The 144,179-nt window shown below is 37.0% G+C and overlaps 1 long non-coding RNA gene and 1 pseudogene across 3 annotated transcripts; both read left to right on the forward strand.

Moving 5' to 3' along the window:
* The first annotated feature begins 3,557 nt into the window (after positions 1 to 3,557).
* On the forward strand, positions 3,558 to 85,645 carry LOC134758036 (uncharacterized). 3 transcript variants are annotated; one of them, XR_010132770.1, is made up of 6 exons: positions 3,558 to 5,939; positions 6,680 to 6,732; positions 80,802 to 80,955; positions 81,538 to 81,741; positions 82,365 to 82,553; positions 84,395 to 85,645. It is a non-coding gene; the product is annotated as an uncharacterized lncRNA (long non-coding RNA). The 3 variants fall into 3 exon arrangements; XR_010132769.1 differs by having other exon boundaries at positions 81,589 to 81,741; XR_010132771.1 differs by lacking the exons at positions 3,558 to 5,939; positions 6,680 to 6,732 and adding an exon at positions 8,359 to 8,431 and having other exon boundaries at positions 81,589 to 81,741.
* A 7,423-nt stretch (positions 85,646 to 93,068) lies between these two features.
* On the forward strand, positions 93,069 to 94,409 carry LOC101143066 (UV excision repair protein RAD23 homolog B-like; annotated as a pseudogene).
* Positions 94,410 to 144,179: the final 49,770 nt, after the last annotated feature.

Raw genomic sequence — 144,179 nt, forward strand, 5'->3', positions numbered from 1 at the left:
TGAGACTTATTCACTATCACGAGAACAGCATGGGAAAGACTTGCCCCAGTGATTCAATTCCCTCCTACCAGGTTCCTCCCACAACATGTGAAAATTCAAGATGAGATTTGGGTGGAGACACAGCCAAACCCTATCATATGGTCTTCTGTATTTCTGACCTTGAAATATCTTGAGAGTTTCCTCTGCTAACAGAGTGAAAGTTGCTCCTGGCCAGAACTTTATTTCTGCATTTTAATGGACAAACATAAAAAACTTCCCATCTGATGGCTTCTTGAGCCTAGTGCATGGGTGACTTGAAATATGCTAGCACCACACAGATATTTTTTCTTTGATCTTTTCTGTTTTCTCCTTTGTTTTCTAGTTGTAAGTGCCAGAAGCTGACTGTGAGCTTATAGGAAAAGGAGAATTTCATGGAAGCACACTGAAAGCATGGGTTCTTTTCCTTTTGGGTTCTCGCTTGGTGGGGTCTCCTTGCAGCTTTTGGAGGTGGGGCAATTAACATCCCCCAGTACATGAAGTGTACCAGAAAGTGTGGTTGTTTTCAAATGAGAGTTCAATCACTTCTACTTCCTGAGGATTTTATAGATGAAGTTGGAGATAACACCATTGATACATTAGGATACATCATTTGCATTTTACCAGCTATTATTAGTTTTAACATGATGGCATATTTAGAACTAGAGTTATCCATGTAGAAATGAAGTTGTTCCATAAAAAAAATGGGAATACATTTGTTTGAATGGCTAGTTGCTCAATTACTGTTATAGTCTTTACCATGGGCAGTCACAAACTGATGTAATTTATTTTATGGTCCTGGAAACTTCTTGTCTAAGATCTGATCTTATTTTACATTGTAGGTATTCCATTACTTGATCAATAATGTTTAGAATTGTATATATTTGTTTTTGTAGACCAATTCATTAGTTGTAATTTGAGTTAGAAAACATTTAGAGATATAGAAACACATTTATTGTTGAGATTGTAGTAAAAATTATTTTATTGTTATGCATTTGAAACTCTTTGGCCCCTAGCCCCCTTTCCTCTGGAAATAATTGTTTTTATAATACCAATTTGATAATATGAATGTTCTTAGGAATGTAATTATAACAGTATAGTAGGAGAGACTATATTGTTTTTAATTAAACAAGAACAGGTGAAAATAAGAATAGATCATGACCAAATGAAAAAATGTACTAGATGTAACTTCTGTTTTGCAGAAATAGAAATCAAAGATATAGAGGAAAAACTTCATAACTTCATAAACATCCAAGGAAATTAATAAGAGTTAAATGGATAAGAGGTAATTAGATGACAAATTATGGAGCTCTAATTTAGAATGTAAGCTACTTAATGGCAATAAACATCTTGTTGTTACCCAACCCCTAAGACATAGCTTAACATATAGTATATACTATTATTGTTAAATAAACATTATTTTCTTGAATTTATAAATAAAATAATAAGTGTTTTAAAAATAGAGCAGATGGATCAGAAGTAAAAACTTGTTATAATGTTATAATAAAATAAAACTTTCCATATGTAACAACTACACTGACATTGTAGGATTTCTTTTGAGCAAAATTAAGGAATGCAAGGCATAAGTAAATAAATTTTTAAATTTCTGGGACAAAGAAAATTTCTTAAAGTACATGTGAAGGAAAAACATACATGCTTTTGTAGATTGCCTTCATCTTTCTTATACAGAACAAGAACTTTTTAAAGAACACAGGTAAATGTCCACATAATTTTAAGAGAAACAAGTTTGAAGTATACTAGAAACTCTGGTTGTTTCCGTATGAGAGTTCAATCACTTCTACTTCCTGATATTTTACAAATGGAATTGGAGATAACACCAATGATGCACTAAGCTACAACATTTGCATTGTACCAGCTAGTATTAATTTTAACACGATGGTATATTTGGAACTACAGCTATTTATGTAGAAATGGTGTTGTTCTATAAAACGTTTTATGCCTACCCAATTATCAGCTTATACATAAAAGCAACAGAATAACAAAATCTTCCAGGTATCAGAGAACATAACAACCGAATGTCTTTTCCTTAAAAATTGCAGGAAATATTGTCCAGATCACTGAGAGGTGAGATAGTATAAAAACTCAAGAATAAGAAATTCCAATAAAAAAGATTAATACTCAGCATTGAAGGCAAAGACAAAATAAGTGAAATATAGTGAAATCAAAGTGAATTGGGAATTGATGCTGATAGCTAGATATTTTTTACTAAGGGAGCAATGTTTTCAATAAAATAATCCTGGAGGGTTTTACATTTTTAAATAAAGCATCTATACCTAGTGATCACAATATGGAAAGATGACTGGAAGGAAATAAAAGCATTATAAGAAGCAGCATTGTTGCTTTATTTTCAAGTCATTAAATAAGAATGCATATAAAAGTATAGTTGTAGACAACTTAATATTGGCACTAGTAGAATTGAAAGCAGGATATCTATTTTCTAAATAATTATCAAAGATAAAAAAGCAAACATAGTCCATTCAAAAGACAAAATGAAAGGCAACAACAAGGAATTATTGAAGAGAAGAAAGTTTAAGTCCAATCAAGCTTAAAAAATATGACAAGTATAAATGGCTTAAATTTTCCTATTCAAATGGAAAGATCCTTAGATTAAATTAAAATCAAAGTCTAATGGTTTGGTGGTGCTTAAAAAAGTCACACGTAAAGGAAAAGAACACAGAATTATTTTTTAATGGCAAATTTTTTTCCAGCCTAACATGTTCACATCCAAATAAAAAATACAATATGAATATCAAACAGGGCAGAATTTTTGGCAGAAAAACTCCAAAACAGTAAACATGACAAAAGGGACTATTTTATACTTGTTAATAATGTCGTTCTACTGAAGGAATAATAGTACTGAAAGAGTATGCATTAAATAACTACAAATAAAAAATAATTTATACATTCTGTTTTAAAAATACAGTATTACTTACCACAGCAAAATAATATATATACAAGCAGTACAAAAGTTTACAAATTTAGGAGCTATACAAGTGAAATACTTTGTATCAGTAGGTTAAATAAGAAATAAATTATTAATTTAATACATTTTTTGAAAGCAGAAGAGAAAATTTACTATCTGTTCCTGAAAAAATGTTGAAAATAGAATAAAATATTTTATCTTAATTATTAATATCAAAATTAATTCATAATACTAAAAATGTACATATTTAAAACAGGATGGGATGAAAGTTGCTATAATGGTTTTGCCATAATAATATCATTTAATAGTATTTTTAAAACTCTGATCAATGTAATAAAACATACCAAGGAAAGAAAAGCTATATAGAATGAAAAAAGAGATACAACATTATGTACTGAAAAAATATTTTTATAGTTTAAAAACCCAAAGTAGTCAATGAAAACCTAAATAAAAATAATTGGTAAAATATTAAAACATATAAACATTAACATAAATCAGCAGTATAAATGTAAGCAATCATTAACTCAAACATAAACTTTTAAAAGAGAGAACTATAAAAAACAAATTCACAGACTGGTTTCAAGTGTGAAGGATAACATTTTTATATTGTTATTTCCCAAGTTTAATGGAAATATAATAACAATCTCCCTTTCATTTTTTACTTTTTGAGGTAGTGGTGAGAGGAATTTGATTTTATTGTAAATCTAGAAGAAAAAATAGTCAAGAATAGCAAAGTTCAATTTTTAGAAAGGAGTGACTAGTCTTATCAAATATTAAAATATATAATAAAGTTATAATAATTAAAACCATACTGGCACCAAAATAAATATATTAATGAGGCAAAACATGTGGGCAAATAAATTATATGTAAAAATGAAATATTTGATAATGGCTGGACCACAGATTAAAGGAGAGGGAAAATGTTTTGCAATATATGGACTAATGGAAAAAAAATCAGCTTTTACACTCATTATGTACATAAAATACATTACGCAAACTCAAACCTTAGGAAGTCTAATGAGACTTTATTTTATAGGCTTAAAACATTGTAACAAAATTGCAAAGTGAACAGTAAAATAGATTTGATTATATTAAACACTTGATTAGTTAAAACAACAATGTAACAAGCAAAGGGTGGCCTATGTGCAATTGTAATTATTTGAACATAATAACAAAGAGTTGATATGATTTCACAAGAGCTCATACAAACTCATACTTAATCAATATATGAGATAAGAATGAAATCACATTTCATAAAATATGAAATATAACACATTTGCAAGCACATAAAAATCCAGCCTTAATAACAATCAAATGAATATACACTAAAACAAAAAAAAATGAGTTATGTTTAGGTTTAATCAACTATTTAAAATTGATGTCAAGGACTTACACTTTCAGCTGTTACATTTAGATCAGCTCATCCTATAAGGACAAGTAGAACAAATAGAAAAGTTGAATAAAATCTACCAAACGTTTGTTTAAAAGCACTGGAGAGCTCCACAGTGGAGAGGGCTTGAGAGCAGAGAATTTAAGAGAGATCCTAACTGCCTGTCAGAAACTAAAGTAAAACATCACTTAAAGAAGAGATGATCTTCCAGAGGTCTAAATTATCTCTACAATTTTTCACACACAATGTCTGGCATTCAATAAAATTACCAGGCATACCAGAAGACAAGATAAAATGACTGAAAACAGAGCTAGAGGAGATCCAGATATAGGAGTAACAAATTTTAAAATATCTATGCTATCTTTTAAAAATTATATAAGGAGATAGAAAATTTCAACAGATTACTATTAACTGTGATAAAGAATCAAATGGAAATTCCAACTCAATAGTTGGATATAAGAGCAGATTAGAAATCCTTGAAGAACAAACTTATGAGCAATAGAAAGTTTGATGTTAATACCTAACAAAGTCAGAAAAGGTGTATTGGAAAATGGTTTCTCTCATGTAACTGGTGACATGTAAACCTATATACCACTTTTTGGAAATACTTTGATAATGTGAATTCACTATTTGAACAAAAAAATTTATATCTTTTAACCCAGTAATCTTATCTCTGGGAATGTGCCATAGGAAATAAGTTTTTAAATCCACAGTGCCTCATGTATGAAGATATTCACTACAGACTTATGATAGTAATAACTATCTACAGACAATGTTTAAATACTTTATTTCAATTAATGCAGGTTAATCCTCACAACAATCTATGGTGCTAGTGAACATTACTATCCTCATTGTACAGATGAGAAAACTGAAACATTGAGAAGTCAAGTAACTTGCTCCAGATTATATAGCTAGTGCATAGAGGGGCAAGGATTTGAACCAGACTGCCTGGTTCCACATGCACTTTAACCTGCTTTATTTAGGCTTTTGAAAGCAACCTAAATAGCTAACATTCGCTAAATAAGTGCAGTATACCTGGTCTGTGTGACATTTTGCAGGTATTAAAAAGTGAACATTCTGAACCCTTTTAGCAACATGGCAAATACTTCTGATGTGATGTATGCATATAAATATGATCAAAAGCAAATATCCCAAAAGGTTAATGGCAGTTATGTCAGGTTAGTAGCACAATAGTTTCTTTTCTCATTTTCTCACATTTTTAGTAATGTGTGTTGCCTATATTAAAAAACAAATATTAAAAAGTAGTAGCATGTATTGGATCAGAGCATGGGCTCAGACTGCCTGTGTCATCTCTTACTAGATGTATGACCAGGGACAAGTTATTGACCTTTTGTTTCTAAGTCTCTAAGTTTATCCTGTAAAATGAAGAAAATTGTAGTAACTACCTAGTAACATGATTGTAAGGATTAAATTATTTAGAACACTATTTGTTACTTGGAAAATATGCAATCATAAGCTATTTTGTTGTTATTGTTATTTTACTACCAAAGCTTATTGTTTCAGAGCCCCTAGGTGACCAGGCAAAATGGCAGTTCCCTCCAGCTGGTCCTCAGATGGGCACATCTATTAGTAAGTTTCATTTCTGTATGTGGATCTTTATTCATCCTTATTATGAATTCCCCAATACTGAGGTTTCTAGGAACCTACCTGCCATTGGCTGAAGGGTTGCTTCTGAATTCTTTCCCAGAGGCAGTGACAAAAATCAAACATCCGATGTGTTCTTTAACTTTCGGTAAGCTCAGCCTCCCTGCTTGTGTCACATCTCTAAACATACATACATGCGTGATTGAAACTGTCTATTGAAAGCAATATTACATTAACATTATCAATACTGGATTAGAGAAAATATCTATCAATGTCACCAATTCCACCTGTCTCTTGATGTATGACTTTTTAGCTGACAGGCTAAATAACAATAGAAAGTTTTTTTAAAAAATAGAAGAGTTGCTATGCAGGGACTTTTTTGGAATTAAGTGCCCCAGAGAACCTAGAAATGTGCTTTAAAACTTTTTGTTCCACCTGGCAGATCCAAAAAAAATTTGGAAGCTTTTGGTTGAATTCCCTCGTTACTTGAAGTTGTTTTATGAAAATTGAATATATATATCTGTTAGGTTACCAAGACTTATGGTTAGCTATCTTAATGGCTAGTGATATAAGACCTTGTAACAAACCCTACCAATGGAACTGACAGGATTTTACCAGGGAGGATATTGCAGTACCTGTAAGAGGAAGGGATACAAATTGGCATTTCATACATTTGTGAGAACAATCGCCTTTAATGTGTCTATTTGGTTTTCATAATATTGCAGGCCTCTGCTCTTGTAAGAAGTTACCTGCAGAACCCACGTGTGAATCCTTGTAGGTGAGTCCACCATTTCACTAATACTGTGTTCTAATTGCCTCAGTTAAGTCCATCTGACATTCATTGGCAAAGTCCTTTGGTTAAACTTCCTAATAATTCTCAGCTCTATCATATGGTAAATGTTTAACACATTGCTTTAATGTTTGAGTTTTTCATTTTTGCTGAAGTTATTATTCCTCTCAGGCTTATTCATGAAGGCATTTCTGGATTTATGCCTCCCCTGACCCATTCCAGGATTTACCCCAAACCTTCCACACTCTCTTCTAACAGGAAAGTTCTGTTATGACACAATAGTACTTATTAAGACAGATTTACCTTCTAAGTCTCAGGACAGCATTTCACAACCAGAAATAACTGGTCACATGAAGAACCAGAGTCTGGTAGTAGTGAAATTCATTTTCCTTCTTGAAAAAGTGGATCAAAGGATTCAACCAGCAAGTGGTGAATCAATGAGAAGTGGTAAAATGGTGAGGAAAAAATGTTACTAAAAGATGACCTCAAGGTTACTGGTGCATATGAATTGCTTTTTTATATAGGAAAATACTGGATAATTTCTTATTGTCATAGTATAATTAGAAGCAATTTCATGTGTTCATTTTGCCACATGAGTTTAAATGGAATAGATTTGGTTCCCTCTCTAACATGAGTTCAGTGTCTGAACTTGGGCAAATTTCTAAACAATTCTGAGCTTCACTACCTCTGCTTGAAAGTGAGAACAATTGTATTTATCTATTATTTGTCTATTAGGTTATGAGAGCAAAAATGTCATAACATAAAACACCTGGCACCCAGCAAGCAATTAATGCTAGTCCTTCCCACCCCTATTTATGGAGGTAGAAAGTAAAAAGATAACAGACAGCTCTACTTTTATTTTTACATATATCCTTCATTGATTACCTTATGAGTAAACCTAAAAACAGCAAAATTCTCATCTCTTCATCCTTCATTTCTCAGTGCTTTATCAAATTTCTACTATGAACTAAGAACTGAGTGCTATGGGGGACACAAAGGAGAGTCAGGTATTGTTCTGTTCTCAAGGACATTGGCATCTAGAAAGGGAGATTTTTTTTAATGCCATTAGAGAGACAAAATAAAGCACTGTCCTAGTTTTAAGCAGGAAAAATCATTTTAACTGGGGTTACCAGGGAAGGTTTCATGGAATAGGTAGTGTTTGGGCTTTAAAGAATGGGTATAGTTTGGAAAGCAAGAAGAGAGGAAATACAATGAGTCATGACTGAAGCACAGTTGACCCTTGAACAACACAAGTTTGAACTGTATGGGTCCACTTATAGTGGATTCTTGTCATCCAGAAGTGGATCAAAAATATGGTATTTGCTGGATGCAAAACCCATGTATAGGGAGGACTGACTTTTCTTCTATGCGGATTCAGCAGGGTCCACTTGAGTATACCAGGATTTTGGTATTCTGTGGGGTGTCCTGGAACCAATCCCCTGTGCATGCCGAGGGGAGGGACAACTGTAGTATAATTGAGAGAAAAACCATTGTCCCAGGATTGGAAGGACAGGTTGGCATTACCTTGGATGAACCACTTCTCCCCTGTAGCCTTCAACTTCTTCACTTGTGAGAGATGTAGAATAATCCCTGACCTGTTGGTCTTTCAGGACTCTGGAGAAGATCAAATGGGAGCTTAGATGTGGAAGCTCTTTGGAAACCAAGAAACACTATGCAAATGAAAAGGGTATCTTTTTTCCTTTTCTCCCTTTACCATAAATTTCATGATGGCACTTAACAGAGCCAGTGGTTTTGGTATTTAAAAAATGTTTGGTGAAATAATTAGTTATTGGTTGAATGAATGAATTTATAAGTGAATACATGAATTAAACAAAGGTATGGAGTAGGAAAGCACATAATATGAGCAGAGAATAAGGGATTCTATTTGGAAGCATGCACTAGAACTGGATGTTAGGGATGTGAATGCGGCTAGCTGGAATGGGTCTGTGGTTCTCACAATGTCATCTGTTGACCAGCAGTGTCAATACCACCTGTTAACTTGTTAGAAATGCAAAAAGAATTATGAATTTGAAACTCAGGGTGGGACCCAGCAATCTGTTTCTCTCGAAGTCATTCTGATGCATAGCAAAGTTTTGAGAACCATGACTTTGTATTAAGGTGGGGAGTTTGGAAATTATTTTTCTGTAAGTTCAGTGCTAATGAAGATTTTCAGCTGTGGGTGGACATAATCACAGCCGTATTTCTAGGATGATGAGGCAGAAGGTTGTACCTACAATATCTATGACTTCAGCATTAAAAGGACAATTAGAAGTACTGGAAAACACACTGTATTTGCCAAGCTCCAGAAATGAAGATTTTGTTTTTTCCTATTTCCGAATAATATCCCCATACTTACCTAAGAGGCAAAGCAGAACAAGCATTGCTCCCAGGCACTGGGGAAACCCACTTGGTCTGCAGAGCCCAGGCAGGATGAGAAGGTTTATGTGGAAAAAAAAAAAAATGAGAGCAGACTGTCAAATATGGCCCCAACCTTTCTGCAGAGAGAGGAGTAAGTAAGCCTTTAGTCCTGACCAACTGTGGGGAAACATTAAATGGAACCTTCCAAATTGGTTTAAAGTGGTCAGCTAAGCCTATGCCAAGGACTAAGCCAACTGCACTGGCTACAAACACACCTATGTCTTTAGGGCTGGTGGATACAAATTTGCCAAAGGAGAGCACACTACATGGAGGAAAAATGAAGAGCCGCAGGGAAACATTTATCCTAAAGGGGAAAGAGTCAAGACAGAGATATCATGGGTCAGTTGGGAAGGAGATGGAGGGGAGAGGCAGGAGGTGAGCTGTTCAGATTGCTAGCATGACCAATCCAGATGGCTAGGATGACCAGTCATCCTGGTTTGCCCAAGAGTGAGGGATAGCCCACATCATAGGATTTCCAGGACAATCCTTGTCAAAGCGGGACAATTAGTCACCTTAAGACTCTGCCCTTTCACCTGTGTTCAAGACCTGGGGAGAAGGCATAATAAAAATAGAAAAAATCACTGCTGTCAACCTCCGCTTCTCAAAATACTGTCCAGAAACTAGCAGCATAGGCTTCACCTGGGAGCTTGTTAGAAATGCAGATACTCAGGCATCCTAGACCTACTGAATCAGAATCTGCATATTAACAAGAGCTCTGAGTGATTTGTATGCACATTAGAGTTTGTCTCAAAAGATCTTGTGGCATCCCACAGTAAATAATGGAGCACAAGTGGCAGAAATAATTTCCTCTGGGCTGTAATATGGCTAATATCCAGGTTGATCAGATACTAAGCTAAAACCAGATCAACCTTGCCTGGGAAGGACGCAACCTAGGGATGGAGAGCAACCCAGGCAGAGAGGGAGAAAGAGGCTGACACAAATTAGCCAAGAGGGGACCTCCTGAACTATTAATAGTAGCAGTATTTGTAGGGAAAGTGAGAAAAGCCAGCAAGCCAACAATTGTATGGTAAGAATAAAGCTAGAGAAATTAATGTTGCCAGTACTGTGACCCTATTTTTACCACTTCTAGGCTGATGTGGGCTGGGAAATGGGTTATGCTTAGAAATATGGAGCCTGCCAAGTGTGGTGGCTCACACCTGTAATCCTAGTACTTTGGGAGGCTGAGGAGGGCTGATAACCTGAGGTCAGGAGTTCAAGACCAGCCTAACCAACAGGGAGAAACCCCGTCTCTACTAAAAATACAAAATTAGTCTGGTGGTGGATGCCTGTAATCCCAGCTGCTCGGGAGGCTGAGGCAGGAGAATCGCTTGAACCCAGGAGGCGGAGGTTGTGGTGAGCCGAGATCACACCATTGCACTCCAGCTTGGGCAAGAAGAGTGAAACTCCGTCTCAAAAAAAAAAAAAAAAAGGAAAGAAAGAAATGTGGAGCCACAAGTAGTAAGCTTGTAGCGGTAAGCTTGTAGAGAAAAATCCAAAATGATCATCCACTAAAAGTGTTCAACTCCAGATCTTGGCCTCATCCACTTGCATATCATTCAAATACAGTGTGCAAAGAATAGTTTTCTTTCTTTTTTCTACCTGGTCTGATCTTCATGGGCTTCAGCTCTGCAGTCTAGCAGGGATAATTGACACTTAATTAATAGTGTTTCATTCTCCTCTAGCTTGAACATATTTCTTTCTCTTTCAACATTGGAGCCAGTAGTTCTTAAAATCAAACATGCAAACATGCATCAGTCACCTGGAGGGCTTGTTAAAACACAGGTTACTGGGTCTGCCCTCAAGGTTTCTGATTCAGCACATCTGAGGTGGAGCCCTAGAATTTGCATTTCTGAGTTCCCAGGTGATGCCGACATTTTGGTCCACAGGCCACACTTTAAGAACCTCTGATTCAAACTATTCAGAGTTTATTTCATATCCAAAAGTGATTATTTAAAAAGTATCTTAGATTAATGCTCCTCAAACTGATTGATTTTTCCAATCATGTACCAAATACATAGTCCTATTTCACATGACCAGTATTCAGCTTTTGCTGCAAGCAACTCACCATGCCAGTTCCACACACCTGAACAGGTTATATCCTGTTTAACAAGATCAGCCCACTAATCACATACTAGGATGTCATGGCAATGTCAATTTATGATAGAAGTTTCTAAACATGAACTTTCATCTGTATTTATCTCACCCCCGAACAGGAACAGTTTGTGGACTTGTGCTGGCCCTTGGACCACACTTCGAGTGACATTGTTATAGATGACACGGTCTCTTATAGGAAAATGCACAGTCTTTCTTAGATTCTCTACCTCCCTCTTCCATCTCATTCCCAACATAGATCTGGGTACATGAGTGGGGTCTTATTATAATCTTGTGACACCCTTGGATCATGCACTACCCTCTAAATAATCAATAGTTTCTACTATAGAGAGGCTCAATTTATCTTCTCCCTGGAATTGGGACCACTGAAATATAACTAGAACCCAACTGATCTTTTGAGATGTTGTGTGCTTGCCCTTACTGCTACTGCCGTAGTTCTGAACATTTCCCCAAGCATCAAAAAGGCCCCATGGCCTCTTTTCCCCTAGACCTCTGCCAGTCCACCAACACTCTCAGTGGGGAAGTAAGAAGCCTGGTGGATCCTGCTTCCCACACAAAGGCCATGATGAGACAGATGCTTTCTAAGTCCGATATATCTACCCACTTTCTGCTGTCACCTCTGTACCTCCTGAGTCACATGGAATGTGGTGCTGAGCCAAATGGTCAGTCTTCTAGAAGCAGTGGAATGTTGGAGGCAGCTTATACCTTAGCTGATTCTTAAATTTTCAGGAATTTTGTGAGCCAGTTTTTAAACACAGCCATTGTTGAAAATTAAACAATATAAACTTATAATCAAATATATTAAAAATAAAGATAATGCCCTCAACTCATCACTTCCTATTTATTGTTTTACACTTTAGTACTATCTATGCTTATTGTATGTGTATGGTGGAAATACTACATAATGATATTTAATGGTGTACTGCCACACAGCTCTTCACAACTCTGCATGCAGTGACATCACTTTGGTAGCTTGAAATCAGCCATGATAGGAGTATTTATATCTTGGAAATTGGCAAATATTACAAATCAGCATTCCACCCTCCCTTACCTCCCCACCCCCCAGCCAGTTGTTAAACATTTACCGGCACGCAACCACCCAGAGCCTGCATCTGGGAAAGTGAGCCACTAACCCAATGACCTGTGATAACCCTATACGTATCTAGCTGTTACTAAGCTGCCCTTCCCATAAGGGTCCACCCCAAAAAGGTGTGTGTGCAGAGGAGAATAAAAACTAAAACCCTAAGATCATCTTATTTACTTGCCCTATTTCTGCCTCTTTTCTCTCCCTGCCATCTCTGGGGTCCAGAAGTAGAAGCTTTTTATTTCCTCTGGAGTTTATTCTTATACATCAAGGATAAACATTCATGACCTAACATCATCTCTCTTGTTTTCTCCCGCCAAAGCTATAAGGATAGTCTAATCATGAAAAAACATTAAACAAACTCAAAATGGGGACAGTCTATAAAATACCTAACCAGTTCTCTTCAGAACAGTTAAGGTCCTGAAAGGCGAGGAGAGAACAAGAAACAATCACAACTTGGAGGACATTAACGCACTAAATTTAATATGGTTTCATAAGTTGGGCTGAAAAGAAAAGGACAGTAGAAAAGCTGGGATATGAGAATACAGTCTGAGTGTAGTACTAATGTTAAGTTTTTTAATCTCTAACTTGATGGCATGGTTACAGAAAATACAAACATTAGGCAAAGCTGGGTGAAAGGTATACAGGAACTCTACTATCTGTACAACTTTTCTGTAAACATAAAATTATTTCAAAATAAAACTAATATAAGAAAAAAACATGGCCCACATAATAGATAGAATGGATATCTTCTCTAGTCTATGAAAAACCCTGTGTCCTACATTCACTTGCTTTGTGATATAATAAAAGGGGGAAAGGAAGGGATGATAGAAACATTATTTCTCTTAATCAACTTGGATTTTAAAATCTTTTATCTTTTCACAGCATAAAACATTCCACTTAGGATGCTATATGTTGAGCATTAACTTTCTCTTTTTCTTTATAGTCTTTCTGTAATAGTTCAAATCCTGCCCACCCTGAGGGTGGATGTTTCTAGATGATGAAGGAGGTCATAAACAGAGAGTAGATTAATATAATTATCTTTATTTCATGTCTATTTGCAAATGGGCCATTGTTCACATAGTTGTCTCTCTTTCTAAATGGAAGAATAGTTGGAGTTGGGGGTGGGGAAATACCAGAACTGAGAGGAGTAAAGGTGCTTCAAGACAATGCTTCTTAAACTTTGGTTTGTGTTTGCATCTCTTGGGGATCTTGTTTAAAGTAGGTTGAGATTCAGTATGTTTGGGGAGGGGCCCGTTAATCTGATTTTATAAAAAGTTCCTAGATGATGCCATGCTGCTGGTCTTTGAGAAGCAAGAGTCTGGGGTTCTTTCTAAAGTGTTTCCTCTCTCCTCTATACAGTCAGAAAAGGAAAGTGCTTACTGGTGAGAGATTTAAAAGACATAGGAGATATACCATACTTCTATAAGACCAGAAACAAAAACAAAGAAAGAAGAAACATAATAATCAAAATATGACATTATTGCACACAATGAGATGCAGTAAAAGATGGACTACTTAGGCATTCACTGGATATAAGTGAAGCTGCCTTTGGAGTTTAATTTTACGTTCTCAGTAACTCACTGTATTTAGTCATATCGTTTCACATACAGACAAAATTCGTTCTCTACTAAGAAGGAACTAAAGCTCTCAGAATTACTGAGTTGCACAGTACCAATTTACATGAATTTTTTTCTTCCTCTAAAAGTTTGTAATGACTATGGTTCCTGCAAAATAATATTTCATTTTTTCAATTCATACTCTTAATCTACCAAAAAAACACTCTTCCAAAAATATAAGCTAGAAAAACAGGTAATTTGCTCGTATCATAGAGACAACTCATACCAATAAAAAAAAAATTTTAAAATTTGGAAAATTACAATGAGAGAATAAAGCATTTTGCATGCAGATGTGTTATGTTTTTACTCCACAATATTGGGAGCTTCCAAGTGTAACATGCATTTACAGAGCCACTCTCTTAGCATTTAAACTGGGAGGCATTTTTCGAGAAGCATGAGTCTTGCTCAGCGGTCCTGTAGCCACTCTAGCAATCTCACACGGTACATGACTTATAAATATTGTGTGTGCTTGATGGAAGTAGACCTGACTTTGCTAATCACTTACCAGTTCTTTTGCCCAGTATTTCTTTGTTTTAGAAGCAACTTTGTTTAGCTTACCAAATGTATATTGTCCAATTTGTAGGAAATATAAGTAATATTACAAACAGCAAAATGGGATTGTATATGCAGATCTCTGCATCCTGGTGGGCCCTGTCATGTTAGTAATAGCTTTTCCTTGTGCTGTTGCCACTGCCAAACAGACCGCTTATGCGATCTTTGGCTTTCTTAACGCCTCTTTGGGGATCAATAAAGTGTTTCTTTTTTTTCTTAGATACCAACTTCATCTCTCTTTAAGAATACAATATTAGTTTAAAAGATTGCTCAACTTAAAGCAATCTTGTAGAGATTGTCACCCATGATTGATGCTGGGTGAGTAGAAAGGAAAATGTTGATTTTATCCTCTGCCTTTCAGATCTTTGAAGGGGAAAGTGGGCTAGTTTTTTAAACTGCAGCCTGATCAAATGTTTTAAAAGTTGTTCAAAAGTAATCTTAGTCCAACACTGCTCTTCCGACTTTTATCTAGAGAAATGGAAAAGTTTATATATTAACGATTTATTTCTTTTAAGTACTTGTGTACATTTTTCTCTTGCAATAAGTATTAATAATTGAAAATTATTAAATTGTCATTTTAATGTTTTTTATTAAGTAAGTTTGATATGTTTCTTAGCAGTGAAGACCTGTGGCTCAAATAGGAGCAGACAATTCATGGAATCAAATTTTAAATTCAAGCAGAGCTATCATACTGACATATTTGTATTTCTCTTTGTCTTGGAATTATTGGTTTGTTTAAAATAATAAGTTTAGCCAATTATTTTGTTATTCTGTTATTTAAAATATAAATTTGCAGTCTAAAATTTTTTGTGTAAAGGTGAGTGTATAAATGAATATAAGTATAAATAAATAACTAATGATCACATTTCTACTGGGAAACATCATTATTTCTTACTTTAAATGTGTCAATTATCTTTCCATGATGTGTTTGTGCACATGCAAGTGTTGGCTAAGCCTGATTCTCTTTTATAAAAAAAAGGTAAATCTCAAATAAAAGTGCAAAATATTATCTTTCATGCAAATACACTAATAATACCAAAGAAAGCAGAAAAACTTACTTAAAAATAATTTTTCTTGACAAGAGATTTATAAATAGCAGCTTGACTAATCAATTTCATTACCGTTCCTTAGCTGCAGCCATGTTCTCTTGGACTATATTGCTCAGATGATCTTGTGCTTTCTTTGCTACTCATACTAAATAATTTGTGTTGTTTTGCATTTTTTATATCAGGAAGCAAAATACTTAAAAATTTATAAAAGTTGAAGGGAAAAAGGGCACTCCCATAGTAGATAAAAGAAAATGTAGCATTACTTCATCATCTTTATGGAGACTCTTCAGAAAGATGCATGGTTTTTTTAGAAATATGAAATGATATAGTATCTGAAAGTTGCTTTAACTACTAATGATTGGGATGGTAAATTGGCACAACCTTTCTGATGGGCAGGTGGGCACTGGTCATTAAAAAACAAAACAAGAAAACCCTTAAGCTGTATAAAGCTATTCATACAGAGAGATTTACTTTTACAAATTTATGCTAATGAAATAATTATGGTTGTGTTCCCAATTTAGCATAAGAATGTTTATTACAGCATGGCATATATTGGAAGTTTAGTAAATGAAGATACATCCAATCTGACATTCCATTCACAACCACAAAGAGATAATGTAGAAACATATTTAGTAATGTGAGAAAATACTAAATATTAAGTGAAAAAGGTAAATTACAAAATAATTTGCATAAAATCATCTCATACACCACCCCCCCCCCATATATATACTTATAGTATGTTATATAATGAAATGTTAATGGTCTCTGGTTTGGGGTGTGGGATTATGAAATACATTTTTTTCTCATATGTATATTCTTGACCCTTCAACTAACAAGCATTATGTTTTTAATAAGGAAAATAATCATTCACCTTTAAAAAATGAATTCCATTAATATCCTTCCATTTGTCCTTTGAAAATTTAATAACTTTATATATTAGTTATTCCATAATAAGTAGTTGATTTTGAAAATAGAAAATTAGGTAGTTGTTCTAAAACAAAGCAAGAAAGGGTTGTGTAAAATACCATAATGACTTATTTTATTAATAGATAAGCCATAAATATCCTGATGAATTATTTTCTGATGAGAAATAAGAATTGCTGTGGCTCAGAGTTACATTTTCTTGTAATGTGACCAAGGCCAAAAGGAATTTGATAGCTATTCCAACTTTGTATCGTAAGGAGTAGTTTTTAACATTCCTGAATAGATAAGATAGCTCCTGGAATCTTCCCAATTTTCAACTATTTCTTTGATGACTATCTATAGTGATTGATTTGTTGATATAAATGTTAAGCTGACATATATTTACTAAATGTCTATTATTAGTTAGATATTACTAACTGCTATGCATACCAGAGAGCATGAAGTATAGGCTCTCACCTAAAGGAACTACAGTATTGTTGGGTAATAAATTGTATGAAACAAAACATTTTTAGAGAATATAATGCAAGTACTAAAATGACTGAAGAGATAAGAACCATGATATTTATAAAAAGCAGTGGATAAATGTAGGCTGAGAGTTTGGGAAAAACTTCAAGAAAAGTTGTGACTTGCCTGGCTTTGGAAAGATAAGTGATACTTGGTTATGAGAGAGGAGGGAAAAGCATTTCAGCTTGTGAGATGAAGGTCTAAAGTCCTTAGGGCTGAATTTGCTAGTTGTGGCTATGTTTACTGCAGTTCCAGCAGAGTTAGAGATGTGGTTAGGCCAGGACAGTAAGGATATCTGCCTGGAAAATTCCTGTTTTCCCTTTAGAGGTGGCAGGGATCAGGTAGGAAATGATGGGGGACCCTGAAGTTAGAGCTGAGAATGTCTTCTCAGCTTCTCTGATACCATGCTCTAAGTTTGCTCCCATTTCTTTCGTGGTTCCTTCTCTTTTCATTTGTTGGCTCCCAACCTCTTTTCTACTCAGTCTCTGAATGTTGGACTTATCTGAAGTTCCTTAGCTGCTCTTCTGACTCTGTTCTCATTCCCTGAATGAAAGGAGAGGGTTCAAACTATCCACCACTGTGGTTTAATACAATTACAGAGCTCCTTGGAAAAGTGATTTGTCTAGGGCTGGGGAGGGATAAAAGAAGATGAGCCTGGAGGATGTCATGGTACTAAAAAGTAAGTACTCAAGAAAAGGGCGGGGGGCACATTGAGAGAACACAGGAGCCAACCTAAAAGAGCTACCAATGGCCAAAGCTAGACCAATTTCAGACAAAATAAAATATTGAATTATGAAGCAGAATAAAATAAACACAATTTAGTCCATACTGATATAAATAAATGATTGAATAAAAGTAAATGGTAGAGAAAGGACAACTTCTTACAGAATAATTCCAAATAATAGATGCAAAAGGAAAGGAGGAAATAGAAAATCGTTGTGAGAACACTAGAACACTGGTGAAACGTTGCTGCAGGGAGGATCTGCCTATGCATGCATAAATTAATGGACAATGTTTTGAGAGAAAATGGCTATTTGGGGCCAGGTGCGGTGGCTTACACCTGTAATCCTAGCACTTTGGGAGGCTGAGGCGGGCGGATCACCAGGTCAGGAGTTCAAGACCAGCTTGGCCAACATGGTGAAACCCCATCTCTACTCCAAATACAAAAAATTAGCTGGGCGTAGTGGCAGGTGCCTGTAATCCCAGCTACTCAGGAGGCTGAGGTGGGAGAATTGCTTGAACCCAGGAGGCAGAGGCTGCAGTGAGCCAAGATTGTGCCACTGCACTCCAGCCTGGGCAACGGAGCAAGACTCTGTCTCAAACAACAACAACAACAACAACAACAAAAAACACAAAAACAAACAAAAACCTTTACAATAATTAAAAAGCATGGTAAACACCACATTAGGCAAATGATCAAGGTCAACATCACCAGTAATAAGACATACTGACAACAGGTACCGCGAATATGATGCACTGAGGAGAGCACCTCACCTCTGTGGTATCTTTCCTGTGAATACATAGCCTCAATTTGATCATGAGAAAGCATTAGGAGATATATCTAATGTTAAATTACGAGTTAATGGGTGCAGCACACCAACATGGCACATGTACACATATGTAACTAACCTGCACGTTGTGCACATGTACCCTAAAACTTAAAAGTATAGAAAAAAAAAGAATTACTCAGACTAGGAGACCCAATATTTGAAATACAAAGTAAACCTCTAAAAATAAATAAATAAATAAATAGCTATTACTGCCAAAAAAATTCAAATTGAGGAGTATTTTACAAAATACCTGACAGGTATTTCTCAAGAGTGTCATGAAAGACAATGATAAATGAGGAATTGTCCCAGATTGGAGGAGACTAAGGTGATGAAGAATTAAATACAATGTGGAATCCCTGATTGGACCCAGGAACAGAAAAAAGACATTAGTGGAAAACTGGCAAAATCTGAATAAAGTCTGTAATTCAGGTAATGATATTGTACCAATGTTAATTTCTTACTTTTGATCATTGTACCCTGGTCATGTAAGATGCTAACATTAGAAGAACCTGAGTGATGGGTATATGGGAGCTCGGTGCTATCTTTACAAATCTGTAAATGTAAAATTATTTCAAAATAAAAAGTTAAACATACAAAACATCTACCTACAGAGACCTCTCAGTCCTCTGTTTCTCTGATAGGATCTTATTTTTCTGCCTTTTTAAAATCTTTGCCTTCTTCCTGTCCACATTTAAAATCTTCACCCCCTTTGCTCTCACATGTGTTTATCTTGTCACCTTGAAAATAAAAGCCACTGGGTCTTCTGGATAATTTCTCAGATGGAAGTGAATGGCAAGTCTCCTTTTGCCCTCCAAGTACAGAAATCCTAGATAAAATATTGTTTTTAAAATGTATAGGTAAACTCAAACAGGGAAAATTCCCAGGTGCCAGCACAGAAAGCGATGGTCTGTAGACATTAGAAACCCTGGACCTGAGGGCAGGACTGAAGTTGTAATGCCATTGCTGGGACAGGAAAGAAAGCTTCAGGCATGGATAAGGTAAGGAGCTAGAACTGGACCCTGCATCCTCAAAAACACAGGGTGTAGGAAAGACCGATCATTGGCTGGGGAGGTGTCAAAGATGTGCGCCTTATGCTAGGGGCCACAATTGGGAAAATAATCACTCATAAATTATCAAACTCAAACCTGCACTCTTTGTAGTTGTGAGATGCAAATTCATACTATCTATATGGCACAGAAGCTAATAAATGAACGCAGAAATGGTTATGAAATGGGTAACACTTCTATGAGCTTGGCAGGGACAAATGCAAAACCACTTTGCAGGGATGTTTTCATAAGCCTGAGCAAGAGAGTCTCTCAGGCAAAAAGCTATTGAACGTCAGTTTACTATCAAAAATTATAAAGCAAAGAAACAAATCCTCATCAGCAATGAACCCAGAAAATTAACACTCTAAAAACTAAAGATAATTTAAAAAATCTAAAATATAGTTTGAAATAAGTATGTTTAATTTGTTTAAGAAAAAAATGACTATGAAACTAGAAAATGAAGATTTTGGAAAACATGGAATTTTAGAAATAATCCATGTAAGCCGTTGATATTAAAACCTCAATGGAAGTGTTACACACGAGATTAGACACAATGAAGAACAAGAATTAGATACTAGAAAACAGATCTGAGGAAATCATCCAGAATAAAGATCAAAGAAGTACAGAGAAGAAAATTTTGGAAGAAAATTTGATTCATGAAGGGTAGAAGATGAAGGTTCAATGTTTTTCTAAAAGCAATTCTACAAGAATAGGAGATGGAGAAGCAATATTTACATTTTATCTACTTTATGGTCACACACATATGTGTGTGTGTGTGTATATACGTACACTATATTTGTGTGTGTATATATATATACACATATATATACACCTATATATACAGGTATATATATACACATATATATACACCTATATATACAGGTATATATATACACATATATATACCTATTTATATATACCTATATATATACCTATATATACCTATATATACACCTATATATACACCTATATATACCTATATATACACCTATATATATACCTATATATACACCTATATATATACCTATATACACACCTATATATACCTATATATACACCTATATATATACACCTATATATACACCTATATATACACCTATATATACACACCTATATATATACACCTATATACACACATATACATATATATACCTATATATATACATATACCTATATATATATACACCTATATATATATATATAGGTTTCAGCACATCCCCTTTAGTAAATTTCCATATGGTCTAGCAAATCCTTTATCACATGGCATCACTCTTATGTGGTAACTCAACTGAAACTAACAACTTAATATTTCGATAGGACTATTACAAAAAAATTGTGCCGGAAATAAAATGAAATAGACGTGGCTAACACGGACCTTTTATAATTGGAGCTCAACAATGAGAAAAATAGATAATTAGTAGGAAAAGTAAAAGTTTAGTTTTAGGGTTCTGTAATATATAGGGTTGTGTGTGTGTATATATATATATATATATATATACACACACACACACACACACACACACAAATATAGTGTGCGTATATACACACACAGATACCCAATAGCTGGTGGATAATAAGGACTGTATGCTGTACTCAGCATAATCTCACTATTTATTAAATACCACACTCAACTCATCATGCTATTGATGACTGGAAACATCCCTTTTTCCTTTCATCCAAATTATTTTACTATCTTCCAGATCCAATCTAAGTTTTGACTTCTCTATGAAGGGATCCCAATGATGTATCTCTTTTCCTTACACCTTTGTTATTGTTGCATCTGAACCACTCAGTACTAAATTGTGTTCTATCTACACCAAGCTTGTCCAACCGACGGCCCTGTGGCTGCATGTTGCCCAGGACAGCTTTAAATGCAGCTGAATACAAATTTGGAAAGTTTCTTAAAACATTAAGAGGTTTTTTTAGCGATTTTTTTAAAGCTCATCAGCTGTCGGTAGTGTTAGTGTATTTTATGTGTGGCCCAAGGCAATTCTTTTTCCAGTGTGGCCCAGGGAAGCCAAAATATTGGACGCCCCTATTCTACACCAAGAGTTAGGAAACTATGAAAGCCAAGCAAATCCTGTCCACTGACTGTTTTTGTATGGTCCAGAAGCTAAGAATGATGTTTACATTTTTAAGTGGTTAAAAAAAAAAAAGAGAAGAAGAATGTTTCATGGCATATTAGAAATTATATGAAATCCAAATTTTGGTGTCCTCTCAGTGTCCAATAAAGTTTATTGAAACACAGTCATGTCCACTTACGTATGTATTGTCTATAGCTGCTTCCACGCTGTAACAGAGTTCAGTAGCTCCAACAGAAAATATGTGGTGCACAATGGCTAAAATATGCACTTTCTGGCCATTTCCAGTTGAAGTTTACCAGTCTTTGTTCTACACTGCAATTTTGTAATGTCAAGTACAGGATTTTAAGAAATGAATCTCACTTCATAGTGCAGGAGGTAGCAGTGTCCCCTCTCCCCCTTGGGAACTGGACTCAAGAGCAGTTCTTTTCAAAGTGGTCCTCCTCAGAAATTCCTCTTTCATCTCTCAAACCTGACACTTTTATACCCTTGAGGTGGGTGAGGGCTTCCAGGAAATTTGTAACTAGGTTTCAGCACATCCCCTTTAGTAAATTTCCATATGGTCTAGCACCTCCTCTATCACATGGCATCACTCTTATGTGGTAACTCAACTGAAACTAACAACTTAATATTTTGATAGGGCTATTACAAAAAAATTGTGCTGGAAATAAAATGAAATAGACGTGGCTAACATGGACCTTTTACAATTGGAGCTCAACAATGAAAAAATAGATAATTAGGAAAAGTAAAAGTTTAGTTTTAGGGTTCTGTAATAATTTTTTAAATAAGATAAGCAGGTCTTTACACATTTGAAAAGATCCTGGGTGAAACTACGGAACAAAAATAGCGTTTTACTGTGGTATCATTTTTCTTTTCTTGGCTTCAGCTGTGTGTTTTTAGTGAAATAAATAAGTATTGAATGTCTTGGGAGATATGTGATTTTCTTTGATAACTGCTAAGACACCAGAGGTTTCAATTGTTTTTGATCCTCTTTGATCTCCCTCAGCTACTCTTTTTTCAGCATTGTAGTATTTTTGAAATTTTTACATGAGAATGCACAATAAAAGTTAACACTGTCATAATTAATTTGAAGAGTATGGCTGTGTTTACACAATAAAACCATTTGCAACCATCATCTTCATCTTTTTCTCAGTAGATTATTTTTTCATTTGCATATATACAGCATAACTGCAGCAATAGCAAGCAAATATCCTTTTGTCTTTCCAAAAGAATAATTTTTTTAAAATTAGACCATTTCATAGTCTTGAAGTTTAGTGCTAAAGCATTTCAAACAGCATTCGTATTTGAAAACTTACCACTGTCTTTTACAAGAATAACAGAATGTTTAATAACCAAACTTTAGCCATACCAAACTTTGAATTTCCCCAAATGCCTAAGATGGCAGTATTTCATGGGTCCTTTCTAGTAGCTCTGTTTAGAAAACAAAACAGCTAGGCTTTGTTTAGATGGATAATTCAACAAGGATTTCCACTAATAATCATGTCCAGTTCGTTCAGGGGGAGCACATTCAAGTTTGATGCTGCATCAACCGAGTATAAACCAGGACTGTTTTCTGCAATTTTAGCTTTCAGTCTGTATTAGCTGTGTTTTAAAATGAACAAGAAGAAAAGAAAAAGGAAAAATGTAATGTTAATAGGCTTCCTTTTGTGATCTCTTAGGGAGATGTCTTTTTAAATAAGGGGCTTGAACTTGACCTTCTTCAATGGCACAAAGGTCCAATGCGCAGTTTTTAAAGCTACATTTAAATTTTAATAATTATACTCATTGGAGGCTAGAATGAGACTTTCAGAACTTAATCCTCAATCTTTTAGTGAAACTGCTTGGCAAAGAACAGAAGCTCAGGAAAACGTCTGCAATAGGTACACAAATATTTCCCTGATTTCTTCATCCCACAGAATCAAACTGACTGCTTTGAGGTCATCACTATAGTATTTGAGTTTGCAAATATAATTTAATATAGAGTTATAATTTTAAAAATGCTTATCTTCAAGATAAATCTAGTTTTAGCGACCTGATACTGAAACTAGATTTTCAACATTTTAAAGAAATCACACTCTCAGTGTTGGCAAAATTGCACGGAAAGAGCCACTGTTGTATGCTGTTGTTGAAAGCATAAATTTTTAAAATCTTTCTGGAAGGCAGTTTGGCCATATCTGTTGAATGCCTCCAAATTTTGCATAAAACCTTTAAACCAGCATTTTTACTTTAGGGGATTCATGCTAAGAAAATAGTCATAGATGTTTGCAAAATTATAGCTACAAGATTTTTATGTGTTTTTGGTAGAAACAAGAACTGGATAAAGCATAAATATTTAACAACCAGGCTCTATTCAGCCATTAAAAATGATACTAGAGAAATGTTTAATGTCATGGAAATGGTTAAAAAAGCTGATTAAAAACAATATGCACAATGTGATTCCCTTTTGTAAGAAAAAAAATTTGCATCAAAAACACTGGTTAAAAACAAATAGAATGTTAACAGTAGAATCTGTATATAAAGGAATTGTGAATACCATTTTTCCAACATGAAAATAGCTTCTTAAAATATTCTTAAAATTAAAATGCATAGTAGGTGTAAAAATCTCAAACTATAGGAAAGTAAAAATTGTAAGCCCTTTTCCTTTTAATTGCATAATTTGGTAGGGGACACACACACACACACACGCACACACACACACATGCTAACTTCTGTTTTGGTTTTTTATTCAACAGTTTATCTTGGAGAATTTTACGTGTTAGTGCATGTAGATCTACTTCATTCTTTAAATTTCTATGTGGTATTCCATAATATGATTGTGTAATACCCTTTCTTATCAACTACTCTGATTATTCTTATCAACTACTTACCATACTTATCAGCTACTCTCACCATTCTGTTCCAACAGCAGGATTTGACCTTTTTCTTCATTTCCTCTCTGCTTTTCACTTCTCTCCTTTTCCAGCTTATACAGTTATTATTTCATTTGACGCTCTCTTTTTTTGCCCCGTCTGCAAAACCACAACTCTCAATTCCCTGTGTAACCAAGCAGACAAGCACTGTTGAAGAAAATCCTGCCATAGGGCAGTTATGTCCCACCTTTTAAGACACTCAATACTACCCGGCAATCCTGCTAGTTTCTCTGGTGAGGTCACCCTCTCACTGTCTGCCACTATTATTTCAAACGGTCTCCATTCCCCTCAAAAGTCAGATTTCCCTGGATCTCCTCCAACTTTCCCTCTCAGAGACTGATGATGTCTCATAATATAGAAAAAATTGAAGCCTTGACTTCCATGTACCAATTTATAAACCTTCTCAATTGTGTATCTTTTCTCTCTCTTCCTTCTTTTTACATGGAAGAAATGTATTTGCTTTGCTGTTATTTCATTTAGGAATTTTGTATATATCTTTATGTAATATTATTTTAACAGTTTTCCTATGTAGACATGCTTTTCTTAGTTTTGATATCAGGGTTTATTCTGCTTGACTTGTAGAATGACTTGGGAAACTTTCTTTTGTTTCTTTGCTTTTTCCTTTTACTCGGTGCTCAAAGAAATTTGTTCCTTGAAAGTTTGGTAGCAGCATTTTGGTACAAGTCTTTGAGTAGTGGTAAGGGTGATATTAGTGTATGTGTGTGTGTGCCTGTGTGTATGCCAATCTTTGATTATCCTTTTCTTTAGTTTCTCCTATAATTATTGGTCTATCTCAATTTTCTTCTACTTCCTAAGTTCATTTTGGTAATTTTTATCTTCAGAAAACATCTACTTTGTCCTTCATCTAGATTAGGGATTTGTTTCTTCCCTGTGGAACTCTTTGGCAGTTGATCAAGTTGATGAAGTTGATAAAGACCTCTTCTTAGAATCATTTAAAAAAATCCTACTTGGGAGTGGAGTCACATGACTTTCTGTGCCTTCCTACAAAAATGTGTGTGTGTGTGTGTTTTCTGTTTACATACATGGTTTTCTCACAATGCTATCTTAATATGCTCAGTAATTTTATGGAATAAAATTGTATAAACCCTGCTTGAATAATATATTCTGTGTGCTTGCCTCCTTTACCTCATAACACAGTATACAAAAAGGGAATTGAAGAGGCAGTCAAATAAAGAAAAGAAAATACTACCCGTGCAACTTGCAACACGTATGGCCTGTGTCACCACACAATCTGTGAATAATAAGAAGTTACTTTAAATAATACTTCAGCAGTTATCTCAATCATGTGATTTGTTTGAACTTCCAAGGCTAATACTTTCAGCTCAACAGTTATCCATATTATAACATACCATAATGCCTTATGGAGAGTTAAAAATTCTCATTTCAACTGTCCTCTTCTGCAAAGCTTTAATAAGTAATGCAAAAAACTCACCCCCTTTCATGTATTGATGAATATGGGTAGATAAAAATTTTAGAGGGAAAAATAGGGGCTGGGTCACCAATATGAGAAATAGATAAGTAGGCACATTTGCCTGGTGGGTGGTCAGCTCATTTGCAGGGGCATCTGTAGACAGAAACTTGGAGATTATGTGCAGTCTATAGGCTGATCTAATGACTGCCATGAATGATAGTTTCACATAGATGTACCAACTGAAAAATGACATACAGATGGTCCCCGATTTATGATGGCTCAACTTAAGATATTTTGACTTTACAATGGTGTGAAAACAATATACATTCAGTAGAAACTGTGCTTTGAGTACCCATAAAATCATTCCGTTTTTCACTTTCATTACAGTATTCAATAAACTCCATGATATATTCAACATTTTGTTATAAAATAAGCCTTATATTAGAGGATTTTGATCAACTGTAGGCTAATGTAAGTGTTCTGAGCACATTTAAGACCGTTTAGACTAAGCTATGATGTTCAATCGCTTGGGTTTATTAAATGCATTTTCGACTTTAAGATATTTTTAACTTATGATGGGTTTATCAGGAGGTAACCCCAACATAAGTCGAGGAGCCTCTGTCAACATTTCTGTGACTTTTATTGATGAAGTTCACAAATATTGCTAATATCTCTGTTTGTTACCTAAATTCATAATTGAAGGCCACGCTAAACTTGAGTTAGAGATGAGTGGAAATAAAGACATAATTTATTTTAACATCTAAGATTATGGACCCATTGAAACCTAGAATCCAGGATTCTGGAGGCTTGATTTCTAGATTTACTAGTGTATTGGTATAAAGGAGTATGTAATATAATATTCTCCTTTTTTTATGGGTATATATTTGCTATGTTAAAAAATTATTTCTAGAGAATAAGAATTATACAATTGCCTTAAATAATTATCTTACTTAATAATGATAATTTAAATTGAATAAAGATTTTAATGGCTTTCTTTTTTCTACTTTTTTAATCTTATGCTTTTTTCTTTATTGCATGTGTACGTATATGTATATATATATATATATATGTATATATATTGCTTCATTTGAGTACTGAATTGAGTAATTCTGGTATAAAAAGTTTGTGGATTTTAAGCTGTCAGAGTCTTTTTATGCCCATGAGTGTTTTCCTTTACTCTTACACATGATTGATAATTTTGCTGGACATAGAATTCTTGGTTCAAAATAATGTAATCTCAGAACCCAAGAAGACATTTTTTCATTGTCTTCTAGGATCCAGATTGCAGTTGATACTTTTGTATTCTCATTCTAATTTCATGCTTTTGAAGCTGAAAATAACTCTTTTCATATTTTTGTGAAGGTTTTGTGATTTTTTCTTTATTTTTGAAGTTCTACATTTTCACCAGGTTATGAACATTTCTGCTTGGGAGTTGATGTTCCTGTCAGATTAAAGGTTTGCATCTGTTTTTTCCAGCTCAGGGAATTTTTTATTATTATTTTTTCATTATTCCAACCTTATTCCTTATTAATTCTGTCTTTATTGAGTCTCTGTTAAATAGAAATTGAAACTTTTAAATCTGTACTTTATTTTTTCTGTTTCTTCACACTTTCTACACCTTTACCCTTCTCAATGCATTCTGACAGAATGGTTTGCTTGATCTTTGAGGTTGCTAATCTGTTCGTTATTGTGTCCATGCAAAAAAAAACCAAACAGATTTTTCTTAAAAACTGAAAATCAGCAAAATTTACAAGAGCGTTCTCTTGAGCATATATTGGGTCACAGATTCCTAAGTGCTGCTGTGAACATATTTTTACCTTCATTTTTTTTTCCTGTGATTTGGAAGGGACAGTACTGGTTAAATGTTTTAACCAACCATCTTGAATCTGGAATCTGCTGATTGCTATCTAGTATGTGTCAGGTTCCATGCTAATCACTGGATAAACAATGCAGGCATACAGACCTCAATCGAATGGAACATCATGAACATTGCAAACACTAAAGCATTTTCTTCTGAGGCACACAGAAAAAGGTGAGAGAAAGTGGAGAGAGAGGTGATCCGAACAGCAAATTGGGGTCTCTCATTCTGTATACTTTCTTAAGGTGTTTGGATTTTATTATATACACAGTAGGTAGCTGAAAAGGGGTTAAATTTTGTGTTTACCTGTTTTAGATAGAGATGGCATCTTGCTATGTTAACCAGGCTGGTCTTGAATTCCAGGCCTCAAGCAATCCTTCTGACTCAGCCTCCCAAGTAGCTGAGACTACAAGTGCATCCCACCACACCCCACTGGTTTATTATTTTTCATTTTATTTTTGTAGATATGGGGTCTTGCTATGTTTCTTAGGCTGATCTCGAACTCCTGGCCTCAAGTAATCCTCCCATCTTGGCCTCCCAGAGTACTGGGATTAAGGGTGTGAGCCACCCTGTCTGGCCAGGATGAAAAGTTTTTAGGAAAATTTTTTTTTAAAAAAATACCATGAAGGATGAAAAGAAAGAAGGCAGGACTGGAAAGGGAAAATCTTTTAGGAGGTAATTCCTGTAGTCTAGAAGGATCATTGTCATCTAACCTTTTGCAATGGCACTGGAGACTGGAAAAGGAGCATAAAATACTTGACCCAATACCTTCCCTAAATGCGCTTTTATTAGAAACTGGCATTACAACTCATGTAAAGAGCTACATCATTAACCAACAACCACAATGGTCACCTTTTTGTAATTTATTTTGCTTGTTACTTTTTCCTTATCCACACTATAGTCAGGAGGAGTAGTGTCAGTAAAGTTTTATAATTTTAGTACTGTTATATGTTGTGCAAATTCTACATCATGTATTTTATGCATAAAGGGTAGATCATGGGCTGCTGCAAAATGAAATTGTATTAGAATTGTCTGGGTACTCGAGTATTGATAGTGGGGAATCACATGTAATTCTAAATTGTGAGCCCAAGTAGCCAGATGTGATATTGAGAGGATGAGGCAATTCATCCCTAAACTCTAAGGCAGATACTAAATTTTCTTTCCAAATGTCATTGCATGGTTGAAGATTACAATGTTCCCTGGAAGAGCAGAGGCATTCTTAGGTCAAGGATAACTCTCTTACTAGTAGAATTTACAATAAGGTCATATTTCTCTGACTAGAAAAGTGGGCGTTGGGAAAATTTAATAGAAGTGTAGTAATAAAAGTTTTAAAAAAAAAGTACTTGTTTTACTCATAGTCCTATGTATAACAAAGCATTGAGGTTATTCCAGCAAGACAGATGTGGAGCAGCTGTTGAAATTTAATGGATAAGTAAGTAATACAGAGGCAGTAGATCAGTAACGGAGATGGATTAGATCATCAAGGAAATGGGTATAAAACAATGTATTATGAAAATGCCTTTCGATTGTTTTCTTTCAAAAGTTTTCTTATGTCAGATTTAAGGCAGAGTTTCAGGTTCAAAATTTTGGGTATAAAGTGAAGCCATGTCTTCAAATTTTTTCAGAATTCTGTGTTTTGTGAAGCTACTCTTGAAAAAGTCATTTCCCCATAAAGGCATATCTTTAAGTCTATACATTGGCAAATAAAATAGTTTTATAGTCTAATGTACCGAAGTTTCAGGCATATTTATTATATTAACAAAAGTATATATGAAAATATTTTGATTATATAAAATTTAAAAATTGCTTGAAATTTGTACCATGAATTGATGTCAAATACTACCCAAATACAATTTCTATATATTGATAAAGTGGCTTTTACTAAAACCCATATATTTTTGATTTTATGAAACAGTATAAAAATTCACTGAAAGTCACCTAATTTACTGTGTGTCCCTCAAGCACCAGCCGCTATTCTAGATACTTGGATACACCACTGAGCAAATCGAGTGGAACATCCCTTTCTTGAGGAACTTATTTTCTTGTGTGGGGAGAAAGACTGAGCAATAAACATATTATAAAAGTTAAATACTTAGTAAAAAGTATTATGAAAAAAGTAAAGCAGAAAAAGGAAAAGAAACCAAGGTAAAGGGGATCAGAAATGTGGGTGAGATATTTTAATTTTAAATTTTAAATAGGGTCTTCAAGGTGGGACTCGTTGAGCAAGAAACATTTCTGTGAAGACACGAAGGAGGTGAAACAGTAGAAAAGCATTATGAAGTGCTGCCTTAAGCACTCTTAAAAAAAGAAATTTGTTTTCATAGGGAAATTTGCATTTATCTTTTACTTAAATTGCTGAATTATTTTGATTAGCCAAAATTCCAAATTCACATTACCCCAGCATTGTTCCCTAAAATATACTGAAGTTATTTTACATCAATGTCTACTTCTTTTGGAATAATTTATATCAATATATTTGTTCATGCCTATCTCAGAATCCAAAATGTAGGTGCCCCTCTTTTAAAAAGAAATTATATATATATATATATATGTATGTATGTATATAAACAAACCAGGTATTATATTTCTAAAAAGATAAATGCATCTTCACTCACATCTCAACCTGCACTGTATTTGAAATCATAAAGCTTTTTGATTTCTAAGATGATACAAAGTGATATAGGGATTTTTGAGTGAATGTAGGGCAAAACTATTTGAGGTATTTATTCTTTTTGAGTTCAATAAATAGTTTTCCATTTGAAATATTCACATTTTGCCCTTCCATATGTGTTCATTTTCCTACCTGAACAATAATTGTTTGCTGAGGATATAAATGCCTGTGCAATGATAGCTTTATAGGGAGACAGTAGGTTCAATCTGATTGCACTGAATAAAGTGCAGTGATTTGCACTCACTCTTTCATAAGATATTAATTTTGGAGATTATTGGAGTAAACTCTATACATTATATAGATTTGTCACTTTTATCTATTTAAAAATGTCTGTTTTTATTACCTTCTGACTATTGTCTCACTGTGCTAAATATTAAACTACCTCTTTTTTATTTAGTCATTCTTTTAAGGAGCTATGAGTTTCATGTGCCAACTTTTTAATTTAATTGATTAAAAGCAAAACTAATTTTCTTAATCACAGTTTGCTTGGCATTGCACAGCTCAACTTGCAGTTAGAGAAAAGAATACAAAACAAATAAGCAATCTGTACTTAAAAAAAGTTTTGGACAGTAAAAGCAAATGTAAAATTGTACTCAAGTAAGCAATGCTAATTAAGTGGTGGAGTTGTATTTTAAATGATTAAATCAATGAAAGAAAATATCTTATGCCTTTTCTTTGAAAATTAAGCACTTTTTTGTGTTCTTATTTTTGGTTAGGATAATTTGGTGAGGATAACTCAAAGAATAGTTCTGGATTATTCCTATTATAAGACCAAAGAAAATAGCAAGATCAATATTTGCAGAGCTTGGTGGTATATGTGGAGCAAACAAAAAGGGTCAGAAAACTTTATTGCTTTTGAGTGTGTGTGTATGTGTGTGTATTTTTCAGTGTGATGAGGAAAACACCTACTAATTATGCTAACTTTGCAGCAGTTAAACATAACATATGATGCTACTTTCTTAGTTATGCGATAAGGTATGTGTTTGCTGCTGTGGTTGTGTGATATAATGTTTGCTTTTCTTGATGTTGTTACATATCTTACAACTAATGACCTGTTTTTTAAAATGTACACATATGACACTAATGCTGAAACACTAATGTTATGCTTTATTAGGATTTAATGTATGGCAAATAATGTTCAATTTTTAGCCTCCACTTATTATGCAGATTTAAAAAAAACTCTTACTATTTGCTCAGCCCTAGAAATGCACAGAAACAAATAGGGGAAGGCTTTTGACCTCAGTGAATTCCCAGGTTATTGGCAAAGTCAAAGGGGCTACAGAAGTCAGTATCATAGTGCACTGAGGGAAGCTATAGCCACTATGAGGCCATGTAAAAAGAAATGTCTAATTCAGGGGGTGAAGCAGTTGGGAGAGGGGCATTTCAGACAAAGGCCCCTGGAGGAGATGGATTCTGAGCTGAGTGTCTAGGGAAAGCAGGATTTAGTTAGGTGAAGAAGGTATAGGGAAGGCCTTTCAGTCAGGGAAAACACAGTCTACAAAGCAGGGATGCAAGAGAGAACATTTGAAACACTTGTCGTTGTTAAATGCAATGACATTTCAGATATGCCATTTTCACTCAGAGGAAAATAAGCAAAATTGAGATGCCAAGTTTGGAAAATTGATATCCCATTTCACATCTGAATTATTGAGAAATCCTTAAACACAAAATGTTCGTTCCTCTGCTGTTTTTGATAACTGAATGTTTGAACATTACCTCTTCTGCTGAAAGTAAACACTTTATAGTGACCCAAAGTTTTCCTTGATTTTCCTAAATATACTCTATTAGAAAGAAAATATAGATTTTCGTTGCATCAGGAAATTCATATGATCAATTTGATGCATTTTTTGGAATGAGCAATACACAATGAAAGAAGATTTTGCTTTTGTCTGGAGCCACCTTCCTGGGCCTGCTAGCAAACTTGAGACCCTCATGCTTTCACACCTGAGGCGCAGCTGCAACCACATCAAGGTCATCAGTACAGGATGTTGATGCACACACTCACACACGCACAAATAATAAACTTACATGCATTTTCCTTGGGGCAAAAGCAAATGGTATGGTTGAGTTTTCTTTTCTTCGTCTTCAGCAAAGTGGCATGGTGGACATTATGTTTTATTTTAAAACTTTTAAATGACATTTATGTATTTTCATACATAAGTGGAATTCAATTCTGTTGGGCCCGGATAACTGGGTGCGACCTTGGACTGTCTAGGTCAGAATAACCTAGAACATTTTGAGAACGTACAGATTCCCTGGTTCTGCTCAAGATCTATTGAATCAGAATCTCTGGCTATAAGTACAGATGTTTTATTTTAGCAAGTCCCCAGGTGATTTCTTGTCACTCTAGTTAGAGAACCACTGGTATAGATTTTGCAACTGCTTTGCCCTGGGTTAAGTATTTAGGGCCCCAAATAAGTGAAAACCAATAGCATATGTTTGACACGATCCATCAAACTTAAAAATATTTATATATACATTTCAAAATTATAGTCTTGAAGCCTTTTTTATAATTCCAAAACTCCTTCTAGCCACCATGGAAAACACCACAAACATAACTTTTTTGTGCATCTAATACTTTCAGAAGTCCAAAGCTCAATTGTATGAAGCATGGACTGCCTAGCATTTATTTCTTCCTGACACATTTGATTTTGTCTTACAGAAAATTTTTTCTTTACTAATTTATACCTCTCAAGGTTACATTTGCCTACAGACTCTTCTTTCAGTATTTTCGTATTTATGATGGGCATTGAAACCTATTTAAATTATTTCTGACATACATTTTCCTTCAAACGCCATAAACATTTTCTTGTCTCACTAAAATGTCTAGTGTTAGTTTTCTGTATTTCTGGTTTTAAAATATGTCCACAATTACTATTCCTCAATACAATTTTTGCATAGGAGATCTTTATCTTTTCAGATAGTATCATAATCCCCTATGCTATTCTGTAAAAATACCTTCTGAGTCCTCTTGGATTTATAACTGGAGCAAGTGAAGGGCAGGAATGATTTTAATGTTTTTTCTTACCCTCTGTTTCTCCACGCCAGGTGAAGAATGAGTGAGCTGTGTGTCCCTTATAATGTAAGGACATTTTCTAGCATCACTCATGCTAGAAAAGCAAACTAATACGGGACCCTCAAAATAAAACTGTGATCACATAGAATGCCAGAGCAAAATCTCATCCTTAGCATCTCATTTCTGAACAGTTGTGTTACTCTGTCAGAGTTCAATTGGGGAACAAAATTATTATGATATACAGAATCCATAATAGAAAGACCTTATACAAATGTGAGGGTAAAGTTGAAGAAATGTCCAAAAGGAGGAGGTAAAGATTCAAATAAAAGGACCATTCAGTGGTCCTTTTGACACACTGGTATGAGAGAACCAGTAGCTTACAGGAAAATCTGGGAAGCAAAGCATGTCCAGATGCTGAAGTTGTACTGTGAAGGGGTGGAGTAGAGAAGTATATGGAAAGCTGTTGCCTCTGTGTCAGGTGGTGTGTCTGGGGTAGCATTTGATCAGCAGTGCCACAGATGAGAAGCAGAACTGGACATGGAACAGAAGTGAAGTAAGGACAAGCTGGAATCTATAGGCATCTCTGCATCTATCTTTCACTGCATCTAGCCATGACAAACTTCAGAGTATAATGACTACAGCTTTATCTCCAACTTTTTTTTATTTTTTGAGATGGAGTTTTCCTGGCTGGAGTGCAGTGGCATGATCTTGGCTCACTGCAACCTCTGCCTCGCAGGTTCAAGTGACTCTCCTGCCTCAGCTTCCTGAGTAGCTGGGATTACAGGCATGTGCCACCATACCTGGCTGATTTTTTTTTTTTTTAAGTAGAGACTGGGTTTCACCATGTTGGCCAGGCTGGTCTTGAACTCCTGACCTCAGGTGATCCACCCTTCTCGGCCTCCCAAAGGGCTGGGATTACAGGTATGAGCCACCGCACCTGGCCTACCTCCAACTCAAAAACCTCATGTGAATTTCGATTTTGATCAACTGTAATCTGGAACTGTAAGTGAAAGGAAACTTTGGGAAAATTCTTCCAGCATAGCCAATTTGATAAATTATCAATAGGAAACCTTTAGAGTCTTTACGAGTTTAATGCATATACTTCTATATTTTTCTAGAGCAGCATGTTTTATTTCTTTTTCAGTTATAGCCAAGATTTTGTTTTAAACTGCTTTAAAACAGGTAGAAAACTATAGCCTCCCCCTCCTTCTTTTATACACTTCCTACATTATTGATATCGTATTTGATAAATGTATTTTTTCCTTATTGACAAATATGCTATTGAGAAGTTGTATGAAATCTCTGAAGACACTAGGACCTGTGTCTTCATGACTTGAGCCATAAGTCATTCAGCTCTCTGGATCTGATCCACCACATTACATAGCACATGTAAGTCTTTTGATAGCAGCATACTTTGAGCCCAAGCTGAGGAATCATTTGTCCTTGCTGTATAGCAAACCACCCTAAAACTTAGAGGCTTAAAACAAAAACAACTCCTTATTTATCCTGATTCTGTGGGTTGGCTGAGTGCTTCCTCTGCTGGTTTCATCCAGGTTCACTCTTGAGGGTGAGTTGGCTGGAGGATAGGCTAATCTGCAAAGTCCAAGACGGCCTCATTCATATGTCTGGCAGTTGGTGCTTGCTGTTCATGGGGGCATCTTGTTTTGCTTTTGTGTGCTCTCTCATCTTCTAGGAGGCTAGACTGGCTTCCTTTTATAGTGGTCTCAGGACAGCACCCCAATACAACAAACTGGAAGCTTGGAGACCTTTTAAGGGCTAGCTTGAGGTGTCACACAACGTCACTTCTGCACATTCTTTTTGTCAACGTTCTTCACAACGCAAGGCCAAATTTGAGGAGAGGGGGAAATACATTTCACATCTTATGAGAGGAGATGCCAAATGCTGTGGCCATGTCTTTCAATGTACAGTTGCATCTTAAACGATAAATTATCTTTTAGTTAGGTTTCTTTAGTAAGAAATTCCACCCTCTGCCTCCCTCGTCTTCCCTCCCAAAATACACAGACACTACTAGTAATTTTGTATATGAGTGGTTCTCAGTTGAGTGCAGTTTTGTCCCTGTCTTCCTCAAGTGACATTTGGCAATGACTGGAGGCATTTTTGATTCTCAGCGAGACTTGGGAGTTACTACTGGCGTCTAGTGACTAGAGACCAGGAATGGTGCTGCACATCCTACAATTTATAGAACAGCTCCCTGTTACAATCAGTTATCTGGTCCACATTGTGCTGAGGTTGAGTAACCCTGCCTTATATGGAATATAATGCTAGCAAGTTGCCTGAGTAAAACTTTGGTCAAGAGTAATACCTAAAGGTATTCTTTTTACACAGTCTGAAATGATTTAAAATTTTGAAGGAATCATAAATTTCTTTTTGGGTGGAAAGGGGCTAGTTATGGAAGCTGCCTTTCTGTCATTCATTATTTATGAGCAAACCATTTTAGATAGAATATGACCACTCAAACCCTTCTTTAAGATTCAAACTGAACACAGTACTTAGACTTTTGAGACTCTGCGCATTAGTTTTAATTTTCACCTCTCATTCTGGCTTTTACCTTTGTGTGTGCACACATGCACATTGTTTTAGCTGCTTTTGTCAGAAATCTTTTAAGGACTTTTCCACATTGTTTTAAAGGTTGAAAAGTATGTATTAATTGGTCAAAGCCATTGTCTCTCATTAAATCAGGAATAACAATTTACATAGAACCCTGTGATTTTTCTACTTGTATCTTTAGATATGGGCTGATAAAAGTTAAACATTCTCTACCATATTGTTGTTATGAGAGGCTGAAATTTTCAAGATTTCCCCTCCAGAATAAAACATGGTGCAATTTAAAACAAAATGGGACAAATTGGTGACACCGCAAAACAAGAATTGTGTACAATAAATTAGATTTCCTTAGGGCAGAGAAAAATAAAAATGCTGAAAGGGGATACTGGGGACAGTTTTTTCATTGTTTTTAAAATAAGAATTTTAAAAATAGAAATGGGCAGAAACTAGTTATGCATTGTAGCCCTTTTCCATATTCCAATTACAATTCTTGGGTTACTCCTGGCTTGCATGGTCACCAAGTTTGGTTATTCATGTTTCTCACCCTAGCACACCCCATCTGCTCCCTCCTGAAGGTGTGTGATCACAGGTATCATACCTTATCAAGCAATATGTAGTGACATCCCCTCTCAACTGACAGAGGCTGTTTGTTGTTGTGCCCGTTCCAAAGCAGTGTTGACTGATAATGGTAGAGTAGTACATAATTTGAATTCCTCAGTAGAAGTTTATTACATTAGCTCAGGCCTGAGGATTCTTGCACAATTTTGAGAGAGAGCACAAGAAAGAAAGACAGAGAGAGAAAGATAATTCTTGAAAATTCAAGAATCCATTGAGATCAATAAAATAGTTATTCTAATCTGTGGATGAGACCAAACCCATAGCTGTAATTAAGATCACTTTGGTTGTCTCAACAACAGATTAATTCCTCTTTTCAGTTAAAAGGTTGATGTCATGAAAGCAATATTTTACTGGAGAGAAATTGCTAAAATCTGTTTGCTTAACAAAGCAATTATTGATAACCTGCAATTGCTTATTGCTTCCCCTGTCATCGACTTGTTGGCAAAAACAGTCTCACGTCTCAATAGTGTTGCCTACTTTTACTTCAGGGAAGGCTGATAAATAATATAGTTTTCACAGAAACGTGTAAGACAACAATAATCCTTAAACTATGAGACATCATATCCACAAAAATTGAGGAAGCATTGCTGAAGTACTAAACATATTGTTTGAGTTCTCTGCTTCAGGAGTATTGACCTTTGACTTTCAATTGATATCTCTCTTCAGAATAATAGTGATGAATAATGGAAACAAACGTCTTTAACTTGTGGTGTCACAGCAACAAGATCTTTTCCTTAGGGAACTTAACATATGGGTATCTTCCAGGGAGCGGATAAATGAACTGATTTTGAAGTGCTCTCCTAATGCAAACATTTTCTTTGTAACTGCCTCAGAAAAATGCAGGCATCCAAGGTAGGCCTTCATCAGCCTTGAAGTAGTTGTTTTGTTTGCTTTTTTATTTTTTATTTTTTATCAAGACTCTTCCTTCTCTCACTCAGAAATAAATAGCAACAGCTTCTTGTGACATTGGCCTATATCTTGAGTTCTTAAAAGTGTAAAACACTGGTTTTGAAGTATTACTGCACCCAATTCCCAAGGTATAACTACACTCACTTAAATGGCTCACAAGGATAGCTGTACCATGCTTACCACTTTAGGGTATCACTTCCTTTAGATGGTAGCAATAAGAATAGTGCAAGATTAAGACTCTTTTCTAGTAGCCATGGTAAGAGTACCACCTGACATTTGTAGAGATTGTTATACATTTTCAAAGTATACTTAAATGCATTAGAGAAAGAGGCAGTGTAGTGTAAAGGTCAAAAACTTAGACTTTGGAGTTAAGGCAACACTTTTTTAGCAATGTAAAGGCTTAGTTTCTTTATCTGTAAAAATATAGATAATAGTACCTAAGTTGTAGCATTATTATAAAGATTAGATGTATGCGAATAGCTTAGTCTTATAACTGTGCCCTAGTTAGCACAGCATAAACGGTAGCTATCATTGTTACTACCCTAATAATGCAGGTATCCTTTTCACTTGTTTTATATATTTAGATCTTAAGATAGTTATTATAAATTTATTGCTACAGTACAGAATTTTTTTAAAAAAAATCTACATCGGAACTGAGATCCCTGGAAAATTTGCACCACATTCCAGCAAAGAGGCACAAGAGAACAAGATAGGCAGTTGAATTCTCCGTGACCAAATAAACCACATTCTCATACAAAGCGCCTCCAAGATCACAGATTCCAGCTGACATCTTCTAAATAGTATCTTCAAATACTGTAAACATGGCTAAAAACATCTTCTAGGTTATCAATTTTAAACCAGAGTCTAAAATTTGGATAGTGCTGACGGAGCACCAAATAGTGCTGAAACAGATTGCATCAGCCTCCTATTTTTGCACTCCATGCCATTAGGAACACCTTCTTTTACGATCTTTTTCTGAGGTGCTAATTCACTAAACAAACAGTACATGTTACCCCAGGCACCAAATCCTTCAGGATGCTCCCAAGTTGCCCATTTTCCTTGGAATGGTTTGGGGGCCACAGAAAGCTCAAGAACTGTTTCAGAGCCTGCTGCCTGGGGTGCCAAAGAATTATGCACGAATAAAACCCTGGGGGGAAAATGTAAGATGCTAACTAAGCATCTTAAAGAATGGATAGAAAGAAAAAAGCTTTAAACCATCCAGCAAAATTCAAATTAGAAAGGGATAGGTAGTCACAAAAATGATCTGAATTGTGATGTAAAGCAAAATACAAAAATAACATGCTGAAGTCTGATGTTCTGGTGTAGCAAACCCATTCACTAATTCTGAAATGGAATACTATTCTTATATGATGCACATTATAGTCCCAAATGCCAAAATTAGAACTTAGACATATATAATTTTGGGGAGTCCTTTAAATAAGAGACCCTCTTTGAGCATTTAAAAAATATTAAACATCTGAAAAATGATGTACATACATCTTTTTTAGGATGTATATATATTCTATATCAGATTTTTTATTGGAAAATCTAAGCCATCATTACCCTGAGAGAGGGCAGTCAAGGAGAGCAGAAGAGCCCCAAGCATGTATTCTCAGAGTCTGTTTACTATAAATTGGAAAAGACAAAGAAAATGATAACTGTAATCAATTTGCCTTTACCTTGATGTCATTCTAGAATTTTGAACCATTTAATTTTGTTTTCTCCCAATCCTGGCCACAGCACTTTTTTCTCCTTTTAGCTATTCATTGAGAAAACATGAGAAATAAGGGAGGCTTCAAGAATGGTTTGAGGTAGTATGTCCATCCCCCAGGTTGAAGAGTACTCTGCCATTTGGTTTTGGCGGCTTCTCCTTGCCTTATGTTTATCTAGGTCTCTGGCTTCAGATCTGGCATACACACAACATCTGTGTGTATGTTGTGTGTGTGTTTTAGATGGTTGTCTTCAATTAAAGAATACTTCTGAGGTGGCATCTCAGGCGTAGTCATTTTTTAAAGGAGTTCTTACTTTCTGGGTATGCTTTGCTTAGAGATAAATATGTTTATCCTCCATTTTAACACCAAAGAGATGGCTATAAAAACAGTTGGATCCAAATGTTAAAAGTAAAATGGGAAATTCTCTTTGAGCAGAGTGTGCAAGGAAAGCAATATTTTTGTACAGTTTGCTATTGTTTTATGAATCTTTAGTATAATAACACCCTGATGTTATACTCAGCTCATTTATGTGTCTGCATATTCACTCTGAAATCCAAAATGTCATTTCAAACATTCCCAGACATGTTAATTCCTTTAAGTTGGTGTCAACTATTTCATATTTCCCAACTTTATCAAGGTATAATGGAATGAATTACAATTTCTAGTTCTTAGAAACAGCTAGAAAATTTGTTCATTTTGGTGTTTAAAAAAAGCAAATGGCCAGTCCTTATTTTCTGCTTCCTCAACAGTTTATGACTTTGCAGGAGTTATTTCAATGACTTCTCTTGGTAACTGCCAAGCCATCTCCTGCATTTGATTTAGTTTCTAGGAGATATTTTCTAGAAGAAGAAGAGAATGCTTGCAACAAAGATGGCAAATAGAATTACTGAATGTAACCCTTTCCCTATAGGAATCTTGATGGGAGTAAGCAAATGTTTGATTGGTTTCACCAACCTGGGTCAGGTTGCTATGTGGGTGACTCTCACCTGGAGATCTGGTGTGAGAGACTGAATACTGAAGTCTTGAGAGCATGGTGGGAATGAAGGGCTGAGACAAGGGCACCAAACTCAGAAGAACTTAAAGCAATGTCAGGAGCTGAGATGTGGAACCTGGAAGCTAAGGAGAGCATGACAGTTTGGGCTGAAGTCCAGGTGGTCAGACAGAAATTCAGTGTGCATGTAGTTATGGGCATTCTAAGGTTAGGTTGGATTCATTTATAGGACTTTTGGGTGAGCCTAAGACACAAGATTCACATTGGCTAAACCCACTTACTATATCTTAGAATAACAAATTTTATCCTTTACATAAAGATAGTATCTTTAATTTGTTTCAAAACTATGTCTTGAGCTTCATAATGCATTGAAGAAGGGGATGAGATTAAGTTTAGAATATGCTTTATTTCCTATTGCAGGATTTAAATTATGAATGAATGAGTGTGTGAATTAGATCTATTTATAAGTTAACTGTCTCCATCTCCTTTGTTTATAAAATAGCTTTATGTGTTGATTTTATGACAGAAAAACTCAGCCTTGAAGGTTTTCCCAACAAAACTATAACTTTCACTTAAGTTTTTCATTTTCTGACTCCCATACACCCCCAACCCACCCTCACAAACACACACACACACACACACACACACACACACACAAGCACACATATTTTACAGTTAAGTATAAGATATCCCTCTGGAATTTCATTTTTTAGGGTTCTCTAAATTTTTTCAAGCTTCTCTCTTTTTTCAAACTTCTGTTTTTGGTTCTATTCCCAGAACCCATATACACCTCACCCAGAGTTTACCTCGAATCCACTAATTTACTGCCCTAGTCATGAAATGTAACTTATTCAATAGGTGAGGTTTTTTTTCCTCCTGAGAATCCCAAGAAGAAAAAATCATGAAAATTGCATTTATTGGTCAGAATTTCCACGTTTCAAAGTTCTGATATTTTAGTATCTGATCAGGAGAGAAAAAAGTCTTTCACATGGAAATTAAATGATTTATACAAATTAGTTTGAAATTTGAGATAGAAATAAGATCATTGAAATATATTCAGAGATTTAGCCTGAAAATAACTGAGTCTTGAGGTCATCATCTGAAACAATGTGCCTTATTATTTTGAAATAATTATAAAGATGGTTTGAGTAAGCCTATAGTTCTAGAAAATTCCTTATAGAGTTACTATAAATACTGAACAGTAGTCTTTGAATCATGGGGATGAATGGGTTTCATATAAGTCATTCACAAATGGCTCAGTGGACAAATTTTATCTCAGAAAGAGGATGCCCCATAGGAGTTAAAATTATGATGGCTGAGAATTCCTAGATGATGTCACCAGAATCTGAAAACACTACTGTGGATGCAATAATGATGCTATCTGCATTTTCTGGGTCTAACTTCTGACAAGGAATCTGAGTTTTCTGGCAAGCAGAATGCACATCAGAGTACACAAGGGGCATGTCTTGGCAACTTCCACCTGAGCACACATGCACGGCTTCCTGTTTTGGTCTGATAGCTTCCCCTGGGCTTTTGTTAATGCAAAATTACCCACACAGAGATGGGTTGCCCATGCAAAAGAGTAGGTGTCTTATTTTGGGAAAGTTTGCTTCACATTATCTTTGTTGTTTTATTCTACTAACCCTATTTCCTCTTTTATTTTACACTAGCGTTTTAAATTCACTTCATTTGTCTGTGAGAAATACTTCCCCCCGCCCCCTCACTTCTTAGGCTTATTTCTCTTGTTATCTGTTTTCTTTTTCTTCTCTAGGCACTGCCTTATTACTGCTTCATTTGTTTGCAATATTAATGTCTGCTAAAATGTCTTAAGATATACAATGTTAATTCATTTGCTCAATGATTTAAAAATATTTGTGAGTCTCTCACTCCTCCACATGTACATATACCTTGGAGGTAGGACAAAGGTGCCTTAAATATTCATTGTACTTTCAGGTTTATACAGTTTGGGTTGGGAGTTATACTTTCACAAACTATGGTACAAAAATAAAAAATGATGGCTTCTATAAAAGGTAATGATGAAATGCTATGAGGCATTTTCTCATGTGCTTTTTGGCCATTTTGTGTGTGCGTATATATATATTCCTTTGTGAAGTGCCTGTTCAAATCTCTTGCCCATAATTTTCCACTGGATTAAAAAAATCGCATTATAGAAATTGTTACATAGTCTAGGTACAAGTCCTTTGCATGTATATATTATATGTACATACATGTGGCTTTTAAACCTATTTTCTTATGATTTTAATTTCTGTGAAGTCTACTATATCTTTATGCTTTTCCTTTAATAGTGAGTGCTTTCTGTGTCTTGTAAAAGGAATTTTTTGTTATTCTTAAGTCACTAAGATATATGCCTGTGTTTTCTTTGATGTCTAGGTCTACATAATAAATCATCAGAGAAATGTGAATTAAAACCAATGAGTTATTACTACAGAGTCACTAGAATGGCTACAACTAAAAGACTGACAATACTAAGTGTTGTTGAGGATGTGAAACAAGTGGAATCACCATACACTGATAATGAGAGTATAAAATGACAAAACGACCTAGGAATTAGTCTGGCAATTTCTCATATAAACATACACCTGACCTACGACTCACCACTTATGCTTTTAGGTTTTACTAAAAAGAAGTGAAGACATATGTCAACAAAAGATTTGTACAAGAATGTTTAAAGCATCCTTATTCATAATAGCCAGTCACTCCAATGTCCATCAATAAAACAGTAGATAAACAAACTTTGGTTTATTCATATAATAGAATATTACTTGGCAATAAATATATACAAATTACTGATATACATAAATAATATAAATTATTCTCAAAATGCTGAGCTAAAGAAGTTTTCCACAAAAGAGTATATGCTATATGATTTCATTTATATGAAGGGCCAGAATAGGTAAAACTCACCTGTGATGAAATAAAGCAGTGGTTCTGTGGTCTGAATGTTTGTGTCTCCCTCAAATTCATATGTTGAATCTACTTACCAGTGTGATGACATTAGGAGGTGGGGACTTTGGGTGGTGATTAGGTCAGCAGGACAGAGCCGTCATAATTGGGATTTACTGCCCTTAATCCCAATTAAAAGGTTCCAGAAATCTCTCTTGCTCCTTCCACCAGGTGAAAAAAACAGCAAGAAGGCACTATCTATAAATCAGAAAACAGGCCCTCACCAGACATTGAATGTGCTAGTGCCTTGATCTTGGACTTTCCACCCTCCAAAGCTGTGAGAAATAAATGTTGTTTATAAGTCATTCAATTTGTAATATTTTGTTAGGGCAGTGTTATGCTGACTGTAACAAGCGGGGATTGACTGGAACAAACAAGGAGGAAATGTGCTTGAGCAATGGAAATGTTATATATATAGATAGGAGTGTGAGTTATACAACAGTTTATCTTCATCAACACTGGGGGAATGTACATTTAAGATTTGAGCATTTCATTGTATGCAAATAATACCTCCTTAAAACAATGAAAAAGTTCTAAAGGGCAGATTTTGCAATTAATTGATTAGAAATATGGCATATTGGTTTACATATTGGGTTATACTCAGAGGCTCAAACCATAGTTCTGAAACTTATTAGCTGGCAAAGTCTGGTAAGTAACATAACCTCCCTGGACTTGTTTTCCCTTTGCACAGCTAGAATAATACCTTCTTTAAGAGATGTTATAGGAATGTATGTAAAAGGCTTATCACAAGGGCTGACATAAGAAATTACTTTATTGACTAATTCTCCTCCTTTTTTTACTTCTTCTTGTTTATTACTTAGTAAAGTGTCAAATATGGTTTTCAGGTTTTGGTTGCTGCTGTTTGGGAAGATGATAAATTGTTAACAGAAATACAGAGCACACTAGTAAGATCATACCTGGGAGAGAATAATGAGTCATCTAATGAATTTGAGACAAATAGGGATGTCCTGAATGTAGTGTCAATAATGGGTCTTGAATTTGGGAGAGAAATCAGAAAAGGAGCTTTGGATCTGAGGTGTGGTGAACAGATACACCAGATCTCTGGGGGTGGGAAGGGTCTGGAAAGGTGTGACTTGTAGTATTTGCTGGTTTCCATGCTGTAAATACTGTGTCATGACCAATTTAAAGTTACCAAACCAGATTGCAAAATTCCTGAATATTTATGAGTCAGCTCTTTTCAGCTGGTGACTGCCACCTCCAGCAAACTGCTAGATCTGAGTCATCTGCTGAGACAGAGAATGAGAAAGATACAATTATTTTCTCACCTTACACCAGGTCTTCTTGCTTGCAGGATACATTGAGTTTAATTAAATTATTTTGCTATGAATCCCCATTTCTGAATGTCTCTCTACAGCTCACGCTATTTTCAGTTATGTATGACAAACACTTTATCCTCTTGTGCCCACTACCTTCAAAGAGGGCCTCCTTTTTATAATACAGAGGCCACCCAGGGGCCACCAGGCCTCAGTCTGGGAGAGATTCAAGCACAGCCTCACACTGTGAAAAAGAGCAACTCTTCCCTTCTTTTCCTCAGTGCTAGGCTTCTGCCTCACTTAAGAAAAGATTTCATTCTCTCCTTGCTGGGAAAGACAGGGACACTTTCAAATCTAGTTCATCATCTCCTACCTCCCATTCCTCCCCCTGTCCAGTTCATAAGTCTGTCTGCATGAACCGCAAGTGTAGACAGAGTTGTTTTCATGAGCTGCAGGAATACTGACAAACCATGGAATGGGGTTTAAACCTTTATGTAATGTCATGGAGCTGTCTATAGCAATAAGAGTACTTTTGTTAAGAGTACAAGAAGACTCTTCTTAACTTACAGGCAAACTAAACACTCTGTTAAAATTACATTTCCAGAAGTTCTTTGTCCTAAAAATAACAGGAATGTAAAGAATTTTTTTGCCCAAGGATGTTTCTTTTCAATATTACTTTTTATAGCAAAATAAAATGAAAAACAAACAATCAACAGAACTATATGCCCATGTTTCCATGGTAAAATGTGACATACTCATTAAAAATAACATTATGTAGTCCTTAAGATGATTATGATTGTTATTATTATTTTTAAGACAGAATCTCACTCCGTTGCCCAGGCTGGAGTGCAGTGGCATGATCTTGGCTCTCTGCAGCCTCTGCCTCCCAGGTTCAAGTGATTCTCCTGCCTCAGCCTCCTGAGTGGCTGGGACTACAGGCACGTACCACCACGCCCGGCTAATTTTTTCTATTTTTAGTAGAGACGGGGTTTCACTGTGTTAGCCAGGTTGGCCTCGATCTCCTGACCTCGTGATCCGCCTGCCTCGGCCTCCGAAAGTGCTGAAATTACAGGCATGAGCCACTGCGCCTGGCCTTCCTTAAGATTATCAATGAAAAAAGTTTTATTCTCATGAAACATGTTTATACTATACTTTAGTATGGTATTTACCATTTTAACTGTTAAAAATATGAAAAGAGGAATGATTGGAAATGAGTTTTTCAGACTGTTAAGTCACTATTATTACCGTGAATTTTTCTTTTGGTAGTGGGATTTTGGGTGGTTTCTTCCTCCTTCTCTGTGCACTTATGTGCTTTTCCAAATTTTCTATACAACAAGCAAAAAATATCTTTCAATAAATTCCCGGTGCCCCCAGAGACCACATTTATATTCCACTATCTTTTGTTTATCTATTCCAGTTTTTTAAATTCAAAACCCATTTGAAGTCTATAGTCAAATTATTTTTATAACACATATAGGACAAATGTCTAGTACCATAAAAATGGGCTCCTTTAGCTATGATGTACAGTGGTGTCACCTCTCTGGTTATTTTCTCTTGTGCTTCAATAAAGAAGGCTAGTTTAAAAAATAAGAACCTAAGCTTTCCTCACTGTAAAGTACCTTTAACTTGTTGGCAATTCAATCTTCAAACCCCTTTAAATATGTATGTATATCTATATCTGAGTTGTATGTTTTCAACATTTTATTATGAAAAATTTCAAACACACAGAAAAGCTAAAAAATGGTACAGTTTATACTACTAATAGACCTATCAGCTAGATTCTATAATTAACATTTTAGTATCTTTGCTTTCTCACATATCTATTTACCCTTCCATCAATCCATCTTATTTTCTGATACATTTCAAAGTAAGTAGCAGACATGAGTATGCTTTGCTCCTAAATACTCTTCCATGCATATCTTTAACTGAAAGAGTTCAATGTTTTTTGCTTTTTTTTTCTTGCTTTGGGTGTAAAATTTATGTGCAATGGAATGTTGAAATCTTTAGTTACCAGTCAGTGAGTTTTGACAAATGTGTGTGTCTGTGTCACCTAAACTCTTGTCAAAATATAGAACATCACCATAATACGGGAAAATTTCTTCATGTTTCTTCTAAGTCCCTGAACTGCCCATCCCAGAGCCAACCATTGTCCTGATTTGATTCTACAATGTAATGTTTTTCCAAGGCTAGAACTGCATATCAATGGAATCATACAGCATGCAGTCTTTTGTGCTATTTTCATTCAGCATAATGTCTCTGCTGTTTATCCATGTTGTTTTGTTTTTTAGTCATTTTCTTTTTGTTGCCGAGTTATCTCCCACTGTATAAGAGATTGTTTAGGTATCCATTTTCCTGTTGATGGATACCTAGATTATTCCACCTTTTAGTACTATGAACAACCTTGTACGAGTCTTTTTGTAGGCATCTGTTTTCATTGCTCTTGGGAAAATACCTAGGAGTAGAATTGCTGGATCAGAAGGTAGATGTGTATCCGGGTGTTTTTTAAAAAGAAACTTCTCAAACTTTTTCCAGAGAGGCTTATCATCTTACACTCCAATCCACAATTCATAGGAGTCCTATTTTTCTCTATATTCTCGGCAACACTTGGCGTTGTCAATCCTTTTTTTTTTTAATTTAGCTTTATTATGTGTGTGTAGTACCTGAATTGTATCTTTTACTGTATATATTTAAGGTATATGAATTGTATTTTTAAAATGTTGAAATGTTTGGTCAATTTCTTTGCTGTCTAAAGGAGGAAAAGGCAAGAGAGACAAGTTTTGCTCTAACAAACCTAGACTTCCTGAGTCCACAGCACATTGAAATTGGCACAATCCTAGTATTTTGTAAGAATCCATTTTTCTCCCATGAAGAACTGTGTTTTCCCAAGATTTAAATGGTAATTACTATAGGCTCACTTCACCATTATCATAATCATGATTGCTGGTCCCTCCTCCTAAGTCCTTCTCTTTTGTTTCTTCACTTCTCAATTCATTAAGACTACTTGTAAGGATTATGGAGTTGCTTCATACATTCCTGGCATCTTTGTCAGGTAATTTCCTCTGTCTCATGTGTTCTTAGGCTGTAGGCATTTGTGTCCACGTCTGATCCTTTTCTTAATCTATAAAAATTTTGAAGAAAAGAAACATCTAATTTACCTTAGCACAGCCACTTGCACCTAGTAGGTGCTGACTAAACATTTATTGAAGAGATGATGGAGTAGTGAAGAACACAAACCCTAGGGCTAGACTCTTCCACCTACCAGCTGTGTGATATCAAGCATGTTACTTACCCTCTCTAAGCCTCAGTTTCCATCTGAATAATGAAGATAATAAAAGTACCTACCTTACTGAAGTTTTGTGGGGATTAATGAGCTAGTTTTTAAAAAGCCTTTAGAAGAATGCCTAACATACTATGAATATATACAAATAAAATGAAACCAAATCATCTTTGGATCATATATCAATTTTATGGAAAACTCTGGCTTTCTAAATCAATGTCTACCCTATTTGGAAATTTTTCTTAAAAACAACAACAAGCAAAAAGCAATAATTCAATCTAAAGCTATTTCTTTCAAGTATTCCAGTTCTGTTATTCCAGAATTTGGTGAATGAATCTATTTATCCATTATGATTTTGTAGCCTTTGATCATATGCCTCTCATTCTCCAGATTTTCAGAGGATGCATGTCTGTAATACCTTTTCTTTTTTTCTTATTTAGGGTCTTTTATTATGTCTTCCTTGAAGTGCTCTGATCAGATCTGCAATACTTGAGATGTAAATTCAACTCTACTTTTTTTTTCTTTTAAAAAGAAGAGCAACATAATCCTTAGTGGTCCTACATATTATTCAACTTATCTTAACATTCAATTTCTTTATATAGCAAAGGAATGCATTTTTAGCCATGAAATAAACAGCAAACATTGACATTGCTTATTAACAGTATTTACGGTCGAAGTGCCCCACACATTCTGAAAGGTTATGTTGTACATTCTTTTAAGAAGACTTCAGGGTTTTCTACTGAAAGAATTTGAAAATCAAGACTTGGAAGGGTCCTGAGAACAACATTCTATAGAGGAAAAGGCTAAAAAGTACCCCAGGATCTTCAGTAGCAGTGATAGTATGGCTTTGTTTTCCTTCACTGGACTAGGCTCCATAAGTAAGCGTCTTATATTTGGAAGTCAAAATGCATTTGTTTGTCTTCTTACAACATAGAGAACACATGCTTACAAAATCAAAGGAGAGCATTGACTATTGTGACCTGTTTAACATATTTCTCCGCTTTGCTTCGGATGAGAGATTTCAAATCTCATCATTAATGTGATGAAAAATATTGAATTGGAAAACACTAACATTGTCTTCCCATATTGAGTCATCATCGTCTGTTTGTAACTTCCAAACAAGAAAAAGATATTAATGGTCACCTTGGCTGTTTCCTTGTGACCTCCAACATGGCTCGCATTTAAAATTGAATCTGGACTGGGGTGTCTGGGGGTAGGGAGTGGAAATCTACAGGGTGCAGAATAAAGGCTAGATGTGTCCACTTGGTATTAAGGAAATGCTTCTGCAAGCACAAAAAGAAACAATATTTGGTAAAAATGAATGTTGTTTTCCCCTGCTCCGGCATCTGCTTGCGTTTACAATGGCCGCAGTGTTTTTCTTTACCTGGTAGGTGGCCTCTCCATGTATCGATGAGGCACTGCGTGAAAATGTGCCTCCTTATGTCGGAGGGAAATTTGCTTTCACTTCTTTTCCCTGCTCTCCTGTGCCTCCCTTTGTTCTAGTCATACATGTGAGGAGAAAAGCCAGTGATATCAGCAATCATTTTCTTCTCCAGCCACTTTTTGGAGTTAATAATTCAAACAGATCTTCTACAAACTCATTTTATTCTTAGAAATGGCCTTATTGCTAACAGTCTGCTCTCCAGTTGTACTTTATCAAGCAGCAGATCTGTTGTAAAATGTGATGACTGGATTTCATCTGTTTTGCCACCCCCTAAGAATTCATTGCCCACAGTGCTTCAACTGCTGTTATAAGAGACAGTTTAATTTTTGTGGTACATTGATTGATAACTGGGCTCCCTGGTAACATGGTCTTCCTTGAATAGGACTGCTGTTTTCTAGGTCTCAGATCCCCTGAAGATGCTACATAACTCCCTGTATGAAACAAATCTTCCACACCCTAATAGTAATATACCAAATCCCCAAATGAACAGAAAATACATACAAATGCCTATAGGTATCTTCATGCCTGTAGGTGATATAATATGGGAAGGGAAGTTCCCCTCGGCCTTAGGTGTGATGAAATCGGCGAAGCAGAAAAAACAGAGAAACAACCAAGCAACCAACCAAACAAAACTGGAAGACTTGTCACAGTTCTGAAAAGTTGTCTAAACTGGTCTCTACTGAGTAATAAAGTTGCAGGTACTTCTTTACTCCTTGACTAATTTTCTGTAGCTCTCAGGTGAACTATGTAGGATACCTGCTATGTACCTTCAAATTAAAAAATAATAGTATTAATAACAACAAAAGAGAGGGCAAAAATAGTTGGCAAAAAGGAGAATTGTAAAAAATCATAAAAACAAGGGGCAGAAGGATTGGGTAAAGAGATTTGAATCTTCAAGTTATGGGAGCAATCTTATCATCAGTATATGAAAAAACAATTTTTAAACAAAACTTTCATTATTCTTTTCACTATATTGAGGCCAAAAACTTCATGTTTACACACACTTCAAAGAAGAGGACAATGATGTACGTCCTAATAAAACCATTACTACTGGTTAGTAAATTTGCTAAGCCTACTGCATGGAAGAAAGTTGAGGGCTTGGTTAAAACCTTAGCAGATAATTTAGCACAAAATAAGTTCTTAGGAGCCTTACATGCCTGATGATTTTGGTGAAATCTATTTCTTCCCAACCATGCACATCCAATGACTGATGCATTTGGTGGCAATGTTGAGTTGGATGGTCACAAGTTCTAATCTGATATCTCATGTTGCTTCATTAATGATTGGCCCGGTCCACTGGTGACCACTCATGTATCCATTTCCAGAGCAACTCTTACTCTGCCTACTTTCTTTTTGCTTGAGTGAAATGCGATGGTTAGATAAAACTATCTCTGTATTGAATGTTATTCATTCAACAAATATTTATTGAGATACTATAATGCTTCAGGCACTAGGAGCTGGAATTCAGTAATGAACAAGACAGAAAAAAATTTCTGCCTTCCTGGACCTTGCACTCTAGTGAGTGAGAGGAATAACAAACAAAATACGCAAACAAAGTAAATGAAATTAGATGAAATGAATTAGTGGCTCACGCTTGTAACCCCAGCACTTTGGGAGGCTGAGGTGGGCGAATCGCTTGAGCACAGGAGTTCCAGACTAGCCTGGGTAACATAGCGAAACACTATCTCTATGAAAAATAAAAAAATTAGCCAGGCACGGTGGCGCATGCCTGTAGACCCAGCAACTTGGGCGACTGAGGTGGGAGAATTGCTTGCTGCTGGGAGGCAGAAGTTGCAGTGAGCTAAGATCCTGCCACTGCACTTCAGCCTGGGTGACAGAGCCAGATCCCGTCTCAAAAAAAAAAAAAAAAAAAAAAAAAAAGATAAGGGCTAATAGTCAAGAAAGGAGGGTAGGAAGGAAAGTTTTAGATAGAGTAGCCAAGGGTGGTCTCATTGATAAGGTGATTTTGATGAAAGACCTAAAGAGAGTTGGGGAAGTGGCCATGCAGATATCTGGTGGAATAGCAATCCAGACAGAATAGCAAGTGCAAAGGCTGTGGGGCTGGGACATGCCTGACATTTTTGTGGGAAAAGCTAAAGAGGCTGGGATTACTGAAGTAAAGTAAATGAGGGAGAGAGTTATAAATGATGTCACGGAGGTAATGAAGACCAGGCCACGTAGGATCTTACAAGCCATGAAAGGAACATTGGCTTTTGCTCTGAGTCCCATGGGAAGACATTGCAGCTTTTTGTGCACAAAACACTGGAGGGTTTTGTGCAGAATAATGAATGTTATGTTGACTGAGAATAGATGAAAAGAGTGCAAGGGTGAATGGTGGGAGATCAGTTAGAAGGCTACAGAAGTTATTCAGAGAGGATAGGATCAGGGTGACGGTAGTAGGGGTGGTAGGTAGTCATGTTCTGGATACATCTTTGTGGTAGAAACGATAGCATTTGATGATGCCTGTTAGAGTAAGAGTAGAGTTATGGCTACGACCAAGATATGAATCTAAGTAACTGGTAGAATTGAGATTCAATGAATTGAGGTGGGGAAGACTGGAGGAGGTTTTTTTGTGGCATGTGTATGTAAAGACACTGATTTTGGACATGCTAAGAGTAAGATGTCTATTAGATATTCAAGTGGAGGTAGCAAGTAAGCACTTGAATATATGAGTCTGCAGTTGAGGAAAGAGGCAAAGTTGGAGATAGAAATTTGAGTATCATCAGCATATAGATGGTATTTAAAGCCATGAGACTAGATGAGATCCCTTAGAACACCTCTGAGAGAAGGCATCTATGAACTGAACCTTGGAGTTCAGGGAGATGAGGAGAAACTAGCCAATGAAGCTGAGAAGGAATGGCCAAAAAGAGTACTGGCTGGGCATGGTGGCTCACATCTGTAATCCCAGCACTTTGGGAGGCCGAGGCAGGCAGATCACGAGGTCAGGAGTTTGAGACCAGCCTGGCCAATATGGTGACACCGTGTCTCTATTAAAAATACAAAAATTAGCCGGGAGTGGTGGTGTGTGCCTGTAGTGCCAGCTACTCTGGAGGCTAAGGCAGAAGAATCGCTTGAACCCAGGAGGCAGAGGTTGCAAGTGAGCCGAGATCGCGCCACTGCACTCCAGCCTGGGCGAAAAAGCGAGACTCTATCTCAAAAATAAATAAATAAATAAATAAAAAGAGTACCATGTCCTAGAAGAAAAGTGAAAAACATGTTTCAAGGCAGATACAGTGATTGATTGCTGAAAGGTCACATGTCGCTGAAAGGACAAATAAGATGGGAATCATTGAATGGAATTTAGTGACCACATTTAACAATATAGAGTTGATCAGTGACCTTCAGAATAACTTCAGAATATCTGTTGAGCACAAGGTCTGAAGTAACCCAAAACAGCTTATCAACCTCTGTGGATTAAATAAAACAATGTGCTCCTGTGTAAGTAACTTGTTTGAAAGCAAGCTGGAGTGAGGGAACTAGATATTGAGAGTTCTAAGTTCCTTACCATCACCTTCTTGCACACTAAAGTATTGAAAGAATGTAATATTCAGAACAGGCAAGCAAACAAACAAATAGAACATCATCTGAATAGATTATATGTAACAGCCTTCAATGGAAACCATGACAACAGGGAAAAGAGGCCTTGTAAAAAAATTGTGTGTGTGCTTCTGCTCTGCTTTCTCAATGTATTTATCATGTCATGGCCTTGGCAAGAGCAAGAGGTAGAGATAAATAAATAACTGATTTCTCATCTTTTGGAAAAAAACAAAACTGGCCTAATGTAAATGGATAAAAGTCCTCTCTGTAGTTGTCAATTTAAACGTAAAGCCCCAATTTAAAAGGAAAAAGTGAATGGTGTTGCAGTTGTGTGGGTGGATTTGGTAGGGAGTTTAATTTTGCTACAGAGTGGAGGGTAATCTTGGCTAAAGAAAAGTATATCACTTTGATTTTTTTAGAATGCCCCAAGGTCTGTCTGATTTAAACTAGAATTGGAAAAAGGGAAGAGAGATGGAAGGGAGTGATCAAAGTTGGAAAACGATAGAACTTCCCCCCAGGAAACACAAGAAAGGCGAATACAGGTGAAAAATAAAGATAGTGCTGCTCCACATGTTTGGAATTGCATTTTTGGTAGTCTCAACTAACCGAAATGCAGTCACTTAGAGAAGGCTGTCACGAAGCTTATGTAGTATAGGATAGGTGTGCGACTGCCCCTCAGGGCAGAGGGGAACATTAAACATACTGATTCCTGTTGGTTATTTGATTTCCTCTTTGAGGTTAGTGACAGAAAACTTACTTTTTAATTTGTGACCTATCTAGGAGTGGGGTACAGAGGAGAGAATAGAAACAAAGAGATAATCCATGAGAAGAACAATATACTTAAGTCCCTTAATGACCCCATTGGGAGTGATGTGGTTGGCTTGATACTGATGTTCAATAGACACCTTCCCCTCCCATCCTGGGTCGTCTTTAGCTCTAAAATCTCTGTGGTCGAACTTTTGAGATAGGCTGATGTGCCACCACATATGCCATGACCCAAGGCTGGCAATTACTCTGGATGCTTCTTGAAGGTTCTTCATTGTTCTTGCCCTTAACCTGCCTCTGTAGGATCTCAACTTTTCTCTTCCCGCTCCAGCTGCACTATGTATCCGTGCTTGGCTCTCAGTTGTTGGATTCTCATGTCTGCTTTTTCACAGTGGCTCAGGTAAGGGGACTTGTTGCAACATCTTGAGATGTTGTCTTTAGTCCTAGCTCTCTTGGAAGGGAGGAAAGGAGATGAGACATACTGAAACCACATTTTCTTGATGTTGAGCAGAATCCAGTTCACAGACTAGAAAATGTTTTATTCCTTGTAGGCTCAGCAGTACAGAAACAAGGTGGGGAAAGGAAAACAATTTCTAAAGAGTGAATTATTATGAATTATCTTATAAATGTCCATGCCACCTGCTTTACTTCTCATAATTCACTAAACCTCGTTTACTTCTCATAATTCACTAAATTCACTATGCTCTGCATTTCATCTGTGGTGTGATGAGTTAAAGTTGCCTTGTTGGGAATTTTTTCAGAACATTTGTCCACTTGAGCAAAAATCAATATTCTGTCTCTTAAACAGAAGCATTTGAACAAATTGCACTATGCGGAGGTGAGAACAATAATTATATTGGTACATGTCTTAAAAATTACCCAGAAGCAGATGAGAATTTGTGAATAAATGACTCATTAAGAAAGTTCCCCCAGAAGAAGTCAGTAAGTGAGTGGGGGCATGAGGAGAGGAAAAGGGAAGTCAAGCAAAGTGTGCTATTTTTGGCCAAGTCTTATAGTAGGGAGCTTTGGCCTAAATCTACAAGGGAACCTTAGAGCATAAATTGAGTTGTCTGCCATAAAGCAACTGGGAGGAACTTAGGTTTTCATACACTTGCATTATCAGTCATAGCTAAGAACACCCAAGGGCCATGTAAACTCCCAATTACTTCTCTCACAGCCATAGGGTAATCCTCTAAAAACAGACAAATGGACAGGCCACTGGAAATAAGAGTCCTGGACCTAGGAAGAAATTCAGGAAACAGTAAAGGAATTCAGGGAAACCTGGGTGGGTCACTGCAGTGACTACTACATCATTTTAAGCATTTATTGAGCATTTGGTGGTGCCTAGAAAGCTGTGTGTGTGTGAGTGTGTGTAGAAAGCTATTTAGTTCTCACAATACCCTTAGAATTATCTCTGTTTTACATACTAAGGAACTGAAGTGTTCAGTAATTTGGAAGAGTGTTTAAAAAAAGGTCTGCAATAGAGCCAAGATTCAAATCCTGGTCTGTCTGAAGGCCATGTCCACAGTCACGTTATTCTCTCCTTATTATACTACCTCCTGGTCAGCCTCCTAACCAAAGTAAGAGGTGAAGTGCAGAAAGGATAGGAGAACTTGGGATAGGGTAAACAGAAAAAAAAACAGAGATGATAAAATAGTTTGTAACTAAGAAATGTTATAGCAAATGAGTGGGGATTATTCTATGGCCAGGAGAAGGGAAGACTGAGGAAACTTAATAATGATCTTCAAGTTCATGAAAGGGTTTAACACAGAATAGATTGGCCAGCTGTGCTCAAATTTCTACATAGTGAATTTAAAAAGAAAACTATTTGCTGTTATAGCACGAGGATTTTAGGTTGGATTGAAGAAAGTGTTCCCTGGCCAAAAGGGCTATTGAGCACTAGAGTGAAATCCTATAAACTCAAATTAGAAAGAAAAGAAAACAGAAAAGAAAAGAGAAAAAGAAAAGAAAAGATGTGAGCACAGTCTGTCATGCTGTGCAAATGTATGAGATGTTACCTTGAACACAGCTGCTTCACACCTGCAACCTTCCACAGAGGGAGAGCCGTGAATTAAAAAAATAAAGCAGCGAACTTCATTGTAGCTGAGGATGCCAGGAAACCTGATGGCCTTCTAGAAACTATCATATTAATTGTTGTATTAGGGCAGAAACATGTACTGGTCTGGTTTAGTAGTTTGCTTCTTAATGAGAAACTCTTTTTCACTTTTGTCCTTTCTCCCCCAAAGACAAACATTTCCAAGACATTATGTATATGTAAAAGAGCATTTTATGTAGAAGTACAAGAAATAACATTTGGTGATGCAACAATGTGGCACAGAGTCAATACTATTTAGATAGCAAAGGGAATGGACTTTGACGGTACCTTGTGAAGTGGCACATATCATTGAATAATCTATTGTTTTGATGTCCTCTATGCACCCATAGACCCTGCCCCTGAAAATTTTCTGCATAATCCAATTTAGATTTATGTATATATATATATACACACACACATATATACACACATATCTCTCTATATATACACACATACATATAGATATGTATACATAAACACTCTCAATGATGTGTTGAGATGGTATGTACTGCAGCCAGACTTTAAACTAGCTCATTATTTTATAATGGGGTGTATACTAAAAATTTATTTTGAAGTCACTTACAAATGTGTTTTCCCCATCAACATTCTGGTGTAGATATCATTATTTGGGGGCAGAATATCACTGTAATCACACCAAATTTACCTGTGAAGTTACTATTTTCTAGCTACACTGTAGACTAAATTAATAGTTCTGAGTTACTGGAGAAACTCGATCACCAGATCACTATTTCTCTGGAAAAAAGTGAATTCCATTTTGAATTTGGAACTCCAGAAATATTTCCATCCTAATGTGCCTCTCAGTAGAGGTTTGTCAGAGGATTTTCCACACATTGGGTAAAGCCAGTTGTCAAAAGTCAAATGTTCCCTGAAATTGCTTTTCCTTTAACCAGAGTGGTGACTTGTGCTCTGTGAAAGAGAATTTTCCTTCCTTCCATTTTAATAGCAGGCTTTCATAGGATTGAAGAATTTGTACAAGAGCAACAATTATTATTAACACCTACTATGTATTGGACACTATATTATTCATTGTATATATATTATCTTATGTAGCCTCCATAACAACCTTGGGATGTTATATTATTATCACCATTCTACAGAAGAGGAAATAGATGTAAAGAAGTCAGCTTGCTGGAAGTCCTATAAATAATAAATGATAGAATTGGGTTGTGCTGTGGTTTGAATGTCTCCTCCCAAATTAATGTTAAAATTTAATTGCCATTGTAACAGTATTAAGAGGTAAGACTGGTAAGAGGTAGATTAGGCCATGAGAGCTTCACCCTCATGAATGGATTAATCCAGCTTTCACAGGAGTGAGATCATTATAAAAGGCCAAATTTGGTCCTCTTTGTTGCTTGCCCTCTCTTGCCCTTCTGCCTTCCACCATGGGATAATGCCACAAGAAGGCCCTAATCAGATGCCAGCTCCTCAATCTTGGACTTAGCCTACGGAACTGTGATAAATATTTTTTCTCTTTAGAAATTACTCAGATTCTGGTATTTTGTTATAGCAGCACAAAACAGCCTAAGACAGGTTGTGAACTCTGGACTGTCTGACCCTAAATTCAAGAGCCTTTTCATGGATGTTGTGGTGGACATTTGTTGGTTGTGTGCCTGACATCCATTCTCCCTTACCATTATTTTCCTTCGGAAAATTTTATCTTCACTACCTGTCCCCCATACCACACCACATCACAGACATTTAGTTTGTATGGAATTGATCCCACCACCTGTCTTAGGAGTGAGCCCAGATTGACTTAGGCCAACCACTATATTATATTCCTCTCCCTCATTTCCCCCTCCCATACTGCCTGGCTCAGAGATAAGTAGGTAGCTCAATCAGAGCCAATGAGATAGAAGGAGATATTTCCTTGTCACCTTGGAAGGAGAAGCTCCCTTCTTTAACTGTGTTGCAAAAGAATGTGAGTTCTGAAATGGTGGAAACATTTTTTTACCTATAGGAGACAGCCTGTTTCTGGTGTGGCAACCACTGTGTAGAGCCTTAGTTTGAAGCCACTGGGGCAGAAGACAGAGGGAATTCAGGGCCAAAACAACAACTTTTGGACTCCTGGGTCAAGCCTTATCTGAAGTAAGAGCGGCTTCTGGGCTCAATTGTAAACATATTTGCTCAAACAACAACTTGTAGTTTGAGCCACGTTATGGGGTTCGTGTCAATTTCAACATAAAGAGTTGTAAGTAATACAGGCACTCCCCAGGACTATTCCTTCATTAAAAACATTTACATCTTCCAAATCTCTGGTATGATGAGACTTGACTTCCACAATCACACTCCTGAAACAATTCAGCAACCTAATTAATCAAATAAGATTACATTCAGGCTATTCTTGCTAAGTGAAAAAACTTGCCTACTTAAAATTTACAAAGATTCTGAGCAATACAGAATAAAAACAAAGAATGTTTTGGTTAATGATTTTAAGTTAGGGAAAAAAACTAATTAAACGATGCCTTTTTCTGATAATTCTAGTTAATTGAAGTTTTAATTCCAGTAGGAATAATAAAAACTGGGGTCTAAGTTTGGTAAGTAAAGTTTTCAAATTATTTATATATGCTTAATTTAGAAAAATGTATGTACACATTCATTTCCCTGTGAGACATTAAAATATATTAACATAGATTAAGCAAAATATATTTTCCTTTATTGTGATAATTCCTTGTTATCTCCAGTCTTTCCCCCAAATGTGATAAGAATACTTACTACAGAGGGAGGAGCCAAGATGGCCGAATAGGAACAGCTCCGGTCTACAGCTCCCAGCCTGAGGGACGCAGAAGATGGGTGATTTCTGCATTTCAATCTGAGGTACCGGGTTCACCTCACTAGGGAGTGACAGACAGTGGGCGCAGGTCAGTGGGTGCGCGCACCGTTTGCCAGCCGAAGCAGGGTGAGGCATTGCCTCACTCGGGAAGCGCAAGGGGTCAGGGAGTTCCCTTTCCTAATCAAAGAAAGTGGTGACAGACGGCACCTGGAAAACCGGGTCACTCCCACCCGAATACTGTGCTTTTCCTACGGGCTTAAAAAACGACGCACCTGGCTCGGAGGGTCCTATGCCCACGGAGTCTCGCTGATTGCTAGTGCAGCAGTCTGAGATCAAACTGCAAGGCTGCAGCCAGGCTGAGGGAGGGGCGCCCGCCATTGCCCAGGCTTGATTAGGTAAACAAAGCAGCCGGGAAGCTCCAACTGGGCGGAGCCCACCACAGCTCAAGGAGGCCTGCCTGCCTCTGTAGGCTCCACCTCTGGGGGCAGGGCACAGACAAACAAAAAGACAGCAGTAACCTCTGCTGACTTAAATGTCCCTGTCTGACAGCTTTGAAAAGAGCAGGGGTTCTCCCAGTAGGCAGCTGGAGATCTGAGAACGGGCAGACTGCCTCCTCAAGTGGGTCCCTGACCCCTGACCCCCAAGCAGCCTAACTGGGAGGCACCCTCCAGCAGGGGCACACTGACACCTCACACTGCAGGGTACTCCAACAGACCTGCAGCTGAGGGTCCTGTCTGTTAGAAGGAAAACTAACAAACAGAAAGGACATCCACACCAAAAACCCATCTGTACATCACCATCATCAAAGACCAAAAGTAGATAAAACCACAAAGATGGGGAAAAAACAGAACAGAAAAACTGGAAACTCTAAAAAGCAGAGCGCCTTTCCTCCTCCAAAGGAACGCAGTTCCTCACCAGCAACAGAACAAAGCTGGATGGAGAATGACTTTGACGAGCTGAGAGAAGAAGGCTTCAGACGATCAAATTACTCTGAGCTACGGGAGGACATTCAAACCAAAGGCAAAGAAGTTGAAAACTTTGAAAAAAATTTAAAAGAATGTATAACTAGAATAACCAATACAGAGAAGTGCTTAAAGGAGCTGATGGAGCTGAAAACCAAGGCTCGAGAACTACATGAAGAATGCAGAAGCCTCAGGAGCCGATGCGATCAACTGGAAGAAAGGGTATCAGCAATGGAATATGAAATGAATGAAATGAAGCCAGAAGGAAAGTTTAGAGAAAAAAAAATAAGAAACGAGCAAAGCCTCCAAGAAATATGGGACTATGTGAAAAGACCAAATCTACGTCTGATTGGTGTAACTGAAAGTGATGGGGAGAATGGAACCAAGTTGGAAAACACTCTGCAGGATATTATCCAGGAGAATTTCCCCAATCTAGCAAGGCAGGCCAACGTTCAGATTCAGGAAATACAGAGAACACCACAAAGATACTCCTCGAGAAGAGCAACTCCAAGACACATAATTGTCAGATTCACCAAAGTTGAAATGAAGGAAAAAATGTTAAGGGCAGCCAGACAGAAAGGTCGGGTTACCCTCAAAGGGAAGCCCATCAGACTAACAGTGGATCTCTCAGCAAAAACCCTACAAGCCAGAAGAGAGTGGGGACAAATATTCAACATTCTTAAAGAAAAGAATTTTCAACCCAGAATTTCATATCCAGCCAAACTAAGCTTCATAAGTGAAGGAGAAATAAAATACTTTACAGACAAGCAAATGGTGAGAGATTTTGTCACCACCAGGCCTGCCCTAAAAGAGCTCCTGAGGGAAGCGCTAAACATAGAAAGGAACAACCGGTACCAGCCGCTGCAAAATCATGCCAAAATGTAAAGACCATCGAGACTAGGAAGAAACTGCATCAACTAAAGAGCAAAATAACCAGCTAACATCATAATGACAGGATCAAATTCACACATAACACTATTAACTTTAAATGTAAATGGACTAAATGCTCCAATTAAAAGACACAGACTGGCAAATTGGATAAAGAGTCAAGACCCATCAGTGTGCTGTATTCAGGAAACCCATCTCGCGTGCAGAGACACACATAGGCTCAAAATAAAGGGATGGAGGAAGATCTACCAAGCAAATGGAAAACAAAAAAAGGCAGGGGTTGCAATCCAAGTCTCTGATAAAAGAGACTTTAAACCAACAAAGATCAAAAGAGACAAAGGAGGCCATTACATAATGGTAAAGGGATCAATTCAACAAGAAGAGCTAACTATCCTAAATATATATGCACCCAATACAGGAGCACCCAGATTCATAAAGCAAGTCCTGAGTGACCTACAAAGAGACTTAGACTCCCACACATTAATAATGGGAGACTTTAACACCCCACTGTCAACATTAGACAGATCAACGAGACAGAAAGTCAACAAGGATACCCAGGAATTGAACTCAGCTCTGCACCAAGCTGACCTAATAGACATCTACAGAACTCTCCACCCCAAATCAACAGAATATACATTTTTTTCAGCACCACACCACACCTATTCCAAAATTGACCACATACTTGGAAGTAAAGCTCTCCTCAGCAAATGTAAAAGAACAGACATTATAACAAACTATCTCTCAGACCACAGTGCAGTCAAACTAGAACTCAGGATTAAGAATCTCACTCAAAATCACTCAACTACATGGAAACTGAAAAACCTGCTCCTGAATGACTACTGGGTACATAACGAAATGAAGGCAGAAATAAAGATGTTCTTTGAAACCAACGAGAACAAAGACACAACATACCAGAATCTCTGGGATACATTCAAAGCAGTGTGTAGAGGGAAATTTATAGCACTAAATGCCCACAAGAGAAAGCAGGAAAGATCCAAAATTGACACCCTAACATCACAGTTAAAAGAACTAGAAAAGCAAGAGCAAACACATTCAAAAGCTAGCAGAAGGCAAGAAATAACTAAAATCAGAGCAGAACTGAAGGAAATAGAGACACAAAAAACCCTTCAAAAAATTAATGAATCCAGGAGCTGGTTTTTTTGAAAGGATCAACAAAATTGATAGACCGCCAGCAAGACTAATAAAGAAAAAAAGAGAGAAGAATCAAATAGACTCAATAAAAAATGATAAAGGGGATATCACCACCGATCCCACAGAAATACAAACTACCATCAGAGAATACTACAAACACCTCTACGCAAATGAACTAGAAAATCTAGAAGAAATGGATAAATTCCTTAACACATACACTCTCCCAACACTAAACCAGGAAGAAGTTGAATCTCTGAATAGACCAATAACAGGACCTGAAATTGTGGCAATAATCAATAGCTTACCAACCAAAAAGAGTCCAGGACCAGATGGATTCACAGCCAAATTCTACCAGAGGTACAAGGAGGAACTGGTACCATTCCTTCTGAAATTACTCCAATCAAGAGAAAAAGAGGGAATCCTCCCTAACTCATTTTATGAGGCCAGCATCATTCTGATACCAAAGCCGGGCAGAGACACAACCAAAAAAGAGAATTTTAGACCAATATCCTTGATGAACATTGATGCAAAAATCCTCAATAAAATACTGGCAAACCGAATCCAGCAGCATGTCAAAAAGCTTATCCACCATGATCAAGTGGGCTTCATCCCTGGGATGCAAGGCTGGTTCAAAATATGCAAATCAATAAATGTAATCCAGCATATAAACAGAGCCAAAGACAAAAACCACATGATTATCTCAATAGATGCAGAAAAGGCCTTTGACAAAATTCAACAACCTTCATGCTAAAAACTCTCAATAAATTAGGTATTGATGGGACATATTTCAAAATAATAAGAGCTATCTATGACAAACCCACAGCCAGTATCATACTGAATGGGCAAAAACTGGAAGCATTCCCTTTGAAAACGGGCACAAGACAGGGATGCCCTCTCACCACTCCTATTCAACATAGTGTTGGAAGTTCTGGCCAGGGCAATTAGGCAGAAGGAAATAAAGGGTATTCAATTAGGAAAAGAGGAAGTCAAATTGTCCCTGTTTGCAGATGACATGATTTTATATCTAGAAAACCCCATTGTCTCAGTCCAAAATCTCCTTAAGCTGATAAGCAACTTCAGCAAAGTCTCAGGATACAAAATCAATGTGCAAAAATCACAAGCATTCCTATACACCAACAACAGACAAACAGAGAGCCAAATCATGAGTGAACTCAGAGCCAAATCATGAGTGAACTCCCATTCACAATTGCTTCAAAGAGAATAAAATACCTAAGAATCCAACTTACAAGGGATGTGAAGGACCTCTTCAAGGAGAACTACAAACCGCTGCTCAAGGAAATAAAAGAGGATACAAACAAATGGAAGAACATTCCATGCTCATGGGTAGGAAGAATCAATATCGTGAAAATGGCCATACTGCCCAAGGTAATTTACAGATTCAATGCCATCCCCATCAAGCTACCAATGCCTTTCTTCACAGAATTGGAAAAAACTACTTTAAAGTTCATATGGAACCAAAAAAGAGCCCGCATCACCAAGTCAATCCTAAACCAAAAGAACAAAGCTGGAGGCATCACGCTACCTGACTTCAAACTATACTACAAGGCTACAGTAACCAAAACAGCATGGTACTGGTACCAAAACAGAGATATAGATCAATTGAACAGAACAGAGCCCTCAGAAATAATGCCGCATATCTACAACTATCTGATCTTTGACAAACCTGAGAAAAACAAGCAATGGGGAAAGGATTCCCTGTTTAATAAATGGTGCTGGGAAAACTGGCTAGCCATATGTAGAAAGCTGAAACTGGATCCCTTCTTTACACCTTATACAAAAATCAATTCAAGATGGATTAAAGACTTAAACGTTAGACCTAAAACCATAAAAACCCTAGAAGAAAACCTAGGCATTACCATTCAGGACATAGGCATGGGCAAGGACTTCATGTCTAAAACACCAAAAGCAATGGCAACAAAAGCCAAATTTGACAAATGGGATCTAATTAAACTAAAGAGCTTCTGCACAGCAAAAGAAACTACCATCAGAGTGAACAGGCAACCTACAAAATGGGAGAATATTTTCACAACCTACTCATCTGACAAAGGGCTAATATCCAGAATCTACAATGAACTCAAACAAATTTACAAGAAAAAAACAAACAACCCCATCAAAAAGTGGGCAAAGGACATGAACAGACACTTCTCAAAAGAAGACATTTATGCAGCCAAAAAACACATGAAAAAATGCTCATCATCACTGGCCATCAGAGAAATGCAAATCAAAACCACAATGAGATACCATCTCACACCAGTTAGAATGGCAATCATTAAAACATCAGGAAACAACAGGTGCTGGAGAGGATGTGGAAAAATAGGAACACTTTTACACTGTTGGTGGGACTGTAAACTAGTTCAACCATTGTAGAAGTCAGTGTGGTGATTCCTCAGGGATCTAGAACTAAAAATACCATTTGACCCAGCCATCCCATTACTGGGTATATACCCAAAGGAGTATAAATCATGCTGCTATAAAGACACATGCACACGTATGTTTATTGTGGCGTTATTCACAATAGCAAAGACTTGGAACCAACCCAAATGTCCAACAATGATAGACTGGATTAAGAAAAGGTGGCACATATACACCATGGAATACTATGCAGCCATAAAGAATGATGAGTGCATGTCCTTTGTAGGGACATGGATGAAATTGGAAATCATCATTCTCAGTAAACTATCGCAAGAACAAAAAACCAAACACTGCATATTCTCACTCATAGGTGGGAATTGAACAATGAGATCCTATGGACACAGGAAGGGGAACATCACACTCTGGGGACTGTTGTGGGGTGGGGGGAGGGGAGAGGGATAGCATTGGGAGATATACCTAATGCTAGATGACGAGTTAGTGGGTGCAGCGAACCAGCATGGCACATGTATACATATGTAACTAACCTGCACAATGTGCACATGTGCCCTAAAACTTAAAGTATAATAAAAAAAAATTAAAAAAAAAGAATACATAGCTACAGTTTTCAAGGTGTCATATGTATCACATATAAATCCAGATCCCTATCAGTATGTCTTGAGAAAATTAAGAAACTGAGGAAAACTGAGGAATCACTGTAAAGAAAAAAGCAAACAGTACAGAGAAAATAAGGTGTAGGAAGAAGTAATAATGACTCATTTCAAAGGTCATTTTACTGTGAAAATAAGAAAGATTAAGCTTCAGGATCCCTCACTTGGAGGGGCGCTTCCAAGGCTTTGAGAGAGACCCTAGCAATGTGTTCATAAGGTTATATGATTTTTCAAAAACTTGAAAAGCTAAATATTTTAACTGCAGTTGGTCAAGACTACTGTATTTTTCCCCACTATAATCCTCCCTCATCCATTATATATTTACTGGGTTTGGATAATAGGGGAATGACCACAGAAATTTTTGGACTCTGCCTAAGGGAAAGTTCTATTGTGAATGCAATTAAAGTTAGGTATATTTATGTATGTCATAGACACTCCCATATTTATTTAAGGTATTGGTAGACATCTCAGTGTAGAATTGCCTTCTAGGAACACATATTCTTTCAACTGTGCCAACTCACCTGGCATCATGACAAGAACCTGCTTGGTCAGAGATTTTATCAGGATATGAATGGATACTAAGGTGTCTAGCACTAGAAGTATATGTGTACTGAGGAGAAACCTCTGGTGAAATGTAGAGACAGATGCTAGTCTATGGAAATTCTTCCAATTATCAGAAATATAAAGCTGCCAGCTGACGATTCAGTTCTCATCAATATGAAGCGAAAAGGAAAGTTTCCTGTCAGGAGTATAACAAATAATACTGCATATACAATTATTGATGCTCTGTGTGTGTGTGTATGTGTGTGTATAAGAAAGAGTGAATTACCTTTATATTTTCTTATAGACAATGTTATAAAAATCATCATCTTATGAAAAGGTTATCGAAGAGTTTGCATAAAAAAGTGTTAACAAGTAGATTAACAACTCCTCGTCCTCTGGAACCCTCCACTCTATTTTCTGCTTTTGAGTTCTTTAATAGGCATAAAGTTATAGTTATGTAAGATAAATACATTTTAGAGATTTGCTGTACGACATAGTGCCTATAGTTAATAATGTGGTATTGTGCACTTACAAATTTGTGAAGAGGATAGATCTTACATTAAGTGTTCTTATCACATGCAGAAAAGCAAAGGGACACAAGGAAACTATTGGAGATAGTGGATATGTTTACTATCTTGCTTGTGGTAATGGTATCATGGGTGTATGTGTATTTTCAAACTCATCAAATTGTATATATTAAATATACAACTATTTTATAAGATGCAGTTATTTTTTATTAATTATACTTCAATAAAGCTGTAAAACAGTGTGTTAAGTGGTTAGGTAATAAAATATTTTATTTTTCATGAATTTTGTGATATTTGTAGTTTTTGTCATTCTTTAAGATTGAAAGATTTTCAGGTTTCTTATTCTATATTAATAATCACTTTTGTACTCAATATCATATTTTTAAGTTTGTATATCTTTTCTTAAAGATGAACCCTGAAATAAACATTCAGGCTCCAAACACCTAGATACAACCTTATCTATTATAGCTTTTGGTACAGAGGAATTAGTTATACTTCTAGATAAATCTTGTTTCCTCTCAAGGTTTCTGCCTGAGGATTATTTGTTTTGTCATCAAAGACACCATTTCGATCTTTATTCTTTTATAAAAGGAAGAATCAATTCCACTTATTTCATATTTAAACTTGTTATCAGCATTGTTGAGGAATAACTGCAATAACGCCAATAGTACATATTTGAAGTGTACAATTTGATAAGTTTTGACCTATGTTTACACCCACAAAATGTCAACATAATAAAGATAATGGAAATTTCCATTACCCCCAGAGCTTTCCTCATGCTCCTTTGTATCCTTTTCTCCTGTCTCTCCTCATGGCCCCGTCCCAACCCCAGTCAACCACTGATCTGTTTTTTTTTTCCCCAAGATCTTGTAAAGTTTTTATTTTTATTTTTTGTTTTTAATTTTTTAATTTTGCTTTAAGTTATTGGATACATGTGCAGAACATGCAGGTTTGTTACATAGCTATACATGTGCCATGGTGGTTTGCTGCACCCATCAACCTGTCATCCAGGTTTCAAGCCCCGCATCCATTAGGTATTTGTCCTAATGCTTTCCCTCCCCTTGCCCCTTGACAGGCCCCAGTATGTGATGTTCATCTCCCTGAGTCCATGTGTTCTCATTGTTCAACTCCCACTTATGAGTGAGAACATGCAGTGTTTGGTTTTCTGTTCTTGTGTTAGTTTGCTGAGGACGATGGCTTCCAGCTTCATTCATGTCCCTGCAAAGGGTTTTTTATGGCTGCATAGTATTCCATGGTGTATATGTGCCACATTTTCTTTATCCAGTCTATCATTGATGGGCATTTGGGTTGGTTCCAAGTCTTTGCTATTGTAAACAGTGCTGCAATAAAACTACATGTGCATGTGTCTTTATAGTAGAATGATTTATAATCCTTTGGGTATATATCCAGTAATGGGATTGCTGGATCAAATGGTATTTCTGGTTCTACATCCTTCAGGAATCACCACACTGTCTTCCACAATGGCTGAACTAATAAGGCTGGGAGGTCTGGCCTGGGTGCAGCAAAGCAGCTGTGGCCAGACTGTTTCTCTAGATTCCTCCTCACTGGGCAGGGCATCTCTGAAGGAAAGGTAACAGCCCCAGTCAGGGGTTTACAGACAAAACCCCCATCTCCCTGGGACAGAGTACCTGGGGGAAGGGGTAGCTGTGGGCTTCAGCAGATTTAATCATTCCTGTCTGCCAGCTCTGAAGAGAGCAGCAGATAATGACAAGAGAGATTCTCCCAGCACAGTGCACCAGCTCTGCTAAGGGAAAGAGTGCCTCCTCAAGTGAGTTCCTGATCCCTGTGCCTCCTGACTGGGAGAAACCTCCCAACAGGGGTCGACAGACACCTCATACAGGAGAGCTCCAGCTGGCATCAGGCTGGAGCCCCTCCAAGACAAAGCTTCCAGAGGAAGGAGTAGGCAGCAATCCCTCCTGTTCTGCAGCCTCCACTAGTGATACCCAGGTGAACAGGGTCTGGAGTGGACCTCCAGCAAACTGCAGCAGACCTGCAGAAGAGGGGCCTTACTGTTAGAAGAAAAATTATCAAACAGAAAGCAACAACATCTACATCAATATAAAGGACTTCCCTACAGAAACCCCATCCAAAGGTCTTCAGGCTCCAACATCAAAGACCAAAGGTAGATAAATCCACACAGATGAGGAAAAAACAATGCAAAAATGCTGAAAATTCCAAAAACCAGAATGCCTCTTCTCCTCCACATGATCGCAACTCCTGTCCAGCAAGGGCACAAAACTGGACGGAGAATGAGTTTGATGAATTGACAGAAGTAGGCTTCAGAAGGTGGGTAATAACAAACTCCTTTGAGCTAAAGGAGCATGTTCTAACCCAATGCAAGGAAGCTAAGAACCTTGATAAAAGGTTACAGGAACTGCTAACTAGAATAACCAGTTTAGAGAAGAATACAAATGACCTGATGGAGCTGAAAAACACAGCATGAGAACTTCTTCAAGTATATACCAGTATCAATAGCTGAATTGATTAAGCAGAAAAAATGATATCAGAGACTGAAGATCAATTTACTGAAATAAGGCGTGAAGACAAGATTAGAGAAAAAAGAATGAAAAGGAACAAAGCCCCCCAAAAATATGGAAAAGACCATATGTGAAAGACCAAACCTATGATTGATTGGTATACGTGAAAGTGACAGGGAGAATGGAACCAAGTTCGTAAACACACTTCAGGATATTATCCAGGAGAACTTCCCCAACCTAGCAAGACAGGCCAACATTCAAATTCAGGAAATACAGAGAACACCACTAAGATACTCCTCGAGAATAGCAACCCCAAGACACATAGTCATCAGATTCCCCAAGGTTGAAATGAAGGTAAAAATGTTAAGTGCAGCCAGAAAGAAAGGCCAGGTTACCCAAAAAGGGAAGCTCATCAGACTAACAGCAATCTCTCTGCAGAAACCCTAGAAGCCAGAAGAGAGTGGGGGCCAATATTCAACATTATTTTTATTTTTTTAATTTTTTTTTGAGGTGGAGTCTCACTCTGTCACCCAGGCTGGAGTGCAGTGGTGCCATCTCAGCTTACTGCAAGCCCCGCCTCCTGGGTTCACACCATTCTCCTGCCTCAGCCTCCCAAGTAGCTGGGAATACAGGTGCCCCCCACCACGCCCAGCTTATATATATATATTGCATTTTTAGTAGAGACGGGGTTTCACCATATTAGTCAGGATGGTCTCACTCTCCTGACCTCGTGATCTGCCTGCCTCAGCCTCCCAAAGTGCTGGGATTACATGCATGAGCCACTGCACCCAGCCACAACATTCTTAAAGAAAAGAATTTTCAACCCGGAATTTCATATCCAGCCAAACTAAGCATCATAAGTGGGGGAGAAATAAAATCCTTTCCAGACAAGCAAATGCTGAGGGATTTTGCCACCACCAGGCCTGCCTTACAAGAGCTCCTGAAGGAAGCACTAAATATGGAAAGGAAAAACTGGTACCAACCACTGCAAAAACACACAAGAATGTAAAGACCAATGATACTATGAATAAACTGAATCAACTAATATGCAAAATAACCAGCTAGCATCATGTTGACAGGATCAAATTAACACATAACAATATTAACCTTAAATATAAATGGGCTAAATGCCCCAATTAAAAGACACAGACTGGCAAATTGGACAAAGAATCAAGACCCATCAGTGTGCTGTATTCAGGAGACTCATCTCACATGCAAAGACACATAGACTCAAAATAAAGGGATGGAGGAATATTTACCAAGAAAATAAAAAGCAAAAAATAAAAGCAGAGGTTGCAATCCTAGTCTCTGATAAAACAGACTTTGAACCAACAAAGATCAAAAAAGACAAAGAAGGGCATTATGTAATGGTAAAGGGATCAATGCAACAAGAAGAGCTAACTATCCTAAATATATATACACCCAATACAGGAGCACCCAGATTCATAAAACAAGTTCTTAGAGACCTACAAAGAGACTTAGACTCCCACACAATAATAGTGGGAGACTTTAACACCCCACTGTTGATATTAGACAGATCAATGAGACAGGAATTTTTTTTTTTAATCACAGTATGCTAGTTTGTGTTTTCTAGAAACTTATGAATAGAATCTAACAGTAGGATTGGAGGGCAGGAGAGTCTGGCATGTTTCATGCAGCATAATTATTTTGAGACTCATCTATGTTGTTGCTTGTATCATTAGTTCATTCTTCTGTCATTGCTGGGTATTATTCCACTGTGAGGCTACATGACAGTTTGTTTTTCCATTTTCCTATGCTGAACACTTGTGCTATTCACAGTTGTGGGATTTGTGATGGTTAATAGTAAGTGTTAACTTGATTGGATTGAAGGATGCAAAGTACTGATCCTGCATGTGTCAGTGAGAGTGTTGCCAAAGGAGATTAACATTTGAGTCAGTGGACTGGAAAAGGAAGACCCACTCTTAATCTGGGTGGGCACCATCTAATCAGCTGCCAGCAAATATAAAGCAGGCAAAAAAATGTGAAAAGGCTACACTGGCCTAGCCTCCCAGCCTGTATCTTTTTCCTATGCTGGATGCTTCCTGGCCTCGAACATCGGACTCCAGGTTCTTCAATTTTGGAACTCAGACTGGCTCTCCTTGCCCCTCAGCTTGCAGATGGCCTATTGTGGGACCTTGTGATCATGTGAGTTAATACTTAATAATCTCCCCTTCACATCATATATATCTATCCTATTAGCTCTGTCCCTCTAGAGAACTCTGACTAATACAGATTTTGGTACCAAGAATGGTGTTAGAGGAACATTAAGGATGCAGTTATTTTGTTAGTTTTGGGGTTTTTGGAGTTGGCTTCTTAATATGATTAGACCCCAAAATGCTAAGGACTCTACTTCTAATAGTATGGAGAACACTGATAGTCCTTAGCATGAACTGTTTAGAGAGTTATGCAAAATAAATGCATTTGACACTCCTGATTCACTGCTCGTAAGAGGGAAGGAGTTTAGTGACTCTATACATAATACCTTTGACCATATATGGAGAACCAATGAACATAATGAAGCTGGCTTGTTCCTTCTAAGTTCAGTGGACAAAGTGATGAAAGAAAATGATATACTCAGGGATTCCAACTCCCGGCCTCAGAAGCAGATACTGAGCCTCATATCTCCTAAGATTGCCCTCAGCGAAAGTCTTATCTCCTGTAGAGAAAGGGCTGAAATTGTGGAAAAACAGACACAAACTCTTATGGGAGTGGTTGATCTGCAATGAAAGGTGTATGCACAGCCTCACCAGGTGTCTACTGTTAAAGTGAGGGCATTGATTAGAAAAGAATGGGACCCTGCAACTTGGAATGGGGATGTGTGGGAGGACCCTGATGAAGCTGGGGACACTGAGTTTGTAAACTCTGATGAACGTTTTTTGCCAGAAGAAACAGCTTCCCCATTCCCAGTAGTGGCAATATCTCCTCCCTGACCCATGCAGCCGTCAGCCTTTCCACCTTTGTCTGAGGAAATAAACCCTGCGCTGCCCGAAGCAACAGTGATGGCCTCCCATGAGGCAGTTTCCCTGTAAGATAATATTGATTCTTCTCAGGAGCCACCCCCCAACACCCCTGTTTGCTTCTAGACCTATAACTAGACTAAAGTCCTGGTGGTCCCCTAGAGGTGAGGTTGAGGGTGTGACCCATGAGGAGGTGTGCTACACTCAAAAAGAACTACTCAAGTTTTCTAATTTATATAAGTGGAAATCTGGAGAACAGGCATGGGAATGGATATTAAGTGTGTGGGATAATGGTGGAAGGAACATACAGTTGGACCAGGCTGAATTTTTTGATTTGGGCCCAGTAGGTAGGGACTCTGCATTAAATGTTGCAGTTCAGGGAGTTAAAAAGGATTCTAATAGTATATTTGCTTGGTCAGCTGAAATATGGATTAAAAGATGGCCCACCATGAGCAAGCTGGAAGTGCCTGATCTCCCTTGGTTTAATGTAGAGGAAGGGATCCAAAGGCTTAGGGAGATTGGGATGGTGGAGTGGATTAGTCAGTTTAGGCCTACTCATTCCAGCTGGGAGGGTCCAGAAGATATACCCTTGACCAATGCCTTGCAAAATAGATTTGTGAAAGCAGCACCTGCATCTTTGAAGAGCCCTGTAATTGCTCTTCTCTGTGTGTCAGATCTAACAGTGGGAATTTCAGTTGCTCAACTACAAAATTTAAATATAGTGGGAATAATTGGATCACGAGGTGGCAGGAGCCAAGTGATAGCACTCAACCATCAAAGGTAAGGTGGGCATAGCTACTGTAATAGACAGTAGGGGGAACGCAGCAATCAGTATAGTCTGACTCGTGTATAATTAATCATGGTGTTCTTAGAAGTGAAATTGATAGGAAGCCTACTGCATTCCTACTTAATTTATATAAGCAGAAAACTTCTAGGTCGAATGGACAAAAGACTAATTTGAATTATAAAAACAGAGAATCACAGCCCCTCAATCAATTTCCAGACTTGAGCCAGTTTACAGACCCAGAGCCCCTTGAGTGAAGGGGAGACCAGACTCCCTTGAGGAAGAACCTCACTACACTACTGATAATTTATGCTGTTAATCTTTCTCCCTTCCTTCCCCAAGGAGACCTCCAGCCTTTTAGTAGGGTAACTGCACTGGGGAAAGGGAAATGATCAGACATTTCAGAGACTACTGGACACTGGCTCTGGGCTGACATTGATTCCAGGGGACCCAAAATGTTATTGCGGTCCTCTAGTTAAACAAGGGGCTTACAGAGGTCAGGCAATTAATGGAGTTTTAGCTCAGGTCTAAATTACAGCATGTCCCTGGACTCATTCTGTGGTCATTTCCCCAGTGATAGAATGCATAATTGGCATAGGCATACTTAGCAGCTAGAACCCCCACATTGGTTCCCTGACTGGTAGGGTGAAGGCTATTATGGTGGGAAAGACCAAATGGAAACAATTAGAGCTGCCTCTACCTAGAAAAATGTAAATCAAAAACAATATCACATCCCTGGATGGACAGTGGAGATTACTGCCACCATCAAGGACTTGAAAGACACAGGGGTGGTGATCCCCACCACATCCCCATTCAACTCTCCTCTCTGGCTATTGCAGAAGACAGATGGATCTTGGAGAATGACAGTGGATTATTGTAAGCCTAACCAAGTGGTGATTCGAATTGCAGCTAGTGTACCAGATGTGGTTTCATTGCTTGAGCAAATTAGCACATCTCTTGGTACCTGATAGGCAGCCATTGATTTGGCAAATGTCTTTTTCTCCATTCCTGTCCATAAGGTCCACCAGAAGCAATTTACCTTCACCTGGCAAGGCCAGCAATATACCTTTACTATCATACCTTAGGGGTATGTCAAGTCTCCGGCTTTGTGTCATAATCTTATTTGGAGATATCTTGATTGCTTTTTGGTTCCATAAGATACCACACTGGTCCATTACATTGATGACATTATGATTATTGTATCCAGTGAGCAAGAAGTAGCAAGCACATTGGACTTATTTGTGAGACATTTGCATGCCAGAGGATGGGAAATAAATCTGACTAAAATTCAGGGAGCTTCTACTTCAGTAAAATGTCTAGGGGTACAGGGGTGTGGGGCCTGTTAAGATATTCCTTCTAAGGTGAAGGATAAGTTGCTGCATTCGGCCCCTCCTACAACCAAGAAAGAGGAACAATGCCTAGTGGGCCTATTTAGATTTGGGAGGTAACACCTTCTTCATTTAGGTGTGTTACTCCATCCCATTTATCCAGTGACCTGAAAGGCTGCCAGTTTTGAGTGGGGTCCAGAACAGGAGAAGGTTCTGCAACAGGTTCAGGCTGCTGTGCAAGCTGCTCTGCCACTTGTGCCATATGACCCAACAGATCTAATGGTGCTTGAGATGTCAGTGGTAGATAGGGATGCTGTTTGGAGCCTTTGGCAGGCCCTCATAGGTGAATCACAGTGGAGGTCTCTAGGATTTTGGAGCAAGGACCTGCCATCTTCTGCAGATAACTACACTCCTTTTGAGAGACAGCTCTTGGACTGTTAGTGGGCTTTGGTGGAAATTGAATGTTTAACTATGGGAAATGAAGTCACCATGAGACCTGAACTGCCTGTCATGAACTGGGTGCTTTCTGATCCATCTAGCCATAAAGTGGGTCATGCACAGCAGCATTCCATCATCAAATGGAAGTGGTATATACACGATTGGGCTTGAGCAGGTCCTGAAGGCACAAGTAAGTTACATGCAGGTACTGAAGGCACAGTAAGTTACATGCCCACGTGCATTTGAGGAAATGGCTCAAATGCCCATGGTCTCCACTTCTGCCACCCTGCCTTCTCTCCCCCAGCCTGCACCGATGGTCTCATGGGGAGTTCCTTATGATCAGTTGACAGAGGAAGAGAGGACTAGGGTCTGGTTCACAGATGGTTCTGCATGATTTGCAAGCACCACCCAAAAGTGGAGAGGCGCAGCACTACAGCCCCTTTCTAGGACATCCCTGAAGGACAGCAGTAAAGGGAAATCTTCCCAGTGGGCAGAACTTTGAACAGTGCACCTGGTTGTGCACTTTGCATGGAAGGAGAAATGGCCAGATGTGTGATTATATACAGATTCATGGGCTGTAGCCAACAGTTTGGCTGGATGGTCAGGGACATGGAAGAAGCATGATTGGAAAATTGGTGACAAGGAAATTTGGGGAAGAGGTATGTGGGTAGACCTCTCTGAGTGGTCAAAAACTGTGAAGATACTTGTGAGAAGATATTCCTTGTGAGTTCTCACCAACGTGTGACCACAGCAGAGGAGGATTTTAATAATCAAGTGGCTAGAGTGACCCATTCTGTGGACACCAATCAGCCTCTTTCCCCAGCCACCCCTGTCATTGCCCAATGGGCCCATGAACAAAGTGGCCATGGTGGCAGGGATGGAGGTTGCGTATGGGCTCAGCAACATGCACTTCCACTCACCAAGGCTGACCTGGCTATGGTCACTGCTGAGTGCCCAATTTGCCAGCAGCAGAGACCAATTCTGAGCCCTTGATATGGCAACATTCCTTGGGGTGATCAGCCAGCCACCTGGTGGCAGGTTGATTATATTGGACCTCTTCCATTATGGAAAGTGCAGAAGTTTGTCCTTACTGGAATATATATTTACTCCAGATATAAGTTTGCCTATCCTGCATGCAGTGCTTCTGCCAACACTACCATCTGTGGACTCACGTAATGCCTTATCAAGTGTCATGGTATTCCACACAGCATTGCCTCTGACCAAGGCACTCACTTTACGGCTAAAGAAGTGTGTCAGTAGGCTCATGCTCATGGAATTTGCTGGTCTTCCCATGTTCCACATCATCCTGAAGAAGATGGACTGATAGAATGTTAGAATAGCTTTTTGAAGTCACAATTACAATGCCAACTAGGCGACGATACTTTGCAGGGCTGGCGCAAAGTTCTCCAGAAGGCTGTATATGCTCTGAATCAGCATCCAGTGTATGGTACTCTTTCTCCCATAGCCAGGATTCGCAAGTCCAGGAATCGAGGGGTGGAAGTGGAAGTGGCACCTCTTGATCATCACCATTCACCGTCACCCCTAGGGATCCACTAGCAACAGTTTTGCTTCCTGTCCCCACAACATTGCATTCTGCTGGCCTAGAGGTCTTAGTTCCAGAGGGAGGAACACTGCCACCAGGAGACACAACAATTCCATTAAACTGGAAGTTAGTATTGCCACCTGGAGACTTTGGATTCCTCCTACCTTTAAGTCAACAGGCTAAGAAAGGAGTTACAGTGTTGGCTGGTGTGATTTACCTGGACTATCAAGATGAAATCATTCTACTGTTCCACAACGGAGGCAAGGAAGAGTATGCATGGAACACAGGAGACCCATTAGGGCGTCTCTTAGTATTACCATGCCTGTGATTAAAGTCAATGGGAAACTACAACAGCCCAATCCAGGCAGGACTACAGATGGCCCAGACGCTTCAGGAATGAAGATTTGGGTCACACCACCAGGAAAAAAACCATGAACTATTGAGGTGCTTGCTGAAGGCAAAGAGAATACAGAATGGGTAGTAGAAGAAGGTAGTCATCAACACCAGCTACGACTACGTGACCAGTTGCAGAAATGAGGAGTGTAATTGTCATGAATATTTCCTCTTGATTTTGTTAAAATGATGTTTATGCATGTACACACTTGTACTAAGAAAAATCTTCATTTTCTTTTTCCTTTATTATGTGACATAAGATTTATTGACTTCCTATCAGCATTTAAGTATTGTTAACTTTAGGTAATAGTATCTGGGATGAGGATTGGTGCATTTCTGGTTTTATGAAGGATAGTTCTATGAAGGATAGTTGTATTATCTTAAGCATAATTATGACCTATTAATATGTTTATTTGAAGAGTATGTATGATCTCAGGAGATGTGTGTGGGTACAAGTTGACAAAGGGTGGACTTGTGATGGTTAATACTGATTGTCAACTTGATTGGATTGAAGAATGCAAAGTATTGATCCTGGGTGTCTGTGAGGGTGTTGTCAAAGGAGATTAACATTTGAGTCAGTGAACTGGGAAAGGCAGACCCACTCTTAACCTGGGTGGGCACCATCTAATCAGCTTCCAGCGAATATAAAGCAGGCAGAAAAACGTGAAAAGGCTAGATGGCCCAGCCTCCCAGCCTTTCTCCTGTGCTGGATGCTTCCTGATCTCGAACGTCAGACTCCAGGTTCTTCAGTTTTGGAACTCAGACTGGCTTTCCTTGTTCCTCAGCCTGCAGACGGCCTATTGTGGTACCCTGTGATTGTGTGAGTTAATACCTAATAAACTCCCCTTTATATGTATCCAATTAGTTCTGTCCCTCTAGAGAACCCTGGGTAACACAGGATGTTACAGATAAATTTGCTATGAATATTTGTGTACAAATATTTATATTGACAGATACTTTAATTTTCTTGGGGGAAATACTTGGAAGTAGGTTGCATGGATTATATGCATGTGTGTGTTTTGCTTTTTAAGAAACTATCAAATGGTTTTCCAAAGTAGTTGAATCATTTTACATTTCTATCATCAGTGTATGAGAGTTTCAGTTGCTCAAAATTCTTGCTAAAACCAGATGCGGTGTATTTCTTTAAAAATTAGCCATTCTAATAGGTCTATAATGCTATCTCATTGTGATTTTAACTTAATGGTGTTGAGAATCTTTTCAGGTTTATTTGCCATCTATATGTTTTCTTTGATGAAGTGTCTGTTCAAATCTTTTGTTCATTGTTTTCTTATTATTGAATTTTAAGAATTTTAAATATATATATAAATATATTTTGGATATAAGTCTTAAATCAGATATGTGGTTTGCAAATATTTTCTCCCAAGTATCTGGTTTGTCTTTTCATTTTGCTAGCAGTGTGTTTCAAAAAATAGAAGTTTTAAAATTATGATAATGTCCAATTTATCTATATTTCATTTTACAGATTGTGATTTTGGTATCATATCTAAGGAATCTTTACCTAATCAAAGTTGCAGAAGTTTTCTCCTAAAAGTTTTATAGGTTTAAGTTTTACATTTAGGTCTATGATTCATGTTGAGTTAATTTTATGGTGCAAGATATAGATCAAAGTTTATTTTTTTTTCTTGCATATATATATATATCCAATTATTCCAGCACCATTTGTTGAAAAGACTAATCTTTCTCTACTGAATTGCCTTTGAAACTTTGTCAAAATCATTTGTCTGTATATGTGTGGGTCTATTTCTGGACTCTCTTCTGTTCCATTTGTCTATTTGTCTATCTTTACACCAGTACCAAACTGTCTTGATTATTGTAGCTTCATAATAAGTGTTAGTTCTCTAAATTTGTTCATCTTTTTTTTTCAGAGTTGTTTTGGCTATTCTGGGCCCTTTGCATTTTTATATCAATTTTAGAATCAGTTAATTTCTACAAAAAACCCTGCTAGAATTTTAATTGGGATTGGTTTAAATGTATGGATTGGTTTGGGAAGAGTGGCTTTCTTAGCATTATTGAGTCTTTTGACTAATGAACACAATATAGGTAGAACATCACTAACCTGAAAATCTGAAATTTGAAATGCTCTAAAATCTGAAACTTTTTCGGTAATGATATGATGCCACAAGTGGAAAATTACACATCTGACACCTTTGCTTTCTTATAGTTCAATATATACAAACTTTGTTTTCTGAACAAAAGTATAAAAAATTTTGTGTAAAATTACCTTTAGGCTGTGTACATAAGGTGTATATAAAACAAATGCATTTTGTGTTTAGACTTGGGTCCCATTCCCAAGATATCTCATTATGCATATGCATATATTCCAAATCCAAAAAAATTTACAATCCAAAACACTTCTGGTCCCAAGCATTTTGGATGAGGAATACACAACCTGTATATCTCACCATTTATTTCAGTGATCTTTAATTACTTTCAGCAATGTTTTATAGTTATTCAGTGCACAGGTCTTTTACGTCTTTTGACATTTTTATTTTTAATTATTTCATATTTTTGAGGCCATTTTTAATGGCATTGTTTTCAAAATATTAACTTCTGATGGTTCATTGCTAATATATAAAATAAAATAGATTTTTATGTATTGATCTTTTATCCTGCAACATTGCTTCAACTCATTTAATAATTCTAGTAGCTTATTTCAAAAATATAGATTCCAGTGGATTTTCTACATGAATAATTATGTCATTTGTGAATAAAGAGTTTTGTTTATTTCTTTTCAATCTGGATACCTTTTATTTCTTTTTCTTGCTTTATTGCATTGACAAGAAATTCCAATATAATGTGAAAGAGAAGTGGTGAGAGTGGATATCTTGCTTTGTTCCTGATCTTAGCTATTCCTTATTTTTTTTAAGCTATATTTTCATAGAAGCCCTTCATCAAGTTGAGAAAGTTCCTTTTTTAAGGCAGTAAAATTCCTTTTTTAAAGCAAATAAAGAATGTATATTGATATTTGTCAAATACTTTCTTCTACATCTATTGAGATGATCATATAGTTAATACATTTCTTTTGTTTCTTTACTATTATGGAGTACATTAATTGAGTTTCTGTTGTTAAACCAACCTTGCACACTTGGTCATGATGTATTATCCTTTAACCTGGTGTTGGATTTAATTTGCTCAAATTTCAGTAACAACTTTTTCAACAATGATCGTGAGGGATGTTGGCCTGCAGTTTTCTTTTCTTGTAATATCTCTATCTGTTTTGGACATTTAATTCTGGGCTTATAGAATGAGTTGAAGAATGTCCTCTCCTTTTCAATTTTGTGCAATAATTTGTGTAGAATGGACACTATTTCTTCCTTGACTCTTTGGTAGGATTATCAAGTGAAGCCACCTGGACCTCAGCATTTCTTTGTGGGAAATTGTATAACTATTGATTTAATTTCTTTAATAGTGGAGGGCTATTTATATTACCTAATTTTTTTCTTGAGTTAGCTTTGTAGTTTGTATCTTTCAAAGAATTTGTCCATTGTATCTAAGTTGTAGAGTTTATTCAAATAAGGTTGTATATAATATTCCCTTAGTGTCATTTTGATATTTGTAAAATTTGTGCTGGTTTCACTTCTTTCATGCCTACTACTGACAATTTGTATCTTCCTTCTTTTTCTCTGACCAGTCTGGCTAGGGATTTATTAATTTCATCAATTTTCTCAATTTTCTCAAGACTGACAAATTATTTTGCTTTTGTATGTCTCAAAAGTCTTTATTTTGCTATCATTTTTGAAATACTTTTTTCAGTGGGTATAGAATTCTAGAATAGTTTTTCCCTCCCAATACTTTAAAGATATTGCCCTACTGTTTTTTACTTTTGCATTGTTTGTAACAGAAATTTACTGTTACCCTTATTTCTGTTTCTGTATACATATCTTTTCCTTCTACTGCTTATAAGATTTCCTATTTATCACCCATTTTGATACATTTTATTATTCTGTGCCTTAGTATTCTTTGTTTTATGTTTCTTTTGCTTAGGGTTTGCTAAGCTTCTTATATATGTGGGTTTGTCATTTTTATCAAGTTTGGAAAATTTTCATCCATAATATCTTCAAATATTTCCCCTCCATTATGACTTCAGTTACTCATGTATTAGGCTATTTGAGTTGTCCCACACCTAACACTCTGTCCAGTTTTTAACAGTTATGTTTTCTCTCTATGTTTCATTTTGGGTTGCTTCTATTTCCATGCCTTCAAGTTCACTAATCTTTTCTTCCTCAATGTCTAATCTGCTGTTAATTCTAGAAAGTATATTTTTCATCTTATACATTTTAGTTTTAATCATTAAAAGTTTGGTTTGGATCTTTTTATGCTTTTCATGTTTTTACTTAACTTTTTGAACATATGGAATACAATTATAATAACCATTTTAATATCCTTCTCTGCTAACTCTAACATCTGTGGTTAGTTCTTAATCAGATTCAATTGATTGATTTATCTCCTCATTATGTATCATATTTTCCTGTTTCTTTTGTGTGTCTGGAAATTTTTGCTTGAATGCCAGACATTGTAAATTATGCCTTGTGGGATGCTGTATATTTTTGTGTTCCTATAAATATTCTTGAGCTTTATTATAGGACACAGTTAAGTTACTTGGAAACAGTTTGATCTTTTCTACCCTTGTTTTTAGGCATTGCTAGGTAGACCAGAGTAGTGTTAGTCATGGGCTAATTATTCATTACTACTGAAGCAAGACCCTTCAGAATACCATACTCAATGCCACGTAAATCTTGAGGTTTTCCAGTCTTCCTGGTGGATGGCAGGCACTATTCTCCCCAGTGAGTGTTCACTAGGTACATTTTGGGTGGTCCTTTCTCTGGTCGTAGGTAGTATCTTTACATGAATGCATTTACCCATACTCAGAATGAGGGACATTTTGTAGAAATCTGAAGTTCTCTCTCTGCACAGCTCTTTCCTTTCTGGTAATCTGTTCTGTGAACTCAAGCTGTTTTGGTCTCCTCAGACCCTCCATTTCATTTCCTCAGCTCATAGAGTCTTCTACACTCCACCTGGGTTCCCCTCCCTGTTCTGTGGCCTGGAAACTCCCTTAAGGTAGTAAGGTAGAGGAATCATAGAGTCCACATCACTTGTTTCACATATCTGAGGGCTCAGTATCCTGCATTGCCTGGTGACTCAGTGTCTTAAAAACTATTGTTCATATATTTTGTTAATTTTTTTGTTGTTTCAGGTGGAAGAGTAAACTGTTCCTGTTTCTCCATCTTGGCAGGAAGCAGAAGTTCTCCTTAGCTGATTTTTCTTCTTGCCTTATACTGGGTTCTTTAACACCAGAACAAAAATAAATAAATAAAAGAATCTTCCAGAAATTCATGAAGAGACTTCAGGTATGCAGCATAGGTGTTTGACAACTACGTAGAGCAGTGGGCCAGTCTTAATTTGTTTCATTAATCTGGTAAAAAAAGAAGGATTTGCATGAAATTCGCAATTCAGATTGCCATATTAGCCACTAAGTCAGAAGACTTGAGAGCTGAGCCTTGGAGAAACAAAATCCTTGACAGTTGTTGATGTTTTTGTAATAGGAGACTTCTATTATTTTAGCAAACAGAAAGACTGCATAAAAATGTCAGAAAGAAACTACTTTTGGAGAAAAAAATAGGAACTGACTCACTAAAGGGACCTATTGGGGATAATTACCCAGAGCCTGTGGTAGATCAGGATGGCTGATTTAAAGTTATTGTTTTTGCAAATTCTGCAAAAAACAAAAAAACAAACAAAGATTTTTTTTTCTTGGCTTTAGCAATAGTGGAAAAATTTCTTCCACAGCTGTAATCTCATGTAAACTGCCAAAGTGGATTTTATTCTCTGAGTTTCTCAAGCCTCCTTTTCTCTAATACAGAGTAATATTGGCTAATGATAAAACAGTACAAACTATAATTTGAAATAGTGTTTCAATTTTCAATTTGCAGTCTGGGAATAGATCACAGGAATTTTAGTTTGCTGGTTTCCTGCTGCCTTAGGTCAGGAAAGCCTGAACTTTCTCATCCAACACCTGTTCAAGTCGGAGGATGCTGATTAATTCATGATGGAAAGGTATCAATTTCACAGTCCAGACCTCTACATTCTTGAAATGCTCTTCTCATGGGAGATATTAAATAAGCTTTGAATTAACTGTAAGTAAATAAATATTCAATTATTTGAATAGCACTATATTCTGTTTCATTAAAAATATTTCTTACTTGATTTTTCTCACCAATAGAAGTATTCAAAAATGTTTAATTCAATCATCATCACATCAAGAATTACTATATTATCTCCGAATTATGTAAGTGATTTTCTGGTCATGCACATACTAGTTGTTCTTACTCTATATAAACGTACTTTTTTGTTAAAATATAACATTTAGTTTAAAATTGAGATATCCTTGTTACAGGAGAATTTCAAATATATTTAGCAACAACAATAAAAAGCTTAAATATAAATAGCAAATGTGAGTAAGCATGGGATAATTGAATGGCTTTTTATATTTTTGGAAGTCAATTCCATCGTCATAGATTAATTCTTCCAGGTTGTAATTCACATTAAGTTCTAATGGCTGACACCATTTTTCCTCCTCTGTATCTTCTTCAGAATATGGACATCTTGGGTTGTTGTGAGAATGGAGTTACCAAAGTTATAATCAGTTAAACACTAAGCAAAGTGTTATGGCAAAGTGTAGTCAAGTGCGTTTCCTGTCAGATGGTCAACACCTTAAGTGCTCGAGGTTGATGAGAATTGTTTTCATCTCTGTTGATAGGAAGAACCAATGATGTGATCCCTGGATACTGGCAATTGTTGCCCAAGAAACCCTCTCCCCTTGCTATGGGACTGCTGGGCACCCAAATAATGCACCCAAATAATTTGATAGCTCTTGTTACACAGCTCTTCTTGGACTAAAAGGCCCTCAGCATTCCTGTCAATTTCTACACTCCTGAAGCTTCATCTGGTAATTACCTGACTTATGCAGTACCACCCCACTCCTAGAGTGTCTTTCGAGGTGTTTGCTTTCTTCTTAAAGCTATTATCCTCTTGTTCTTCGAGGGCTTATTCTTGGGGGACTTGGAGGGCTTATTAAGCCCTGAGACTCAATCATTAGCAACCAAAAAATTAACTTCTACTCTCCCAAGGTCAGGGACAGCATAATCTTAAAATACAGTGGTTAGGGAAAATATTTGCATAACGTATTTTTAGGAATGCACAGGAAGGGAAGGCAAATATAGAGGAGGAAGATGATTTAAGAGAGTAGAGCAGAAAATATACAGCTGCCACAAAAATTTAGAATTGCAGAACCAGCTAAAGGTAGGTGTTTGTTCTGCTTACTAATAAAGCATACACCAAATACAATTATTTGGAAGCCTATAATTTTTTAGGGTAAAATTTTTTAGGTGTTCTTCTAGTCTTACCCCATTATTTTAAAGATGTAAAAACTGGATCCCAAAGAGGAGAAATGACTTGGTTAAGCTCACACAGAAACTAGAATCCTGCATCCTTTGTATTGTATCAAATGCTTTTATGATTACCATATGCTGCCTTTTTAAGGCCTGTGATCTCCAGAGAGAGATTTCAGCTTTTTGATATGCCAAACTAAGGAATTCTTAGTTGGCCTTTTTTTTCTTCTTGAGTTTGTGCTTGCTTAACCTAATGAGTAGGTAATAACCCTGTGTTTCCGAATTTCTTAAATCAGACTTTTTGGGGAATGAAATTTTGTTAATGATTCTGTTAAGAAATAATGTCTTTTACACTTTTTCAGCTGAAAGGCAAGGGGATGCAGGATGGAGGTTAGAAATACACAGCTGCCATAGTCTAATTCTTGTATAGATATTATTGACTGATTAAATGATCGAGAAAACTGCCTACTGCTTCTCTTTACTTTTCTGTATTTAGCAGGAACATGACCTTTTCTTTTTGATCCATAATGAGAGAGATGAAGAGAATATGAGAGAATATATGAGAAATGAAAGTGTGCTAAGAATCCACATAATTAAATGCCCAAACACTTACTTTATCATTCAAGATCCTTCATGATCTTGCCAATCTATTTTCCCAACTATATCCCATATTATCTCCCTTTGCATACAGTTTAATCCATACACTAAATAACTTGCTATTCTTTAAATGCTTTGTTTTTCTACCTCTGCATCTATTTTCATACTGCTTTCTCTACCTGACATTCTCTGTCCCCAAACTGTTGCTATTCAAATTTGACTTAGCTTGGGTTACCTGAGATGTAGACACTGAGACAAGCTTTTAAGGTTGAGTAATTTATTAGAGAGTAAAGGTAGGAGAATGATTAAGTGAAAGAATGAAATAAAGTTTATTTTGGAAGAGCATGTTATCAAGACAGCTTTCAGTTCCAGGAAGCAACTGAAGCATAATCCCACAGGGAAAGCTCTTGAAGCCCAGACAAGCTATTCTGCCTTAAAGTTATCCTACCCAAGGTGTAAGGGAGCTAAGTATTTATACACCAACACTCTTCAGATATTGCTTGAGAGCTGCTCCTAGAGACATTAATTCCAGAAGCTTCCAACCTGTTGAACAGGTGGCAGAGTGAGTTTCAGCAGTGAGAGGACACCCTTAACAAAGAACTACTGGTGCTAGGAGTTGGAAGTTGGGCCAAAGGGAAACAGATGCTAACAGGGAGGTAATATGAGAGGCACTGACAGCATCTGCTACAAAACTGTCCCCAAAAGAAAAGATGGGATACAGCTGGTTATGCTGCAGTTAAAAAGCAACCAAGTATTAATGGCTTAATACCACAAAAGTTTATTTTTCACTTCTTGTTATCAGGAGACCTCTGTGGATTCTATAACTGAAAGACCCAGGCTGACGGCTGGTGGAATAGCTACCATCTCAAACATGGCGTGATGCTGCATCAGAGAGAAAAATAAGCTCTTGCATTGGCAATGAAATGTCTACCCTGTAGTGACTTGTGCTTACTTCCACTCACAAGTGATTGCCCAGAGCTACTTACCTGGCTCCAATCTACCACTGGGTGTGTACTTGCAATCTACCATGTACCTAGAAGATGAGAGAAACAAATTATTAATGATGACCACACCCCAAGACTAACAACAATTGCAGAAGAATCAATGACTTAAACAAAAATGTGGCCATTGAAGGAATAGAAAATATAGTGAGTTTAGTGTAAATTTAAAAGTGACTTATAAGTAGCATACAAAATCCAGAAACTATAAGAAAACAGATTCACAAATATAAATATATAAAGCTTTAAAAAAGTTTAATGTAACAAAAATGGCATAAAAGGAGTCAAAAGTTTTTAAAAAATATGTTAATGCAGTAGATTAGGTGCTAATTTTCTTAATATACTAATAACTCAATAAGAGAAATTTTGTATCTAGAAGAAAATGAACATGGAAATAGGCAATTCACAGGTAATGGCATTCATCTGGCGAATAAAAAATGTGTGACATTCAGAATAAAATAAAAATGAAATACTGGTTTTCAGCCATCACTTGAGCAAAACTGCAAAGATACAATGAGACTCAGGCATTCCCATATACTGTGGATGGGAGGGCAAAGACCTTTAACCTCTAATTTTATTTCTATTTTTAAACATGTATGTTAAAATTTTAAATGCTAATGTCCTCTTGACCCAATAATTTTATGTCTAAGATTTGAATCTGGAGATAATCTTGAACAAATGCATCCAGATTTATGTATAAGTGTTAATGTAGTTTAGATGTGTGTTCCCACCCAAATCTCATATTGAAATGTAATCCCCAGTGTTGGAGGTGGGTCCTGGTGTGAGGTGATTGGATTATGGGGGTGAATTTCTCAGAAATGGTTTAACATCATCCCCTATGGCCCTGTCCTTGCATAGTGAGGTGAGTTCTTCTGAGATCTGGTCATTTAAAGTGTGCAGCACCTCCCCGCCTCACTCTCTCTTGCTCCTGCTTTTGCTATGTGATGTGTGAGCTAGTGCTGTGCCTTACACTATGATTTGAAGCTCCCTGAGGCCTCCCCAGAAGGAGATGCTGCCATGCTTCCTGTACAGCCTGCAGAATTGTGAGCCAATTAAACCTCATTTCTTTATAAATTACCCAGTCTCACGTATTTCTTTATGGCAACGCAAGAATAGACTAATACTAATATGTTCAGTGAAACATTATTTGTCATTATAACACCCCCATCCACCAATATCCATAAATAGGAGATTAGCTGAATGATTTATAGTACATACTTATAATGAAGTATTATACAGCCATTGAAAAGCCTGAAATAGACTTTTGTGGGCTGAAACAAAAAGCCTAGGATAGAATATTGATGAAAAATGAAATACAAAAAGCAATCTATAGGGTGATTCCACTTGTGTGTGTGTCTTGCAGATGCATAGACAATTTGTGAGCGAATACGAGAATGTTAAGAGTGGCAGCCTGTGGGGAGGGCTAATAGTTCAGGGAGATAGAGCAGGGCTGTAGAGGATATCAATTATTTTTTGGCGATGCTCACTCACCATTCCTTGTCTTTATAAAAAAAAACCCTTCTCACTCACATACATGCTTTGAAGAAGGTGCTTCATTACTTCAACTCCAGAGATGGAAGATGAGACCCAAGCCTGGTAAAAGAGCCTACCCAATTTCACTACCCACATTGACTCATCAAGGGTGTTATGAGTTGAAAGTTGGTCAAACCTGAGAGAGTTTTGGGACTTGTATGTGAGCCCCTGGGACTATAGAAAACTCTTTTCTTCTGAGTGTGAGTCTGGAGGATGTATGCTTGAACTACTCCAGCCTATGAATGTTATGAAAGAGGAAACAAAACAATGAGGAAGAAGCATAGCGGATATGTCCAGAACAGATCATTGGACATTTCGGTTAAATAAACAGCAATAAACAAACAAACAAACAAACAAGCAATTTTTCCCCTTAGGCAACTTTGAATTAGGACCTACCTAGATGAGTTCTTTTCCTTTATTTTAATATTATGTTCAGTTTGAATAAATATATGTAGTTTTGTAGTAAGAAGCATTTTGTAAATAAGAAGATTCTATCCACTTTGTAATCACACTTTTGAAAAGATGCGCAATAGAAAGCTTGGACATATAAACTGAGACATTTCTAAATGTAATACAAGACAGCCATTAAAAAATAATGAGGTTTATTTATGTGTATTCGTGTGGAAAGATACTCTAAAAGAGTGAGAAAATATCAGGTTCCAGAAAAATCACTTAGAATACATTTTCATTTATATAAGAGAAAAAGATGTTTATATGTGTATTACAATCCAAAAAGCTAAACAGCAGATTAATCAGTTCCTAAGTATGGGGTTATGGGTGGGGGACTTCACTTTCTATTTTATACACTAATGTCTGTAAATATTTTATCCCCATTCTTAGGTGATAAAGACCTCAAGGATGAGTTTCATCTCATCTTTGAATTCTTCAGATCACCTGCTCATATTAGGTAACAAATATATGTTTGTGGAGTAAATGAGTTTGGAAAAAAGAAAACATAAAATTAATTAAGAGGAGGATTTTACTTCATAGAATAAGGAAAATCCAGCAGTTTTGTGTGTGTTAAAGGCAAATTTCCAATATTAGCAGATCCATAGGCTTTGAAAAAATAATCAGTTCACAAGACCCCCCCCCCCCAATTCTAGTTGGTCCTTTGCAGCTAGAGTTACTCAGAGAATAAGTAACATTTTACGTGTTTTTTTTTTAAACTGGAGATTTTTTTCATAGAGGTAGTAATAGTTAGGATATTTTAGGGTTATGCTATAGTAACAAGCCCAAAATCTCAGTGGTTTCAAAAGTAAAAGTGTATTTCTTATGTTTGAAACCACTGAGATTTCATGCCACATTTCCAAAGCAAAGTAGCAGTAGCACTGTTCATTCTAGTCACTCCAGAACTCAGCAGATGAAGTCTCTGTCTCAAAATGTGCATCCACAATCACATTGGAAAGGAAAAGTCATGGCAAATTCTGCAATGGTTCTTCAAATTGTCATCTGGAGGTGACGTACACTCTTAGGTTTCATTGGACCATGCAAATCACATGAACATGTCTCACTTCAGGGAGGCAGGGAAGTGCCATCTTACCACATGCATTTTCTGAAGAATGATAGATGAGATTTACTTCCATGCAACATTACCCACATTTACATACTTTCCAACATTCCAGTTTGGTGTCCCTTCCTTGAAGTCTATTTAAAAATGCTTGTATCATAACCACTTGCCCACAAACTACTTCCCAGAACACATGATTTTACCTATTAGCAGTGTGTTAACAATTTTGTTTAAAATAAAAATTCTCTTGACTTGTTAATTGCCATTTTCAGCAAATGCAAAGCAAACTGCAGCACTGCCATGTTCCCTAGGGTGAGTGGGAGGCTCAATAAATACTAAGGGGTGAGAATATTTGCCTTGATTAAAATGATAAAGTAAATACTTATATTTGAAAATGTTAATCTGAGTAATAAGAGCTCTAATTTTTTTAGTCATCATGCATGATATAAAATATATAATTTATTGTGAAATAAACTGCCCTAAGTAGGCCAAATATTGTCACCTTTACTGGCTAATTTGAACTCCAGCATATATAAACTTCCTGCTCATTTTTGGTATTATCATAACATTCTTTGTTTTATAAAAAAATTTTTTATTTGTATTGTTTATAGCAGAGATGTTATTCTACGCATTTTCTGTTCAAGTTTCACTTATTTATAAATATAGTCATTTAAATTTCCATTGCCAAATTCACACATTTAATAGAAATAAATTTGAAGCAACCTTGATAAACACAAATGAAAGTAAAAAAACACAGAGTATTACAGTTTCTAAGAATACATTTAAAGCTGTGTATATCAATCAGAAATAACAGGCCATATTCAACCACCACAAAAATGACTAAGGCTTTACTTGAATAGTCTGCGAATCCTTTGCAACGTTATTGAGTATAATTTTATTTAGCATAGCACTGAGGCACTAAGTGCTGTCTAGTGTTTCCAAGCAGAAGAAGCCCCTGTGATGTACCTTATGAGGAAAATGACAAACTTATTTGTGTTAAATAAGCTTCATTCATGTAACATGAATATCAGGCATGCATTATAGTGCTTTTGGCTCTGAGTTCAATATTAATGAACCAACTACATATATGTTAAATAATTGCAAGAAATATGTTTGTCTGGCATCATGGGAATGAGTAATTAAATCATGTCATTATAAAACAGAATATTATGATATTTATTAAAAATTTAAATTATCAATAGTGGAAAAGAAAAATGCATAAGTTGTCTACTGGAACTATTTAGAACAATATGCATAGGAGGGAAATACAACAAATTATAAAGAGGATTATCTCTGTGTGCTGGGATTAGAGGGATTTTTATTATTTTGTATTATTCTCTTCCTTGTAAATTTACCATTTCAAGTATTTTAGGGTGATAAAATTTATTAGTTTTATAATTAGAAAAATTTATACTTTCTTTGTCTTCATACCAAGATATTATATTGTGGGTCGTTGGTTTTATCTGCACTAGGTCAGACGTTTGCTGAATTCAGTTCTGAGCTTTTGAACCAAAAGCAGATCTTCAGAACAAGAAACAAGATAATAAAAGAGAAACATGAAGAAACTGAAGATGATTGGAGAAATATGAATCCAGATGATTAGACCTAGCAGAGGGCTGGCTGGATGGCATTTATGTTGACAATGGACTCCTACACAGAGGATGATCATGGTCTAGGACATAATAGTCATTCAATCATCATTTCTTAAATGATTTTTTAAAACAAGTGAATGAATGACCAATTATATATCTTCCCTGAGCCAATAAAATATATTAAAAGTATAGGCCTGGGCACAGTGGCTCATGCCTGTAATTCCAGCACTTTGGGAGGCTGAGGTGGGCGGATCACGAGGTCAGGAGTTCAAGACCATCCTGGCCAACATGGTGAAACCCTGTCTCTACTAAAAATACAAAAATTAGCTGGGCAGGGTGGCATGTGCCTGTAATCGCAGCTACTCGGGAGGCTGAGGCAGGAGAATCTCTTGAACCAGGGAGTTGGAGGTTGCAGTGAGCCAAGATCGCACCACTGCACTCCAGCCTGGTGACAGAGTGCGACTCCATCTCAAAAAAAAAAAAAAAAGCAAACAACAACAACAAAAAACAACTCCAAAAAACAAAACAAAAAACCCCTAAAATTAGCTGGAGAATTGCTTGAATCCAGGAGGCGGAGGTGGCAGTGAGCTGAGATCGCACCATTGCACTCCAGCCTGAGTGACAGAGCGAGACTCTGTCTCAAAAAAAAAAATGTATAGAAAGAGTTTTATATTTGATAAAAATTTACATAAGTTCATTTAAAATATGGATGGCATTCTATTGGCTTTTTCCAGAAGGAGTTGGGGGAAGAATTAGAAAGTGAAAGGGTAAATCAGGGTGCTAAGTATGATATAAGAAGGAATCTTATAGACCTAAATTGGGAGGTTCCCTAAGGAATGGCCACAAAGACCCAACTCCAAGCAATAAGCTTTCTAAGCCTGGCAAACACGACATATAACAATAGGTGACTGGTTTCTGAATTCTGGGGTATTCGTATTTTAGAGAAAATTGTTTCACAAAGGTAACACCAACTATGCAAAGTACTTTATCTAGTCTAGGGAAAGTCTGAGGTTAAATGATTATTTATAAGCTATTAACACACTTCTGGAGAGAAATAGCCTTAGTTAAATTCCTTTTATCTACTAATGTCGAATTTAGAAAATACTGATTCTTCAATATAAGGTATCCATAGATAACTATTTTTTTTCTAAAGGTATGTCAGCAATATTTGCATCTTCAAGGAACACACTATCTACTACACACACACACACAACTCTCACACACATGTACAGTCAAGCCTTATTTGTGGATTGCATATCTGTGAAATTGCCTACTCACTAAAATTTACCTGTAACTCCAAAATCAGTAGTTGTTGCACTTTCACTGCCATTTGAGGACATGCAGTTTCTTGCACCCAACCTCCTCCCAGCTGAGGTTGGACAGGAACAAACCCTGCCTGCTTGTTCAGTTCTCATTCCCTAAACAAGCATTCTTTTTATTGTCTATTTAGTGCCACATCTTTTTATTTTTGCATTTTTGTGCTTTTGGTGATTTCTCTGTTTTAAATGGCCCCAAGTATAGTGCTGAGGCACTGAAGTGCTATCTAGTGTTTCCAAGCAGAAGAAGCCTGTAATGTACCTTATGAAGAAAATGACATAATTTCATGTGTTAAATAAGCTTTATTTATCTAACATGAATATGAGGCATGAGTTATAGTGCTGTTGGCTGTGAATTCAATGTTAATGAATCAACTATATGTATTAAATAAGGTTTATTTAAATAGAAACACACATAAAACAAGGTTATATGTTGATTACTTAATGAAAATGTTATGACCAAAGGTTCACAGGAAACTAACTCTGTATTTCCCACGGGGAAATTAGTGAATGGTTTAGTATTCACTAACTCAGTGTTTATGGAGACTTTATAGAAAATAACTACCAGAAAAAAATATATATATAACATATATTATCATTAATACAATAATATGTATACACACACAAAGACACACATACACACAAACTATGATCTCATTTTAAATATATTCATAAAAATACTTGATATTAAATAGAAGTCTTTACTGATGTATATTTTTACACTATATATGTACCAATGTCAGGCTTATGTTCATTACTTTTATAAAAGCTGTTAACATTTCCATTGCAGAGGAATTCTCTCTAAACCATAAAACTATATCAAGTTGGCCAGGCATGGTGGCTCACGCCTGTAATCCCAGCACTTTGGGAGGCTGAGGCAGGTGGATCACGAGGTCAGGAGATCAAGACCATTCTGGCTAACATGGTGAAACCCCATCTCCACTAAAAATACAAAAAATTAGCCAGGTGTAGTGGTGGGCACCTGTAGTCCCAGCTACTTGGGAGGCTGAGGCAGGAGAATGGTGTGAACCCGGGAGGCGGAGCTTGCAGTGAGCCGAGATCACGCCACTGCACTCCAGCCTGGGCAACAGAGTGAAACTCTGCCTCAAAAAAAAAAAAAAAACCCAACAACAAACTATATCAAGTTGTTGTTTTAGAGTCTTAATCGAAATCTTGTTTTTTGGTTTTTTGTTTGTCTGTTTTTGTTTGTTTGTTTGTTTTTTAAATAGAGTCTCCCTCTCTTTCCCAGGCCAGAGTGCAATGGTGCAATCTTGGTTCACTACAACTTCTGCCTCCTGGGTTAAGTGATTCTCCTGCCTCACCCTCCAGAGTAGCTGGGATTACAGGCACATGCCGCTGGGCTCGGCTAATTTTTGTATTTTTAGTAGACATGGGGTTTCACCATGTTGGCCAGGCTGGTCTCAAACTCCTGACCTCAAGGGATCTGCCCGCCTTGGCCTCCCAAAGTGCTAGGATTACAGAAATATTATTTTATTATACATTTTTCTAATATATATATCATGACCACTACCAAAATACACATGAAACTCAAAGGTGGAGAGTTTTTTTTAAGTAAGGACATCTGAATAGATAGATACATGTCGTTATGATGTGGGTGAATTTTCACACAGAAAATAGAAGTATGCAGAAGTCAAATGTATTTTTAGTAAACAACTTTAATTTCCATCCTTACCTACAAACTGCTTGTTGGGCAACAGCTTAATATTGCTATTCTTAAGTAAACTCAGTCACTTCAGGATATAAACTTGGTAGATTTAGAATTTAAGCTCTGTCAACTTAAGGAAAACATGTTTTTATCCTTCTTTTGCTCTTTAGGATTATATCTAAGTTCTGTGAGGACATGGCATCAGTCCGAAGGCGGCTTTTTGATCTCTGTAATATTGTCACCCCCAAGTCATTAATCAGTTCACTACTTCTCCATATTTTTGTGCTGGTGTTCACTATTAACATTTGTGGTCCAACCACGATCTCTGGTTGCATCCTTATCCTGTGCATCCTTATCTTCTAAATCCTAAAGTCCTTTTGGTTTTGTTGTGCCCTTTCAGCTCTTGGGATACAGAAAGTCTTGGCTACTTTCTTTTGCCCCAGGCTCGACTATATGGACTTCATCAAGCTGCTATGCAAACACATTTGCAGATCAGTTCTTGTTATTCTATAAGGCCAAAGTGTCCCTGAATTCTGCTCTAGTTATCCAGACATTAGCCTGCCATGAAGTCTATAAGAAATAGAGTGGCATAAATAAGAAAGAATGATAATACCAAGTGTCAGTAAGGATGTGAAATAACTAGAATTCTCATACTTTCCTGGTGGTAATGCAAAATGGCTCAGTCCCACTGGAAACATTTTGGCAGTTTCTTACTAAAATAACTATACATTTATTATACAACTCACCATTTGCATATCTAAGTATTATTCCAAGAGAAATAAAAAGTTATCTAATGAGGCCGCAGACCCTGCCCAGCAGCCAGCACCTGGCACAGGCCCTGCAGCCGAGCTGTACAGTGTCACCATGCAGGTCACCCTGAAGACCCTCCAGCCGCAGACCTTGACCTTCAAGATAGACATTGACCCCGAGGAGACAGTGAAAGCACTGAAAGAGAAGACGGAATCTGAAAAGGGGAAAGATGCCTCTCTGGTAGCAGGTCAAACATTAATTTATGCAGGCAAAATCCTCAGTGATGATACTGCTCTCAAAGAATATAAAATTGATGAGAAAAACTTTGTGGTGGTTATGGTGACCAAACCCAAAGCAGTGTCCACACCAGCACTAGCTACAACTCAGCAGTCAGCTCCTGCCAGCACTACAGCAGTTACTTCCTCCACAACAACAACTGTGGCTCAGGCTCCAACCCCTGTCCCTGCTTTGGCTCCCACTTTCACACCTGCATTCATCACTCCAGTATCAGTGACAGTGTCCTCTGAACCTGCAACTGCTAGTGCAACTAAACAAGAGAAACCTGCAGAAAAGCCAGCAGAGACACCAGTGGCTACTAGCCTGACATCAACTCATAGTACATCAGGAGATTCTTCTTGGTCAAACCTTTTTGAAGATGCAACGAGTGCACTTGTGATGGGTCAGTCTTACGAGAATATGGTAACTGAGATCATGTCAATGGGCTAGGAACGAGAGCAAGTAATTGCAGCCCCAAGAGCCAGTTCCAACAACCCTGACAGGGCAGTGGAGTACCTTTTAATGGGAATCCCTGGAGATAAAGTCAGGTTGTGGCTGACCCCCACCAAGCAGCTAGTACTGGGGCTCCTCAGTCTTCAACAGTGGCTGCAGCTGCAGCAACCACGACAGCAACAACTACAGCAAGTTCTGGAACATCCCCTTGAATTTTTATGGAATCAGTCTCAGTTTCAACAGATGAGACAAATTATTCAACAGAGTCCTTCCCTTCTTCCAGTGTTACTACAGTAGATAGATCGAGAGAATCCTCAATTACTTCAGCAAATTAGCCAACACCAGGAGCATTTTATTCAGATGTTAAATGAATCAGTTTGAGAAGCTGATGGTCAAAGAGGAAGAGGTGGAGGTGTCAGTGGAGGAACTGCAGAAGCTGGAAATGGTCTCATGAACTACATTCAAGTAACGCCTCAGGAAAAAGAAGCTATAGAAAGGTTAAAGGCATTAGGATTTCCTGAAGGACTTGTGATACAAGCATATTTTGCTTGTGAGAAGAATAAGAATTTGGGTGCCGATTTTCTTCTACAGCAGAACTTTGATGAAGATTGAAAGGGAGTTTTTTATATCTCACACTTCGCACTAGTGCATTACACCAGCTTGTTCACTGGATTGTCTGGGATGACTTGGGCTCATATCCACAATACTTGATATAAGGTAGTAGACTGTTGGGGGTGGGGAAGGAGGGATCTAGGATATAGGACAGGGATAAATACAGTGCATATCTGCTTCAATTAGCAGATGCTGCAACTCCACACAGTACGTAAAATATTATATACAACCAAAAATCAGCTTTTGCAGGTATTTATTTCTTCTGTAAAACAGTAGATAACTTTTCCTTGGTTTCACTCTTTTTATAGTGTACTAGATCCAGAAACTTAATATAATGCCCTGCTTTATATTTCTTTGACTTAACATTGGTTTCAGAAAGAATCTTAGCTACCTAGAATTTACAGTCTCTGTTTCATGGCAACACTGGATTATGACTTTGTGAAATTTAAAAGAATTTTGTAGTGACTGTAAATAGAAATGCCAACTTATTGATAGTTAATTGTTGCCGCTTCAAAAATAAGTATAAAATTAATGTGTAAAGAAGCCCATTCTTTCATGTTAAATACTTGGGATGGGAGGGGAGAAACGGAAGCTTTTCTGAAAATGAAAATAATTACTGCTATTTTAAAATTTCTTGATCATTGAATGTGAGACCCTTCTAACGTGATGTGAGAAGCTGTACAAGTATAGGCAGAGTTATCTTCCTGTTTACATTTTTTTTGTTTTGGGGAAAAATTAGTAGGTGTCTAATTACTGTTTACTTCATTGTTACATTGCAGTAAAAGTTTTAAAACAAAACAGACAAACAAAAGTTATCTAACAAAGACATATTTACAACTGTTCAGGAAACTTTATTCATAATTACCCCCAAATCGAAATAACCTAAATATCAACTGATAAATGGATAAAGAAACCATGCTATAGCTATATAATGTAATACTACTCAGCAATAAAAAAGAATGAAATGCTGATACAAGCAATAGTATAGATGACTCTCAAAAACACCAGACTGTGCAAAAGTAGTCAGATCAAAAAAAGTACATACCAAATGATTCCATTTATATAAAACTAGAAAGAACAAGTCTAATTTACATGGACGGAAAGCAAACCGTTGACTCTCTGGGGCTGGAGGTGTTAATGGGGTTGGCTGGGAAAAAGGTAGGGAAGCTTTCTGGGATGATGAAAATGTTCTATATCTTCATTTGATGATGGTTGCATGAGTTAATAAATTAGCCAAAACTCATCAAAATGTACACTTCAAATGGGTACATTTGGTGTATGTTAATTATATATCAATAGAGTTGATTTTAAAATAATCTAGAAGCTCAATTTACTTCTTTATTCTCTTTGGACTCTTTTGGTCCTCCCATGGGAAACAAAAAATGCATGAATGCCTTTGACTTTTGTGATCAGGAGCAAAGTTGCAGAATCTACACAGGAAAACCTAAGTTAATATCTCCAAATTTCATATGCTTTATTCTGATGAAAGTGAGAGGTGATATAAGGAGAGACCATTTTGCAAGTATAAGATATAATGTAATAGGTCCAAATAGAGACACTCATTAATCTTCCCAATATGCCAAAGAGTGTTAAGTGTTGAGAGTCCATCCAAGAGTAAGACATTTGACTGAATGCATCTGAGTATAGGAACCTTGCCTGTCTGTTCTATGCTGCATTCCCAGTGCCTAGCACTGTATGCCTGCTACATGCTTATGGAATTGTTGAATGAAGACATGCTTACTTTTATCATAGATGTTAAAATCTAGTGCAAGTGGCAGGCATAGATTCATGTAATTTTAATAGACAGATAATTGCTGGGTGATGACACATTCAGTGCTATGAGAATAGAGAGGAGGAACAATTAGCCCAAACTGAAGTTTCTGGAATGTCCTTATGAAGGAGATGTATCCATGCTGAGAAAAGTGAATTTGAGCAAAGCAAGAGAAAAGGTGTAATATGTCAGACAGAAAAATATAGTCTATATAGGGGCATGGAGATTTGCTAATTCATTCAAAGAATATTCAGTGAAGCACTATTATGTGCTAAGTACTGCTGTAGGGGCAGAAGACTGAAGATGACTAAGAAAATAATCCTTGTCCTCATAAATTTTATATGCTAATGGAGGAGGCAGATAATTTTTTAAAATACCCGCTTAATTTAGAATTGTGCTGAAAATAGAGAAATAAAGGTAGTAAAGAGAAAATAAAGCAGAGTATTGGCCATAGAAAGTGATGGGGGAGGTGGGTGTTCTATTTTATGTAAGATTGTCACAGAAGGAATCTGAAGGAAGTTAGAGAGTGAGCCATGTGCATACGGAGGGGAAGAGCTTTTAAGGCAGAGAGAACAGCCTGTGACAAAGCCATGAATGAGGGCTTGCGTGGCATGCTCAAGGAGAAGTAGGGAGGTCAGTGTGGCAGAGGAGAGTGAGCAAAAGGGACAGAGGAGAGATGAAATCTGATGTTCGTGGTGGTAGATGGTGAACCATTGTAAAGAATTTGGATTATACTTAAGTGAAATGAGAAAGCATTGGATAAGTAACATGATATGATTGCCATTTAAAAGTATTGCTCTGGGCTGGGCACGGTGGCTCACACCTGTGATCCCAGAACTTTGGAAGGCCAAGGCCTTGAACTCCTGGCCTCATGATATCCTTTAGCTTCAGCCTCTGAAAGCTCTGGGATTACAGGTGTGAACCACCATGCCTGGCTTCAGAAAACTCTTATACATTGACATTTGTATAGTTCTTCGGCCGTCATTGGGGTTTTAAAGTCATAATTAGTACACTGTACAACTGGACATAATGATTTTGGAGTTTCCAGCAAATGGTTGGTAGTGCTGATAATCTGGGAAAAACCAGAAGGGGAAAAAATAGAGGCAAGGTTGAAATCTGGCAAACACCAGTATTTGAGAGCCAGGCAGAGCAGGAAGAGTTCATGAAGGAGATGAAGATGGAATGGTCAGAAAGAGAAGAGAAGAATCACAGGGAGAGTGGCAATATGTCCTACAAAGCCCAACAAAAGCTGATCCCTCTCTGCTTTCCTAGGCGCTTCTATCACTCCCTCTCTAGATCACTCAGATTAGGCAACACTGATCTCCTTGACAAAAAGCATGATTGATCCTATCTCTGAGCCTTTGCATTTGCAGTTCTCTTTTTTTTCAGGTCATTACAAGATGATCATTATATGATTCATTATAATCCTTCAAGTCTCCGCTCACAAGACATCTCTTCAGAGGAGCCTTTCCTGATATCCCTAAATTAAAACAGCCTTTCAATATTATCCTATTATAGTATGGCATTCTATTTTACTTTCTTCCTAGCACCGATCACAATCTGAACTTATTTAATTCATATATTCTTTTTAAAAAATTAAATTTCTGCACTGGATTGTAGACTCAATGTGAGCCAAAACTTTGTCTTTCTTCTTTACATAATTTTTCTCAGGGCCTAGGATCTTAAATCCCACATAGTGGGTGGTCAATAATTATTTATTCAATGTTTCTAGTCAAGGAGCAAAGCGCAAAGAGAGCGCTAAGAAGAATAAATGGAAGCAATATCAGTACAGGAGAAAGGTCTAATGAAATTAAGAGGTTTCCATTGGATTTGACACAGTCCCTGTCCTCAAACAACTTTGGCTGATGGCACTAAGCGTAGCCCCTGGAAATATACAAAGCATTTCAAAGCAGCATACTGCAATATGATGAAAATGTTACACAAATGTGGAGGTAGCAAATGAGTGACATTATAAATACTTTTTAATTTACTCCCAGCGTAATAGCCCAGAGATTTACTCTGCTCTGGTCTTAAGCCACCCACTCATTGCTGTGGGAGTGAGGAAAATGGCACTATTACTGAACCTTGTTTGAAGCCATGCCATTGGTGCCTGTTGGCTTGCAAATATTTCAGTCATGTCTTTGTTTTTAAGAGGCTGAAGTGCAACTGTTTCAGATTTTATTACTCTAAGGTTTGTGTTGGCTATTGATCATATTTGTCAGTTGTAAAATTTTGATCAGCTTCATTTTTGAAAGAGATCACTCACAGAAATTTGTGATCATCAATATGAAAGAAAAGTTTATGCATTAGAAACAGTCACTTGAACATTATTCATCTGGATAATAGGTTTTGATTACTTATACATGTCAGTTTTTTATAGAGCTTAACAGATACACCATCTGTCTTTATAAATTATTTAATGTTAAGATCTTGCATATGGTTGACTCTGCACAGGCAGAGGTGGCGGTAGGCAAATCTGGTCTTCAATGTCTTTTGCCCTTATAGGCATCTTTGAAGATATCCATTGCCTTACCTTATCCACAGTGATCTCTGTTCACAATGGCTGTGACATTGTCCCATCTGGACTGCAGCTGTTAGTCCACTTGGGTCACCATGGAGATATGCTTTATTCCAGTAAGCACAATCACTTCGGGTTCAGTGGTTCTCTTGCTATGTCTGAGCCACACTTAACGAAAGTCAGTTATCTTCCTTTTCCTCTGCCACACTGAGAAGAGGGAAGTTCTGATATTGTCGAAGGCTCTATCTGCCTAAATGCACATAGCAGTCATTTTTTTTTCTCTTAGGTTTTGCCTCCTTTGGTTCAACCTAGATTCCACAAACATCTCAGGCAATTGGCCCTTGCCTTGGACTTGGTCTAGAAGCATGGACAATGCCCCTCCCTTGGAGACACGCCGAGGTCTATGTTTGCGTTGCAATTTTTTTTTTTTTTTGCTTTGACTTCTAGCGACATGCAGGGATTATTGTTTTCTAAATTGGCCATGGAAACCTAGCGAAAGCTGTGCACTTCATCATATTTTATCCTAAATTATTTGCTCTTTATGAATCTTATATAGAAGACTCCTTTCTACTCTTTTGCCTCATTGTTTAGAATTCTGAATTCAAAACCCAAGAAGTGCTTACTTTTTTTCTGTGTTTTATGTTGTCAAATCCCTTCTCTGAAACAATCAGATGAGAACAGCTTAGCTGACTAAGCAGAGAGTAAGCCAAAGACTTGGTAAGAGACCATTCTGGGTGTGTGGGTGGGGATCACATTGGCTAACATTTTAACCTTATTATTCCATCTCTCAATTAAATGTCAACTTTTTATTTAAAAATAAGAGTTATAAGTAGCCAAATCATGTAATTTCCATTTCAGTGTCTCATGTTCTCCTATCCATGCATTAACAGAAAGGTTAATAAGAATTGAAAAGGAAAATTAAGGAAGTAAGGCAGCAGAATAGACACTAGGGAACATTTAATTATTGGATTTTCTCTGATTCCATTACTGAGATATTCTTTGTGTTCTTGGTACGTATTTGCAGTACTAATCTAATCTACCCCTCCCCTGCCCCACTAGAAGAAGTGATGAAGGAGTACGTGAAGTAAATAAGGACCCATGTTTGGTAAATTTCATTCCTAGTCTTCCCAGGTACCCCTCCCTGCTCCAGAGTCTGAAATCTTAACCCTTGATGCATACACATACACACATGTACACAGATACAGGTACACATAAACACACATGCACATATGCTTGGGAGTCATTTGAATTAGAGACTACTCTTTTAGAGTACAAAAGCTGGTCTTCATCCAATAGTAGTTTGTTTTCAAAAAAGTCTGGATTTGGAGGTTTAAGAGAAGAAGAAAACAAGAAGAAAAAGAAGAAAGAAACAGATTTTGTCAACATGAATCCAATTCTTCTTTCCTGTGGTCATCGTTTCACTTCCTCCTATATCTTTAACACAAAACTAGGTTATGCTACCCTTGGAAAACTTTGGAAACTGAACTGTAAACAGTATAGAGAATTGGTAGGGAGTTAGAAAATCAAGAAAAATTAAAGGATACCAAACAATTGGAGAATGAGGAAAAATTGTAGAATAATGGAGAATCAGAGAATTATGAAAAGTTGCTTGGTTTTATTTTTTAGAAGATGATCTATTTCTACAAAAAAGTGCTGGAATTTGTGGTAGAGTTGGGAAAACACCCCCCAATCCTACAGATCCAGTGTTTAGGTGTAAACACCAACCCGTGAAATTTAAGTTGGTGGCCCTTGGGAGTCATGGAAGAAATTGAGCTTTTAGAGTAAATTGGCAATTGCCATGCTAACTTATTCAGAACTTAATACTGAGGTATTGTTTTTATTATTATGTTATGGCATGTTGCTTTATAATGCACTTAAATAATCTGTGCCATCAGTGTTTTATGTCTTTAACTATAAGCTCCTTGAGGGCAGTGGTTGTACTATTTATTTCTTAGGATCCTTCTAAAATGTTTCATATGTTTGGCTCACATAAAACACTTGAAGCATGTTAATTAATATTCCTTTAGAGTGAAACTTGTGAGCTTTCTTCTCTCCAAGTTATTTCTAATATACTTACTATGTCTTTCTGACTAGTTTGTAAGCTTACCGGAGGCGGGGACCAGGCCTTCCACTTAGTTTCATTTTGTCATGCCTAGCAGAGTGATAGACACAGATGAGTTCATTAAATACTTGTTGATGGATTGAATGATTGACTAGAAAATTGCTTGAGGTTCTAGTTCTGGGAAATTAAAGCTTTAGTTTGTCTGAACAAACAAGCAAATAAACAAAGAAAAATAGAATAGTAAAGTATCTCTAGATGTCCTAATGGTTCTGATAATTTCACTAATACAAGATCTTATATGTATTAGAACTTGTTTGGTTTCTGATAACAGAATTTCGATTCGAATTTGCTTTCCTCAAATAAATGAATGAATGAACAAATGTAACAAAATTAAATTTACCCAGTTACATAACTGACAAGTCCATGAGCACAAGACCAGTTTCATTGTCTTCTTTGCTAGTCTCTGCTTTTCTCCTCATTGCCTTTTTAGTAACACAGACTTTTCTCTCATTTGTGGCTCAGGTTTCCTTCTTACTACTCTAGAAAGTATCACGGCTGACTTTTGATCACTCTCATGGCTTGACTCAGATCATCTTCATGGGTTTGAATCATTATTCTGGCCAAAGGGTTGTAATATTGGCATTATCCAGGTCTGAGTCACATGTTCATCTCAGAATCAGATGGTACGTTCCATTAGACTCAGACTGACATTGGGGAAGGGATATTTCCCCATTACAAAATTGAGGTGTTGTTTTCAAAAGAAGGAGAATGGATGTTATATAGGCAAAAGCCACAGCTATCTCTCAGAGATCCTGTTTTTAGTTTTACCCAAAATGGAGTCAATGGTTAAACTATTGTACTAAAAATATTTTCTTATGTAATAATTCATTTCTTCATTTTATGTTCATCAACTGTCTTTCAAGACACAATAGTGATCCAATATAATTACAGATCAACCATCCATCCAACCAACCAACACAAAACCTGGATATTGTAGGTTGCATGTATAATTCTCTTGGACTTTCTGATAAATTGGAAATAGCTTTGGGCCCTTCAATCCTGTCCCTACTTGCTCTATCATCTTAGAAGCCTGGGCTGGAAACAGCTACTAACGTTTGCTTTAATACAGCTTTTTTAAGACCTAACTATGCATCAGAATCACCAGCTGTTATTAGAAAATACTGATATCCAGGCTCCATGCTCAGAGGTTGTTATTTCATTAACCTGTAGAAAGAATCAGGCATTGGAATATTTTTGAAAACACTCTAGTGAGTCTCATAGGCTGACAGGGTTGAGAATGTCTGTAAGACTTGCTCCCTTTGCAGTGACTTTAAGGGGCCCTGTGAATCAGGAAATACAAACAATGAACACAATTATACCTGCCATAGTTCCAGTCTGCAACTATTGACAGCTGCACAATTCCCTCCAGGTATACATTTCCCCCTGTCCATCGCACCTCTGCAAAACCCAGCAAACACAACTGTAATCACAATAGAGAAGTTCACAGAAAGGTTGACACCAAAGATGTGTTTTTCCTTTTGCTCATGTGCTAATTTTCTTTTCACATTTATAAACACTGAGTGGTTTATATTTTTGGCAGCGTTGTGCTTCTGAGTTAATATGCATTGTGAGTGCCAGTTAAGCAAAGTTTTCCCAAGAATTTAACATTGTTTGTGGTTTAGAGGTCACTCATAATGACTTAAAGAGTTTAGCTGGAGTTTTGATCTTGCATTTTTTGCTTTTCCTACAGAATGCTACTATTTTTTCTTAATTAATTAAATATCTTTCTTTAGGAATGTACAGGGTGTACCATGAACGATTCTGACATGTGATTTAATCTATGTGTGACTGCATTTCAAATACATTTGGGAAGGATTGAACAATGAAGTGGAGCCTATCAATATTGGTACTGAAAATGAGACAGTAAGTTGATATAGAGCAAAATCCACAGAAAATTTAGGAAACCACAGAATGCATGTGATATCTAAACTTAGATATCACATGTTATGTTTAATTATCTCCCAAATCATTAAAATATTGTGGGAATTTAATTATCCTGGAATATAAAAAATACATATTAAATTGTTTTCCTCTCAGTTGTACTTTAAATCATTATTTTAGGTTTGGAAAATCACAATAACATAAAAATAGAGCAAATAAGACTTGTAGGGAAATAAAATTCAGGAGTGATTCTCTGTTTTCACTTCAAAGAGATCATTGTTCTGTCTTATAGATTGTGAGAGGATTACAGGAAATTAAAGTTCTAGAGTAAATAAAACCATATTTGAATTTTCCCAGTGTCACAGTTCAAACCCCACAACCTGGCACAGTTGACATTCTAATTGAGTCTATAAATTGAGTCAGCTTTTGGAATTGATGTATAAACTGAAAGATAACTCATGAATTGCTAATTGTGTTTGATTTGAATTTTATTACTTTTGGCTAAAGCCATTACAAGATTTACACGGTAAGAAGGAGATACAGTATGGCCTCCAAAATGATTTATGAAAATTAAAATAGAACAAAGATAGAATGAGGTATTGAATGTATGAATTGGTAGTTATAGAGATGATATCTTAAAATAATTACCAGGTCAATAACAATTGTTTCTTTCCTGATGTAGAGACCATTTGATATTTAGCTAGGTTATATACAATAATTCAGCCATGGAAATTAGCAAAATCTGAAGGTATAATGAGAAAAAGAATAAATATGAACATTAATTAAATCTTAGGCCCCGACTTAAAGGAGTAATTCTTCACTTGTTTAAGATACCTATGTGAGATGAATCATTCCACTAAAAATACACACTGTCTGAGAGTTCCAGTTGCTCCACATACTCACCAGCATTTGGTATTATCAATCTTTATAATTGTAGACATTTTAGTAGAAGTGTAGTGGCATTTCATCATCGTTCTAATTTGCATTTCCCTGATGACTAATGATATTGAGCATTTACTCAGATGCTTTTTTTTGCCATATGTTTATCTTCTTTGAAGAAATATCTGTTCAAGTCTTTTGCCTATGTTTTCATTGGGTGTTTGAGTTCTTATCATTGACTCGTAAAAGTTATTTATGTATTCAAATGCAAATTCTTTTTCACATATATGTATTGTAAATATTTTCTCCCAGTCTGCTGCTTGTCTTTTTGTTTCCTTAGTGCTGTCTTTAGAAGGACAGAAATTTTTAACTTTGATGATGTCCTATATATATATTTTTTTCTTTTATGGCTTGTGCTTTTTGCATCCCCTCTAAAAAATTTTCGCCTATTCTAAGGTTGAAAAGATTTTCGCTTGTAAGCTTTATGGTTAAAACCACTTAAAAAAACTACATGGAAGTTTTTTTTTTATTTAAACCTTAAGTTAAACATGCACTTACCATACAGCATAGGAATTCCCCTGGTAGGATGCAAGGCATAACTCTTGGGTCCTGGTAGGACCCAAGAGGATGCAAAGGCATAAGAATGATACAATGGACTTTGGGGACTTGGAGGAAAGAGTGGGTGGCGTGGGGCGAGGGATAAAATACAACATATATGGTGCAGTGTATACTGCTTGGGTAATGGGTGCACCAGGATCTCACAAATCACCACTAAAGAACTTACTCAGGTAGCCAAATACCACCTGTACCCCAATAACTTATGGAAAAATAAAATTTTAAAAAAGGAAATGAAAACATATATCCATAGAAAGATTTGAACACAAATGTCCAAAACATCTTTCCAAATGAAAACAACCTAAATGACCATTAACAAGTGAATAGATCAACATATGTGGTACATACACACAATGTGGCATATGCATACACAGCAGTACAAAGGAACAAACTACTGATACATGCAACAAGGTGGATTGACCTCAAAACATGATGCCGAGTGAATGGGGCCAGAGAGAAAAGAATACAAACTGTACAATTCCACTTACATAAAATTCTAGAACAGGAACAATGAACAATCATAGTAATAGAAAACAGATCAGTTGTTTCCTGTTCAAGAAGTGGGGGAAGATTTGACTGGGAAGGCGCATAAAGAAACTGTTGGGAATGATGGACATGTCCTCTATCTCGACTGTGGTGTGGTTACATGGGTATGTACAATTGTTGAAATTCATCAAACTGTCCACATTTTAATGCACTTTAACATATGTAAAAACTGGGAAAATGTAATTAAAATGTTATTAAAAATACTGCAGGGTTTGCCGGTAATGGGATACTTATTAAAAATCCATATGAATGGATTTTAAAAATGTGATTATTGGTAGAATTTCAAGCTCTTAAATCTCCAAATTCCTACATTATTATTTATTTTTAAAAATAAGAAATTTTTCTTAAAGGAAATTTAAAAAATACAGGAAAATTAAAATAATAAAAAATTACTCCTATATCAACACTCAAACCCAATTTTTTCTCTATGCTTTGTATTTTTCTTTTTACAGTTTTAATCACGTTGTTTATATAATATTGTAGTCTACTTTCTTCATTTAACATTATATTTTAAGGATTTTTCCAAAGAATTAAATTCTTATGGTTTGTGCACAGTTTTTACTATGTGATTTTAACTGTACACAATATTCAGGGAATACATACCATAAATTATTCACAATTATCTCCTATTTTTGAACACTTTTCTTTCTTGTTTGCACTTGTACTTTTCCCCTATCTAATGCTGTGATGATTAGCATACAATGTTTTCCACATTGAGGATTATTTACTTAGGATAGATTCCCAAACACCTTGATCAAAGGGTAATACAGTCAACATTATTACTTGTAACCAAAAGATTAAAACTTGCTTCTTCTGCATGGCTTTTCTGTTAGTTTTCTATTCTAGGAAACCTTTCATTCTTTTAGCTTTCCAATTAATTATTGTTTTTTTGAGGCAGGGAGCAAAAGAGAAACAGGATTTTCACCTACTCTCTGAATGTACTGCATTGCCTGAATTAGCCTCGTCTATCTGTCAAAGTGCCCAGAAACCATGATGATAGGAGCTGTGGAAATAGATATCTAGCATATGGGAACCTGCTTATAATTTCTTGCTCACAGCATTTATCCCACATACAGCATTTATCTTTAAAAGAGCAAGACTAATGAACCCGTATGTATTGTTTTCTACTTATAGCATATCCTCATTTGAAATACATCCCATGAAAAATAAAACTCTGCTAATGAGTAAGGAATTGCAATGTATTATAGTGAGTAGTGTCATAATACCTCGGTTCTTGCTTTTGCCATTGACCTTATTGAGTTCTTTTTTTTTTTTTTTTTTTTTTAGTTAGAGAGAAAACTTATTGTCCGTAAAAAGCTTTGATCATCTCTGACCTAGAATACTATGTAACCATACCTTTCAATAAAAGTTAATCATGCTTCAAGAATATTGAGATTGGGCAAACAGATTACTGAGGAGGTGTCCATTTGGGGCAGTTATTTTTGCATTAACAAAGGATTCACAGTAGTATTCCCAGAAATGTTGTGAATCACAACTCTGGCATGGTTTACAAAAATTCAGATTGTGATCAACTCATTCAAGAATACATCTGTTACTAAGTGATGGGCAATATAAAATAGTGGTTAAGCTCTGTCATTTAAAATCTGTATATTTTGGGGCAAGTTACATGGTCTCTCTAAATCTGAATTTCATCCTTTGTGAAATGGACAATGAAGCAACTTTCCTCACAGTTTGTTGTGAAGTTTAAATGAGATAATGCATATATAATACATGCCTCATACATTGTGGATACTCAATAATAGACATGATTGTGGCTGTGTTTATAGAAAATGCAGTACCTAGGAATAATTCCATAATACCTCACAATTCTACTTGTTCTTTTCTCATTCTCGATTCTTTGAACTCTTATCCCTGGACAACTTTGGCACAGCCTTCCACTTCCCTCATTTTCAAATCTTGACCTCTCTTTTGGGAGATAAATAGCACTACACCTTCATATTCTCCAATAAAATGTTAACATAACCACTCGGACTAAAACCTGGATGTCCTCTGAGGACCTTATTACTCGGCAACCCTCTTGCTCTCTCTTTTTCTTAGCGCATTCTACCCTTCACAACCGGGAGGAGACATCGTGTCCCCCTCTACACTATGCTGTCTTTAAATCAGTTTCCCTTCTTCCTCCTACACTGCATCTTTGAGGCTCAATCCTTCTAGATAGATCATCATCTTTTTCCCATGGTGATCATTTACACCATGGCACTTTCCTAGGCACTTTCCATCTTTCACTAACTTTTGGCCTCAGCATTTTTTTTTTTTTTTTGAGATGGAGTCTCAGTTTTGAGATGGAGTCTCAATCTGTTACCCAGGCTGGATTGCAGTGGCGCGATCTCAGCTCACTGCAACCTCTGCCTCCCGGGTTCAAGCAATTCTCCTGCCTCAGCCTCCTAAGTAGCTGGGATTACAGGTGCACGCCACCATGCCTAGCTAATTTTTGTATTTTTAGTAGAGGTGGGGTTTCACCATGTTGGCTGGGCTCGTCTCGAACTCCTGACGTCAGATGATCCACCTTCCTGGGCCTCCCAAAGTGCTGGGATTACAGGCATGAGCCACCGTGCCTGGCTTGGCCTCAGTATCTTTATTTCCTGTCATCATTCTTGGGAACTTGGCTTGTCAGCTTCTTCACTTCTCTTTGCAGTGACCTTTCCATCTCCACCCACTCCAAAATCTCAAATGCATATATTCTTCTCTCCAACCACAGCTTCCCATAATTCTGGTGCTTCCTGCTTCATGGCAGTAAATCCATTGATCCTGTTTCTTACTCATAATCCTTCAACTCATGTATCTTATCACTTTCCTTCCTTTCTAGCTTAGATTTTGTGATACATTAACTTAATTTCTCCTTTCCAAATATTCAAATGCTCTTACCCTGTCTCCTTCTGCTGTATAAACTTTGTAAAATTCTAATCTTGGTTTGACTTTTCTTGCCCTTTCCATATCTGCTCATGAAGAAGGGAGCAGGTATAGCTTATTCCTCATAGCTGAGGAATAAACCAAAACATCAGACCTCAAATGGCATCTGAACATGACTCCATAATTCTACATTAAAAAAATTAATCAGTATTTTAAAATTTGTTTTACTCTAATTTCTTTCCTTCTCATTTTAGCTAATAACTTAGTGTCATCATGAACATAGAAAATATAAGATGGAGACTTTGTTACTTTCTTTATTACCAAAATTGGTGATCCGAAGCTGTCTGCAATGGTACTTTTCTCTTTCTTTCTTACTATTAAAATGAAGGAAATATCCCTTCCCCTTCCAAATGCTGGTACTTGCACACATACTCCAGATCTCATCCCTTATCACTTCTCACTTTCTTAAAGTCTTTGCTCAGTTGCTCATTCTCTCTCCCCACTTCATCGTCAATCTTTATCTTCCTAAATTATCTTTCCCATAACACAAAGATGCTTTATTATCTCCCATCTCCACACTTCCTTGACTCTGGAACTCCTGCTATTACCCCATGGTCCCCACCTTTTCATAGCCTGGCTTCCCAAGAGTGGCTTGCAAAAACTACCTTTACATTTTTACTGAATTCACTCTTCAACAAGTTCTAGAATGGCATCTACTCCTGCCAATTCACAAAAACTGCTTTTGTAAGACCATCAACAACCTTCATGGTACCAATTTCAAAGATCCATTTTCTGACCTTATCTTTATTGACCATCTAACGGCATCTAGTGATATCTTTAATGAAATAAGACCCAATTCTCTAAAATTGGCTGATGCAAAGAATCTCCAAATGGGAGAGAGGCGGTTGTGCCTGTAAACTTCTCTCCATTCCCAAGATGCATATTTATTTCCTTTGGGAGACTTCCCAGTAACCATATGCCACACAGAAGCCCCTGTTCCTTCTCTTCTCTAATTTCTAGTTCAGATGTGGTGGACTTATCTCTCAGTACTCTTAATTCAGATGTAGACTTAGGCTCTTCTTGAAGATCTCTCAGCACAGTGGGTACATGTAAACAAACTTACCTAAAAACTCAGGAATAACAAAAGAAAATACATCCAGAAAGAATTTAGCACACCAATATTCTGTTCTACAGGCATGGCTCATTCATCCGCAGTGTGGGGCTCCCAAAGTGCTCAAAAAGAACGGTTTGTGGTCCCACTGTTACACATGAGGGGTCTCCTTTGGGCAGAAAATGACCCTCAAAACACAAATTCTTTTTTTATTTCTCAGGGGTAAACAATGTGTCATTTAATAAACTTTCATTTATATATGTGATCAACAACTATTTACAAATAATCTATTGAGTTATTAAATATTAGATCAACCAACTTGGTTGGGTTGTTCATTTGGTATTGAATAAAATTAATTATAAGTTTATATTCATCAAATAAATGACTAAATAGTTGGATTCCCTCAAGGGATTTATTCTACAAATAAGTCTGTGGGCCATATATTTGGCAGCATTGCAAAGCTCCAGCTGATAATTACAATACTATTATTGTAATAATAATAATTATTAAATAATTACAATACTATTATTAAACGTACATAAATGTACACAGAAGAGAAAGGGGGCTTTGGCTTGCCTACGAAGATAGCAATGCAAAACAGTAGAGAGCCACTGTGCCATTTTTTTCTAATTTTGATCGATACCACGTTAGCAGCACCTCCCAGAAACCAATTTTCTCTCAAAGCTAGATTAAAAGGACCATCCTCAGAATAAAAGTTTCAACTTGATAGTTTGATGTTAGAGTTAAAGGGAACTCCTATACTTCTGAAGGGAAACTTTGTTGTTTTGGGCTAGTACTTTAAGAACTCTGGGTGTGCTTGAGGTCATGGACTCCATAGTGACAGAGGAAAGGTAGCCTCTGGAGGAAAGGTTAAGGCAGAATGGAAATAGGAAGCGCTTCACCAGTTTGTTGTGGTGGTTCCCAGGTTTTTGGATTTCTGGGATGAGTAAAATTTTAAAAGTGGAAGAGTAACACAGAATGACTAACTTTGTATTTTACCAAATAAAGATATCAACAGAGAAAACATTATCTACTATTAAAAGAGAGGAGTATTTATGATAATAAAAGTGAGGATATAATCTTAGAATAAATAAGTATAATTTACAATATATGTTATAATTGAGTATGAAAATCTCACTGTATCTTTTTTTTTCCATTTTGCTGCAGTGTGCACCAATGAAAAGTCCATCAGGGATTTGCTCTGCCATATGGGAATCAATGCTCCATCAGACAGCTTTACAAAGCTGCCATGTGTGATTCATATTCGCAAACTGTGTATTATTTTTATTGTCTATTTTTCTAATTTTTTCTCATCCCTGAATCCTTGGTAAAGTTTGGTTTACATATTCTTTCATCACCTCAGTAAAAAAAGAAATACAAATACAATAGACCCTTTGAAACCAGGGTGGTGGTAACTATGATAATATTTCATAGATTTCCAGGAAAATGTAAATCTCAGGGAAGAGAATTTAAGATAAATGTCCAGATGCTTATTAGAAGTAGAGATGTTTCATTGTTCTATCTATTGGAGGTTTGTGGTTCAATTTATTTAAGGAATCTGATGGTTTTCTAATGGACCTTCCCCACATTTCTGGAATTGCCTTTTTAGGATCCCTGAAAATGGAAAGGAATTCCCTAGATATCCCAGTTTATTCCCACACCCTAACACTGAAGAGGAGTCCCCGAAACATTTCAGCTCTCCTCATTTCTTTCAAGTGTACATTGAAAGATATCAGCTTCAGCAGATAACATGTGAAGGAGGCTTCATTGGTTGGGGTGGAGGGGTTCTCCTTGACATTGACCTCACTGTACTCCTTGGCCATCTTTCCTCCAAATCCCCTGGGGCCATGCCTATCTCACTTGCAAAGTCAACAGTTGGTACACAATCAACCAGGTGAAAAGCTGGCAGAAGTACCCTCTGGGGAAAAAACGGTGTGTTAGAAAGCAACGGTTTAAATGAGCAAGGCCGCAGGAACTCAATGACTCAGTGAAGGTGGAAAACCAAGGAGGTGAACCATGGCTCCTCAGTATTCATCAGGCAGCCACCATGTTCTTGTGTCAAGGTGTGTGATTGTTTCTAGTCTTAGAAAGGTCAACTCTTTCTTTCCTAGACCACTGGTAATTTAGCTAAAAGGTAAGGTATTACTGTTAGTCAGGGCCTTTGGCCTGCTTTGTTCATCACATTTCCTATGTTGGTGGATGGAATTGTTGAGGCTGCCCACCAGACAAGTTCAATGTGGATATATTAAGAAAACCCTAAATACAGGTCTGCATCCAGAAGCAGTATTTAAGAGTCTATTGAGATTAGTGCTGTAAAATTGAGCAAATAAACAAATAAAAAAAGATAAAAATAAAAAGGGAAAAGGCAAGTAAGACTCTGGGAAGTACAACTAATTTGTGGATCAGTCATCCTGTTTCTACCACACAGTACAGTGTGATCTGACAAGGCTGAGCAAATGTGGTTTTGGCTTTGCACAGCTGAGGCGTTTAACTGCATCATGCTGAGGTGGACTGAAACTTCAAGGGCACCCAGTGACTTATGTGTTTCGTCACCAGTCTGCCCACTCCAGCATTTATCAGCAAGGCAATGCTGTGTGTGTGTGTGTGTGTGTGTGTGTATGTATATATATATTTAACTTCACACCATGGTGTCTGATTTATAATTTCCCGAGGGCAATATTTTTTTACAGCGACTGGCAGAATTTTTTGTTCTTCATTAGGCCTTTTATTAACCCACTGCCAGAGCTCTGTATCCAACCACTCCCAGTGTTTCAGTGATCATATTATCAGTAATAGCATATTTCCTCTGGGAGATATGAATACAGTCTATTGCAGGTGGAATGCTGGGAGGAGGCGGGATAGAGTGAAGTGTTCACATTTCTATCTGCACTCTGCCTTCAGACTCTTCCCACTAAACTTGCAGATGTTGCTGACTAGTTATTTTGATGGTTCCTTAACTTCATTATTATGTATAAGAGCACAAACTTTATTTATTCAGAAAGTTTTGTAAAGCTATGATACCTTCCTCTGTAAAAAGTAGATTTGACCACACATTTGGTGTTCAAATTCCTGAGGTTTCCATAAGTTGTTTGCTATTACCAAAAAACAAAGTCTAGATGGTTAATGGAAGTCTAGATGGTTAATGAACATGGACCAGTTTGAAAAGAGCCATATCATGCAGAGCGGGTGGGTCCTTCCTGTCCAGCTGAAGAACTCAGATAAAAGGAAATATGAAAGCCTAAAGCTTAATTATTATCATCACTGTGCTTCCATTTAGAGAGAAAGAAATGGTCCCAATTACAGGGCTAGCAGAATACTTATGAGGCCTTCTGGTCTCTTTGCTTGCCTTTAGTCAGGACCACATATAAAAACACTTAAACCCTTGAGTTAGAAGAGAACTGTTGGTTTCTAAAGAGATTTTCAGGAAAGGAAGTTCCATAAATTTCCTTGGCATTACATTTAAGCCCCTAGCACCACAAACTTATCAAGTATGAACATTTACTAGCAGAGTATACTTGAACAAGTCACTTAATCTTTTGGAATCTCATTTATCAAGTGCAAATTCTAATAAGAACTTATGAAACACATTTTATTGTTGTGAAGATCAAACCAAGCAACCCACTTAAAAAAGATTTTTCAACCGTGAAATACTACACAATGGTAAACTACTATGATATTAAGCATAATTCCCATTCATGTAGTATCTCTCAAGATTTAATACAATTAACAAAATACATTGAGCACCTTAATAGAGATGGAAAACCAACTGACCTTCTCCCTCACTCCTAGTACCTATATTATATTGAAATAAGAGGGAATATATTGTAGGAAGAGGGCAAAATAACATGTTCTGTCATTAAGACTTGAAATATTGAGATCCCTACACTGGGTTATTCATCTTATTCCTTGACTCTGGTTTCTATGCCATCTGAATTATATTACAAGTGGATAAGAAAAGAAGTAACCTTACCCCATTACCTGAGACTTTGGCTATTATAATGACTGAATCTATCTTCCTAAGATCTTTTTTCAGTGAGTTAACTGGATAAGTATGTTGAGAAGTATCTCCTTGAGTATCTGATGACTTCCAATAATGACGTGAGATTTCAGCCCCCCCACCTACATAATTCTGTTTACTTAACTTTTGTAATTGAGATACTGCCCACAGAGTGGTGGGGGAATCACTCAGTATTGAAGCCAATTACTGCGTTTGGATAATATTTTTCTCTAACTTTTTTTTTCTTCAACAGATTGTCCATTGTATTTTTTTTTCTTCAACAGATGGTCCATTGTAGAGTCAAAGGGTTTGTGGTAGGGTCAAAGTTTTCAGATATATCCAGAAGATCAGTACTTTAAAATTACTCACTCACAGTTAAAATAAAGAGAAATAAGTAAGAGAGGAAATGGGAAAGGATATTTGACTCACTAGTTGTGGGTTAGGTGGGCTTTACATGCAGTCATTCTGTGTGATCTGGAGTGACTAACAATGTTCATCTGAATGGACATGGCGTTAGGTGCCTGAAACTGGTCAACAGATCTGTTTTCTCTGGCTAACATTTCCTAATGCTTTATACCTAGCTTGGCCAAAAATGGCCAAGTGAAGACAAAGAAAAAGGGAAGTTTTCAAAGCCTACCTTGACACAAAGAGGGCATCATCTTCATAAATGGTGAGAAGCTAGAAATAGCTTCTACTCGACTAAGTTAACAATCATACAACTAGTACACTAACTTAATAGCATTTTAAAAAGGATTCTGTCCCTTTTCTTGAAAGACAATATACCATCAGCTCCTTAACCATACAAAAAAGCATGACTCTAACTTCAAAGAATAAATTGTAAGAAATCCCCAAAGAAGTTTGACAACAATGTTTACTTGTTACCTACTTAAAAATTATTTTGAGTCCATTCTTCGTGCCAGACATTATGCCAATTTCTTCTTATACATTATCTCATTTAGTTCTCACAACAAATCTATGAGTTGGGTACCATTACCATTTTCATTTTTCAGAGACTCAAGAGGCTGAATAATTTCTTTAAGGTTATGTATCCAGTATAAGGCTACATTTATATGATAGAAGGAGAGTCAGGATTTGACTAGTCAAGATTTGACTCATTTCTGTTGCTCTCCAAAGCTTTCTCTCTTAATCACTACAATAATATCTCTCTGAAGAGTTCAGTTATAGAAGACAAACGGAGTAGCAGAAGCAAGTTGTGCTGTACAATTGCTTATTCTCTTGAGGTGTCTCACAGAATCACCACCACACCCTTCGAGAGTGTCCTTAAAATACTGTTTTTGTCAGCCAAGAATAAAATGGCTTTTGCCTCTGGCTGTTGTTCTCCACACATGCCACAAGGTGGCTCAGTGCAGAGTGACCTCCCTTCTCAGTGTGAATTCCCAGAGGGTAGAAAAGGTGCGGGAACAAATTGCTGTTTCCTGTCCTATTGGATTTCACTGGCACTAGCTTATCTGCCCGATTGACTTTCACTAGCACTAACTCATCCCTGTCTTAAAGAACAAAGAGCCACACCTCGGCTGAAAGCTTAAAGTTGTACTTACTGGACTCAAAAGGAGACTCATTTGAAACTGACCTCAGATTTCCAATGGGAGTCTTTGTAACCACCTTTAGCTTCAAGAGACCAGATGCTTATTGGTAATTATTTCTTCAAGTGCACAAAACAAATCCAGGAAGAGCTTATAAAATTTCCAGCAGAGAAGTTTGTAGCTTAATCAAAAAACATCACACAGACACACACACACACACACACCCCCCACATCACACACCCCTCTCCCCTGCCAAAACTGGCTGCTCGTAGAGAACACCTGGGCAGATGAGAAGCTCCTTGAGCAATAGATGACAGAATTTGTAAGGAAGGTCAAGGTTTACTAGGTTGTGATCAAGCTCACCCCCACCCTCAACCCCTTATACTTCCATCTTCAACCTTTGGAAGACGAATCTTTTCAGAAAGAAAATTCTGTTCAGACTGTGGAAGGGTACCATGGGGTTTGCCTGTCGCTAAAGCAGAAATGAACTTTTTCACCCCGTTTAAATATTTAAAAACAGAAAAATCTCCTGATAGTGGCATATAGGTCATAAAGTACCAAAAAGTATATCTGAGAATACGTCTGCCTTTGAGATCAGGACTCCTGCTCATACTTTGTCCATTTTTATTTGCTTTACTGCTCAAATGTGAGTTACCAAAGTCCTAGCACAAGAAATAACTCACATATCCAATGCCTCAGGAAAGGGAGATCCCTTTAGGGTAGATGAAATTAATGTTCTGTCATTCAAATGGGTGTCTTTAGGCTTAATGTGGTCATCTTTTCCCATGGAACAGGGACAGATCAACTTAGCCCATACATACTGGCTACAAATGACTAATAATAGAAACCCTATTCTTTGAAAAGAATGGGGGTAAGCACATAGATCCAGCTGGGATGTAAGGGCTTGGAAAGAAGTTAAGGAGAATCAGATACTTTTCATCCATTTGATAATCATGACTTGGGCTGACCCTGGGCTGAGACCAGATCCTGTCCAACTATTTTATTCTCCTTCTAAGAAAGAACAAGATATGGACCATTATAGTTCCTTGCTATAAGGCTACATTTTACGTGATTTGTTGTGAGACATCTCTGATCAGGAAGAGAAGATTTGAGATAGAAGGAGACCTTAGAAAGCATATGATTGAAACTTTAAATTCATAACTGTCCCCACACAGAATTACCTTCTATCCTTCCTATGGGCCCTGACTTCTAGATGACCTATATGTATCCATATTGATTGTATCATAGGTAGCAACCAACCGAAGACAGAATTGGAATTTAGTCTCAGTGTGTGGAACTTGTATGTGTTAGCTGGTTGGGGGGTGGTAGTTGGGACAGCCATTTCCTGCCTTGTAAACTGAGAAGCAGGGAGAGAAGGTCTGAAGAGAGACAGAGACAGAGACAGAGAGAGAGAGAGAAAGAGATAACAAGAGAGATCATGAGGAGTGCAGTGATAAGAGAGGTGGAGTGTTGTGATGAGTTTCTAATTCCCCTTCTCTGTGTCTTTGTAAGGCTGCAGAACTCTATGGGATATCATCACTGTAGCCTCATAAAAAATTTTTGTTAATTTTCTTGCATTTAGTCAGTTTCTGCTACTTGCAATGAAAGGTTTTTTAACTAACACCAGTTTTTGTGTATCTCTTTTATTCCAAAATTGGCAAGAGGCTTTCTAGATTACTTGTGTAGAAGAATAAATGGACAACAAAGAATCAAGGGATAATTATCAATCATCCAAATATCTAACAACTTCCATTGTATACCTTTCCAGTTAATCTGCAGTGGTCCCCAGATAAAACTTTTCTGTAAACCCACTTGTAGTGTTTCTCCAAGTTTGATCCAAAGACCGCCTTTTCCTATGAATCTGCCTGTTAGAAGAGAGGTTCCAAAGTCCTGCTCCCTGTTGAATTAGGCTCCTGAAGGTAGATCCAGGAATCTGCATTTTAAACAATGCCTCAGATAATTCTTAAACTCTGTAGAATCTGGAAACCAATGGATTAAGGAATTGATAGGACCCAAAATTCTGTGATTGGTCCTGGGAAAATGAATATGCTCCATTCATATTTCTGATTCTGAGATCACATTCCCTCAATCTTTATTAGCTGGGGTACCTGAGCAAATGTCTTTTTCTTCATGCCTTCTTGACTCAACTATTACAGGCTCACTACTTAGGCTTTTTTTTTCTTCCCTTCTCAATTTGGGTTCTTAATTAGGTAGGATTAGCAGGTTTTTGCATACAAAACTCTGCATTTTCTTCTGGCAGGATTCAACTGTGCAACTATACTTGTGACAACAGAGAAAGTTAGTTTGCAGGTTCCCTGGCAGCCATTGGCAAGATTTGGTATAAGTTTTGTTTAAGCTCTTTAAAGCTTCTCTGGCACAGGACCAAGAAACAGGCGCTTAAGAAGGGGGAAAAAATCAATGGGCCAATCAATATGATGAATATATGGCTCCATTAGCTACTTCCCGGTCTTTAGGATCTGGATGATGGTTTCTGCATTTTCTTTGTTTCAGGTTTTTGATGGAAAATTAGATTAGGGGAAACTGTCACTGCCTGTTTTAAAGCTGCCTCATCTTATCTCAATGGCTAGTTTTGGACATTTTCACTCTTGAGGCATGAGAGATTTAAAGAGCCTGTTGGATCAACAAGTCTGTTTTCCTTCCCTAGCCCTCCCAAGAGTTTAAGACTTCTCCAGAGATGAAATTCAATTGCCTCTAACCTACTCATTACCTGGTGACTTCATTCAGTGAATTATTTTCTTTGCCAGGCTGACTTGAACACTGACCCTGAATTTGTTTCCTCAAGTGCCTTGTTTAGCCACATTTTACAACTCTACTCTTGACTGAGGCATACAGGTCAAATTGTTATAAAGGAAGAAAGGTTCACAAAGTGAATACTCCTCTTCAAGTGATTCTGAAAACTTGAGAGGAAATGATTTTAGGGGATACAGAGGGGCACAAGCTAGTTAGTTTTTTGAGCTTCCATATTGAAAAATAATGGCTCTACATAGAACACAAGCACTCTTCAAAGATGTTTCTACAAAACATACTTATTCTAGTAGAAGTAGTGCTACTGAGGAAGGTTTTCTGGTACAGGGTTACAGTAAGAACTTCCTAAACTTTTAGTAAACCGAAAAGGGGCTTTTCAGAAATGTCCTCTTCTTTCAGAGAGAGGTTAGATACATACAATGAGTACTGAGTCAATGTTTGTTTTTTGCTAAGCACTCAGTAAATTCTAGCTGAGATCTTATACTAAACTGTAGTCCTAACAATGAAAGTGGGACTTGTTTAGCAGTTTATGTTTCTATTGTATGGGTGAATGACTTGCTAACTTAAGTGACTAGGGCTTCATTAGAGGTTATTATGATAAAAAAAATTTCAAGTCCTTAAGGGTTATAAAAGGGTAGTAATAGGCTCTTCTTACCTCACTGTATTTCTCTCAGGAATACACAATGAACTCCATACAGATCACTAGATAAATCTAAGATATGAGACCCTATCTTCCTATAAGATACTGACATGAGAGAGGACCTCTAGGGACCTATAACTGAGTCACCAAGTTGGACATAAAAAAGCAACTGAAGGAAATAGGCTAGCAGGTAAGACTCAAATAAGGTGTTTAGAAGAGGGCACTGTGCATATGAGGAGGATATTGAAGACAGTTGAGATCACCAAAATGATGAGACTTAAAATTGTCTAGGACACAGTTAGCTTATGGCCATAACAGGAGATGTAATTAGAATGTTAGATCGGGGCAGAATGATTGGGGCAAAATGACACGCATCTTTCATTTTGCCAATGAAAAGTTTGTATTTAATTTTTTAGGAAACTTCGTGATATTTATTTACTTAAGTTTTAGCTCTGGATTTCCTGACTGTGAAAGCAAAAATAAAATTACAGTTTTTTTCTATGGAAAAAAGATGAATGTATGCCAGTTAATCAGATAGGACACTTTGTTTTTACCCTTTTTAAAGGAATATTGACCAACACTATGGACAATATTTTTAACAATTTTTTCCACATGAACTTGGTCTTAATTGTCCTCAATGAAAGCCAAAGCCATACTCTTGACATGCAACTTTGAGAGAGTTGTTCTGAGAGGCCCACATTAAGGAGTTTCAAACATGGAACTTTCCAATTGTTTAACTTGATGACAAAAATGGCATGTCCCTTAACTTAAACTCCACAAACAATAGTTGTTTTACTAAATGTTTCAGGCTTCTAGTCATAATTTTACAGTAGGTTCTAGGAAGAAAATGTGTATTAATTACCAAAAAAGAGCCTGAAATGGGTCAGCCCATGGACCTAGCAATTCTGTGTCTGGAAATGTACCCTATCCATGTCAGTAATAATCTGGAACACCCAAAAGTGTTCATTGCAGTATTATCGATAATAGTTAAAGAAGGAAAAGAACAAACATGCGATTGTAAACACATTTGATATTACACATAATAAAATATCAAGCCATTGAACAGGCAATAAATAACATAAATGACTTAAAACTTATGATATAAGGTAAATATGCAAGATTGCCTATGAAACCTAGAATACTCTGACATATTAATGATTGCTTACTGGCATTAAATGTCATTAGCAATGACTATATACAAAGTATGAAAAATATGCATGGAAAAGATGGAAAATCAATATGTTAAAGTGTTAATTATCATAGCATTACTACTAGGAGTGATAATTAACATGGCATAACTATTAGGAGTAATTGTTCTGGTGTTTTGCAAATTTTCAACAAGGGATTATCACTTTAATAAGAAAAAAAGGTTATAAAATTGTAAAGAAGAATTGTACTGTTAAAACTTAAACATAATAAAGTTTAAGTTTGGTCCCCTCTTCTTTCAAGGAGGATTTAAGGGCAATGATACATTTTGAATATCAGGCATGCAGAAGGCAAAGATATCTGAAGTAAGAGGAATTGCTTTGTAAGCTTTCTCTCTTATGCAAGACCTATCCATCCTCAGATGAAAGATCGTAGTAGGAGGGCCTCAAGAAGATCCAAAACCATGCTGGAAAAACTGAATCTCCTTAAGAGGGATGATAACATTAAGGCAATAAAAGCACTCTATTGTGGCCTGGAGTAAGACTGCCTGGGTTCAAGTTGTGGCTTCAGTATTTTCTTGCTGTTTGGGCAAGCCAGTTAGCCTTCTGCTGCATCACTGCCTCATTCATGCAATGAGGAGAAAAGTACTTATCCTTATGGAGTTATTATGAGGATTAAAATATGTAACTGTAAAGCACTTAGAATAGTGACTTGCTCTTGGTAAGAACTCAATAAATGTGAGCTATCACTAAGTCAAAGGCTCCATTTCTGGGGCTTGGTTTCAGTTCCTGTGCTGGACCCTGTGGCTGTCTCTGTCCTAAGCTGCCGCTGGCCCCCATTACATTCTTCCAATTGTTTCAGTAAGAAGACATGAGAAGTGCCATGTAAATGTCTTTGTAAACTCTTTCTAGAAAGAAAAAAACTCAAAACGCACAAACATCTTTTATAAACTATAGACATTTTACTTATACTGATGATTGGTTCAATAATAGGAAAGTAATGAAGTAATTTGCTAATTATCTATCCTGGCTCCATGAAACAACTGGTCCTTCCTAAGGATGTTGGTGCATTATTCATAGTTGCCAAAGGAATGACAAAAGCCATAGAAAAGGAAGACACCCAAGAGACAGGAAGTGTCAGAAAGCAGTAAGTAATCTTATCTCAGATCTAGGTTTGGCCCAATATTATCAGTTACCAAGTGAAAAGAAGAGTGCAGAACCCTGCACCCCTGTATTCCCTGGGGAGCAACACAGGAGTCTGTTGAGAAAAAATCCAGATTTCTCACAAAGGGGTTCCAGAGCTTTGAATTGTTGAGTAAAACTACATATTCACAAGTAATTACTAATACAAATAAAATGGAATTGTAATACCATGTACTTCTCAAATTTTCATCAGTTGACATTATATCAAAACATTTTCTTAAAAATATATCTGAGAGGGTTTACAATCAGGTCCCCAACCCTCCTGAAATGGAGCCTTTTTGAGAAGCCAGTCATACATTAATTCTATTGAAATAAATGCTTTACTTGTTAGTGAAACAAAACAGTTTGAATTCACTAAGGTCACACTAAACCAGGCCTTTGCTCTGAAGTTAAAGGCTCTAAATAGATCAAAACATTCTTTGTAATGCCCTTGAGTGATCCATTTATTGCACTTAACTTTCTCATTACTTAAATGCAAAAGACTTAAGTTGAAGAGGCCAAAACATACATTTGGAAATTTCAGAAAACATAATAGACCGAGAGAGATAATGTAATACTTCTCCATGAAGAGGAGAGCTTGAATATCTCGATTACAGCTTCGCTATCCATCCCTCACACATTCAAATCCAATATATGTGCTTTTATTAATGCGTGAGTGCAGAGATATGCATAAATGAATATTGATAAGGCAGGATACTGTATATTTATGAGGTTTTATATGTTTTTATGTTTTATTTGTATTTATATCCAGTGCTGCATACTGTATATATGTGTTTATAAGTGTAGCAGCTACGAAAAGAAATAAGATTTTAATCGATTTCATAATATTTTGCAACCACATATACACTACCATCCATTTCACTGAATGTGCATTGGTATTGGGAGGGGTATGACACTTTCTACTGGTCTCAGTGAGAACTGGTAATAAATATCTTAGTGCTTAAGTGAGATTCTATAAACAACCTTGTGTTATAATGCAGCCATATCCTTGAAATTTTACATGCATAAAAGTCAGAAATTTGGAGTTGTCATAGTAACATTAATTCTGGCCCTTTCCAAAAGTGCAGTATTTTGTCATATAGCATAAAATGTTAATGGTTGTGTCTCTGTGACTCGGCAATGAGACTGAGTTACATTTGCCATGGAAATCATAAGTTTGGAGAGCTTTACTGTCGACATTTAAAATCAGAGGCATAACATGTTGCACTAAATTTCCTTTATTAAAAAAAATACAAGACACAGTAACAAACTGGACAAAAGGGTAAAGAACGATGATTATTATTTTTGAAGTGAATTGAACAAATGGAAGAAATAAACAGGAAGATGTTAAAACATTTGTTGGGAAGAACTTAGTGACCCAGACGTGTTTATTCAAATACAGTACACATTTGAACAAAGGCTCCTGTATCAAGTTTGGCGCATTTTGCCATGAAGATACGAGTCTCTGTTCACCATAAGCAACATCTGGATAAAATCCTGCAGCAAACAAACAAGGCAGAATGTCATTTTTCTGTACCTAGGGATCTACAAGAAGGAAATAAATAGTTGTCTTTTGGGGACAGGTTAAAAAGTACCTGTCTGAGACAGATATCTGATTGGGAGTGGTTTTTAAAATGTCTTTTCTAGCTCTATGATTCTATACTCCTTAATAAAAGTGAATATTTCTCAGTGTATAGATAAAAACTGAAGCTATGAGCCAGATGCAATGCTGATGTTCATTGCACAGATGAAGGTAAAGGAAGTCTGAGTTGTAGGACTCTCTGCTGGAAGCACAGGAAAGTCAGGAGTTGTGATGAGATGGGAGAAGAGAGATAAAAATGGCCTTGTGTCTCCTCTGGCTGTCTCTCTGCCAGTTCTAAGGATGATGGCAGCATCTTAGATAAAGGTACCTTGGCACTAGAACTAAAAAGTGGCTTTACATGAAACCAAAGTTAACCTAAGCATATGTGGTCTTTCAAATGTACTTATAGTGGTTTTGGTTCCTATGCTAGTCACATCTCTTTTGAGACCAGTGATGACAGTATAATACTGTCTTCACTCTTTTTTGGAACCCAAGTCAACCTACCCCTCTGCTTGTCTCATACTCTTTGTCCTTCTAAATCTGTTACTTCTCTTGGCAACTTTCATACATCTTTTACTGTAGTTCCCATCTACACAAGAATGTTTAGCCAGAATTCTATGAGAATCTGTGATAATGTTGATTAGAATCTATCCATATAGCAAAGTTTCCTCATTTGATAGAAAAAAAAAGCCATACATTTTAAATAAAACACTTTTCTTTTGTAAGTACTATATTCTCTTGAGTCTAGGAGGGCTGGCTATTTGAATTGGTATGTGCATGGTAAGTGGTAATTTCCCCCTTTCCCCTCCAAAGAAAACTGTTGTTACATTGATGACACACCTTGTAATTGGGGGCATCCTAGAATTCAGGAAACAGAACCATTTCAATATCCTTCCTAGTCTGCTTTGCTTGATAACTTATGAATTAGACCACGCACAATTTGAAAAGGATGTATTCTGTTTATTTACATTCTGAAAGAGTTCTGGTGCATGATGCTATGAATGTGATTGCAATTGTTATTTTAATTTTAGTTCACTCCTAAACCCATTGTGATTCGATTCTTCACCTATTACACTCTGGTAGGTATCAAAGGTCACACCTACCACCCAATATCCACCATCCATGGAAATGTCCTCATCTTCACACTTCCTTGTCTATTACATTTCTGCTGAAACCATTAACCACACTTCCTTTCTAAATTTGTTCTCCTCCTTAGCTTTCCTTAAGTTATTTTTTGTTTTTAGTTTTTTTTACCCACCTATTCTCATGCTTTCCTTTATAGCTCCTCTGCCTCCTCCCACTCTTAAATCTCACCTCTTTCTAGAATTTTTATGTGCTTTTCCTATTACCTACTGAATTATTTTACCACTCTCTCAGCTATAATTATCATCTATATATGTGCTGCTCAATAAAATAACCACTAGCCACATAAACATAATGGTTATTTAAATTTAAATTAATTAAAATCAAGTAAATTTAAAATTCAGTTTTTCAGTCAGACTAGCCACATTCCAAGAATTCACTAGCAGCCACATGGGCTAATGGCCTCCATATTGGCCAGCACTGATACAGAATACTTTCATCACTGCAGAGTGTTCTGTAGGAAAGCATCGCTCTATATGTTACTGATTCCTAAATTGCATCTGAAGTCCAAACTCCCTTTTGAGGAACAGACTTACAGTTTGCAAGCAGAGAAGTAAGGTGGGAAAGAAGTTCAGCATTCACTTATTCAGATGTTTTGGCTAACATGAGATATTAAAATTTCGAGTTTGGAAATAGTTGGCAGCAGTGACACTTAACATTCTCTACCAAGACATATAAGATGAATGACAACCATTTGAACGCAGATTTTAATAACATCCAAAAAACTTTTACTGGGAGGTAATGTACTATGATGATTCAAAACCATTGCAAACTATTCATGATATGAGAGCAATGGCCTTCAGCTTAGAGAAGATAGATTATACCTGGTAGACCATTTTCAAAACCACTTTGGAACATCAGCTCTTTTGTGTGCTTACATCTCCTTGGCATGTCAGGACATTTTAGTTGTCCTTCCTGAAATCCCTCTGAAACTATTCCTGAATTATCACTGATCATGGCATTACCTTTTCTATGTCCCCTAGACTGGGAACCACGTAGTCAGCTTTGCTTCCTTCCCTTTTCTCATGCACCATATTCATTTGCCCATTAGGTTTTGCTGGTTTTATTATTGTCCCTTGAATCCCACCTCCCATTCTCAGTCTCATGGCTACTTTAGAAAATCAAGCCTTTATCATGACTCAGCTGGATGACTGTAAGAGCTCCATCCCTTTTCTCACCAAATCCTTCAATTTTCCACTACTGGGTAGCAGCTGCAATCGTTTTTTTCCCCATATTTAAAAATATTTCCTTGATTCCTCAGGGCCTACTGACTTCTTAGCCTGGCACTCCTCAATGCCAACATTAGACTCCTTAATCTGGCTCTCTCGTAACCTCAAATTACTTTTTCCTTTGCCATTCATTACCATTCCCATCACACTACCACCTCTTCCAAAACATTTCCCTTCATGGTTCTCGTCAAAAACTATTTTCTCCATGAAGCTTTTTCTGAGTTCTTACTTTTCACACCCCAATTTGTTGTGATCTCTAGCTCTTTATCTATGTCTATATCTAGATCAGGAATCAGCAAACTATAGCACTCAAGCCAAAACTAGCCTACCTCCCATTTCTGTACTGCTTGTCAGCTGAGGATGATTGCTGTATTTTTAAATGGTTGAAAAAATAATCAAAAGAAAAATAATGTATCATGTGAAAATTATAAGAAACTAAAAATTCAATGTCCATAAATAAAGTTTTATTGGAAAGCAGCTATACCCATTGATTTACATATTGTCTATGGGTGCTTTTGGCTACAACTGGTAGAGTCCAGTATAGCCCACAGAGACTAATTTACTTACTAACTGGCTTTTTATGGAAAAAGTTTGACAAACCTTGATCTATATTCATCTTTACATTTATATCTACATATAATTTTTGAAATACCCATAACACTTTGTTTACATCTCTATCATTGTCACTTAGCTAAATTTACTCAACAGTTGCTTGTTTACTTATCTTTTTGACTACCTGATAAACTGTAAGCAACCTGAGAGCATATATATTAAATTTTTTATTAATCTTTATTTCCCTTGCTAGCTACCACTTAGCATAAGACCTTGCACATATAAGGCATTCACTAAATATCTTTATTGAAGAGATAACATATGATTTGTTATGCAAAATCACTTCAGTCTTAACTTTGGTATGAATTATAGCACATTATGATATATACCTTTATATATACCCAGAGACACACACAGTACACATACATGTGTATAGTTATTTATACCTACATATAAATATTTATATGTGCACATAGTGTTTACAAACAGAAGCTTGCAACTTCTATGAGATAAAATTGATATGATAGCATGGAAATAGATTGCGGTGTTTGTCAAATATGGACACATATTATAAATATTTTATATTTGAATTGTAACCTATGTTCCCAATCCAATTGTAATATTTTCCTTATCTGATAAATGCTTAATCCTATTGTAAGTGGTGGAAACGATCACTCATTTGGGCTCTCATATTTTCAGCATATTCAAACTTGTCAGAATGTGCCTCTGACTATCAGTTAACACATTTGTTGGATGAAGAAATAAACACACAGCAAAAGTGTGCCGGTTGCAGGATGGTTTAATGCCATATAATACTTGTTTTTGCAGTCCAGAAAAATGTCAGTGAACTACCTTTTATAGAGTACATGCTTCAATTGTTGCCACATTGGCAAAAAAAAAAAGGAGCTAAATAATTTCTTTTGGGCTTCTTCGGCCAAACTGTACACATTTTTTTGAGAAGGTTGGCAGGAGTTAGAGCATGAGTCCATGGCACAGAGCCACACTGGTTGTTAACCAGAGAGCTTGGACCTACATCCTTGGCCCCAGGAGCATTGTAGTCTAATTTTTGGAAAGCCAAATTAGAGTGGAGGAATAAAGAGGCAGAAGTAGGGAAGGAGTTATAGTCAGCATCCTTTAATTTGTGGGTATAGGCTAAAATGTTAAGGATCGAAGTAGTTCGGCATGTAAGTATGAAGTGTTTGGGGCAGTGGTGGACTTTCAACATTTAGTTTGGAAATATTCTGAGTATTCTGTAGCTTTTACTCTCAAATTTTATTTTGCATCATGCAGTGGCTACATGATGAAAAGTGATTCCCATGCAGATACTAGCTAGACTTTGACCTTCCCCTTATCATGGCCAGATGCCATCTTTGTATATCGTCCCCTAAACCATCCATTTGTAGGTGGAGATGTCCTACTGTAAACTCTTTTCACCCAACTGGTGATGCATGAGTAATGGGTTGCCTCTTGGATAGCATCAGCTGTGGATGGTATGCACTTCCCCAGGTTTGTGGGAATTTTAGCTCCTTCTGTCTTCCTCTACTCATGAGAACATGTTGGAACTCAATAAAGTAAAAAAAAAAAGAAAGGAAAAGAAAGAAAAAAAGCATTATTAAAAGGAATACTTTAAATTCACAAAGCATTTGCCAGTTTTAGTGCAGTTTTACTTGTGATAAGAAAATGTTGATTTTTTATAACTAATCCCAAATTTATATCTGCCTATACAATGTAATCGAGATTTGCTGATCTATAAAATCATTTTTATCTTATTGTCACAATTATCAATACCTTAAAAAAGCCTATTTTAATTACACAAATAATATGTTATTAATCCAGAAACATGAAAAATAAATTAAAAACATTTGCATCCTATTCCACTAGCCTGATGCTCTCATTGTAAATATTTTCCAGCTTGAGAAAGAAAAGCTTATCTCATTGTTATTGTCTTTTACATTTCTAATATTATTCTTGGGGTTAAACAATTTTTGTGCTGTGACTACTTAGTTTTCTTTTTGGTAAACTGTGTAGTAGAGTACAGTACAGACTTTGGAATTAGGATGTGTGAGTCCAGTTTTGGTTCTGGTATTTACTAGCTTTGCGGCCTCACACCCTGTATTCCAGCTTCTTCATTTATAAAATGGAGAAACCAAGAATATCTTCTGCACCAGTTTGCTATGAGGAATAAATGAGATCTTTTATGTAAAATACCTTAATACAGTTCCTGGTATATAAGTCTATAGATGCTCAAGAAGCTCAAGTGTGGGTACAACTATAGCTTGTCTTAAAACCATACCAGAGGCTCAGCAGAACCCTGGTATGAGGTGGGCCCAAGACATTTTCATATTGCATTTCAGAGATTAAACAAAAAATAAATTTTTAAAGAATGTCATATGGCTTCCTTTTATCTGTCTCTATGACACTTACCCATACCTGAATTGAATCCTGCCGTTTCAGAAAGAAACTCTTGGCCATAGAAGAAATTGCATTTGAAGAAAGCAAAACACTGCTAGAGCCAGAAGTCTACCTGAATGGTAGGAGTCTATAAGCGTGCGGGCAAAGAGGCTTAAGTCCCAACCTTGCCAATGGACACAGAGCCCATGTGGCCATGGGTATTTTAAAGACATTTTCTAATCCTGTGAGAACTTTTCATCCATCTGTGTGATTTTTGATTTAAGTGACCAGCTGCTTTAAAATAGACTAAGCATATGACATGGGCAGTCAGTACATCTTGAGAAGCAGGAGGGATTTTATTCATTTAAAATTGCATTTCCCTCATTCCTGCATGACTCACCCCTGTATTATCTTTCATCACAGCATCAAATGTTACTAAGAAAGACTGTTTCCACTCCACTCTTAATCCAAATAAACAGCACCTTTTCATCTCTGAGCTGGCTTCTTCAGGCTGCTTATAGTTGCCTTCCTAGTGCCATTTAAATCTGGGTTGGTTTTCACTAGAGCTGCAGGAGGATAACAGAGAAAGAAGTTTCAAAGCAGATGTATCATGCCTCACAATGCAGGTGAGCAAGTACTTCAAGAGGTTTTGAACCTGGCTTTACCTCTGTTTTCTAGTGCTGACTGAAAAGCAATCAATGAGACAGGCTAGTTAAGAAATGAGTAATTTCAGAGATTCAGGAACACTTCATACTGGATTAGGTTATTTAGCACAGGTGTTTTAATGATTATAATATATTGAAAAACCTCACACTGCTGGGCGGCCCTCAGACTCACAGTGGTTGCCTCCTGGTTGGGCCCAGTTCTGCCCTTGAAGACAAGGGGAATTGTGAGCCTGCAGGAATTTTAAAGCCATGCCTCAGACTGAAATCAGATAGTATTTGAGTTCTGGCAGCTGCTACACCTTTGTCTGGGTTGAGCTTGAAAGCCTATGCTTTCTGAAGGCATTTCTTTGTATCTGCATTTACAATTAGTATGTTGAAAAAGAGGGATGGAAGGGAGACCTGCACACAATATGGGAATCAGAGAAACTCTGAAACGCCACCCATTGCATTTTTTCCCAAGGAGTCACAGGAACACACGAAGCACAGGTGGTAACGTGATGGTGATGGAGGGGAGGGTGAGTGTAAGGGGGGTGATAATTGATGGGGGCCCGGAGTCCAGACTGCAGCTGTCCCCAGGTGCACCCAACTGCATCTGTTCTTCTGCAATGTACTACACAGTAGCAGATTTTGGATTATTTAAGCAGGGGGAAAACAAATCAGGAAAGTTAACAAAGCTCTTGGAGGAGGAAGGTGAGGAGGTGTGATTACCACGTATGAGGAAGGAAGCCTTCAGGAAGGGAATAAATTGGATCGGGGGTTTGGCACCCAGCACCAGAGACACCTCCCATCATATCACCTGTGAACTCTGTGGTTCTGAGAAGGGTGAGCAGGTGGAGAGCTCATTGGCTCCAGACTGTCCCACTCTTGTGCGAGTTTGGAATTTATCATGTGGTGGATTTGTGTGAACACATGGAGGGGAATTATAAAACTGAGATAAAGTTGTACTCCTCCTATCTTCTTCTTTTTTCATCTTTATTAAGAGTACAGGAAGACAATAGAACTATCTGCAGCTACCAGGAATGTTCTTCCAAGCCAGTGTTCCCCCAAGTCTCTCTAATGCAATGATATTGGTAAAAGAAATAAATTCATTTACTGGATGTGATACTTAATGCAGGCCTGAGGCTGGAGTCCCACTGTCTGTCCTGAGTCAGTGAGGAGGAAGGCCAAATTGACAACATTGGGATGATGGGAAATTCAAGCCATTTGTCATCCACAATTCAGATCATATGATATATTTCAAGATTCCTCCTGACATAGTTATATTGGAAAAGTCTTGAAAGGTCTTCACAATGTAACAGTAAAATCTGACAGTGAGGGAAGCTGGTTATTTCTTTTCTTTTCTTTATTTTTTTGATATGACTTTTCAAAGGTGGCGTTAAAGATTTACCTGTTTTGATTTAGGGGACCATAACGACATTGCAGGAGAAATAAGGTCAGGATGTAGTAGGGAGTTGTCATACTGTCTCATGATGCTTCTTATGTTAAATAACTTTGGCAGATAATCCTCCCATGGAGTAGGTGGGGAGCAGGACAGGAGCAGTGCTGAAGGAGAGGGATGGCAGACCCATGCAAAGAGTATTCTCTGGACCTTAAGAGTGTACGATTATGATGCTAAACGATTTACTATAAGGAGCAAATGCTCTACCTGGAATTCTAACAATAGTTCACCATAATACTGGAACTTGAATTGTAACTCCTGTGCTATTAAAATATATCAGTTGGTATATACCCAGTAATGGGATGGCTGGGTCAAATGGTATTTCTAGTTCTAGATCCCTGAGGAATCACCACACTGACTTCCACAAGGGTTGAACTAGTTTACAGTCCCACCAACAGTGTAAAAGTGTTCCTATTTCTCCACATCCTCTCCAGCACCTGTTGTTTCCTGACTTTTTAATGACCGCCATTCTAACTGGTGTGAGATGGTATCTCATTGTGGTTTTGATTTGCATTTCTCTGATGGCCAGTGATGATGAGCATTTTTTCAAGTATAACAAACCTGCACGTTGTGCACATGTACCCTAAAACTTAAAGAATAAAAAAAAAATAAGATATATCAATTGGTGTATTTAGTATATTCAATACACTAAGCATACTTTTTTAGCTATATGGAGAAAAACATAAGGCTTCTATATCAAGAAAAATGAGACTGAAGCAAAGAAAACCAGTCTATAGAATGCTTTGAAATAAGTAGATTTACTTCAGATCGAGAAACAACACTTTTGTATATAGTGGAATAACCCAGGTGGTACAAATGGTTAAAAGGTGTTCTTGATTGATTCTTTGGTAAACTCACTCAGTCCATCAGTTACCATGCTTTTGGCTGCAAGTAACTTTTAAAAATGAATTAAATAATAAGAAGAATTTGTATGGTCACAAAACAGGAGCACTGGAAATAGACATTTCCAAGACCTGTTAATTCAGTGTCCCGAGATGATCCCAGTGACCCAGGTTCTTTCCCTGATCCATTCTCTCATCCTCTGTTGGTATTTCCCCTCAGTTTGTTTCCTCAGGGACACAAAGTAACGGCTGTGACCCTAGGTGTCATGTCTTCACACAACCACGTGGAGTGGCAGAGAAAAGGAAATTTCTCCTTAAACATTTCTTTTTATCAGAGAAGGAACTTTTTGGGGAGAAACTCCTTAGGAGACTTCCCTGTACGTCTCGTTAGCCAGGGTTGTATCACAGGCCATTGCCTTAGCCAGTCTCTTGCATGATCAATCAAATTACCAAGAATGCTTATACTAATTGAGTCATTGTGCATATAAGTTTTTAAACAAACCAAAAAAAAAAGCAAAACAAAACAAAACACCACACACACACACACACACATTTCATCCTGGGAACATTTCTATATGCAAAAACTTCATGGCCTAATCCTAAGAGAATTATTTTCACTTACGAAATTATTATCTGACAACAAAAAAGATGATTAAAAAGTAGAATAAATTGCATAGTATGATGCACACAGAATGCTATTGTTGCATTAAATTGTAAGCTTCATGAGAGTAGAAACTTTCTGTCTTGTGTGATGTATCTCCAGTGTGGAGAATAATGCCTGAAACATAATGGATGTACAATCAACATTTGTTGAAGACAGGGATCCTTGTTTCTTAGCCATTGCAGAGCCCCACAAAATGCCTCACTCCTGTCCTGCTTCTTTCATTCACGCACTTCCCTCCAGATCTGGCCTATCCTGGACCATCAGGATGTGTGTCCCAGGAATGTGTGCACCACCAGATTCCTCAGCCAGTATCTGTGCTTCATCCCATTCCTCACTTCATTATTGATGTCTGTTTTTCCACCAACTCCAGTGGTAATCTCCCCTCCCTCACCAAGGGGTTTTCTCATTATTTCCAAGAGTCTTTGACAATATCTCAGGGTACTCATGAACGTGTCTCCCATATCTTAAATTCTATCTCTCTCAGTGGTAGGTTACCTGGGAAGCATTTGAGAGGGCTAGGGCTGTCTCACTCAGGCCACAGTGTCCAGTACCCACCCTGAGGTCATACTTACCTGTTGTGAGGGTGCTGCCTCCGGTGCCCTCAGATCCACATGCCTTCCCTTAGAATATCAAGCAGTGCTGAATTCCCTGTGGTCCTCACAGCCTTGAGGACACAGTGTGATCCGTATAGAAAAATCAAGAAAGCTCCCCTTCCCATGGTGTCACAGCTTCTCACGTATCCACCAACTAGAAGTTCTTATCTTTGTTGTCTACCAGAGTTCTTTGGTTTCTTCCTATGACACATAGAGCTCTGGCAGGATTCTTTGGGATGGGGCTGGGGAACGGACACCACATAATCAATTTTGTTTCCTCTACTTCTTGTTTCTGCTGACCTTTGTACTGGAAGTCATTATTTTTCCACTCTTTCCTTCTGCATTCCCCAAAGTTCATGTGTTGAAACTTAATCACCAATGTGATATTGTGAAGAAATGGAGCCTGTAGGAGGTGATTAAGTCATAAGGGCAGAGCCGTTGTAAGTAGGATTACTAACCTCATAAAAGAGGTGGAAGGGAGTGCCCCTTTTTGCCCTTTTATCTCTTCTGTCAGATGAGGACACCTAGGTGGTGCCATCTGTGAGGAATGGGCCCTGACCACTCACCAAACCTGCTGGAGCCTTGATCTTGGACTGCCCAGCCTTCAGAACTGGGAGAAATAATGTCCGTTGTTCATAAATTACCCAGTCTAAGATATTTGCTATAGCAGCCAGAATAGAATAAGACACCTTCCCCCATTTCCTAAGATACAACTATATGAATTTTATACAGACTCAGCCAGGAAAATACACTCATAATTCTTCCTTTTTTCCCTTCCCAAAGACGAAGGTGTTTACTGCAAAAACAAAGAGGTCTTGAACAGGAAGAAGAAGATATCAGAACCACCTATAGAAAAGACTCAATCCTATACTAGCTAGGCATCTTTTCATTCCATAGTTGTTTGTGAGGCCCTTAAATGCCACTGTGGTAGGAGCTTTGAGTGCCCTGCACACATTCTCTCAGCTTTGGCCTCTACATGTTTCCAAAACCGCTTATGAAAGCACTTTCAGTGCTCTCCAGAGGCTTTTTCTCTGGAAGGGTGGGTGGCCCAACCACAGGGCAGGCGGAAGAGTGCGAATGACTCTAGAAGCAGTGCCCAAAAGGCACATGGGAACTGGCGAATAAATACCTGCTCTCCATATTCCTCAGCTGGGATAACTCTGAGGTGTTTCCTATATTATCTCCCACAGTTCCCTGGAAGGATTGACTCTCAGTTGTCCACAGCAAGTATCTGCTTGATAATGCATGCCTTATGGGATTTTTCTCCTCCTTGTCTCATGTACCCATTCCTTTTCAAGTTTCCTGGGATCATGTTCCAAATATACTTCCTGCCCTCAAATCCTTATGTCAGGATCTGCTTCTGGGAACCAAGTCAAGACAGATACTAAAGGGTATTCAGTCTATCAGGATTAATTTTTAAAAATTCTCACTCTGAAATGTACTTACATGGACACGGTTGTGATATCTCTATTATGGGTCAAATTCAAGCACGTTTAGAGAAATATAAATTCTCGATGTTAGTTTCAGCAAAGGGCATGAGATATTTTGGAGACACACACACACACACACACACACACACACAGACACGCACATACAGATACACACAAGATAACATGAATGTGAATATTTCTAAGAATAATACCTTGAGTTTTTAGTGACATTTTCTGCCTTGTTTACAAGATGTATTCTTACAATATAAATGTACAGGAGGTTTTCTTTAAAAATTTTGACTTTCTTATGTAGTGCTTCTGTTGTTGACAGTAACTCCAACTGCCTCTTGTTTGGTACTGAAGTTCATACAACAGATTATGAGCCAAAGTTAGTGATTAACTGTTTTGAAAGAATCTCCCAAAATACACTTGTTTGTAATATGTCTTGCTTTTGTGTCTCAGGTGTAAAATAATTGGCATTTTATGCCCAATTTGCCTTTTTCAAACGGTATGTTGTGCAGTGAGACTTGAGTGTCTTCGTAGGACACATTTTCAGAATAGTAGTTCAAGGCATTTTCATAATCCCGTCACCTGGAGGAGAGACTTCTCATTTCCCACCTCTATTTTCATCCAGGTCATCATAAAAATGTTCAATTTTCCTTCTGGAGTAGACTGATTCAATTTTAAACATAACAATTTATGAAGTGTACATTATCTTCTCCCAGAGTAATATTCTCTGACAGTAACCTCAACTGTTTTTCTTTTCCAGAGATATAATGATGTTTTAGAATAATTCCAAGTGGTTTCAATAAGTTAATCTAACACTGCTGCTTTCTTTTGATGGTATAAATTGCAGACCAAATGGCTTATTTAGACACACTGTTTGCTGTGCCTTTATTAAAGTACATATATTTGTATTAAAAATATATAGTTAAAATTAGATAATGTGCACAACAGATGCCTCAGTTATATGCTCTATTCCTGAACATTTTCCTACTTCTGGCAAAGAGTTCCAAGTTTTCATACTCTTACTACGAACTAAAGGATTAGCTGAGACCACCCTGTCTCAAATACCAGAATCTCTGGTTTGCGAAATGTGTCCTCTTTTGGGAGGGAGGTTCAAGTGTCATTCTTGTGCTAGGCATGCAATTTTTACTTCCCCTGACTCTTTTCATTTTAATGGCATCTCTCGCCCAACCTCTTGCACTACTTCTATTGTGTATTTAATTGATCTAGAATGGACTCGGTCTCTGCTCTTGGTTCCAAGACTTCCCATTCTCCACCCAGATAATAATTTCCTGGAACACTCTCTTTGTTGTATGGGGCTGATTTTATTGAAAATTTGGTGCAGTAGAGGACATTTACATCACAGAAACATAGTCACTTTATATTAGAAGTTTAGACATCCTTACACATAAAGGCAGTTCAGATACTCCCCGCTCTGGGATATTTCTCTGATCATACCTTCCTACACAGTGCCCTGGCCTGAACACTGTTAATCTGCTTTCCTACCCCTTTTTTTCCCTCACATCAGTCTCAGCAAAACAAGCCCAATTTATTGCATTTTATTCCACTGAGAAATGCAACTGATTTTTTGTTCTCTCCTCTTCTATGGGTCTATCTTTTCACACCTAAGTGGCCCCTCATGAGATTTTGTTAAGTAGACACAGTTCCCTCCCTAAGAGGGATTCTCATGCCAGCTCTTAAGACAATTGGTTTTCCTTTTACTCTGCCATGAGAGCTTTGTAACCAGTCTTCTCAAATCCTGCCTTGCTTCACACCAGACTCCACATGTTTTTAAACCGTAAACTTGATCTTATCTCTGATCCTCTGTTTTAAACCTTCCCACTGTTCTTGCGCCATTGCTCAAAGCTTCCTTCCTGGTGCTGTGCAGCAGAGGGGAACAGCAGCCACTGCAGAAGCTCCTAGAACCATCTCCTCAAAAAACTAAAAATTTTAATCTGTAATAAAGCAAGAAAAAGTGTTGCCTTAATATACTGGTGGAAATACACTGCAGCTGGGGGAAGACAACAGAAGGGAAAAACAAAAAATAGACCTCAACTTTTGGGGAGGGGCGGGCCTGCGTGACAGCTCAGCGTTCAGCTGGGAGAGGGGCAGGAGAATTTGTGAAGGTCCCCACCCGTACTCTTGCCAGACTCAGGGACACTATGCCTATCTAGAATTGAGGATTAATCAGAGCATCAGAAAATGCCTTCCCTCCTCCACTACCCCGACACCAGGTTGACAAACATCAAGTAATAATCACAGTGAAATAGACCTGTGAGAGCTGCAAGAGACAGATTGTCTTTGGAGAGCAGTATAAAGGGAAGACCGAAATCCAACTGGGAAGTAAATGCCAAGGAAATGACCTTTTAGAAGCCAGCACCAGCCTAAAGAGATGGTATGACTAGCAGAATTTAAAGTCTGAAGTACAATAAGGGTAACTATAGCAGTAACAAACCTGGCAACCAGCCAACTCCTGAATAGATTACATAAACCTTCAGCACTAAAGTCCCAGCACAAGGAAAGGTATGCTCATCTCCAAGCATAAAATATAGTTACCCTAGTATTCACTGTTTTACACTAGATGAGCAGCTTTCAACAAAAATATGTGTGACATATGCAAAGGCAAGTAAAGCACACTTGGAAGAGACAAAGCAATCATCAGAAACAGACTCAGATGTGACACAGACAGTGTGGTATTGGCAAAAAGACAAATACGTAGACCAGATAAATAAATACAAAGCTCAAAGATAGACCCACTTAAGTACAGTCAACATATTTTTTGGCAAATGTGCAAAGGCAATTTAAGGCAGAGAAGATGGTTGAAAAACAAATGATGAGGAAACACTTGATATCCACACGTAAAAAAAAAGTAAAAAGAGGCTCAACATACATCTCAAACTTTATACAAAATAACCAAAATAGATCATTGACTTAAATGTAAAATATAAAACCATAAAACCTCTAGAAGAAAATTAATATAACCTTTGGTTTGGCAAAAAGACATTTAGTTATGAAACCAAAAGCAAACTCTATAAAAGAAAAATATATTGATAAACTGAGCTTTATTAAAATTATAAACCTTTATTCTTTGAAAAATACCATTAAGAGATTGAAAAGAAAGCCCGTTATGATGGTTACTATTGAGTATCAACTTGACTGGATAGAAAGAGGCAAAGTATTGATCCTGGGTGTGTCTGTGAGGGTGTTGCCAAGGGAGATTAACATTTGAGTCAGTGGACAAGGAGAGGCAGAATCACCCCCTCAATCTGGATGGGCACAATCTAATCAGCTGCCAGTGTGGCCAGAAGAAAAGCAGGCAGAACGTGGAAAGACCAGACTGGTTTAGTCTTCTGGTCTACATCTTTCTCCCATGCTGGATGTTTTCTGCCCTTGAACATTGGACTCCAAAGTTCTTCAGCTTTGGGATTCAACTGGCTTCCTTGCTCCTCAGCTTGCAGAAGCCTATTGTGGGACCTCACCTTGTGATCGTGTGAGTTAATACACCTTAAAAAACTCCCGTTTATATATACATCTATCCTATTTGTTCTGTCCCTCTAGAGAACCCCAACTAATACGCCCATAGACTGGACATGTCTAATAGGATACTTGCATCCAGAATATGTTAAAAAAATTCTGAAAACCCAACAATATAAAAACAAACAGCCAACTTAAAAAATGGGCAAACATTTGAACAAACACTTTATTAGAAAAGATCTATAAAAGACAAATAAGGATAAAGTAATATGCTCAACAATCATTAGTTTTCAGGAAAATGCAATCTAAGATAACAATGAGATGCCATTACACTAAGATAGTTAAAACAAAGCAAAACAAAACAAAACTGACAATCCCAAATGCTGATGATGACGCAGAGTAACAGGAACTCTAGTTCTAGTGGAATGCAAGATGATATTGTCACTGTGGAAAACAGTTTGGCAGTTTCTTATGATGTTAAGCATGCACCTATCACATGACTTACCAATCCTACTCTTAGGTATTTAATGAAGTCAGTTGAAAACTTTACAGAAAAAACATGTACGTGAATGTTTATAAAAGCCTTATATATAATTGCTAAAAAATTGGAAACAGCTCAGATGTCCTGCAACAGGAGAATGGATTAGCAAACTGTAGTTTATGCCTGAAATGCAATATGTATCAGCAATAATAAGGAACAAATTGTTGATTCATGCAATGACATGAATGAGTGTTAAATTCATTTTATTTAATAAAACAAGTTAGATATAGAAGTCTACATGTTACGTGAGTCCTTTTATATAACATTTTATATAACATTCTGGAAAAGGCAAAGTTATAGCCATAGAAAGCAGATCAGTATTGAGGGAGTAGAGACAGAGGTGAACTACAAAGGAGTAACATGAGAGATTTTAGGGGTGATGCTCTGAATGGTATTGTGATGGTGTATATATGGCTCTATGCATTTGTCAAACCCATAGAACCGTACATCACAAAAAATGAATTTTACTTATGCAAATTCAAAAAATTAACCAGGATGCCAGGGGAAGCCAAGAAGGAACACAGAATGTAAAAACAAATGTACGATATAATAACTAAAAGTGGTAAGGAAGAAAGGAGCAGATGATGGAAATTTTAAAGAACATTACTTTAACTGGATGCTATAAGTCCTTTGTGCAAAAGGGCTATACACAAACTGTTTACTCTAATTGAGAAATTGCTTCCCACAGTGATATAGATTAGCAATTCTAAAACTAGTTCACACGTATACTAAGATTGAACAAAAAAAAATTCATATAGTGGAAAACAAATGCTATACTTTTCATTGCCAGCGAATGAAGTTTACAAATAAGTAGAGGGAAGTCTACAAAGATCTCTGTGGTTCTAGATCAGATTCAGAGATATCAGTATGAACTTGTTTGTTTTAATATACATATATAGTTAAATACATAAATAATTATGTATATATATATATGTGTGTTTATTTATCAATTACTGCACATACATATGTTCCCTGAGAGGGACAGGCAGCAGTGACATCTTAGTAGCAAGAAACATACTTAGTGCCCAGAACATTGTTTCTAAATGCCATTCACCAATAAAAGGAATCAGGGATTCCTGGAGAAAGAGTAGAGGCAGGAAAAATACAACATGAGATTGGAGCACCTTGTGGTTAAGAAAGTGATAAAAAAAAATTTAAAAGAATATAACAGTCAGTAACCTTAAAGAGACCCCAATGGCCAAAGCTACAACAATTTGAGCAATGAAAATAAATAGCAGTAGTACTGGATTATAGACCAAAGAAGGAAATAGATATTTATGAGAGCATATTTATATAAATAAATAAATAAAAACTTTCTTACACAGAAATTCCCAATAATAAATACAGGAAGAATAAGAGAAATAGAAAATTATCACTAGAACACTATAGTAATAATTGCTCAGCCAAGACACATTAATGAATGCTAAAATGAGTGGGGCAAAAGTTAAAGGAGAAATTTTGCACCACCCCAAAGTATCTCTCCAAAATATTCATTAATTACTATGGTGGTTTTCATCACGTTCATGAATTCTTTGATTCATCTTCCTCCAGGAAGGAAAGCTTATTTCTTCTTTCCTTGGGTAAGGGCTGGAACTAGTGACTCACTTCTAATCAATAGAGTAGGAAAAGAAAAAAGATAACACATTACAGTGGAGAAAACTGGCAGAAAACTATCTTAACCAAGCCATCATGGTGAATATCACCAATAATAAAGCATAGCAATATCATATACCTCCTGATATGATGCACTGAGAGGGCCGTCTCATCTGTGTGATATTCTTCTCCAAGTCTCATAATCTTAGTCTAATCATGGGAACACATCAGACAAACTCAACTTGAAGTACATTCTACACATTTTCTGAGCACTATTCTTCAAAAAGTTCAAGGTCATGAAAAACAATGATAAATTGAGTAACTGTGCCAGATTGGAGCAAACTAAGAAGATGCAGCAATTAAATGCTATGTGAATCCTGAGTTGGACCCTAGAATGAAAAATGGACATTAGTGGAAAACTAGTTGTATTAGTCTGTTCTCACACTGCTAATAAAGACATACCTAATACTAGGTAATTTATAAAAGAAAGAGGTTTAGTGGACTCACAGTTCCACATAGCTGGGGAGGCCTTACAATCATGGCAGAAGATGAAGGAAGAGCAAAGGGATGTTTTACATGGCAAGAGAGAGAACTTGTGCAGGGAAACTCCCCTTTATAAAACCATCAGATCTTGCGAGACTTACTCACCATCACAAGAACAGCATGGGAAAGACTCAATCCCATGATTCAATACCTCCCCCTGGGGCCCTCCCATGACATATGGGAATTATGGGAGCTACAATTCAAGATTTGGGTGGGGAAACTGCCAAACCTTATTACTAGTGAATCTGAATAAAGTCTAATTTAGTTAATGGTATTGTACCAATATTAATTTCTTACTTTTGATCATTGTATCATGGTTATGTAAGATGTTAACCTTAAGAGAAGCTTGGTGAAAGGTGTATAGGAATTCTATATACACCCTTACCCTCCTCTGTAAATAAAAAATAATTTCAAAATAAACAGTTATTTTTTAAAAAAGGATTACAACATTTTTGAAGCTTTAAACTTTGGAGTTTTTCACTTCTGAGGACCAAGAAGCAAATAGCAAAGAGCTTCTTGGTCCTCAGCAAGATCATCAAGATGGCTACAAGGAGATATTTTCTTTTTCATAGAGAATACTGATCCTGCCCTTTGAATAATCTTAGCATCAAGAGTAATAATAACAACAGTAGTTTACATTTGTTGAGTGCTTACTACACACCAGCCACTTTGCCAAATATTTTGCTTAGATATCCTCTCATTTCATACTTGCACTAGTCTTACGAAGACATTCTACCCAATGTTATAGATGTGGAAACTGAGGCAAAGTGAAGTTATGCTGAAGGCTACATAATAAATAGCTGTTGAGCAAAATGGGATTCAAACTACTCAAGATGCCTAGCTCCTAACTCATGCTAATAATAATAATAATTTGAGTAAGTAATATGTGCTATAGAATCTACTAATTTTTCAAGAGTGTTATTTTGTTTAATCTGTCTGACAGGTTGTCATTTTCACTGTCTTCAGTTTATTGATGGGGAAACTAAACCCTGGAAAGGAAGCACCTTGCTAAGATCCATATCTAGAGATCTTAAGACTTCACTCTTAATTCCTAGTCTGCCTCACTATCTTTACAAAGATGTGTCTTTTCCTGCTGCTACTGCTAAACTCAGGGGCTACACCATGATATGATTTTTAAAATGATAAAACTGTGTTCTAATGTTCACCCTGATTCCAATTGCTTTGAAATCAAAGTGATTTAAAATTGTTCTTTTTAAGTGCCATGACACCCAGGATGCAGCTGTAGGAACACCACTGGGTCCCTGGATGTCATGGTAAGGGTTTCACATAATATTTCACATCATGACGCCATCTAAAAACTCCCCACCTACCAGCCTGTGTTGCAGGCAGTTTTTATCAGTACAAACTGTTAGTACTCTTTAGGTCACAGTGCCTTCCTTTCAAAAGGCAATCTAACAGAGGAATTTTCTTTCTATTTTTATGCTCTGAAGTAAGCCCTTAAGTAAAAGTGCCATCAAATGATTTCTCAGAAATTATAAAGAAACAAAAGGACCATAAACAAGATAAGGTGGCATGAGGAAATATTACAAGTACCTTTCAGAGCTGACTGGCAAATAAACTCCTGAGGTGATGGGTAAGGATGAGTTTGCCTCTGCTGCATGTTGCCTTTCAGGCTTACTGCTTTCTAGAGTTCAGTCCTTGCATTGAACTTCAGGGAGCCATTTTGCACAGGAAGGGGCTGTTACACCCATATCATTGCTGTCATTGATTTAGCAAAATATATCTTGGGGTCCCTCACCTTCATCTCCATAAGGGCCAATCTGCAGGAAAAGAGCCCACCGCCAAGTGTAAGAAAACAGTGGTGCCCTATAACTTTGCAACCAGGTACCGTAAGCCAAGGACATTGAGGGATAATGAAACCAGAATGGGAGGTGAAGCATCATGGGTTCCAGAAATAGAATGTACTTTAAAGTAGAAAAATTCACTATTGTTAGTAACCATGGCTCAAGAGAAGCCTTTTATATTCTGTTTTTTTAAATTGGATACCCCTTATTCATGAACTGATAGAAGGGAAGTGTTTATAATATAAAATAGCAATCTATTTAGTCATCAACAAATATTTACTGAACACTCACCATGAACTAGGCATTATGCCGGATGCAGGGATAGAAAGAATTGTAAGACGTAGTCTCTGTTTTTGAGGACTCATCATTTGTTGGGGAAGATGAACTTGAAAACAAATAATTGAAATTCAGTGTGATATGTCTCAATACAAGGTAGGTACCAGTTTGTTGAAAGGACCAAAAGAGGGTGTGATTTTCTCTGCTCAGGAAAGATTTTCCATGAAGATTTTTTTTCTCATGGGGATAAAATAATTATTAGTGTTAAACTATTTGGTAAGATAGTTTTACATGCACCTGCAAGGATGGTGCCATCTATTGTCAGACATAAAATTAATTTGAAGTTAAATTAGTCCTGTCTTTACTGCTTCTTTTTTATCTATTCAATATAATTAAGCCAGCTCTCTTGTGCTCTTACCCTCTTAGACAGGAAAAGGCCTTCTGATCTACTCCTGCCCCAACTTATTCCAGAATGGTGGCATGCATTTTCACCTGTACAATAGTGCCACGTTCCTAAAATGTGCTTGTTTGTGTCTCATTTCTGTGTCTTTGCATATACCATTTTTCCCATCTGGATTGTCTTCAAAAATGCCGAACAAAACCCAATCTATCCTTTTACAGTTCTACCCCAATATTACTTCTTCCAAGAGCAACCTAACTGTAAGTACAGCCTTTCTTTTGAATGCCTAGAGGGCATTGTTTATGTCTCCTTAATTTCACTGCTCACACACTTCCTTAGCATGCAGATATTTACACCTCTACCCTATACATGATTTCAGACTCTTTCAGTAGTCAACTGGAACATTGAATTCAAGATATTTGGCAAATAAATGCACTTATAGAAAGTGATGGTGAGAAGTTGCTAGAAAACTGAGACCCGACCAACTGTGAACAAGCCAAGAATGCTCCACAAAGAGAAGATGCATTCCAGAATTACCCAGTGAAGAATGGGGTGTGAAGGCATTGTGCCTTCTCAAATATCTGGTAGGACCCAGTCAGGGCCAGATTCATGGTCATGCAACCTGTGCAGTCACACAGCATTCCAGGGTTGATTTAACCTTCTGCTATTGACATCTTGAAATTCTTAATAATTTTTAACAAGGAGATCTGCATTTTCGTTTAGCACTAAGTCTTGCAGATTATATAGTTGGTCTTGCACTCAGTTTAGGAAATGATTTCAAGATTCAGAAGAGTTAGCAAGAACCGGTAAACATTGACCCTTGTTTATAGCCTGGCAATGTACAATTGAAGAAATCAAGATGATCTGCATCATATTGCTGTGGGGGTCATGAGGCTATTATTTCCTTTCTACCCTGCTACTAACCCTCATTATCCCCTTCCCTCTAAAACAATTCCATACCTCTAGTTAGCTGGAGAAAATGGATGTAAGATGGTATATTAGTTTGGCAGAGCTGTCATAGCAAAGTACCACACGCTTGTTGCCTTAAACAACAGAAATTTATTGTCTCGCAGCTCTGGAGGCTAGAAGTCCAAGATCATGGTTGGTTCCTTCGTGGTTGTGAGGGAGAATTTGTTCCTGCCTCTCTTCTAGCTTCTGGTAGCATTGGCATTCGTTGTCTTGTAGATGGTGTCTTCCCTGTGTCTTTACATCTGAATGTGTCTGTCAGTGGCTACAGTTCTCCTATATGTAAGGACAGCTCTTCTACAGGATTAGGGCCCACCCTAATTACTTCATTTTAACTTGATTATCTCTATGAATACCCAACTCCCAAATGGGGTCATATTCTGAAATACTAGGGGCTAGGACTTATGACATCATTTTTTTTGGAGGGGGATATAATTCAACCTACAGCAGGAGGATTTTGTCACACAGAATTATTATTTGTATTTAATTGAAATTAAATATCTCAATTTTCTGTCCTATTAAAAGGAAATTTCCTACTCCTTTCCCTTAGAATTTTACTGTTCAGAGGGGATTAAAATCACCGTTCTATCATCACATACTAGGTGTCATTAGGATGTCATTAGGATGGTTTCCCCATCCACTCTCACCCTCATGCCAGGAGGTAACGTATACATCAGGTTGACTCCTGAACCCACATGGTTTAGCCACATGAGCGGCACAGCCATCTAGAACTGGAAGGAACACTAAAGGTAACTTAGTAGGGTATCTTTATTTTACTAATAAAGAAATCCAGGTCCAAGAGGTTAAAATAGTTTGCCTCAGAGTGCTCAGCTAATTAAGGGTTGAAGTGGGATCAAAGTCACGTCATTCAACTATGAATATAGAAGCTTTTCAGTGTATTATTGTTTCCACATATTCACATCCACAAATAAATATTCTAAAAACTTTATAAAAAAAAGTTCAAATACACAGCACATGTATTCCCTCTCCAATGTTTATGACAAAGGTAAAAGCCTTAAAAATGCTCGCAGGTGCCATACAGATGATGGAAGTGAAATAAGAAGGCAGGGTGTCAGTAATAGAGAGTTCAGCAAACTGAAGAGCACAAGCCCTTCCCATGAAAGGGATGGAAGGCAGTAACCATTTCTCAGCCCAGCTGCTTACTGCCCTGTGGAATTACATGCTCACTTTTCCAGATCTTCTGATATCTAAAGGAAACCTAATGATCTGGATTTTATTTAGAATACTCCAATTTTAAGTGTGGTGTAAAAAATATACAAATTCAAAGAAGCACTGTATAGTCAGAATTTTTCAGGGGGCTTGCCCAGTTTGAAACCTATTTCATATCTTCTCCTCTTTTCTTACTTTTCCAATAATCCCTTTACTCCTTGGATGGTTGCTAGGTTTAGGAGCAAAAAGGCATTCCTCAGGAACAAATGTAATCACCTTTGGCAATACGTATTTAAGGCTTTCTGTTGGATTTCCCCAAGCGTTCTTTCAAGGCTTTTCACTCTCCTAGTACATATGCTGCTGTTCATTTTCAAGGTTGGTATGTAATAGTAGTAAAGTTGGTATAGTTGGTAATTAATGGGTCTAAATTATCTGTCGTCTTAGTATTTGAATGTCAAAAAGGTTTTATGAGAAGGATATACATTTTTCAGTTTGGGGTTAAAAATTCCACTTCTTTGAGGTACGCATCGACTTCAAATGTTTTAAAGCATGGAGGCCATCTAATGTTTAGGCTATATAGTGTGTACAGGTGGTTTATCATAAAATGGTAACAATGCTGGTGCAAACTTAATATACTTACCCTTTTCTTAATTCTCCAGGCAGGGTATTTTTTTTTCTTTTAACCTCTAATTTCACTCACCAAGACTGAGTGCTAAATCTATTTTTTTTTCTTCGAAGAAGAGGTCAATCACTCAAACCACCACAAAAGCCTATCTGTTTTACATTTATTCAATGACTTCTTTACTTCCATTCGATTTTCTACCTGTATAAAGTTAACCTCTTTGGTTTGTCTGTTAGCATTATGAAGGTGGCATGTGTGTATTTTCTATTATAGAAGGAGTGACTTTTGGCCTTTGAGGCACTTGACCTAAAGGTATTATTCCTTAGACAACTTACAATGGCTTCTTTTCCTTTCTTTCTTTTCCCCTTATT

Source organism: Gorilla gorilla, chromosome 2 (assembly GCF_029281585.2).
Source record: "Gorilla gorilla gorilla isolate KB3781 chromosome 2, NHGRI_mGorGor1-v2.1_pri, whole genome shotgun sequence".
Taxonomy (NCBI): domain Eukaryota; kingdom Metazoa; phylum Chordata; class Mammalia; order Primates; family Hominidae; genus Gorilla; species Gorilla gorilla.